The 144179-nt window shown below is 45.8% G+C and overlaps 1 protein-coding gene across 2 annotated transcripts; it reads left to right on the forward strand.

Annotated features, from left to right (window-relative positions):
* The first annotated feature begins 31213 nt into the window (after positions 1–31213).
* On the forward strand, positions 31214–118886 carry P2RY6 (pyrimidinergic receptor P2Y6). 2 transcript variants are annotated; one of them, XM_044274495.1, is made up of 2 exons: positions 31214–31304; positions 117146–118886. In XM_044274495.1, the coding sequence occupies exon 2, from the start codon at positions 117183–117185 to the stop codon at positions 118167–118169; it is 987 nt and encodes a 328-aa protein (XP_044130430.1). In that variant the 5' UTR covers positions 31214–31304; positions 117146–117182; the 3' UTR covers positions 118170–118886. The 2 variants fall into 2 exon arrangements, with proteins under 2 accessions (XP_044130430.1, XP_044130429.1); XM_044274494.1 differs by lacking the exon at positions 31214–31304 and adding an exon at positions 38980–39224.
* The last annotated feature ends 25293 nt before the right edge of the window (positions 118887–144179 follow it).

Consider the following 144179-nt stretch of genomic DNA (forward strand, 5'->3'; position numbering starts at 1 on the left):
TGCCTGTGTGTGTGCTGGGCCTAAATATATGCCAATGGACTGTTGCAGTGGTGGCTGACGTGAAGCCTCATTCTCTGCTATGACATGCAGACTAATTCTCTGCTGACATGAAGACAGATTCTCTGTTACGGGACCTCCCTCCTCTGCCTGGGTGCTGGGCCTAAATATATGCCAATGGACTGTTGCAGTGGTGGCTGACGTGAAGCCTCATTCTCTGCTATGACATGCAGACTGATTCTCTGCTGACATGAAGCCAGATTCTCTGTTACGGGACCTCTCTCCTCTGCCTGTGTGTGTGCTGGGCCTAAATATATGCCAATGGACTGTTGCAGTGGTGGCTGACGTGAAGCCTCATTCTCTGCTATGACATGCAGACTGATTCTCTGCTGACATGAAGCCAGATTCTCTGTTACGGGACCTCTCTCCTCTGCCTGTGTGTGTGCTGGGCCTAAATATATGCCAATGGACTGTTGCAGTGGTGGCTGACGTGAAGCCTCATTCTCTGCTATGACATGCAGACTAATTCTCTGCTGACATGAAGACAGATTCTCTGTTACGGGACCTCCCTCCTCTGCCTGGGTGCTGGGCCTAAATATATGCCAATAGACTGTTGCAGTGGTGGCTGACGTGAAGCCTCATTCTCTGCTATGACATGCAGACTGATTCTCTGCTGACATGAAGCCAGATTCTCTGTTACGGGACCTCTCTCCTCTGCCTGTGTGTGTGCTGGGCCTAAATATATGCCAATGGACTGTTGCAGTGGTGGCTGACGTGAAGCCTCATTCTCTGCTATGACATGCAGACTGATTCTCTGCTGACATGAAGCCAGATTCTCTGTTACGGGACCTCTCTCCTCTGCCTGTGTGTGTGCTGGGCCTAAATATATGCCAATGGACTGTTGCAGTGGTGGCTGACGTGAAGCCTCATTCTCTGCTATGACATGCAGACTAATTCTCTGCTGACATGAAGACAGATTCTCTGTTACGGGACCTCCCTCCTCTGCCTGGGTGCTGGGCCTAAATATATGCCAATGGACTGTTGCAGTGGTGGCTGACGTGAAGCCTCATTCTCTGCTATGACATGCAGACTAATTCTCTGCTGACATGAAGACAGATTCTCTGTTACGGGACCTCCCTCCTCTGCCTGGGTGCTGGGCCTAAATATATGCCAATGGACTGTTGCAGTGGTGGCTGACGTGAAGCCTCATTCTCTGCTATGACATGCAGACTGATTCTCTGCTGACATGAAGCCAGATTCTCTGTTACGGGACCTCTCTCCTCTGCCTGTGTGTGTGCTGGGCCTAAATATATGCCAATGGACTGTTGCAGTGGTGGGTGACGTGAAGCCTCATTCTCTGCTATGACATGCAGACTGATTCTCTGCTGACATGAAGCCAGATTCTCTGTTACGGGACCTCTCTCCTCTGCCTGTGTGTGTGCTGGGCCTAAATATATGCCAATGGACTGTTGCAGTGGTGGCTGACGTGAAGCCTCATTCTCTGCTATGACATGCAGACTAATTCTCTGCTGACATGAAGACAGATTCTCTGTTACGGGACCTCCCTCCTCTGCCTGGGTGCTGGGCCTAAATATATGCCAATGGACTGTTGCAGTGGTGGCTGACGTGAAGCCTCATTCTCTGCTATGACATGCAGACTGATTCTCTGCTGACATGAAGCCAGATTCTCTGTTACGGGACCTCTCTCCTCTGCCTGTGTGTGTGCTGGGCCTAAATATATGCCAATGGACTGTTGCAGTGGTGGCTGACGTGAAGCCTCATTCTCTGCTATGACATGCAGACTGATTCTCTGCTGACATGAAGCCAGATTCTCTGTTACGGGACCTCCCTCCTCTGCCTGGGTGCTGGGCCTAAATATATGCCAATGGACTGTTGCAGTGGTGGCTGACGTGAAGCCTCATTCTCTGCTATGACATGCAGACTAATTCTCTGCTGACATGAAGACAGATTCTCTGTTACGGGACCTCTCTCCTCTGCCTGGGTGCTGGGGCCTAAATATCTGAGAATGGACTGTTCCAGTGGTGGGTGACGGGAAGCCAGATTCTCTGCTATGGAACCTCTCTCCAATTGATTTTGGTTAATTTTTATTTATTTAATTTTTATTTTAATTCATTTCCCTATCCACATTTGTTTGCAGGGGATTTACCTACATGTTGCTGCCTTTTGCAGCCCTCTAGCTCTTTCCTGGGCTGTTTTACAGCCTTTTTAGTGCCGAAAAGTTCGGGTCCCCATTGACTTCAATGGGGTTCGGGTTCGGGACGAAGTTCGGATCGGGTTCGGATCCCGAACCCGAACATTTCCGGGATGTTCGGCCGAACTTCTCGAACCCGAACATCCAGGTGTTCGCTCAACTCTACACACAAAACATAATACACCGTGCACACAACACACACACCTAACAAAAAGGAAGTCAGGTGAGACCGCATGCTACTGCAGCACGCTGCCTAGCCACGCTGAGACTGCTGCTGCACATACACATGAGAAACAGGTTGCCCGCGGCAACCACAAGTTAGGCCACACGCCAGCGGCCCTCACCTGTGGTTTTAACCTGCACGAAACCGCAGGCAACCGCATGCGGATAGAGAGTCACGGTCATAGCCATGGCCGTGACACTCCCACCCCTCAAAGCCCCCCCACCGAAAAAAAAACTAAACTGGTGAGGAACTCACACAAGGGGATGGGAGAAGGGGACGTCCACTCTCAGCCGGTTCCTAAAAAGGGTCGCTGTCAGCTGCATCCTCTCCCGGCTCACACTAGCCAGTCCGACGAGGACTGCAGCCCGCACCAGCGACAAAGGGGAAAGAACCCCTGAGAGATGGACGAGGGGACTCTCCACTCACGTCCCCACTCCAGTCGCTGCCAGCAGACACTCCTAACCAGCACACAGCCGGACCACTTACGGGGTGCTGCCAGCAGACGACCAGAGATGGGAACATGGAGAGGGACGAGGGACCACCAACACGGACACGGAAGGTACGGTGGCGGGGAATAGCCACCAACCGTGCCGTTAACGGTGATCCCCCCGGGACGTTCTCCCTCCGGAGAACGCGCATGCAGGCCACAAAGCGATGGCACTGCATGCTGCACCCTCTTCCGAAGGTGTGCCAAAGCACACCCCAAATAAACACCACGTGCACAAAAATAAACACAACGTGGAATAAAATCAGGGGGACGCCAAACGAGGCAACGGTGAAGGGAAGGCGGGGAAACGCCACTCACCGCGCTGTCAGAGGCGAAACCCCCAGAACGCTCTCCCTCCGAAGAGCGCGCATGCACCCCATCCATAGACGGCGGTGCATGCTCTACCCTCTTTCGAGGGAACCGCCACATGAGATGCCGCTGTGGTCATACTGTCACGGCTGAGGATGGGGGAAACCCTCAGCCGTGAGATGCCGCTGTGGTCATACTGTCACGGCTGAGGATGGGGGAAACCCTCAGCCGTGAGATGCCAGGTGTTATAGTGGCTACTGGCCATGAGGCCACAGGATAGGGAGCAGGTCACCTCCTCACGCATCCCTACCCTGACCCTAACTCCTAACCTGCATGGGCCGACCTTTAGGGTAGGAGGGCCCATGCTCAGGAACCTCGGAGCCCTATCTTACCCTCCGCAGATCCCTGCGCTAGGAGCTGGGTAAGGCAACCTACTCCTCCTTGACACGGAGGAGCAGGAGCCTCAATGGCCAAGCTGTTGGGAAAAGGGGGACAGAAACAGCTATACGGAAATGGCAGGCGAACGGAAGTTCACCAACCTGCCACAGCCCTGCTGACTGGATCCCTAAACAGACAGGGATCCAGAACCGTATGCTGCACAGAAACATATAAAGGTCCCAACAGAAAACATCCACCAACACACACATAAAGACATAGGCATACATAAAATCTTAACTTAAATCTTATGACCACAGTGGTGGCTCTCACAGGCAGATGGAAAAACACAGGAGGCTGCTCCAGCTAGCAAGGCTGCAGCAACCTACTGAGCCCTGCCACAGAGAGAGGTTATATAGGCCCAAAGGCCACACCCACCGGTCAACCACACCCAGTGACATCAGACACACTGGGAAGGAAGTTAACCCTTCCAGTACACAGAAGGGAAAACAAACATATAAGGGGAAGTGCACACAAAACATAATACACCGTGCACACAACACACACACCTAACAAAAAGGAAGTCAGGTGAGACCGCATGCTACTGCAGCACGCTGCCTAGCCACGCTGAGACTGCTGCTGCACATACACATGAGAAACAGGTTGCCCGCGGCAACCACAAGTTAGGCCACACGCCAGCGGCCCTCACCTGTGGTTTTAACCTGCACGAAACCGCAGGCAACCGCCTGCGGATAGAGAGTCACGGTCATAGCCATGGCCGTGACACTAAGCAAGCAAGTGAGCATGCATTGGGCCATTTGCACAAGTGATTTTGAGGGACTCCCTGTCTCCATCTCCACTGCATACTGCCACAGTGTGCCTGGGTCATCTGCTTCGTCTTCCTCATCGCCCTGTAGCTCCTCTTGCTGCTCCTGCTCCTCCTTTCCTGTCACCTGTGTAAAAAACCACCCATTTCGCTACACATTGCTTATGCTCAACTGTCCTCTGCATCCACTAGTTCAGCCCCAACAGGGCTCATGTGGCCTTGAGATGTAGGCGCCACGTCTCCAGTCCCCTGACCAGCCACATTTACCAGCATTTGTTACAGGACATGAAGCAGTGGAATGACGTTGTTCATCCCGTAGTCCTAGCAACTGACAAATAACGTGGCCTCCTCAAAAGGCACGAGCAAATTGCAGGTGTCACGCATGAGCTGCCACTGGCTAACATCGAAGTTACACAGGGGAGTACCTCTGTCCACCTGTATCATCAAGAAATAGTTTTATGGCCTTTCTCTGTTCGTATAGTCGGTCCAACATATGAAGGCTGGAATACCAACCGGTGGAAACGTCGCATATCAGCCTATGTTGGGGGACGCCGTTCTGCCGCTGCCGCTCAAGGAGAGTGCACTTTGCGGTGTACGAGTGGCTGAAGTGCATGCAAAGTTTCCTGACCATTTTTAGGATGTCTTGCAGATGGGTGGAAGACTTCAGGAACCGCTTTACAACCAGATTGAACACATGCGCCATGCAGGGCGCATGGCTCAGCCCTCCTTGACGCAGCACCGACACCATGTTCTTCCTGTTGTCGGTCAACATGGTTCCGATTTTAAATTGTCGCGGAGAAAGCCAGGATTTGATTTCTTGATGAAGGACACGGAGCAGTTCCTCCCCTGAGTGACTCAGTTTGCCCAGGCAAGCCAGGTGTAGAACAGAGTGACACCGCCGTGCCCTGCACATGTGGTATGCTGAAGGGGCAGCCATTTTACATTATGTAGAAAAAGAAAGGTAAATGTAATGCACAAGAGTGACTACGGCCCCAAGAGGTGCACTCTGTCCACTCCCAGAGACAATAAATTATGTGCTTTGCCAGTGTAGGGAGAGGTTGCATTTTGGAGCAGGGACATTTAGGGACACAAATCGCTAGCTAATAGGGCCATAAAAGTACTTTTATGGACTGGTATAGGTGTGCTAAGGATAGGTGTGATATAGAGAGGTGTGCTATACTTATAATATACTTTCTAACAGAAATTATATTATAGTGTATTTGTATTGTGCAGCAGTTGTGTGCGGTTCTGCTGCGATACTGCAGGTATATAGAGGGACAAGCACTATTGGTATAACTAATTGCAAAGGTTGTGGTATACCGGTTGCACAAAAAAACACCAGCTTGAGGGCTGCGATACTGTCACGGCGGACGGGATATCAGAAATACAGATAAACCAGCAAACCAGGCTCTAGGCGAGAAGCAGGGGAAGGGTTCACCTCCTTGCAAATCCCTGACTTCTCTCCCTGCTCTGCTCAGCCCACATTCAGAACTTAATGGTAGGAATGAAATGTCCTCGTGTCTGGGCTAAAAAACCCTAGATTCCCTGAGATGGTGAAAAGGGGAATAGGAGCAGCCTGCTCACACAGAACCTGGATGGGAGAGATGACACCAACACAATCAAGACAGCAAACAACAAAAACTGAAATCACACTTATCTTTTCTGAGCTGGAACAGACAACCTTTCTTCCTTGCCTCCAAGGCCAGAATGATTTCTATAACCCGCTTAGAGCACTGGGATAGAGTGCTATTTAAACTAATGACCCCACCCAGTGCACCTGATGGGAGGCGGATCCAGCACGGCTCCAAAACAAAAAACTAAACACGTGCTGCTATTCTGGCTGAACTCCGCAAATAGTGAGAGCAGGGAATGACAGATACACCGGCTTCCACAAAATACTGACTGAGGGCTGCGATATTCCTGTTTCCGCCAAATACTGATTGAGGGGTGCTATATACCTTTTTTTTAGTAAATACTGATTGAGGGGTGCTTTTGCTATATACCTGTTTCCGCCAAATACTGATTCAGGGCTATGAAATACCTTCTTGCACAAATACTGCTCTTCTCTACGGACTTAGGCACAGGGTCATTTAGAAAATGACAGGCAGAGGAAGAGGCAGACCGTTCCGCAGGGATGGCAGGGGTCGGGCAGGTGCACCAGGCCGGAGCCTAAATGGGAAGTTGGAGAAGGTGCGTGCGATAACTTCAAAGGGCGCACCAGAGTTGGTCACTCAGCCTTCCACTTCTGCACCCTCCTCATCCTCTGTATCTGCACCCTCCTCACTCTCTGCTGTGTGCACCCCCAAAGACACCACCACCATATCCCCTCCACTCGAGTCAGAGGAATTATTTTCCCATACATTCCCAGACCTTCCCGATGTGCAGCCATTCTTGGTATCGGATAAGGAAGAGGAGGTAGCAATGGCCGCCACCCAGCGGTCTGACGACAGTACCCTTGTTCTCCACGCCACTTTTCACAATGCCGTCGTCGCGTTCATCTGGCACAAGGCAGGCTTCTGTGGCCCAAATGTTCGAGCGTAAAAAAAAAGGATGATGCTGGATAATCCTCTTGCCCAACGGCTGACCGCCGGCTTGTCGAAACTGCTAGCCCACCAACTACTGCCATATAAACTGGTGGACTCGGAGGCCTTTAGAAAATTTGTGGCCATTGGCAAACTGCAATGGAAGGTCCCCGGAAGGAAATATTTCTCCCAGAAAGACATCCCAGAGCTATATGGCCACGTTCAGCGGCAAGTGAATGTATCTCTGGCACACAGTGTCAGTGCCAAGATACATCTGACCACAGACACGTGGTCTAGCAAACACGGGCAGGGAAGGCACATAACTTTTACTGCCCACTGGGTGAACCTTCTGACGACCGTCCAGCAAGTAACCCGTGGCACCCGTGTGGATTTGGTGTTACCGCCACGGATTGCATGCAGTCCTGCCTCTTCTTCTCCTCCTCCTACTCCATCCTCCGTCTCCTCCACGGCTGACTCCTCCTTTTCCACTGCTACCACCTCTTCTGCTGCGCCCCCCAAGCTCCCCAGAACCTATTCGACGTGCCAGGTGAGACGTTGCCATGCTGTGCTGCGGCAGTTGTGCCTGGAAGTCGAGAGCCCCACCGGTCCTGCACTCCTTTCAGCTTTGCGGTCAAAGGCCGATCAGTTGCTAACCCCGCTCAATTTGACAGTTGGTAAAGTTATGTGGGACAACGGTGCCAATCTGCTGAGCGCGCTGAAACAGGGCAAAATGACACAAGTGCCGTGGATGGTACACGTCCTGAACTTAGTCGTGCAGCGATTCATTGCCAAATACCCCGGGGTCCAGGACGTCTTGCGGCAGGCCAGGAAAATCTCTGGCCATTTTAGAAGATCTTACACGGCCATGGCTCGCTTTGCTGACGTTCAGTGGCGACACCACTTTCCCATCAGACGTCTGATTTTTGACTGCCCGATGCACTGGAACTCCACGTTGTATATGCTTGATAGGCTGCTCCAGCAGCAACGTGCCGTTAACGACTACCTGTACGAACTCTGCAGCAGGACAGGTTCTGGGAAGCTTGGTTTCTTTTCACCGCGCCAGTGGCTGCTCATGTGTGACGCATGCAGACCTCTGCGGCCATTTGATGAGATCAGCAAACTGGTCAGTCGCACCCAGGGCGCCATCAGTGACATCGTACCTTACACCTTCTTTCTGGAGCGTGCATTGCGTCGTGTCATTGATGAAGCCGTCGAGGAGCAGGAGATGGAAGATGAGGAAGTCGCAATGCTGAATGAATTCCCAGGGGGCTACACTATCTGAGACAAGTCAGCAGGAGTCTGAAGAGGAGTCAGAGGAGGATGGTGGCTGGGAGGAGCAAGAAGAGCAGGCTTTAAACTTTTCGGGGATCCTTGGTGTTGTCCGTGGCTGGGGGGAGGAGACCGAGGACGACATTCTCCTGGGCGATGAGCAGGAGCCAGGCCGCTCCACCGCTTCCAATTTAGTGCAAATGGGGGCCTTCATGCTCCAGTGTTTGAAGAGGGACCCCCGTATAAAAAAGCATAAAGGGCAAGAACCAGTACTGGGTGGCAACGTTCTTAGACCCCTGGTACAAACACAAAATGGCGGACATGTTGCCAGCATCACAGAGGGCTGTCAGAATGCAGCATTTCCAGGCCTTGCTGCGAGAGATGCTGCATTCTGCTGTTGCGGGCACTGGCAGAGGAATTTTCACCCACAGTGAAACAGTTGCGAGTACCAATCCTACCGCGCCTGCAAAAAGAGGGCAGTTTGAAGATGTGTTGGTAACTTCGGATATGAGATCATTCTTACAGCCAACCCATCGAAAGCCGCCCTCTGGATCCAGCCTCAGGGAATGCCTAGACTGACAGGTGTCCGACTACATCGTGTAACGGCCGATGTGGACGCTCTGAGAAGCGAGAAACCCCTTGACTACTGGGTGTGCAGGCTTGACCTGTGGCCAGAGCTGGCACAATTTGCCATGGAACTCTTGGCTTGCCCCTCGTCGAGTGTCCTGTCCGAAAGGACGTTCAGCGCAGCGGGGGGGATCGTGACCGATAAGTGCACTCGCCTAGCTAACGACAGTGTGGACTATCTCACATTTTTTTAAATGAATGAGGCATAGATCTTGGAGGAATTCAACACCTGTGATGACCATGTGTAATTGAATTTCATCATGCCAGCCCACACATATCCGCCACCACACAGAACAAAATATGGTCTTAGCCTTATGTATATACAGCAGCATAAAAGGCCTTTTATGTCAGGTGAATGCCTCATTTTTAGGGCCTGTACTGGCCGACAGTTACTTATTTATCCTGTGTCCGCCCAATGTACCTCCAGCCACAGAATCCAAAGTTCTTTGCTGTCAGGTGAATGCCTATTGCCTAATTTTTGGGGCCTGTACTAGCCACATAATCACACCCCTGTCTCACTCCTCTGCCTCTCATTATGGTGGCATATGAACCGCATTCACCATAAGGACCTTCTAATGTCACAGGGTCATGTGACTGTGCCCCCCACCCCGTACTGTGCCCCTCACCCCGTACTGTGCCTCCTTATACCCTGCATTGTGCCCTCTTACCACACCCTGTGCAGTGCCCCTAGTCATTCCCTGTACTGTGCCCTCTTATACCCTTTTATCCGGTCATGGTATAGCGGTGTTATCCGGTCACTGTGCAGAGGTGTTATCCGGTCACGGTATGGCGGTGTTATCCGGTCACTGTATGGCCATAACTGTATCCCTTTCCCTGCCCACACCATCCTTTTTTAGACCTGGCATGAGCAGGAAAAATATGCAGATTGCGGTGCTAAGGACCTTTGCACCACAATCTGTGTCAGGAATACGCCTAACATAGACGTATTTCTATATAATAAATGACCCCTAATTGTATTATTATTCGGGGGTAGGGCTAATATCTTTATAGTATATAGATTCTAGTGTATTATACTGTGCCCTGTATTTCCCAGTAGAAAATGATCCTTGGGAAGCACAGCCCTCATCCCTGACCACCAGGACCAGGTAGCGCTCTGTCAGTATATGGCGGCCTCCCCTCTCCGCCACGCTGCTCCGCTGTGTACTGGGGCTTATTCTGACACTAGGGCTGGGTTCACATCCTATTTTTGCCATCCATTTAATGCGTACCAAAAATGTATGCGTTAACAGATGCCTCAGACTGATGCTGTACAGTGGCGTCCGTTCACCATACAGTTCCATGGTAGAAAAAAAAATTACGTTAATGTATGCATTTTTTTAATAGACTCTGCAGAATACAAAAACGTGGAGTGCTGCACATTTGTATACATCAAACCGATAGGAAATAAAAAATTTCTAGGCTCCAGCAGGGCACATTTTTGAGAGTTTCCCTTTAAGACGCATAAAAATGGCCCCTGATTAAAATACATATTTTTTTGTGGGAATTTGTGCCAATGATCCCCCTCTGGTATATCACTGTCCATGTTGCGGGACTATTTGTGCTCTTCTAGTAAGTATTTGGTGACTGCAAATTAGAGCTGAAGGTTTTTCAGGTTCACCTGCCATTAAAGTGAATGGGGCCCGCCGCGAACGCGCGGTTCGAGAACATTTGATCGCCGATGTTCGTCCATCACTAAATTCCACTTTGTCAGCTTTATAAAATAAATGGGATTGGACTGATCTGAGTAGTACAATGAGATCCATGTTCTGATCCCAGTGTATTAGAATTATCCAAATGCCTTTTTGCATTATATCATACCCCTGGTGGCCCAGTAACTAATATTTTAGATACAACAGTTGTGTTCAAAATAATAGCAGTGTGTTTAAAAAAGTGAAAAAAGCTCAAAATCCTTCTAATAGCTTTTATTTCCATACACACAAATGCATTGGGAACACGACACATTCTATTCCAAATCAAAACATGAAGAAAAATATATCAAATTTGTGTCGTTCCTTGGAAGAAAAGTGAATATTAGACTGTTCAAAGAAATTGCAGTTTGTATTCTTCTTTACAAACTCAAACATTCACTATATAAACTGAGAAATGTTTGAAGATTTTGCTTTCCTCTGAATCACTTCACTAATATTTAGTTGTATAACCGCTGTTTCTGAGAACTGCTGGACGTCTGTGCTGCTCGGAGTCACCACCTTCTGCCCCTGTTATCAGGTTCTCCAGCCCTGGAGGATTGGACCACATTCCACAGTTCTTCTCTATTTCTTGGTTTTGCCTCAGAAACGGCATTTTTGATGTCACCCCACAAGTTTTCTATTGGATTAAGATCCGGGGATTGGGCCGGCCGCTCCATAACGTCAATCTTGTTGGTCTGGAACCGAGATGTTGAGCGTTTACTGTTGTGTTTGGGGTCGTTGTCTTGTTGGAGCACCCATCTCAAGGGCATTTACTCTCCAGCATACGGCAGCATGACCTCTTTAAGTATTCTGATGGATTCAAACTGATCCATGATTCCTGGTCTGCGATAAATAGGCCCAACACCGTGGTCTGAGACACAGCCCCGTATCATGATGCTTGTCCACCATGCTTCTCTGTCTTCACCGTGTACTGTGGCTGGAATTCAGTGTTTGGGGGTCGTCTGACAAACTGTCTCCGGCCACTAGACCCAAAAAGAACAATCTTACTTTCATCAGTAGAGATGGCCTTGCGGTTCGCCCAGCGGTCGTTTCGCGGCAAACTTGGATGTGTTGGCGATTCGCCGAACATGCAAACATATGGAGATATTCGCGCCCACCATCTTTTACATTTTGAAGAACTTTGACCCATGACACATCCATCAGGTGGTACAGGACGGCCAATTGAGACGTTTCAGCCCATGGACATACCCCCTACCTTATAAATAAACCTGATCTGGCCACCATTTTGCATTCAGTGTTTTGCCAGTGTAGGGAGAGGTTGCTGTGTGGAGCAGGGACAGGCTGTTAGGGACACCAAACGCTAGCTAATAGGGCCACAAAAGTCCTTTTAAGCACTAGTATAGGTGTGCAATCGATATGTGTGATACACAGAGGGGTGCGATATACTTATAATATACTTTTATACTGAGTCAAAAACACATAGATCTATATAGTGATCACCTGGAAGTCAGGGGCCAGGGGCTTACTAGGGCCACTTTTATATAGGGTAAGGTTCCGGACGGGGTCGCTCTTATCAGGGTGGGTGGTCTGTGGTTAGGCTATCAGGGCCAGAATAGCACCCCCCTGTAGGGCAATATCGGGGACAGTTCTTTGCCCACCCTGTCCTTCAATACCACATCATCATCTGGCCCAGGGATGGATGGTGTTTGCTTTCCCTCCGGGATTCATGGATGTGCACTGGAACCCCCCGGATTGTGGTAGGACATATGGTTTCTGATTTGGTGCCGCCGAGCACTTGTTATTGCCGACTACATCTATGCTTTTTTCGTAACTTTAATAATTTAATTTATTTTCATTTTGAGGGATATCTTTTCCATTCACACGTTTGCAAAATGGGTCAGCATCCGTTCAGAAATTTTGCAGAACGTGTGCAGACCCATTCATTTTCAAAGGGGCCGGAATGTGCTGTCCACATCCGCATTTGCGGATCCGCACTTCCGCATCTGTGCTTCCGTTTCCGCAAAAAAATAGAACATGTCCTATTCTTGTCCGCACTTGCAGACAAGATTAGGCATTTTCTATTATAGTGCCGGCGATGTGCGGTCCACAAATTGCGGAATGCACATTGCCGGTGTCCGTGTTTTGCGGATCTGCAAAACACTTATGGACGTGTGAATACTGGTGTGATATACCGGTCGCCCCCCAAAAAACTGATTGAAGCGGGGTGTTATATACCCATATACTTTCTTTATAGTGCATTTGGGTACTGTATAGGGCATTTGCGCATGCGAAAATTATATTGCCGATATTTCACATTGAAATTATTTTTTTATGGAGATCGCAAATTCGAATAACACATCTGGTATGTCACTGTCCATGTTGTGGGACTATTTGTGCACTTCTAGTAATTATTTCTTGGCTGCAAATATGAGTTGAAGGTTTTTCAGGTTCGCCTGCCATTAAAATGAATGGGACCCGCCGCAAACTTGCGGTTCACGAACATTTGATCGCGTTCGCGCACCGTCCCGGCAGATGTTCGTCCATCACTATTCATCAGTCCACAAAATGTCTCTTTGGGCCTGTCAATGTGCTCTTTGGCAAATTGTAACCTCTTCAGCACATGTCTGGGACTTTGGGACTTTGCGGGGTCTTCTTGCAGATAGCTTGACTTCACATAGGTGTCTTCTAATTGTAACAGTACTCACAGGTAGTGATGGACGAACATCGGCCAGGACGGTTCCCGAACGTGATCGCGCGAACGCGATCAAATGTTTGCCAACCGCAAGTTCGCGGCGAGGGGCAGGCCAAGAGTTCCATGGCAAATTGTGCCAGCTCTGGCCACAGGTCAAGCCTGCACACCCAGTAGTCCAGGGGTTCCTCACTTCTCAGAGCGTCCACATCGGCCGTTAACCCGATGTAGTCGGACACCTGTCGGTCAAGGCGTTCTGGACACGGGGTATTTGGCAACGAATTGCTGCGTTCAGGACGTGTGCCATGCGCGGCACGTGTGTCATTCTGCCCTGTTTCAGCGCGCTCAGCAGATTGGCACCGTTGTCGCACTCCACTTTACCAACTGTCAAATTGAGCGGGGTTAGCCACTAATCGGCCTTTGACCGCAGAGCTGAAAGCAGTGCAGGACCGGTGTGGCTCTTACCTTCCAAGCACAACAGACGCAGCACAGCATGGCAACCTGGCACGTCGAATAGGCTCTGGGGATCTTGGGGGGCGCAGCGGAAGAGACGGTAGCAGCGGAAAAGGAGGAGTCAGCCGAGGAGGAGATGTTGGATGGAGTAGGATGAGCAGAAGAAGAGGCAGGCCTGCATGCAATCCATGGCGGTAACACCAAATATACACGGGTGCCACGGGTTGCATGCTTGACGGCCGTCAGAAGGTTCACCCAGTGGGCAGTAAAAGTTATGTACCTTCCCTGCCCGTGTTTGCTAGACCACGTGTCTGTGGTCAGATGTATCTTGGCACCGACACTGCCAGAGATATATTCACTTGCAGCTGAACGTGGTCATATAGCTCTGGGAGAAATATTTATTTCCGGGGACCTTCCATTGCGGTGTGCCAACTGCCACTAATTTTCTAAAGGCCTCCGAGTCCACAAGTTTATAAGGCAGTAGTTGGTGGGCTAGCAGTTCCGACAAGCCAGTGGTCAGCCGTTGGGCAAGAGGGTTATGCGGCGTCATCATCTTTTTACACTTGAACATTTGGGGCACGGAAGCCTGCCTTTTGCCAGATAAACGCAAGGACGGCACGGTGGGAGGTGGAGTGGAGGACAATCGGGAGGAGAGAGGAGAAGGAGAAGAGGCAGGACGTGGATGTAGTGTCCCACTAGGTAGGGGTGGGCACTACACAAGGGTCAATTGGTGTGCGCGTTACTCCTACTCACAAGGGACAGAAATGTTATATTTAATTATGCATTTAATGTATTTTCTAATGTGTTTTTATATGCAATGTTCCCCTGTATGATGCAATAGCAGGCCTAGTTGGGTGTAGTTAGACATCCCAGACACTAGAGGGAGATAGGGAGCCCCTAGTATAAATGTCCAGGCCCAGACAGGGAGAGTGAGTGCAGAGTCAGGAGTCTGAGAAGACAGAAGTTAGAGGGCCTCCTCCTGACATGCAGCTTGATAGCCCTGGCTGCTAGCTATGACCAGGAGGCTAGTGAGGAGACCTAGCCTGCCTGAAGCCAAGAGAGCCTTAGTTAGCTCTGAAGTCACCCCAGTAGCAGGACAGAACCTCCTGGGAGAAACCCACAGTCATCCACCAAACAAGTAAGGAAATCACAGGGAAAGATAAGTAACCCTGATGGGCAGATGCATTAGAAAGTAAAGCAAGGATCTAATACCAGAGGAAGATATAGTTTTTACAAAGGATTTAAGCCACCATTTAGGCATCCGGGCCTTGGGATAGAAAGCCAGACAGGAGTTCTAGAAAGAACAGTGTACACTATTTCTGAGGAAAGGTACAACCTGATTCTGAGCGCATTGTGGATTTACCCTCTGAGTATTTTGCATAACCAATACCTGCCATTTTGTGAAATAAGCCTGCTTGTAAAGCTGTGATCTAAAGGACTGTATTACCATCTGTATGTACAAAGTTGGACTGTTTAGTAAAGCAACGTTTGGTTCACTATTCCATCTGTGTGCCTCACTCATTCCAACTACCAACCGGTGTGCCACCGTTACAGGCACTGGCGTCACGAACCTTAAAGGGACCTTGCCCCAGGCACTCAAAATACCCGTAACATCCAGGGCACCTCATCCACCATCAGGCCTGGTCCCTACATACAGAGTGTGCCCCAGAGGAACCGTGTCTACCTCTCCTTCACTGCCACATGCCTGCCCAGGGTTCTCCAATACAGTGAGCAACCCTCGATTGCCCATAACCGTGACCTCACTTCGCTATACCCTGCAGGTCTGGCGTGTTGCATGGAGCGCTGGGAGTGTGGCTTTGTGGGTTCTGACGGCGTTGCTCCCACTGGGCTCGGTGATGGGAGGCCAGGTGCCTTCCTAAGGCAGTCGTCCCTAGGTGAGTGTTGGGCTTACCGCGATTTATGCGTTAACAGCACAGGCTGCAGATGGCAACACTATTGTCAGCAGCGGACACTATAAAAAAAGCCCACACTGCGGAGCCATGTGCCGGCGTCCTGGGAGCGCCAGATGTGACCGTGCATGGTGGCTGGCTCGCTCCAGATACATTTGCCGTCTGCTTTTTGCCTCCTGTGCACTGCGAGTTCTGCCTGCTTCTCCTCCTTCTCCTCCCTCTCTGCTGCTCCGTCTCTCCCTCTGAACTCCCCTCCTCTTCCTCTCTTGTGGGCACCCACATGACATCCATCGACACGTCATCATCGTCACCTTCACCACCACTGACATTAGAGATCTCGGAGTAGGCAGTAACAGCGGGGACCACCCTCCTTGGTCTGATTTGGGTACTGTCGTCAGACCGCTGGGTGGCGGCCGTTGCTACCTCCTCTTCCTCATCCGATGCCAAGAATGTCTGCACATCGGTAATGTCTTGGAATGGATGGGAAAATAATTCCTCTGATTCAAGCGGAGGGGCTATGGTGGTGGTGGTGTTGGTGTCTTTGGGGGTGCACACAGCAGAGAGTGAAGAGGGTGCAGATAGAGAGGATGAGGAGGGTGCAGAAGTGGAAGCGGAAGGCTGAGTGAGCCACTCAACCAACTCTGGTGCGTCCTTTCACGTAATCGCACGCACCTTCTGCAACTTCCCACTTTGGCTCCAGCCTGGTGCACCTGCCCGACCCCTACCACCTCTGCGGAAGGGCCTGCCTCTTCCTCTGCCTGTCAATTTTTAAATGACCTTGTGACTAGGGATGAGCGAACTCGAACTGTATAGTTCGGGTTCGTACCGAATTTTGGGGTGTCTGTGACACGGACCCGAACCCGGACATTTTCGTAAAAGTCCGGGTTCGGGTTCGGTGTTCGTCGCTTTCTTCGCGCTTTTGTGACGCTTTCTTGGCGCTTTTTGAAAGGCTGCAAAGCAGCCAATCAACAAGCGTCATACTACTTGCCCCAAGAGGCCATCACAGCCATGCCTACTATTGGCATGGCTGTGATTGGCCAGAGCACCATGTGACCCAGCCTCTATTTAAGCTGGAGTCACATAGCGCCGCCCGTCACTCTGCTCTGATTAGCGTAGGGAGAGGTTGCGGCTGCGACAGTAGGGCGAGATTAGGCAGATTAACTCCTCCAAAGGACTTGATTAACTGATCGATCTGCAGCTGTGGATCATTGAGCTGCTGATCCTCAATTGCTCACTGTTTTTAGGCTGCCCAGACCGTTTGTCAGTCACATTTTTCTGGGGTGATCGGCGGCCATTTTGTGTCTTGTGGTGCGCCAGCACAAGCTGCGACCAAGTGCATTTAACCCTCAATGGTGTGGTTGTTTTTTGGCTAAAGCCTACATCAGGGTGAAGCTGTCACACCAAGTGCATTTAACCAGCAATAGTCTGTTTATTTTTTGGCCATATACTACATCAGGGGCAAGCTGCGCCTGTCACCAAGTGCATTTAACCCTCAATGGTGTGGTTGTTTTTTGGCTAAAGCCTACATCAGGGTGAAGCTGTCACACCAAGTGCATTTAACCAGCAATAGTCTGTTTATTTTTTGGCCATATACTACATCAGGGGCAAGCTGCGCCCGTCACCAAGTGCATTTAACCCTCAGTAGTGTGGTTGGTCAAGCTATCACACCAAGTGCATTTAACCAGCAATAGTCTGTTCATTTTTTGGCCATATACTAAATCAGGGGCAAGCTGCGCCCGTCACCAAGTGCATTTAACCAGCAATAGTCTGTTCATTTTTTGGCCATATACTACATCAGGGGCAAGCTGCGCCCGTCACCAAGTGCATTTAACCCTCAGTAGTGTGGTTGGTCAAGCTGTGACACCAAGTGCATTTAACCAGCAATAGTCTGTTCATTTTTTGGCCATATACTACATCAGGGGCAAGCTGCACCCATCACCAAGTGCATTTAACCAGCAATAGTGTGGTTATTTTTTGGCCATATCCCAGTCTAATTCTGTCACTAAATCCATACCGGTCACCCAGCGCCTAAATACTAGGCCTCAAATTTATATCCCGCTAAATCTCTCGTTACCGCTGTCCTGTTGTGGCTGGGAAAGTTATTTAGTGTCCGTCAAAGCACATTTTTTGTTCTGGGTTGAAATACAATTCCCAATTTAGCAATTTAAAAATTTAGTGGTTTCTGCTATATCAGAGCTATTTGAAATCTATCCCTAAAAGGGTATATCATATTGAAGGTGCACATAGGGACATTCAGAATAACTTCACACACACCCGCTACTGTGCATTTCCAAGTCTAATTCTGTCACTAAACCCATACCTGTCACCCAGCGCCTAAATACTAGGCCTCAAATTTATATCCAGCTAAATCTGTCCTTAGTGCTGTAGCTGGGCGAGTTATTTAGTGTCCGTTCAAGCACATTTCTTGTTCTGGGTTGAAATACAATTCCCAATTTAGCAATTTCATAATTTAGTGGTTTCTGCTATATCAGAGCTATTTGAAATCTATCCCTAAAAGGGTATATAATATTCAAGGTGCACATTGGGTCATTCAGAATAACTTCACACACACCCGCTACTGTGTATTTCCAAGTCTAATTCTGTCACTAAATCCATACCGGTCACCCAGCGCCTAAATACTAGGCCTCAAATTTATATCCCGCTGAATTTGAATACAATACATTGTGCCAAATAATATATTTGTTGTTGTGGTGAACCATAACAATGAGAAAAACATCTAGTAAGGGACGCGGACGTGGACATGGTCGTGGTGGTGTTAGTGGACCCTCTGGTGCTGGGAGAGGACGTGGCCGTTCTGCCACATCCACACGTCCTAGTGTACCAACTACCTCAGGTCCCAGTAGCCGCCAGAATTTACAGCGATATATGGTGGGGCCCAATGCCGTTCTAAGGATGGTAAGGCCTGAGCAGGTACAGGCATTAGTCAATTGGGTGGCCGACAGTGGATCCAGCACGTTCACATTATCTCCCACCCAGTCTTCTGCAGAAAGCGCACAGATGGCGCCTGAAAACCAACCCCATCAGTCTGTCACATCACCCCCATGCATACCAGGGAAACTGTCTCAGCCTCAAGTTATGCAGCAGTCTCTTATGCTGTTTGAAGACACCGCTGGCAGGGTTTCCCAAGGGCATCCACCTAGCCCTTCCCCAGCGGTGAAAGACATAGAATGCACTGACGCACAACCACTTATGTTTCCTGATGATGAGGACATGGGAATACCACCTCAGCATGTCTCTGATGATGACGAAACACAGGTGCCAACTGCTGCGTCTTTCTGCAGTGTGCAGACTGAACAGGAGGTCAGGGATCAAGACTGGGTGGAAGACGATGCAGGGGACGATGAGGTCCTAGACCCCACATGGAATGAAGGTCGTGCCACTGACTTTCACAGTTCGGAGGAAGAGGCAGTGGTGAGACCGAGCCAACAGCGTAGCAAAAGAGGGAGCAGTGGGCAAAAGCAGAACACCCGCCGCCAAGAGACTCCGCCTGCTACTGACCGCCGCCATCTGGGACCGAGCACCCCAAAGGCAGCTTCAAGGAGTTCCCTGGCATGGCACTTCTTCAAACAATGTGCTGACGACAAGACCCGAGTGGTTTGCACGCTGTGCCATCAGAGCCTGAAGCGAGGCATTAACGTTCTGAACCTGAGCACAACCTGCATGACCAGGCACCTGCATGCAAAGCATGAACTGCAGTGGAGTAAACACCTTAAAACCAAGGAAGTCACTCAGGCTCCCCCTGCTACCTCTTCTGCTGCTGCCGCCTCGGCCTATTCTGCTGCTGCCGCCTCGGCCTCTTCCTCCGCCTCTGGAGGAACGTTGGCACCTGCCGCCCAGCAAACAGGGGATGTACCACCAACACCACCACCACCACCTCCGTCACCAAGCGTCTCAACCATGTCACACGCCAGCGTTCAGCTCTCCATCTCACAAACATTTGAGGGAAAGCGTAAATTCCCACCTAGCCACCCTCGATCCCTGGCCCTGAATGCCAGCATTTCTAAACTACTGGCCTATGAAATGCTGTCATTTAGGCTGGTGGACACAGACAGCTTCAAACAGCTCATGTCGCTTGCTGTCCCACAGTATGTTGTTCCCAGCCGCCACTACTTCTCCAAGAGAGCCGTGCCTTCCCTGCACAACCAAGTATCCGATAAAATCAAGTGTGCACTGCGCAACGCCATCTGTAGCAAGGTCCACCTAACCACAGATACGTGGACCAGTAAGCACGGCCAGGGACGCTATATCTCCCTAACTGCACACTGGGTAAATGTAGTGCCAGCTGGGCCCCAGGCGGAGAGCTGTTTGGCGCACGTCCTTCCGCCGCCAAGGATCGCAGGGCAACATTCTTTGCCTCCTGTTGCCACCTCCTCCTTCTCGGCTTCCTCCTCCTCTTCTTCCACCTGCTCATCCAGTCAGCCACACACCTTCACCACCAACTTCAGCACAGCCCGGGGTAAACGTCAGCAGGCCATTCTGAAACTCATATGTTTGGGGGACAGGCCCCACACCGCACAGGAGTTGTGGCGGGGTATTGAACAACAGACCGACGAGTGGTTGCTGCCGGTGAGCCTCAAGCCCGGCCTGGTGGTGTGTGATAATGGGCGAAATCTCGTTGCAGCTCTGGGACTAGCCAATTTGACGCACATCCCTTGCTTGGCGCATGTGCTGAATTTGGTGGTGCAGAAGTTCATTCACAACTACCCCGACATGTCAGAGCTGCTGCATAAAGTGCGGGCCGTCTGTTCGCGCTTCCGGCGTTCACATCCTGCTGCTGCTCGCCTGTCTGCGCTACAGCGTAACTTCGGCCTTCCCGCTCACCGCCTCATATGCGACGTGCCCACCAGGTGGAACTCCACCTTGCACATGCTGGACAGACTGTGCGAGCAGCAGCAGGCCATAGTGGAGTTTCAGCTGCAGCACGCACGGGTCAGTCGCACTACAGAACAGCACCACTTCACCACCAATGACTGGGCCTCCATGCGAGACCTGTGTGCCCTGTTGCGCTGTTTCGAGTACTCCACCAACATGGCCAGTGGCGATGACACCGTTATCAGCGTTACAATACCACTTCTATGTCTCCTTGAGAAAACACTTAGGGCGATGATGGAAGAGGAGGTGGCCCAGGAGGAGGAGGAGGAGGAGGAGGAGGAAGAGGGGTCATTTTTAGCACTTTCAGGCCAGTCTCTTCGAAGTGACTCAGAGGGAGGTTTTTGGCAACAGCAGAGGCCAGGTACAAATGTGGCCAGCCAGGGCCCACTACTGGAGGACAAGGAGGACGAGGATGAGGAGGAGGTGGAGGAGGATGAGGATGAAGCATGGTCACAGCGGGGTGGCACCCAACGCAGCTCGGGTCCATCACTGGTGCGTGGCTGGGGGGAAAGGCAGGACGATGACGATACGCCTCCCACAGAGGACAGCTTGTCCTTACCCCTGGGCAGCCTGGCACACATGAGCGACTACATGCTGCAGTGCCTGCGCAACGACAGCAGAGTTGCCCACATTTTAACCTGTGCGGACTACTGGGTTGCCACCCTGCTGGATCCACGCTACAAAGACAATGTGCCCACCTTACTTCCTGCACTGGAGCGTGATAGGAAGATGCGCGAGTACAAGCGCACGTTGGTAGACGCGCTACTGAGAGCATTCCCAAATGTCACAGGGGAACAAGTGGAAGCCCAAGGCCAAGGCAGAGGAGGAGCAAGAGGTCGCCAAGGCAGCTGTGTCACGGCCAGCTCCTCTGAGGGCAGGGTTAGCATGGCAGAGATGTGGAAAACTTTTGTCAACACGCCACAGCTAACTGCACCACCACCTGATACGCAACGTGTTAGCAGGAGGCAACATTTCACTAACATGGTGGAACAGTACGTGTGCACACCCCTCCACGTACTGACTGATGGTTCGGCCCCATTCAACTTCTGGGTCTCTAAATTGTCCACGTGGCCAGAGCTAGCCTTTTATGCCTTGGAGGTGCTGGCCTGCCCGGCGGCCAGCGTTTTGTCTGAACGTGTATTCAGCACGGCAGGGGGCGTCATTACAGACAAACGCAGCCGCCTGTCTACAGCCAATGTGGACAAGCTGACGTTCATAAAAATGAACCAGGCATGGATCCCACAGGACCTGTCCGTCCCTTGTCCAGATTAGACATTAACTACCTCCCCATAACCATATATTATTGTACTCCAGGGCACTTCCTCATTCAATCCTATTTTTATTTTCATTTTACCATTATATTGCGAGGCTACCCAAAGTTGAATGAACCTCTCCTCTGCCTGTGTGCTAGGCCTAAATATATGCCAATGGACTGTTGCAGTGGTGGCTGACATGAAGCCTGATTCTCTGCTATGACATGCAGACTGATTCTCTGCTGACATGAAGCCAGATTGTCTGTTACGGGACCTCCCTCCTCTGCCTGGGTGCTGGGCCTAAATTTATGACAATGGACTGTTGCAGTGGTGGCTGACGTGAAGCCTGATTCTCTGCTATGACATGCAGACTGATTCTCTGCTGACATGAAGCCAGATTGTCTGTTACGGGACCTCTCTCCTCTGCCTGTGTGCTAGGCCTAAATATATGCCAATGGACTGTTGCAGTGGTGGCTGACATGAAGCCTGATTCTCTGCTATGACATGCAGACTGATTCTCTGCTGACATGAAGCCAGATTGTCTGTTACGGGACCTCCCTCCTCTGCCTGGGTGCTGGGCCTAAATTTATGACAATGGACTGTTGCAGTGGTGGCTGACGTGAAGCCTGATTCTCTGCTATGACATGCAGACTGATTCTCTGCTGACATGAAGCCAGATCCTCTGTTACGGGACCTCCCTCCTCTGCCTGTGTGTGTGCTGGGCCTAAATATATGCCAATGGACTGTTGCAGTGGTGGGTGACGTGAAGCCTCATTCTCTGCTATGACATGCAGACTGATTCTCTGCTGACATGAAGCCAGATCGTCTGTTACGGGACCTCTCTGCTCTGCCTGTGTGCTAGGCCTAAATATATGCCAATGGACTGTTGCAGTGGTGGGTGACGTGAAGCCTCATTCTCTGCTATGACATGCAGACTGATTCTCTGCTGACATGAAGCCAGATTCTCTGTTACGGGACCTCTCTCCTCTGCCTGTGTGTGTGCTGGGCCTAAATATATGCCAATGGACTGTTGCAGTGGTGGCTGACGTGAAGCCTCATTCTCTGCTATGACATGCAGACTGATTCTCTGCTGACATGAAGACAGATTCTCTGTTACGGGACCTCTCTCCTCTGCCTGTGTGTGTGCTGGGCCTAAATATATGCCAATGGACTGTTGCAGTGGTGGCTGACGTGAAGCCTCATTCTCTGCTATGACATGCAGACTGATTCTCTGCTGACATGAAGCCAGATTCTCTGTTACGGGACCTCCCTCCTCTGCCTGGGTGCTGGGCCTAAATATATGCCAATGGACTGTTGCAGTGGTGGCTGACGTGAAGCCTCATTCTCTGCTATGACATGAAGACTGATTCTCTGCTGACATGAAGCCAGATTCTCTGTTACGGGACCTCTCTCCTCTGCCTGGGTGCCGGGGCCTAAATATCTGAGAATGGACTGTTCCAGTGGTGGGTGACGGGAAGCCAGATTCTCTGCTATGGAACCTCTCTCCAATTGATTTTGGTTAATTTTTATTTATTTAATTTTTATTTTAATTCATTTCCCTATCCACATTTGTTTGCAGGGGATTTACCTACATGTTGCTGCCTTTTGCAGCCCTCTAGCTCTTTCCTGGGCTGTTTTACAGCCTTTTTAGTGCCGAAAAGTTCGGGTCCCCATTGACTTCAATGGGGTTCGGGTTCGGGACGAAGTTCGGATCGGGTTCGGATCCCGAACCCGAACATTTCCGGGATGTTCGGCCGAACTTCTCGAACCCGAACATCCAGGTGTTCGCTCAACTCTACTTGTGACAAAAGTCTCTATAGAAGAGCAGCATTTGTGGAAGAAGGTATATAACACCCCGCTTCTATCCGTTTTTTGGGGGGCGACTGGTATATCACACCAGTTATAATTATTTTTTCTAATTGCGTTTGTCACTCTCTGTAGCTGCAGAACCGCTCACCACTGCTGCACAATACAAATGCATTATAATATGCTTTCTACGTTAGAAAGTACGGTATATTATAAGCATATCACACCCCTCAGTATGTCACACCTATCGATATCACACCTATACCAGTCCTTAAAAGGACTTTTGTGGCCCTATTAGCTAGCGATTTTGTCCCGAACAGTCTGTCCCTGCCCCACACAGCAACCTCTCCCTACACTGGCAAAAGACTGAATGTAAAATGGCGGCCAGATCAGGTTTATTTATAAGGTAGGGGGTATGTCCATGTGCTGAAATGTCTCAATTGGCTGTCCTGTACCATCTGATGGATGTGTCATGGGTCAAAGTTCTTTACAATGTAAAAGTATATGGTGGGCGCAAATATCGCCATATGTTTGCATGTTCGGCGAATCGGGAACGCGCAAAGTTCGCCGCAAACCGACCGCCGGGCGAACCGCAAGGCCATCTCTACTCACTGGTATCTTTAGACCTTCTTTGATCTTCCTCAAGCTGATTGTTGGCTGAGTCCTTGCCATTATGGCTATTCTTCTATCCATTCGAACGGTAGTTTTTCGCTTTCTTCCACGTCTTTCAGGTTTTGGTTGCCATTTTAAAGCATTTGCGATCATTTTAGCTGAGCAGCCTATCATTTTCTGCACTTTTTTATATGTTTTCCCCTCTCTGATCAACCTTTTAATCAAGGTACGCTGTTCTTCTGAACAATGTCTGTAATGACTCATATTCCTCAGAATTTCAGAGAGAAATGCACTGTAACCAACATGCACAACATTTGCTGCCTTTCTTACTTAAATAAGGGCAATAATTGTCAACGGTATTTTCGAAGAATGAATGACCTCACTCATTGAACTCCACACTGCTATTATTTCAATTAGTAATTCAATTACTGTATGTTTCGCCCTATAAGACGCACCGGCCCATAAGACGCACCTAGGTTTTTGGGGAGGAAAATAAGAAAAAAACATTTTTTAACCAAAAGGTGTGCTTTTGGTGGGTTTGGAACTAATGGTGGTCTGTGGATGGCACTATTACTAGGGATCTGTGGATGGCACTATTATGGGGGATCTGTGAAGGGCACTGTTATGGGGGATCTGTGGATGGCACTGTTATGGGGGATCTGTGAAGGACACTGTTATGGGGGGATCTTGGGATGGCACTGTTATGGAGGATCTGTGGATGACGCACTGTTATGGAGGATCTGTGGATGACGCACTGTTATGGGGGGATCTGTGGATGATGCACTGTTATGGGGGGATCTGTGGATGATGCACTGTTATGGGGGGATCTGTGGATGATGCACTGTTATGGGGGGATCTGTGAAGGATACTGTTACAGGGCGGATTTGTGGCTGACACTGTTATGGGGGGATCTGTGGATGGGACTGTTATGGGAGATCTGTGGATGGGACTGTTATGGGGGATCTGTGGATGGCACTGTTATATATGTGCCATCCACAGACCCCCCACCCCATAACAGTGCCATCCACAGATGCCCCCCATAAAACTGTAATCCACAAATTCCCCCCCCCCCCCCACCGCTCTAGTGCTCCGGTATACAAATATAAAATGTCTCATTCAATTAAAAGTGATTACACATGCCCCCTCACTCCTAATATTACCGTACACCCTAACAGCTTCTGTACAATGCCGGCAGGCAGACTGGGCGGCCGGCGCGCCACTCACTGACGTCACGTGCCTGCGCCGCCTGCTTCATTCATAAAGTAGGCGGCGCAGGCACGTGACATCACGGAGTTACGCTGCCGCCCGCCCGGCCTGCCTGCCGGCATTCTTCAGAAGCTGTTAGGGTGTACGGTAATATTAAAAGTGGGGGGGCATGTGTAATCACTTTTAATTGAATGAGACATTTTGGATTTGTATAGTGCAGCACTGGAGCGGCGAGGCCGGAGTACAGTGACTGCCCCGCCGCAATTGCCGGCCCCCAGCTCCTCCTCCCAGTCCCTCCCCGCTCGCTCATATATCGCAGCCTGCGATGTAAAAATGTCAGCATTCGCCCCATTTTTCATCTTATGGGGTGAAAAATACGGTACACAGAATCAGCAGCATGCATGTCATGACTGTTGGGTTTCTATTACTCTACTACACCTGCTAGTAAAATATTTGCCATGTAGAAATATAATTTCTACCAAAAACTTTGATTGATCAGGTTAGTAATGTCTGACTGCTATTATTTTGAACACAACTGTCGTTTTGCAAATTATAATTACCTCTCAAATTCCCCAGTGGCCCAGTGTCTTAGAACTTACAATACACCTTTTTTGTAAAATATGATTGCCACTGTTAATACCCTAGTAGTCCACAGGACTGGAATTACTCACATGCCTTCCGTAAAATACAGTATGATTACTATTCTAAAAGTCCCTGGTGAATTAGTAGACTTGGCTTTTCAATACATCTGTTTGTAAAACATGACTATCCTCCTCATATCCCCGATTGCCCAGTGGACCAGAATAATTCATATTCCTTTTCGTAGAAAAGGATTGTTACCACTTTCCAAGTCCCTGGTGGCAAAGTGGGCTACAATTTTTAAATACTTGGTGAAGTATACATTACATACCTCTCGCTGCTTGGTTGCTCTCATTGCCATGACAACAGACGGATACCGATTATGTCAATCCACTTGGACTTTCTAAAGCAAGAAAGTGCCTCCAGAACCTTGCCTGAGCATTAGGTTCCTGGGTGCTGCCTATAACCTATATATCTTCTTCTCCAACCTGCCTGTGTTTGACCCACTCATGTTTGAACTTTTTGCCTTTAGTTCTCTACTCCAGTTTGACCTCTCTCTTGGATTCATGGCTATGCTTCACTCTTTGGACTTGTTAGCTCTCACTAACCAGTTCTTACCCACACCTGCCATATGACTACTCTTCTGTGTCTACATCTCTGCTGCCCCTCAAGTCCCAAATGGCAAGGACTATGACTTGTGGTTCTCAGCGGCTTGTGAAGAACGGGAGGCTCCTTCATTTTAGCCATTGCCAGACTTACCACCATACCAAGGGTCTACATCTCAAGGTACATCGACATATATGGTAATTGGAACTCCTCATCCCACTGGTGGTCCAGCAACTATAGAGTTGTAAGACTAAAGACCCCCAGTACCCCAGTCTGAATTTTTAGGATAACCTTTGCTCTTGTGTTACTGTTTATTCAAATTATAAATAATTCACATACTTTTTAACTACAAAGTAACACTCTTTTACCAAATATCCTGTTCCTCTTTTTGAAATAGCCTCCAGCTCCTCGTCTGTTTCCTGATGATTTTGATTCTGGTCTTTGAGACATTACATATTTTTGTGTTGTTGAATTCTGAAAATTTTTAGAAACAATATACAATGATAGAATTATCTTTAAAACCAGAATGTATTCTACTGACAGATTTATTACTAAATCATGTCAACACTCACTTTAATATGATCATTAGGGGATATTTGCTAATTTGCGCCAAAGATAGCTGGCGTACGTGCCTTGCACCACATACCTTACCAGGCAAGGGGCATGGCTATTACGGAAATGGGCGCAGCCTAGTGGGAATAGACGTGGCTTAAGAGCCAAAATTTGCACATAAGGGTCTAACCTCTAGCCATGTGCACCGGATTGATCATACTGTGTGAGACGCTGATACATTGGCTGCATACTTGTTAGTAAAGCTGCCACAGTGTCTTAAAAAATTGAGTGCAAAATAATAAAAAAGGACAACTGTGAATTTGAAGTGATATATAATATACAGTATATATATATATAGGTTTATACGGTGATCAACCTTGTTTACAATGCTAAGCAGCTCCTCATAGGCGGGGCTGCAGTTTATTTGTCATTTGATTGGCTGTTGTGCCATCATACATCCACCAGTGTGCTTGTTACAGAATGGAGAGGCCAAAATAGCTGCTATGGTCTAAATGATGGGCAAAATAGCTGCTATGGTATTTAAGCCTGGGCACTATCTATCTAGAAGCTATTGACTATGACAACTGCCAGGACATAGTTTGGACAGCTATGGACTGTTTCCTGCATAGTTCCTTGGCACCAGAGCTTTCTGGTAGGTCCTTACTTTTCCCTTTCTCCACTATTGAATTAGCCTGCCAATTTAGACGAACCATGACATGCACAATCATGGGAAGGGGGGTATCAATTCAATGGCACCTACAGTTCTGCCCATAATTATTTATACCCCTGGCAAATTTTGACTTAAAGTTACTTTTATTCAACCAGCAAGTAATTTTTTGACGGGACATGACATGGGTGTCTCCCAAAAGATAATAAGACGATGTACAAGAGGCATTATTGTGGGGAAAAAAAAAAATTCTCAGCTTTTATTTACATTTGAGCAAAAAGTGTCCAGTCCAAAATTATTCATCCCCTTCTCAATAATCAATAGAAAAGCCTTTATTGGCTATTACAGCAATCAAACGCTTCCTATAATTGCAGACCAGCTTTTTGCAGGTCTCCACAGGTATTTTTGCCCATTCATCTTTAGCAATGAGCTCCAGATCTTTCAGGTTGGAGGGTCTTCTTGCCATCACCCTGATCTTTAGCTCCCTCCACAGATTCTCAGTTGGATTCAAGTCTGGACTCTGGCTGCTCCTCTCCAAAACGTTAATGTTGTTGTCTGCTAACCATTTCTTCTCCACTTTTGCTTTGTGTTTTGGGTCATTGTCATGCTGAAATGTCCACTGGTGCCCAAGGCCAAGTTTCTCTGCAGACTGCCTGATGTTATCGGTGAGAATCCTCATGTATTGCTCTTTTTTCATGGTGCCGTTTACTGTGATTAGGTTCCCTGGTCCAATGGCTGAAAAACACCCCCAAAGCATTAGGTTCCCACAACCATGTTTGACAGTGGGGTTGGTGTTCTTTGGGTTGAAGGCTTCTTCTTTTTTACGCCAAATGAAGGAAACATCATTGTGACCAAACAATTCAATTTTTGTTTCATCTGACCATAACACAGAAGACCAGAAGTCTTCTTCTTTGTCCAGATGAGCTTTTGGAAAGGCCAAGCGAGCTTTTGTGTGCCTTATCTGGAGAAGTGACGTCCTCCTTGGTCTGCATCCATGGAACCCAGCAGTGTGCAGTGTCCGTTGGATTGTCTGCCTTGACACATTGCCACCAGCAGAGCCCAGATTCACCAGGATGGCCTTGGTGGTGATCCTTGGATTCTTTTTCACCTCTCTAACTATCCTCCTGGCCAGCACAGGTGTCACTTTTGGCTTCCGACCACGTCCTCTGAGATTTTCCACAGTGCGGAACATCTTGTATTTTTTGCTCAAATGTAAATAAAAGCTGAGAAATGTTTCTTTTCCCACAATAATGCCTCTTGTACATCGTCTTATTATCTTTTGGGAGACACCAATGTCATTTCCCATGAGAAAATGACTTGCTGGTTGAATAAAAGTAACTTTAAAGGGAACCTGTCATGTGGATATTTGATTATAATCTAACTAATTATATACAAACATTAACTACTAAAAAGTGCCATAGATGTATTCACTTACTTGTGTGACAGATGGTTACCTCATAATATACACACAAAGCCGCATGCTAATGAGCTGATTTGAGTCCAGCGTGATGTCATTGAGTCCGGCGTATATTTAATTCAGAGCTATAGCCACTCCCCTGCCCACCTGCTGCTGATTCCTATGGAAACAAACTGTCATTCAGCAGCAGGTGGGCGGGGAGTGTCAGGAGCTCATGAATATTCATGACTCATCATTATCAGTTGGAGCTTTTCAATACAAGATGTTGGCAGATTGACTGGGTCAATTAAAGAAAGTGACCCAGCATTTTGCTAAGAGAATCAGTCACTTATTTATGTTGCCCTTAGTTAGGACACCATAAAACTGGTGACAGGTTCCCTTTAAGTCAAAATTTGCCAGGGGTATGAATCATTATGGGCAGCAGTGTATATAATGACCACTTAGACAGGTAAAATGGTGAAGAATGAAAGAAATACGTCTAACGAGACAACCTTTTCCCCCACCATCCTGAAAGAGAAAGTTTGGCAAAAGCAGTGATGCTTAGGTTACTTTGTCTCTGGCCCTTTAAATAAGCTCCTCCCTCTCAGTCTCTAGGTATACATGGAGGAGAACATGTGAATCTAGTTTTCTGCTTTCTTCCCTGTTTTCTCCGCAAGATTTCTACAAAACCATTTCAGGATCTTGCAGAACGTCTTGTAGATTGACAAATAAGTAAGTCTCCTTCTGTTTTTTTTTCCCATTTCATGTTAGGGTTGATGTCCCTTTAAATTAGACAGACCCTGAGATCAGAAATGAATGGCATGGGACCTGCTGGCATCACAGAGGCAGTGGAAGAAGATAACGAGTCACTAACAAAGAGGCTGAGACTGTAGTGGACTCCTATATTACGCGGGGTCGCACTGTGGGTCTATAGAGAGTTCACAGAATAGATTGTGACAGTTTCTGATCTCAGCGACTAGAGAGGAAACGTCTGATCCAGATCAGTGATATCAGGAGATAACGCCTTCACAACACAGATTGTCACCAAAGAGGAAGCAAAACCGTATAGAGTTACACTGCTACCTTCATGTGCTGGGGTCCTGGGTTCCAATACCACTTGGAACAATGTCTACGTGGAGCCGGTATGGTCTCCAAGTGTTTGTATGGGGGTTCTCCCATAAACTAAGCCTTTAGATATCTGGGTGGGCCAGGGGGGTAGCTAAGGGCTGATGGGCCCTGGTGCAAGAGTTAAACTTGGGCCCCCAACCCTCAGTGCTTTGTGGCCAGGGGCATGAAGCACATAGCCTTCATCCTTCAGGCAAAAATTGAAACAGCACCCCCACCCTGCGCCAAATTCTTGACCTAACACCTTTCCTCCAGCCAGAGGTGTAACTTGACCAGCAGGCACTTTCTATAATACTGGTGTCTTCTTATCCAGCACAAGGGTCTGTGCGCCCCCTCAGGCTCCTGGACCTGGTAGCGACTGCGACCTCTGCACCCCCTAAAGCTTCAACCCTTATATAACTCATTGGAGAGAAGCCCAACTCCCTATCCGTTGGTTATCACACGAGTCCCAGTGCAAAATCTGTAACAGGGTCCAGGATTCATGTTCATATGGGACAGAGCAAATTTTTGTATGATACAACTGGGCCTTTTGGACTGTTCAGTTAGGTAGACTCAGGTTCTTACACAACCAAAACAATCGGACTCATGAAGGTCCCAGACATGGAGTCTCTCCTGATACAGCAGGGGGCCTAACGGCATGCAGGGTACTTCTTGGACTTCACCTGAAGTCCAAACACCTCATACCTGACTGCATTTGACAAAGACCTTGCCTTCTGTAAAGCCTACATATTTCCTATTTGGTGTCTATACGATCGGTATGATGAATTATGGAAGCATATCTGCTCCGGTATCTTTCTTGAAGCAGGTTTGATTTCATATTTCATATCCTACAGTTAGAAGGAGAGTTGGGGGTGAGCATGAATAATGAAGTGCCTCCTCCAAGGCTGAACCAGGATGGAGAAGACAGTCCTCCAGCTCTGCCCCTTCTGCTGAGGGGACATAAAAATACGTGACCATGGATATTTAAGTTGACACAAGTTGGGGACCCAATCTGCTTGGACTGTGTACATCTTTCTTCCCTGTCTCCGGCAGCAAAGGACTTCTACCAAGCAACGTGTTAGGTATTAGACTTTCTGTTTTCTCCTGTCTTTACACATTTGTCTATTTCTTTATTTTTATAACTAAGTACTTTACCTTTTGCACATTAAAGCCTAAAACTTTATTGCTTTGCCCTAAACCAACCCAAGTGAGCAGAGTGTGTCTTCTGGGGAGAGTGGATGGCGTTGGGGGGGGGGGGGGGGTGATTTATACTAAATATATATAATTTATCACCAAAATTCATTTTGGGGGCTGACCGGAAAATAATGTACAGTTTTTCTGATGTTTGCATAATTTTAATTATCAAGCATACTATCCTATCTATAATATATAGTAATATTAATACATACTATCTATAATGCCAGTATGGGGTTATGACTCCTGTAGAACTGGGCACTTCCTCTGTCTAACTATTTTGCCGCCATGGTCGCTATTGACAGGAGTATCTAAAGGTTTTAACATTTGATATCTTTGTAACCATTTCAAAGGAATGTAAAAACTGACACCTATAGGTGACGGGACGGGCACATCCATTGCAGTTTTGCAAATATATATATCACTGTGAGCCCTCAGTACTGAAGAGTGTGTGAGAGGGCACAATATTTAGAAACCCCGACCAACCTTGTAACCAGTCATTTTTGGAAATAAACTGTTACCCAGGGGAAAAACCTGTGCACCATATCACAGTGTACATATCTGCTTGACATATAGTGAGGCAGGGTTGGCATCATTTTGCTCTAGAATCCTTTAGAATGACCAGATTTCCGTATTGATTACCAACAAATGTCGTCCATATTTCCGGTAGCTGCAAATAAGATGTTGAGTGTTGTTTTTATCTTCCTCAATATTTCTGGGATGGTATGGCATGATACCCCCACTACCAGCCCCAATCTATAATGCCTGCTCCACCTGCCATCAACCATGATGCCTCCTCCACCAGCCCTCCACAATAATGACACATTTATCAGCCTTAAACACTGATGTCCCCTCCACCAGCCCCAAGCCATGATGTCTCCTTCACAAGCCCCAATCCATGATGCATCCTCCACCTGATGTCCCCTACACCAGCCCCAAGCCGTGATGTCTCCTTCACCAGCCCCAATCTATGATGCCTCCTCGACTAGCCTCAAACCATGATGTCCCCTCCACCAGCACCAAACTATGATTTTATCTCTACAAGCCCTAAACCATAATGTCCTCTCCACCAGCCCCAAGCCATGATGCCTCGTCCACCAGCCCCCCACAATAATGACACATTCATCAGCCTTAAACACTGATGTCTCCTTCACAAGCCCCAATCCATGATGCATCCTCCACCTGATGTCCCCTCCACCAGCCCCAAGCCATGATGTCCCCTCCACTAGCCCCAAGCCATGATGTCTCCTTCACCAGCCCCAAACCATAATTTCATCTCTACAACCCCTAAACCATAATGTCCTCTCCACCAGCCCCAAGCCATGATGCCTTGTCCACCAGCCCCCCACAATAATGACACATTCATCAGCCTTAAACACTGATGTCCCCCTCCACAAGCCCCAAGCTATGATGTCTCCTTCACAAGCCCCAATCCATGATGCATCCTCCACCTGATGTCCCCTCTACCAGCTCCAAGCCATGATGTCCCCTCCACCAGCCCCAAGCCATGATGTCTCCTTCACAAGCCTCAATCCATGATGCATCCTCCACCTGATGTCCCCTCCACCAGCCCCAAACCACGATGATTCCTTTCACCAGCCCCAAACCATGATGCTTCCTCCCACCAACCCCAAACCATGATGTCCCCTCCACCAGCCACAAACCATAATGTCATATCCACAAGCCCTAAACCATATTGTCCCCTCCACCAACCCCAAGATATGATGCCTCGTCCACCGGCCCCAAGCCATGATGCACCCTCCTACAGAGCCAAATCACAATGTCTCTTACACCAGCTCCAACCCATGATAAAAATCAGACCAAATCCACGTAATTCCAAAAGGGTCATATACTTTTCTTGCAGCTGTACTACCCAGCTTGGTGAAGGGTAAGGCAGTATTCGGGTATTCGGGTTAGCTATTGATGGAGGTTGCTTTGCGTTCATCAGTCAATCAGTGAATACAGACATGAGATTTTTGGATTATAATCAGTGGACTAGAGATTATAGAGTAAGAAAGTGATAAGTATAGGAAAAGTGGTGGAGACATGGGTAAATCATATTGATGGGGTCCACCAACCATCATCTATGGGTGCATTTTTGCTTAGAAATTTGAGACTTCAGTGATTTTTACACCTAAAATGTGGGCGTGGTTAGCTATGTTAAAAAGTTGCAAAAAAGGCACAATCTTCCTCCAGTAGGGGGCGGTGTACAGAAACCAGCATCTCTAGACAAAAGTGCTCTTTGTATAGATGCACCAAATTTATCATACGTGCAACATTTGATAACTTTGGCGCAAATTACGGCAATGCAGACTGAAGAAAAACTGACTTAAAAACTTCCCCTCTGGATAAATTCTCCCCTATAGTATTTTCAGAGCTTTATTACCATAAAACTGGAAATCCCTTAAAATTTTGAGTTCCCCTTAAAGGTTTTTTTGGGGGTTTTCTAAGTGACTTATCCGATTCAAAGGGGCCATGTTGCTGATTTTTGACTCCACCCCTTTTACTCCTGCAATTATATCTATCAACAGCAGAATGAAAATTTTATTAAATGACCCCCGAACCCGCACCGTGTGATAGCGCAGCCTCCGCGCGGTCACGCACCTGCATTCCACACATGGGGCGATTAGAGGGAAAAGCTCACTATATTAATATCTGACGCGGCTGGAATGGAAAACAGGGCAGATTGCAGGAATTCCTGAGCCGGCGAATTTCTCAGATCCTCTATGTGGCGATTTTTTTCCATGCTTCTCACTGCGTGTCGGAGGCTCCCCTTAAAATGTTCATTCTCACATCAGTGGTAACCTAAAAATTGCCTTCCAACCAATGGTGAATTTTGGATCCTTTTTGGATTCCAATTTTGGAAAGGGTGTGAAAACTTTGGCAACTCCATTTTTACTGCTCCAATGCATCTAACGGCTCCAGTAGTATGCGAACGCCCATTGTCGCGCGTTCCCGGAAGTCTATGTACGGGAACGCGCGACAAGAAGCCCCAAAGAAGCTCCTGTACTTCTTGGGGCGTCGGGCGTTTTACAGCGCGATCGTACGCGCTGTAAAACGCTCAGGTGAGAACCATTCCCATAGGGAATCATTGGTTCTTGCCTGTTGAGCGTTTTACAGCGCGTAGGAACGCGCTGTAAAACGCTCAGGTCTGAACCCAGCCTAAACAAAATACATTTTGCGAATAGTCATGTTTTTGGTGTTTTTTTTTTGCAGTTTTTAGCATGCAGCTCATGTGCAGACCTAGGGGACTAGTGTAGCCTGCAGTTACGTGTTACTCCACCCTCTCTACCTCTGGGAGCTGATGCTTTAGTGCAACAAAAACTTGACTGCATAAGTTTACACTCCCTTTAATATTTTCTTTAGTCAGTAGACGCGTGGAGCTTAGGTAAATGTGCATGACTTTTTTTGGGGTGCTACTAAGTTACCCCATGCATGAAAACATTTGTCTACATACAACCTATGCTGTCTTGTAATGGAAAGTGTGTAAAGGCCTAATAAGTACCAGTACACTGTAGGCACGGTACATGGTCCCTATGGGCCATGTGGACCTAGGGGCCCAGCAACTTCCCCTGTTTGTCCTGAACTGTTATAGCAGCTGCCAGTAGCCACCACTAGGGGGAGCTCACTGCATACAGTTTCCTATAGCTCCCCTTGAGTTCTATACTAACTGTATGAATCCAGATACATTGAGCTCCCCCTGGTGGCGGCTGCAGGCAGCGAGAATTATAGCGTTTATTGGAGCTCCTCTGGACAATGGACCGTAAAATGAATCAACGCAGGATTTGCACTTTAAGGCCTCATGCACACAACTGTATTTTGGGTCTGCGTCCGATCTGCATTTTTTGCGGATCGTACATGGACCCATTCATTTCTATAGGACCACAAAAAAGGTGGACGTTGTGCAAATAAGGCTACTTTCACACTGGCGTTTCTGGGTCCGCTTGGGAGATCTGTTTCAGGGCTCTCACAAGCGGCCCAAAACGGATCCGTTCAGCCCCAATGCATAAGGATCCGTTCAGAATGCATCAATTTGGCTGCGTTTGGTCTCCGTTACGTTTTTTAGACGGTCACTAAAACGCAGCTTGTCTGACGATGCGGAGCCAAACGATCCATTTATGGATGTCAATGGGGACGGATCTGCTTTCACTGACACAATATGGTGCAAATGATAACGGATCCGTCCCCCATTGACTTTCAATGTAAGTCAAGACGGATCCGTTTTGACTTAGACTTTTTTTAATGAATAATGCAAACTGATCTGTTATTAACGGATACAAGCGTTTGCATTATTCGTGCGGATCCGTCTGTGCAGATACAAGACTGATCCGCACAAAACGCAAGTGTGAAAGTAGCCTAAGGGTCCATTCACACATCCGTGTGTATTTTTCAGATCCGCGGATCCACAAAACACGGACATCGGCAATGTGCGTCCCGCATTTTGCGGACCGCACATCGCCGGCACTAATAGAATATGCCTATTATTGTCCACAATTGCAAACAAGAATAGGGCATGTTCTATTTTTTTCGGGAATGGAAATACGGACCCGGAAGTGCGGGTCCGCATTTCCGGATCGGGGCCGCACATCGTGAAATAGAAGTGAATGGGTCTGCAATTCCATTCCACAAAATGCAGAGTGAAATTGCGGATGTGTGAATGGAGCCTTACAGAACTCGTCTTATTTTGTCCGTTTCGCAGACAAGAATAGGCAGTTCTGTTAGGAAAATGCGACATGGACGCGGTCAGCAGTTAGAGGACCACAATACACATGCATGAGGTCTAAGATAGGAGCGTGCTGGGGGCCCCATGGTTTCTGTGTTATGCACCTGTCCACCTTATATGGTGAGGCAGGGGGCCCCATTGTGACATTTCTCATGAGATGACACAGGTGGAGATCTCCTCCCCCCCAGGACAGTTGCGGACCCTCCAGGATGACACAGGTGGTGATCTCCCCCCCAGGACAGTTGCGGACCCTCCAGGATGACACAGGTGGAGATCTCCCCCCCAGGACAGTTGCGGACCCTCCAGGATGACACAGGTGGAGATCTTCCCCCCCCCCAGGACAGTTGCGGACCCTCCAGGATGACACAGGTGGAGATCTTCCCCCCCCCAGGACAGTTGCGGATCCTCCAGGATGACACAGGTGGAGATCTCCCCCCCCCCCCCAGGACAGTTGCGGACCCTCCAGGATGACCCAGGTGGAGATCTCCCCCCCAGGACAGTTGCAGATCCTCCAGGATGACCCAGGTGGAGATCTCCCCCAGGACAGTTGCGGACCCTCCAGGATCAGGTGGAGATCTCCCCCCCCAGGACAGTTGCGGACCCTCCAGGATGACACAGGTGGAGATCCCCCCCCACCAGGACAGTTGCGGACCCTCCAGGATCAGGTGGAGATCTCCCCCCCAGGACAGTTGCGGACCCTCCAGGATGACACAGGTGGAGATCCCCCCCCCCCAGGACAGTTGCGGACCCTCCAGGATGACACAGGTGGAGATCTCCCCCCCAGGACAGTTGCGGACCCTCCAGGATGACACAGGTGGAGATCTCCCCCCCCCCAGGACAGTTGCGGACCCTCCAGGATGACACAGGTGGAGATCTCCCCCCCAGGACAGTTGCGGACCCTCCAGGATGACACAGGTGGAGATCCCCCCCCCCAGGACAGTTGCGGACCCTCCAGGATGACACAGGTGGAGATCTCCCCCCCAGGACAGTTGCTGACCCTCCAGGATGACACAGGTGGAGATCTCCCCCCCAGGACAGTTGCGGACCCTCCAGGATGACACAGGTGGAGATCTCCCCCCCAGGACAGTTGCGGACCCTCCAGGATGACACAAGTGGAGATCTTCCCCCCCCCCAGGACAGTTGCGGACCCTCCAGGATGACACAGGTGGAGATCTTCCCCCCCCCAGGACAGTTGCGGATCCTCCAGGATGACACAGGTGGAGATCTCCCCCCCCCCCCCAGGACAGTTGCGGACCCTCCAGGATGACCCAGGTGGAGATCTCCCCCCCAGGACAGTTGCAGATCCTCCAGGATGACCCAGGTGGAGATCTCCCCCAGGACAGTTGCGGACCCTCCAGGATCAGGTGGAGATCTCCCCCCCCAGGACAGTTGCGGACCCTCCAGGATGACACAGGTGGAGATCCCCCCCCCCCAGGACAGTTGCGGACCCTCCAGGATCAGGTGGAGATCTCCCCCCCAGGACAGTTGCGGACCCTCCAGGATGACACAGGTGGAGATCCCTCCCCCCCCCCAGGACAGTTGCGGACCCTCCAGGATGACACAGGTGGAGATCTCCCCCCCAGGACAGTTGCGGACCCTCCAGGATGACACAGGTGGAGATCTCCCCCCCCCCCAGGACAGTTGCGGACCCTCCAGGATGACACAGTTGGAGATCTTCCCCCCCCCCAGGACAGTTGCGGACCCTCCAGGATGACACAGGTGGAGATCTTCCCCCCCCTAGGACAGTTGCGGATCCTCCAGGATGACACAGGTGGAGATCTCCCCCCCCCCCCCAGGACAGTTGCGGATCCTCCAGGATGACCCAGGTGGAGATCTCCCCCCTCCCCCCCCAGGACAGTTGCGGACCCTCCAGGATGACCCAGGTGGAGATCTCCCCCCCCCCAGGACAGTTGCGGATCCTCCAGGATGACCCAGGTGGAGATCTTCTCCCCCCAGGACAGTTGCGGACCCTCCAGGATGACACAGGTGGAGATCCCCCCCAGGACAGTTGCGGATCCTCCAGGATGACACAGAAGGAGATCCCCCCCCCCCAGGACAGTTGCGGACCCTCCAGGATGACACAGGTGGAGATCTTCCCCCCCCCCCCAGGACAGTTGCGGACCCTCCAGGATGACACAGGTGGAGATCCCCCCCACCCCCCCAGGACAGTTGCGGACCCTCCAGGATGACACAGGTGGAGATCTCCCCCCCCCCCCCCAGGACAGTTGCGGACCCTCCAGGATGACACAGGTGGAGATCTTCCCCCCCCCCCCAGGACAGTTGCGGACCCTCCAGGATGACACAGGTGGAGATCTTCCCCCCCCCCCCCCAGGACAGTTGCCGATCCTCCAGGATGACACAGGTGGAGATCTCCCCCCCCCCCAGGACAGTTGCGGACCCTCCAGGATGACCCAGGTGGAGATCTCCCCCCCCCCCAGGACAGTTGCGGATCCTCCAGGATGACCCAGGTGGAGATCTCCCCCCTCCCCCCCAGGACAGTTGCGGACCCTCCAGGATGACACAGGTGGAGATCCCCCCTTCCCCCCCAGGACAGTTGCGGATCCTCCAGGATGACACAGGTGGAGATCTTCTCCCCCCAGGACAGTTGCGGATCCTCCAGGATGACACAGGTGGAGATCTTCTCCCCCAGGACAGTTGCGGACCCTCCAGGATGACACAGGTGGAGACCCCCCCCCAGGACAGTTGCGGACCCTCCAGGACACGGGGCTGACAACTCTCAGCAGAGCAGCCTGCCTGCAGTCCACTCCTACATGTGTTGGGTCCGGCTATTGACAGCTTGAAAGGGGAGGGGGAAGTCAAATCCAGTGCAGGGAGGGGGAGGCTGCAGACCTTCTGTATACTGCGACTCAAGAAGTCAGAGAAGCCCCTGGATGGGGAATATTCCAGGGGCCACAGTCTGCAGAAGGTGCAGGGGCCAATCCTGGGACTCACAGACCCGGCATTTATAAGGGGATTGGATTACATGTAATGACCTTGTCCATTCTGGAAGAGTTGAGCAGTGAGAATCTACTGAACACACTCGGCTCTGCTGCATCTGAAAGTCTAGGACTCCTCCAGCTGTACGGTAAGTGGAGCTCTTTCGATCTATGGCATACATCCCCCTAAACTGTCCCCCCCACATAGGGGGGCATCGATATCCCTCCGCAGTTATATTTTATACCCAATTTCCAGAACAGAGATCTAACACTGGTCACAGCTGAGGGTTTGTCACCATTGTGTCCAATCTATAGAATTTGTTAGCCTGGATCTCGTATTGATACATTTGACCTGCACTGATACATTGTAACAGACCGGGGAGAGACGTCGATGCGCTTATCTCGGCGACAATCGCAGCTCTTTATCTGAATGAGGCTTACAGAGATCCAGACGCAGCCTGCAAACCTTCAGCTCTGAGGAGCAGTTTCCATGTTTCAAGTCACTGACAGCAAGCATTGGATGAAGAACTGAAATACAAAGCAGGACTTTTCATTAAGCAATAGTTCTAGGGGCTTCAGGTCAATAAAGCTTCATCGCTCTATAGTGAAACGTCCTGCAGCTTTCTAAAGACCTTTGTGTTTGGCTACATGCACACGACCGTATGCTTTTTGCGGTCCGCAAATTGCGGATCCGCCTAAAAAAATGGATGCCATCCGTATATTTTTTTTTTTCAGGTCCATTGTAACAATGCCTAAGGCTACATGCACACGAACGTTGTTTGTTTCCGTGTCCATTGCGTTTTTTTTTTTGCGGATAGGATGTGGACCCATTCATTTCTCGCGGACCCATTGAAATGAATGGGTCCGCATCCTATCCGGCAAAAAAATGAACGGATCGGACCCATTGAAATGAATAGGTCCGCATCCTATCCGCAAAAAAAACGGAACGGACAAGGAAACAAACAACGTTCGTGTGCAAGTAGCCTTAGGCATTGTTACAATGGATCCGCAAAAAAAACAAAAACGGATGGCATACGGATGTCATCCCTTTTTTATTGCGGATCTGCAATTTGCGGAGCGCAAAGCACATACGGTCGTGTGCATGTAGCCTAAAATGGACAAGAATCGGACATGTTATATTTTTTTTGCGGGGCTATGGAACGGACATACGGTGTGCTGTCCGCATTTTTTGCGGACCCATTGAAGTGAATATCCTATCCGCAAAAAAAAAATGGAACGGACACGGAAAAAAAATACGTTTGTGTGCATGAGGCATTTCTTTTCTTCATCCTTTTCAAGATCTCTGCTTGCTGTCAGTGAAAGGGATTGGCTAAAAGCCTAATAATTCCAGTTACTGATGTAAAGAGTCCGGACTCCGGGCTGATACATTTTACTTGCGCTGACACATTGTAACAAACTGCTAGGACTGAAGTAAGATTTGTGGCAATTGTCTAGACGGGATGCAAGTGTACCAAACCCTCAGGTGTGAGAAGTGTCAGCTTCTGGATATAAACAAGAGTTTGCCCATTTAGTGGCAGCAAGCAGAGATCTTATAAAGGATGAAGAATTGAATTATTGATTAGAAAGCTGACAAAGTGTCATTAAAGGGGCGGTCTCGTGTCAGACGGTGATGGCGCATTGCTGTCAGATAGGCGCAGCTCTCACGTCATGTCGCCAGAACCGGGCCCCTGAAGTGAAGGAGAGCACATCGCATATACGTGGCTACCCTCCATGCTGAAAATAGCCTCCCGTATCGGCGCTTGCACAGTGCGCTCACCATCCGCAGCTATTAGACTTCCAAAAACAGCCAAGCGCGCTCGCTCAGCTATTTTCAGAACTCTCATAGCAATTTTTTTCCGCTTACGTTCCTTTTTTTTTGCATTCGGTATACGGAACCATTCATTTCAATGGATCCGCAAAAAAAAACGGAAGGTACTCCATATGCCTTCCGTTTCCGTATTTCCGTTCAAAGATAGAACATGTCCTATTATTGTCCGCGTAGTACTGTTCTATGAAGGGCCAGCTGTTCCGTTCCGCAAAAAACGGAATGCACACATCCGTATTTTTTGCAGATCTGTTTTTTTTCGGACCGCAAAATACTGAAAAAGCCATATGGTCGTGTGCAAGAGGCCTTAGAGGCATCTCCAGAAATCATTCCACCTGGGACTGGTATTTGGAGAATCCCCATTTTGCTTGTATTCAATTCAGTTTACTGCAGGTCGGAGTAAAAAAAAAAAAAAAAAAAGTTTTAAAAAGTTACAAAGTTTGGAAAAGTGACATAAAGTATCACTGGAGGGTAACATTCCGAAGGACCGACGCCTGGTCAGCTGGACTTCATCTCAACACAAACGTAAAGCCCCGGCCCGGGGGGATCTGATCGTCCAAGATTTTGATCTTGAATTCCTGTTTGGGGAATGTCCAATAGTCCAGGGAATCTGAGCCAAAAGCCGAAACGCCCCCCCCCCCTCCCCTAGGCTTAACATCAGAGACCCTCACTTTGGGGCAGGAGCTCTCTTCTTGACGTCCTGCAGCTTTCATAAGTCGGACAAGTAATAAGGAATTGGAAATTTTGTAATCTTGTGGTGTTGAAAAAAAAAATAATCTACCGTTTTCTGTATACAGCTCCTGTGCAGATTTATGTGTCTCCATGGTAACAGACTACAAACTAACCCTGTGTAGTCTCATTCTGCTGACATTTGCTGCACTGTCTCATCTGCCTCAATAGCAGGAGAGAGAGGGAGTAGTATAGTAACCTGTGACTGCAGCGTCAGACTACACAGGGTTTGTTGTAGTCTGTTACCATGGAGACACATAAGTCTGCCTATACAAATGGTAAAAGATACTCAATTTATATATTTTTTTTCACAAATTCTTGTCTAATAACCCAAATATAGTGTCTGTCTAGCTTATTGTGGCTCACTGTCCATGTTGTACCCCCTACCTCTCACATTATACTCACAGAAAGCTGGACCCTTGCACTGTCTCTGTGCTGCCCTCTTGTGTTAGAGAGCTGAAGGCGCTAGTTTCCCGTTCCGTTAAGTGACGGACAGGACAGGACGCATACATGTGGCACAGAGCCACCTCCGCAGGGTCCACTGTAAAAACTGAAAAACCATAGAAGCCCCGCCCATGCCACACAGAAACGCCCCTTTTTAAGGAAGTATACATAAGCGCCGCTCCCTTGTGGGCACCTTGCTGGACAGTCCGATAAAAAAGTGGGAACGGAGGCTCATCCTTGTCATCAAGGGTCAGAAATTTTTTATAAAATATGTTAAAAATAACCACAAAAAAATGCAAACTAAAATACATCACTCTTCTCGCCTTGTCAGGATCAAAATGTAAAGTTTTGGACAAAATATAAAATAAATATTTCGCCCATAAACCAACGGTGACTCTGAAAGAAGATATTTTGGGGCAAACATTTACTACTGTATGGCCAGTACCTTTATTTTCTGTTTTTATCTTTAAAATCACATTTTTTTTTTCTATTTTTGTGTGGATTATTATAAACTTTAAAAAAAAAAAAGTTTATAATAATCCACACAAAAATAAAAAAAATAAAAAATAAAAATAAGATATGAAATGTGACAATATAAGCTCAAACTGCCGTAATATGGCGTCACCCATTTTATTGAAGAAAGAGCAAAAACCGCATAAACACCACAAGGAAACAAACACTTCTGGGAGTCATTGTGATGTGATTGAAGTCAATTGCAGGAAAAAGGCGACATAAACACAGCAAAGACACAACAGAAATAGCAAAAGTGGGGAAATGAAGCAGAAACAGAAGTAGTGATCGTAACGGTACTGCCCCAATAAATACTGCAAGTAGTCACAATAATAAGACCCGATACACAGGACTACACTGTGCGACATAGTGTTATTACAGGTTCAGTTCATCCGCTGAACCCAACACACTTGTGAGTGTCAACAACAGCTTGGAAGTATATCAGATACATGAGATCATATCCCCGTCCTCTCACATAACTGGAAGATCAGCCGTCCAAGAACATATGAGAAGAAATGTCCGGAGTGAGGTCAAAGCTGACACAACCTGCACTGCAAATATATGGCAGTGGTTCTAATGTAAAAAATCACAGCAATAGATGATTTCTTTAGTTTGCGATTTATTGAATGCGACAACAACGTGTGAACGCGTTTTCGGCTGAATTAGCCTTCATCAGACACTATAAGGTGAAAGGCAGTAGTGTCATTTGTACATATACAGAATGTTAACATAAACATGTATAGCATACCATGGACGACAATAGACATGAAAAAACGTAAGACATAAAATATTAAAAAAACATGAAAAATAAGGGGGCCTCATCCCCACTCAGGAGGACCTACCGTTGCCGCTTGATGGTGGAAGTCAGACACGTAAATAGATAGGGTGCTGTCAGCACCAGTGGTTTCTGTGCCCATAGCAATGTGTCACACTGCTTTTTAAAAGTTGCCGGGAAGCGCGCCAAAGCGATGGGCGGTCCTGGAGGCTGGTGCGCATGTGACACCGTGCGTTCCACCCGCCGGAAGTAGATCGGCAAATGGAACGCATCGGGTCACATGGTTGCGTTCCACAGACCGGAAGAAGTTCGGTCCTGGAATGCAACAGCCTGAAACAACACTGGGGATCAGTGGAGAGTACAAGAGAATAAAAAAGCGTAAAATATGGTATAACACATAGGGGAGAGATGATTTAAGCATGAAGATATATGTTTTTGTGTGATATATGGAAAACTATAATGAATGCATCTAGCTATATAAGTAGGTATGTGCAGGGGCGTATCTATCACGAGGCAAACAAGGCATTTGCCTAGGGCGGCACTTGCCAATGGGGCGGCAAAATGCCTTGTTTGCCCCTTGTCCCATCAGTCTCATCTGCCTCCGGTATACTCAGAAGATCCGATGGTATATTCTAACCCCCAGGCGTTCCCATGGTGACGGGGACGCTTGCCTGGGGGTTAGAATATACCATCGGATCTGAGTTTTCACGCTCAGAGCGTGAAAACACAAATCCGATGGTATATTCTAACCCCCAGGCGTTCCCATGGTGACAGGGACGCTTGCCTGGGGGTTAGAATATACAGGGCCCCGCCGCTCACAGGAAAACATTTAAAAACGAATCAGTAACCTAAACTTTATTCATTAGTGATGTCTTTACTGTATACCTTACTCTGTCTTTCAGCTCCGGTAACAGCAGGCAGTGCGGGCGGGCGGCGCTCACTCACTGACGTCACGCGCCTGCTCCTCCCACTAGGCGGCGCAGGCGCGTGACGTCAGTGAGTGAGCGCCGCCCGCCCGCACTGCCTGCTGTTACCGGAGCTGAAAGACAGAGTAAGGTATACAGTAAAGACATCACTAATGAATAAAGTTTAGGTTACTGATTCGTTTTTAAATGTTTTCCTGTGAGCGTCAGGGGGAGGAGGAATCTGTGGATGGCACCGTTTAGGGGAGGGGGGGAATCTGTGGATGGCACCGTTTAGGGGAGGGGGGAAGTCTGTGGATGGCACCGTTTAGGGGAGGGGGGGATCTGTGGATGGCACCGTTTAGGGGAGGGGGGAAGTCTGTGGATGGCACCGTTTAGGGGAGGGGGGAAGTCTGTGGATGGCACCGTTTAGGGGAGGGGGGAAGTCTGTGGATGGCACCGTTTAGGGGAGGGGGGAAGTCTGTGGATGGCACCGTTTAGGGGAGGGGGGGGATCTGTGGATGGCACCGTTTAGGGGAGGGGGGAAGTCTGTGGATGGCACCGTTTAGGGGAGGGGGGAAGTCTGTGGATGGCACCGTTTAGGGGAGGGGGGAAGTCTGTGGATGGCACCGTTTAGGGGAGGGGGGAAGTCTGTGGATGGCACCGTTTAGGGGAGGGGGGGGATCTGTGGATGGCACCGTTTAGGGGAGGAGGGGGGGATCTGTGGATGGCACCGTTTAGGGGAGGAGGGGGGGATCTGTGGATGGCACCGTTCAGGGGAGGGGGGGGATCTGTGGATGGCACTATTTAGGGAAGGGGGATCTGTGGATGGCACCGTTTAGGGGAGGAGGGGGGGATCTGTGGATGGCACCGTTTAGGGGAGGAGGGGGGGATCTGTGGATGGCACCGTTCAGGGGAGGGGGGGGATCTGTGGATGGCACTATTTAGGGAAGGGGGATCTGTGGATGGCACTGTTTAGGGGGAGGGGATCCGTGGATGGCACTGTTTAGGGGGAGGGGATCCGTGGATGGCACTGTTTAGGGGAGGGGGATCCGTGGATGGCACCGTTTAGGGGAGGGGGATCCGTGGATGGCACTATTTAGGGGAGGGGGATCCGTGGATGGCACTCTTTAGGGGGGGATCTGTGGATGGCACATAGGAAGGGGTGGGGTTTAGAGAGAAAGGGGCTTGGCCTTGACAGAAAGGGGTGGGTCAAATTTATATTAGGGGGGTGCCCGAGTTTAGTCTCGCCTAGGGCAGCACAAAACCAAGATACACCACTGGGTATGTGTGAATACTATATGTAGTATAATGTTTGGTTCTAATGTAGCACAGAGTAGGCAGTATTATAGCAGTTATATTCTTGTACATAGGAGGCAGTATTATAGTAGTTATATTCTTGTACATAGGAGGCAGTATTATAGTAGTTATATTCTGGTACATAGGAGCAGTATTATAGTAGTTATAGTCTTGTACATAGGAGCAGTATTATAGTAGTTATATTCTTGTACATAGGAGCAGTATTATAGTAGTTATATTCTTGTACATAGGAGGCAGTATTATAGTAGTTATATTCTTGTACGTAGGAGCAGTATTATAGTAGTTATATTCTTGTACATAGGAGCAGTATTATAGTAGTTATATTCTTGTACATAGGAGCAGTATTATAGTAGTTATATTCTTGTACATAGGAGCAGTATTATAGTAGTTATATTCTTAACCATATTTCTTTTTATTGAGGTAAAAATCAAGGCCAAAAGCCCACACATGACATCAATGCAATAACATTTAAGAGTCAAAATAGTCATCCAGTGCACATACCATGTGTAAACAATACAAGCGATTGTCATCATCATCAGAGATACACATCAAAAGGAAAAGGAGGGTATGGGGGGGGAACAATCGGGGGGGTAGGGGTGGAAAACCAGGAAAGGGAGGATTCCTGCTCTATCATGTAAAGTTCCTATGTAACTTCCACGAGGACCATAGCTTTAGGAAGCAGTGGCGTGAGTTTGTCTCCCAGTGCGCCAGTTCCTCAAAGCGGTAGATTTGATCTACCTTGTCCGTCCACATAATGAGAGAGGGAGGTGAATCCGTTTTCCATAAAAAGGGGACCAGTAATTTAGCTGCTGTAATCAACATTGTTGGGAGGTTATTCTTGGCGGGGGTTAGTGAGCTATTAGGGCACCACAATAGGATAAGTTTTGCATCCAAGACTATCTTGGTTTTGCATACATTATTGATCATGGATTCTATCAGCTTCCAGAACGGCTGGATCTTGTGGCAGAGCCACCAAATGTGTGACAATGAACCTGTTTCTACGCCACACCGCCAGCATGTTACAGGGATCTCAGGGTTAAGTTTGTGTAAGAATTCAGGAGTTTTATACCATCTACTTAGTAGCTTAAAAGAATTCTCCTGAACTCTCACACAACGACTGAAGCCGTGTGAATGGGCCAAGACAAAGGCCTTCTCCGGTTCCGTCAGGGTCAAAGAAAGCTCTCGTTCCCATGAGGTCACATAACCGAGCTGGTCTAAGGGGGGGCCTGGGAGCTAGAACCTTCTTCTCAAGCCAAGAAGGGGAGCTGTTACCAGCGAAGGGTCCAACACATAATTTAACATCTCTTTTGAAGTCTGCCAAATGAAAAAAGGGAGCTGCCTTAACCTCGGGACGGCCCATTATTAAGTCCCACTGCAAACTACCATCTGGGAGAAGGACATCCCGCAAGGACAAGTCAGCGAGCTTAGACCAAATCCCAAAGGGGTTTGACACAGAAGGGTGGATATAGCTTTGCAACAATTTGAGAGGCATACAGGGATTAGGAAAGCTAAACAGCTGGGATTGGACCATTTTGGACCACTCTACTAGCATTCCCTTCCAGACCGGGGAAGAGGCGTAATGATTGGCAGAGAAGGGCCTGACACCCCATAAAGTAAGCTGGTCTTGGCTGGTGAGCAGTACAGCCTCAAGACGGGAGCAAAGGGAGCTAGATTGGCGGGATAGGGTAGCCACACATCTACATAACTGAACAGCCGTGTAATATGACTTTACATCTGGCATCCCAAAGCCTCCAAACGTCCGGTCCCTCGTGAGGGTAGAATAGGCAATGCGTGGCGATTTGCCATTCCAGAGGAAGCGCGTGAACACTCGGCGGACTTCTGTGAAGTATGAGTTTGGAAGCCAAATAGGAAGGGCTTGCAGCAAATATAGAAATTTGGGGAGGATAAAGGTTTTAAGGTAATTCTTTCTCCCAATCCATGAAACAAATGGGAGTTTCAAGTTCTGCAGATGGGTACGGATATTTCGCAAGAGCGGCACATAATTAAGGGAGGCTAGATCTTGGACATTGGCCGAAACACATGTCCCCAAAAACGTAACGTCTCTGGAGGCCCAGGTAAATGGGGTGGTGCGTTTAAGATTATTTACTACATTTAGGGGGCAAGAGATATTAAGTGCCATGGATTTCCCATAGTTTATTTTAAAATTGGATACGAATCCAAAATCCTCGAATGTATTCAGCAATTTGGGCAAGGCCTCTGCCGGGTTGGAGGTCATGACTAAAAGGTCATCCGCGAATGCTGCAGTAACATGAGTATGGGGGCCAACCTGAAGGCCTCTAATGACCGGATCAGCTCTAATTTTACACAAAAGGGTCTCCATCACCAATATGAACAGTGCAGGAGAGAGGGGACACCCCTGCCTCGTCCCATTGGCGATGCGAAATGGTGGGGATAATGCTCCATTGACTTTAACCATGGCAGAGGGGGCCGAGTATAGGGTGTTAATGGCACTAATAAACTGGTCTGGGAGGCCAAACTTCGACAGGGTCCGCGACATAAAGAGCCAGCTAACCCTGTCGAAGGCCTTCTCTGCATCTGTACTCACCAAAACCAAAGGTTTAGAGGATCTCTTGGCCCAGTTTATAAGATGGAGGAGCCGCACCGTGTTCTCAGGCCCCTGTCTGCCATGGACAAAACCTACTTGTTCCTCATGCACAATGTCAGGGAGAACATCCTGAAGCCTGGTAGCCAAGATCTTCGCCCACCACTTCACATCATTATTTAGCAGGGATATCGGCCTGTAGTTACTGCAGCATGTCGGGTCCTTATTTTCCTTATGGAGGACAGTAATGTGCGCCAATAAGGAGTGAGGAGCCTAGGGAGCCCCCAGTCAGAAGGTAGTTGCACAAATTCCTAAAAAAACGTGGGATTAAAACATCCTGAAAGGATTTACAATGCGCAATGGAAAATCCGTCGGGGCCAGGGCTTTTACCTGATGGGATAGACATGAGAACCTTACGAACCTCTGAGTCAGAGATGGGCTTAGTCAGAAGGGAAGCTTTGGATGAGGATACGGAGGGGAGGTTCAGGGACTGCAAGAATTTGTCTGTTGCTTCAGAGAGATCCCCGGGGGTAGTCCCATTAGGAGGGGGTAAATTGTATAAGGCCTCATAAAAGGCGCAAAATGCCTTGGCGACATCTGGGGTGGACTTATGCATTTTACCCTTGGAGTCCTTGATAGAGGAAACAAAGGAGTCAGAAAACTGCTTCTTGGCAATCGCCGACATCAGTCTGTTTCCTCTATTCCCGTGGGCATAGGCCTTGAATCGGGAGCGCAGGACCAACTTTGCAGAAGTGACATTCAATAGGTTTTTTAATTGCGTTCTGGCTTCAGTTAGCTCTGCTAGGGTGCGTATAGCTCGTGATTCCTTGTGGGAGGATTCCAGGCGGGCTATGGTCGCCAATAAGGCATCCAAGGCTTGTGTCCTCTGCTTCTTCACAAAAGCCCCTAAGGCGATAAGTTCCCCCCTTAGGACTACCTTGTGGGATTCCCAAAGTATGGAAGGAGAAGGAGGGGAGTCTGGAGTATCATTAAGCGCAAAGAACTCAGATATCGAGGCCTTAAGTTTGCAAGCGTGCCTAGGGTCTAAGATCAAAGTATCGTTGAGACGCCATAAGCGCTCTTTCCTCTGTGGACCGGACAAGGAGAGGTTAATAATGACAGGGGCATGGTCGGATAATGTGATGTTACCTATCCGGGCTCCAGAGACATTACGTATATGCGAATCAGACAGAAACAAATAGTCCAGTCTGTGAAAGGACAGCTTGGCATGCGAGTAAAATGTATAGTCCCGGCCATTGGGATTCAAGGTCCGCCAGACGTCCAAGACCTTAAGCCTTCTCAGGGAAATTTTTAGCCTTTTTAAGAGCTTATAAGATACAGAAGGTCTGCCCGCCGAGGTGTCCACCGCTGGCTCCAGGGCAATATTGAAGTCGCCTCCTAACACCAGTAAGCCCTCCGAGAAGGAGGACAATAAAGCAAGGGACTGAACGAGCCATGGTACTTGGCCTTTATTAGGAGCGTACAAATTGGCAAAGGTCACCCGGGACTCACCCAATAAGCCCTTTACAAAAATGTACCTACCCTCAGGGTCTGCTGAAGTAGCCGCATGCTTAAAGGGGAGGCATTTATGTACAGCTATACTAACCCCCCCTACTGGCGGAGTCATGAGTGCTGTGAAACCACTGAACAAATTTCTTAGGGGGAAAGTTGGGAATTTTGCCCGTTCTGAAATGGGTCTCTTGCAGAAAAGCCACTGAGACTTTATCCTTCAAGAGGAGAGATAGTGTCTGAGACCTTTTGCATGGCTCGTTCAGCCCATGTGCGTTTAGTGAGGCGACTACTATAGAAGACATATCAGCATACACTCAGGTGAATGAAAGCATAGGGCGCCTGCGGAAGCATGGAAAAGCACACAATTGATATGAGCAGGAGGAGGGAAAGGAGGGAAGGAAAACATGAAACAAAAAATAAAGGATAAAACATTAAACATGACAAGCTGACAAGTGAACAGCTCGGACAAAGTACCCGTCCGAGAAGGGGTTAGTACTCTACCTATCACCAGCCAAGACAGGGTTGGACTGGCGAGGGGGCAAGTAAAGCACCTATGGTCTATGACAAAAGAGACCAAAAACAAAAATACGTCCAGCACCAGTATCCGTCCGGGCTTTGCCCTGCGGATGGGGACCAGAGTTTGCGGTCCTAGAGGTAGCGTCCAGTAATAACATTAAGAAGACACAGTTCTGGTCACACAGCATATGGAAACACCAAGCCCCAGTAAGAGAAAGAGGCCATAAAAATAAAAATAAAAATTGAACAAGTTGAAAGGCCAAGTTCGCCTCCAATAACCCGTATAACAAGAGGATGAAGAACAGTCATCTCCTAATGTAGAGGAAAAGAATAGCATCAAGGTATGCTTACGAGCACAGCCGACGTCGCTGCAGTTCCATTCAGGTGAAGGCCCTGTCCATCCTGCTGCGTCCCGGTCGATCCGGTTTGCCCGCGGACGCCGTCTGCCAGGCAGTCACTCGGGGCGGTATGGGCAGGGAGCCATCTTGGTCGGCCGGTAGCCAAGAGGGGATTTCCACCGGGGGGACATCCAGGGACCTCCAGACAGAGTCCAGGTCTGCTGGTGAGCGCACGGTGAGTAGCTTACCATTCCTGGAGATCGCTAGCCCAAAGGGGTACAACCATCGGAACGGGGTCGACGTCTTCCTCAGGACTTCCAGGAGAGGCTTGAATAGGCGCCGTTTGGCTAAAGTGGAAGGCGCGAGGTCTTGGAACATCTGGATCGGGGCGTTCTCATACTCCAGTACCTCCATCTCTCGTTGCCTTTTCAGGAGGGCCGCAGTATCAACATAGCTCAACAGGCCACAGATCACATCACGTGGCGGCTCTTGCGGTTTAGGCCTAGGGCGTAACGCCCTTTGTATGCGCTCCACTACGATTCCCGCCGCTCTGTCAGGATCCAGCATCGTGGAAAATAATTCGCGCGCCACCGTCGGTAAGGCCTCCGCTGCAATTGACTCAGGTAGGCCGCGAATGCGGATATTGCGCCGGCAGCTACGATTCTCCTGGTCTTCCAGCTTCAGGAAGGCATCGTTCAGCAAGGCCCTGTGGGACGCCAGCGTCTCCGACGCTTTACCTTCGTAGGTCATGATGGCCTCTTGCGTGGCTTCTAGTGCAACCACTCTCTGCCCCAGGTGCTTCATGTCGTCCTTAATGTCGGACAGGTCTTGTTTCAGGGGCGAGAGGGCAGACTCGAGAACCCGGCGCAGGGTCCGCTCTGAGAGAGGCGGGTCTCTGGGCCTCCTGTCCGAAATATCGGAGCCGCTGCCAGCATCTGAGAGTTCTCCCGCATCGGAGTCATGTGCAGCAGACGCCGCCATATTGGGGCCTTTCTGCGCGGCAATCCTCAGCGTTTTCCGAAGAAACTTCTCCATCTCAGGTTGTTTGGAGTGCAGTGGGATAGACTCTGAACTTCCTCTGTTCTTTTCTCTGCCAGGTTTCCCCATAATCAGGCAAATTATAAGCTTATATAGGGCAAAGGAGCCGGAATGCTGGAGGAGCTCAAGCTCGTGCGACCATTCAGCAGCGTGGCTCGGCTCCGCCCCTATACTAGTTATATTCTTGTACATAGGAGCAGTATTATAGTAGTTATATTCCTGTACACAGGAGGCAGTATTATAGTAGTTATATTCTTGTACATAGGAGCAGTATTATAGTAGTTATATTCTTGTACATAGGAGGCAGTATTATAGTAGTTATATTCTTGTACATAGAAGGCAGTATTATAGTGGTTATATTCTTGTACATAGGAGACAGTATTATAGTAGTTATATTCTTGTACATAGGAGCAGTATTATAGTAGTTATATTCTTGTACATAGGAGCAGTATTATAGTAGTTATATTCTTGTACATAGGAGGCAGTATTATACTAGTTATATTCTTGTACATAGAAGGCAGTATTATAGTAGTTATATTCTTGTATATAGGAGCAGTATTATAGTAGTTATATTCTTGTACATAGGAGCAGTATTATAGTATTTATATTCTTGTACATAGGAGGCAGTATTATAGTAGTTATAGTCTTGTACATAGGAGGCAGTATTATAGTAGTTATATTCCTGTACATAGGAGCAGTATTATAGTAGTTATATTCTTGTACATAGGAGGCAGTATTATAGTAGTTATATTCTTGTACATAGGGGCAGTATTATAGGAGTTATATTCTTGTACATAGGAGCAGTATTATAGTAGTTATATTACTGTACATAGGAGCAGTATTATAGTAGTTATATTCCTGTACATAGGAGCAGTATTATAGTAGTTATATTCTTGTACATAGGAGCAGTATTATAGTACTTATATTCTTGTACATAGGAGGCAGTATTATACTAGTTATATTCTTGTACATAGAAGGCAGTATTATAGTGGTTATATTCTTGTACATAGGAGCAGTATTATAGTAGTTATACTCTTGTACATAGGAGCAGTATTATAGTAGTTATATTCCTGTACATAGGAGCAGTATTATAGTAGTTATATTCTTGTACATAGGAGCAGTATTATGGTAGTTATATTCTTGTACATAGGAGCAGTATTATAGTAGTTATATTCTTGTACATAGGAGCAGTATTATAGTAGTTATATTCTTGTACATAGGAGCAGTATTATAGTAGTTATATTCTTTGTCAAATTTCTTTTTATTAGAAAAAGGCACAAAGGTATGTGAAAATACATACGACTCGTGTACCAGGCGCAGCTGGATAAATGCTTAATCAGCAGACACAACAAGTCATAAGTGTTAGATTACATAACAGAAATCATCTATAACCCGTGCAAACAAGTATCTGACGGGATAGGGACGACAAGACAAAGGAAAGAAGGGAAGGGTGGGTTAAGTTAGATGTCAATCCAGTAACATGTGTCCTCCATTGTCCTAGATTAGAACTTGCGATATTGCATCCAGGGGGACCATAACTTAACAAATACCGCTCTAGAGCGATTCTCCCAATGGGCCAACTCTTCAAACCGGTATAATTGGTCAATTTTCTCGATCCACATCACGGACGAGGGGGCCGATTCATTCTTCCAGAGGAGAGGAATCAGTAGGCGGGCTGCCGTTATAAGCATGGTGGGTAGGTTAAACTTAGAAGGGGTGAGCGTGCTATTAGGGCACCAGAGTAGCAGAAGCTTTGCATCCAGACTAACCTGGGTATTACATATCTTATTTATAACTGCCAACACTTCCAACCAAAAAGGTTTAATTTCCTCGCAACTCCACCAGATATGGGATAAGGAACCGGGACCTCCTCCACACCTCCAGCAACTGTTCGGGATAGCGGGATTAAGCTTATGGAGGAATTCCGGCGTTTTGTACCATCTTGTAAGTAATTTATAAGAGTTAGCTTGAATCCTAATGCACCGGTTAAAACCGTGTGAGTGTGTGAGGATAAACGCCTTTTCAGGATCCGATAAAGTTACGGACAGTTCCCTTTCCCAGGCTGCTAGGAACCACAGGTCTGGAGGTGCGGAGGAGAGCAACTCCCTGTAAAATGTGGAGAGAGGTCTCCTTGGGCGGAGGGCATTAGAGAGTTTCCCCTCTATCCAAGAGGGATCCTTAGTAGGCCTAGGAAGCTCTGCTAGGAGCGCCAAATCTTTTTTGAAAGCCATGGCCGCCAGGAAAGAGGCCTCCTGGACTCTCGGGATTGTATAAACCCTACTCCAGTCAAGAACACCTGAGTCAGTCAAGATGTCTTGTATTGTAAAGTTAGAAAGTATTGCCCAGATTCCTGACGGCCCAGAGGTGGCAGGATGAAGGTAAGCCTGCAGCAAATACAAGGGAAGTTTCACGCTAGAAAACTTGAGGGTCGAAGACCTATATAATTTGGACCATTCCAATAACAAACCCTTCCATAAGGGCGATGTAAACTTATTATTGGCGGTGCATCTGTTCAAGCCCCACAGAACCAGCCTATCCTTATAAGAGAGCATAGCACATTCCAGTCGGGAGACAAGGCCGGGAGGGCGCCAGGAGAGGAGGCTCAGAGCTCTATTTAACATTGACGCTCTGTAATAAAGGTAAATGTCAGGAAGGCCGAAACCTCCCAACCTTCTCTCCCGAGTGAGAGTGGCGTACGCCAGTCTAGGGGAGCTGCCTGCCCACACGAATTTTGATAATACTCTGCGAACCTCCACGAAGAAGGAATGGGGTAGCCAGACAGGAAGTGTTTGGATGAAGTAAAGTAGTCTGGGGACAATAAAAGCTTTGACATAGTTCTTCCGTCCGATCCATGAAATAAACGGCAGTTTCAGGGATTGTAGATGAGATTTAATGGATTTTAATAAGGGGACATGGTTCAGCTCAAAAAGCTCTTCTGGTTTTGCTGAAATATTAGTGCCTAGAAATGGGATTGACTTAGAAGCCCAAGAAAAAGCCGTGGAGCCCTTGATCGTCTCGACAGTAGTGGGAGGGCAGGAGATATTCAGGGCCTGTGACTTAGTGTAATTAATCTTAAAGTTTGAGACCTTTCCATATTCTTCAAAAAGGGCTTGAAGTCTGGGGAAAGAAGTTAAGGGGTTAGACGTTATGACCAAAAGATCATCTGCAAAAGCAGCCGTATGATGGGTCTGTGACCCCAATTTGATCCCTTCAATGCCCGGATCTTGCCTGATCTTAGCCAGCAGGGTCTCCATGACAATAACAAAGAGAGCAGGTGAGAGTGGGCATCCCTGTCGCGTCCCATTAGTGATAGGAAAGGATGGGGAGAGTGTCCCATTAATACGTATTCTGGCAGAAGGGAGCGAATAAAGTGAGAAGATGGATTGGATGAACTGATCCGGAAGGCCAAACTTCGACAATACTCGTGACATGAATTGCCAGCTGATCCTGTCGAAGGCCTTCTCTGCATCTGTACTTAGAAGGGCTAGGGGTACCGAGTGCTGTCGGGCATGTGTAATCAATTGTATGACACGGACCGTATTCTCACTCCCCTGTCTGCCAGAGACGAATCCCACCTGCTCCTCGTTGATAATGCCAGGGAGAACCACCTGAATCCTTTGAGCCAAGATCTTGGCCCACCATTTCACATCTGTGTTAAGAAGCGAAATAGGGCGGTAGCTCCCGCAGTTTAGGGGATCTTTATTTTCCTTATGAATAACCGTGATGTGGGCAGAGAGTGATTGAGGAGGGAGATAGCCTCCTTTTAGTAAGTGATTGCATAAGATGTTAAACTGGGGGATTAAAATATGCTTAAAGGTTTTGTAGTAAGAAATGGTGAAACCGTCGGGGCCTGGGCTTTTCCCTGAGGGTATGGATGAGAGGACCTTACCAATTTCAGTATCAGTGATAGGGGATAAGAGCTGGGCGGACTGCGCTGTAGTGAGTGTAGGAAGCTGGAGAGAGGAGAGGAATTTCTCTGTTGCTTCTCCAAGCTGCGCTTGTGACATTCCATTCAGTGTTTTAAGATTGTAAAGGTCTCTATAGAAGGCACAGAAGGACTTCGCAATGTCTGGAGTGCTTTTATGCACCACGCCATTGTCATCTTTAATTGCAGCAATAAAGAATCAGTGTGCTGCTTCTTGACTAGGGCGGACATCAACCTGTTTCCTTTGTCCCCATGGGCATATGAACGGAATTTAGCTCTGAGTAAGAGCTTGGCTGAAGTGACATTCATCAGGTTTTTGAGTTTAGTGCGGGCTTCTGAGAGCTCTAAGGCGCAGCTAAGAGCCTGTGAGGTTTTATGCGACAACTCTAAGGCCTGGATCTGAGTGAGTAGCTGCACCATGGCTTGGTTCCTTTGTTTTTTAATGTGGGCACCCAGGGCTATAAGTTCACCTCTCAGGACCGCTTTGTGGGTTTCCCAGATAATGGAAGGGGAGGGCGCGTCAGGGCCTGAAGCATTCGTTGTGAAAAAGTTTGTTATGATAGAAGACAATTTAGTGGCATGGGAGGGGTCTGAAATAATGGTCTCGTTTATCCGCCAATTCCATTCCCTCTTCGGGAGGTCCTGCAGAGAAACATCCAAGAACACAGGGGCATGGTCAGACAGGGTGATGTTCCCTATATGGGACCCGATAGCCCTATTAGCAAAGGATTTAGAAAGGAACAAATAATCTAATCTATGGTAGGACCGTTTGGCAGCTGAGTAGAATGAAAAATCCTTACCAGAGGGATTTGTGATACGCCAAATATCTAAAACTCCCAGCCTCTGTAAAGCCCGTTTAAGGCGTCTCAAGCGAACGTGTGTAATGGCAGACTTCCCATTTGAAGAATCTAGCGTAGGTTCAAGGGTAGCATTGAAGTCACCGCCCAAAATAACCATTCCCTCTTTAAAGGAAGACAGTAAGCCAAGGGTCTGAACGAGCCAAGCAACCTGCCCTCTGTTGGGGGCATATACAGTTGCTAGGGTAACAGGAGTGTCAGCGATAGTGCCCTTAACAAACAGGTAACGACCCTCAGGGTCTGCAGAGTCGGCAGAATGCTTAAAGGGGAGCTGTTTGTGGATCGCTATGCTGACACCCCTGCTAGCCGAACTATACGTGCTGTGGAACCACTGGGAAAACCGTTTGGGGGGCAATTTTGGGGTCTTACCCTCTTTGAAGTGGGTCTCCTGAAAGAAGGCTATAGACACTTTATCCCTCTGTAAAAGGGCCAGGATTTGGGACCGCTTGCAAGGCTCGTTCATTCCCCGGGCATTAAAGGAAGATATCACAATAGACGACATTCTGAAATAGAAAGCGGACAATCAGCATCTGACTATGCAAAATATGACATCTGGTGTTGTAAGAGGGGGGGGGGGGGGAGACACACAAGGGAAGGAGGGGAGACACACAGGTAAGGTATAGAACAATAGTAGTGCAAATACAAATTGCAAATTGCATAGGGAGCTCTACTGAGCACCTGACTGTGTGACCCTTTCTCATTTCGGCAACCAGCCGGGGTCCGTCAGGCGGGGGGTCTCGCAGAGCTAAAGAGGACCACTGAACGGTCATCTAATAAGAAAACGAAAGGGGAACAACCCGTGGGTAACGTCGGGTTAACCCCTGCAGATTAATAGAGGAGCAAGGGGTAGGCAAGGTCCAGAACTATGAATAAACCTGAGTCTGGAGATGTATGAGGCTCAACATAACGGCAGAACAATGTTCTCCACAACAGGCGGACGGGACTGGTCAGGGATCAGCTCCATTACCCGCATGGGCCAAGGAGGTTGCGTAACTTCAGACCATAAGGCCCTAAGCCCCGGGTGTTTCAACCGGAGCAGAAAGCAGGCCAAACAACTTCACCAGCAGATCATATGCTCAGGTTGGAGGGTAAGTAGATTTTTCAGCCCTAGCTTTGGGCGACCTCTTGTTGTAGACAGGGCGCCATTCAGCTGCCTGGGGTGGCGGGAGCAGCGGTTCCTTCATGTCCGCCGGCATCCATGAGGGGATCTCAATCGGGGTTAACCCTAGCTGGGCCCAGCTGGCTTTCAAGTCCCCCGGTGAGCGGATGGAGATCTGTCTTCCGTTCTTGAGGACCGCGATCCCGAACGGGTAGAGCCATCGGAACGGGGTGCCCGCAGCTCTAAGGGCTTCCAGAAGTGGCTTAAGAATGCGCCGCTTAGCAAGGGTGGACGGCGCCAGGTCCTGAAAAAACATGACCGGCGCGCCTTCATACTGCAGCTGCTCCTTCTCTCTTCCCGCTCTCATGAGTGCTGCGGTGTCGACGTAACTGAGAAGGCCGCAGATTACATCGCGTGGAGGCTCGGTGTGCTTAGGTTTAGGCCTAAGCGCCCGGTGGATTCGCTCAATTATTATCCCGCTTGCTCTCTCCGGCCCCAGCAGGTCAGCGAATATCTCGTGTGCTACTTTATCAAGCGCCTCATTAGCAAACGCCTCAGGAATCCCTCGGATCCTCAGATTCCTCCTGCGACTCCGGTTCTCCTGATCTTCAACCCTGAGGAGCGCTTCGTTCAGCAGGTCAGTGTGAGAACCGATCGCCCTGTATGTCTGTTCTTCCCTCTTAAGAGCAGCCTCCTGCGCGCTTTCCAGGTCCGACACCCGGTGGCCTATGTTCCGGAGGTCTTCTTTAATTTCAGACAGGTCTTTCTTGATCGGAGCTAATGCCGAATTCAGCACATCCAGGAGTGCCGCTTTAGTAAATAAGCCTCTCTGTTTCTTAGATCTGCAAGTCGAGGCATCCGAGACACTGCCGCCATCTGTGTCTTCTTCTATGTCGGAATGCAGGGCCGCAGCCGGCGCCATCTTGGGGGTCTCAGCCGACCGAAGCTTCGGCTGCTTTCTCAGAAATTGATCCATGTCAGGCTGTTTAGATTTGACTGGAGTGGATTCCACTGGATCCTTAGATCGATCCTTGACCACTTTGCCCATCAGAGCTGTGCTGTATGCTGATTATGGGGGTTAAATCGCCGACAAGGTTGAGGAGCTCAGCAGCACGCAGCCATTCAGCTAGGCAGCCAGGCTCCGCCCCCTTAGTGGTTATATTCTTGTACATAGGAGGCAGTATTATAGTAGTTATATTCTTGTACATAGGAGCAGTATTATAGCAGTTATATTCTTGTACATAGGAGCAGTATTATAGTAGTTCTATTCTTGTACATAGGAGCAGTATTATAGTAGTTATATTATTGTACATAGGAGCAGTATTATAGTAGTTATATTCTTGTACATAGGAGGCAGTATTATAGTAGTTATATTCTTGTACATAGGAGCAGTATTATAGTAGTTATATTCTTGTACATAGGAGGCAGTATTATAGTAGTTATATTCTTGTACATAAGAGCAGTATTATAGTAGTTATATTCTTGTACATAAGAGCAGTATTATAGTAGTTATATTCTTGTACATAAGAGCAGTATTATAGTAGTTATATTCTTGTACATAGGAGGCAGTATTATAGTAGTTATATTCTTGTACATAGGAGGCAGTATTATAGTAGTTATATTCTTGTACATAGGAGCAGTATAATAGTAGTTATATTCTTGTACATAGGAGCAGTATTATAGTAGTTATATTCTTGTACATAGGAGCAGTATTATAGTAGTTATATTCTTGTACATAGGAGGCAGTATTATAGTAGTTATATTCTTGTACATAAGAGCAGTATTATAGTAGTTATATTCTTGTACATAAGAGCAGTATTATAGTAGTTATATTCTTGTACATAAGAGCAGTATTATAGTAGTTATATTCTTGTACATAGGAGGCAGTATTATAGTAGTTATATTCTTGTACATAGGAGGCAGTATTATAGTAGTTATATTCTTGTACATAGGAGCAGTATAATAGTAGTTATATTCTTGTACATAGGAGCAGTATTATAGTAGTTCTATTCTTGTACATAGGAGCAGTATTATAGTAGTTATATTCTTGTACATAGGAGCAGTATTATAGTAGTTCTATTCTTGTACATAGGAGCAGTATTATAGTAGTTATATTATTGTACATAGGAGCAGTATTATAGTAGTTATATTGTTGTATATAGGAGCTGTATTATAGTAGTTATATTCTTGTACATAGGAGGCAGTATTATAGCAGTTATATTCTTGTACATAGGAGGCAGTATTATAGTAGTTATATTCTTGTACATAGGAGCAGTATTATAGTAGTTATATTCTTGTACATAGGAAGCAGTATTATAGTAGTTATATTCTTGTACATAGGAGGCAGTATTATAGTAGTTATATTCTTGTACATAGGAGGCAGTATTATAGCAGTTATATTCTTGTACATAGGGAGCAGTATTATAGTAGTTATATTCTTGTACATAGGAGCTGTATTATAGTAGTTTATTCTTGTACATAGGGGGCAGTATTATAGTAGTTATATTCTTGTACATAGGAGGCAGTATTATAGTAGTTATATTCTTGTACATAGGAGGCAGTATTATAGTAGTTATATTCTTGTACAGAGGAGCAGTATTATAGTAGTTATATTCTTGTACATAGGAGCAGTATTATAGCAGTTATAGTGTTTTGCATAGGGGAAGAATTATCAAAGTCAATATTAATGCCAATGATGATTTTGCTGCCAGTTTTGTTTCCTCTTTGTCAGACGGTTTGTTTTGCTTCATATTCTTTATCTGATTATTCTTTACTCTGGAGAAGTTCTCGGCTGCAGCACTAGTTGTCAGGAATGTGGTGAAATAGAAAAACTCCATTCAGGAAAAGCATAAAAGCGTGAAGATTAAATGGTGGTGAATGTGTCAGTAGCGGGAAAGTCCTGGTGAGCGACATCTCAAAGGACATTTCTACATTCATGACATCAGTGTCTGTTTGCCTTCGCTGAGAGGTTAGCAGTTCACTCGGCGCGGTGAGCCAGGGGTTGTGTAATGTGTTGTGCTGAGCCAACGGACCAAACACTAGGCTCATTTACAGGAACACATCACAATGTCGATGAGCCAAAAGGTGAAAACGTAAAGGTATGAATACAAGGCGCGGTTTTGGCAGCAGCAGGCTCTAATTATACTAATGAGACTATACTGTGTAGTGAGTCGGCATTATTAAAGGCTGCGCGGCACCCGCGACACCGAACAGCCATTACGGATCAGAATACACAGGGACACATTGCTCTGCCCTAGAGCTGTGTACAGATAACGGTAGAATTACCTTATTACTGTACATTCATATATTGATATGTAAAACATATTGGAGAAACAAAAAAATTGTTTCAAAATTGTCCCGTTAGGTGCGATAAAACTGGGTAACAATAAAGCCTCATTCACACGTCAGTGATTCACGGACAGAACGCGTCCCCATTCACTCTGTGTGTGTTCACACACCTGTGTTTTAGCGCGGCCCCTGGGTCCGTGCTCTATTTTATATGTGCTCACGGATCCATTGCACCCATTATAGTCTATGGATCCATGAAAACCACGGATGCAACACAGATGCCATCCACGTTTCATCCGTGTCACGGATCATTAGGAGATGCTGTGGAAATAATTTTTTTTGCTGTGCAGCGTTAGTGAAACACGAATGACACACAGACAGCAATAAAAAGACACACGGACCCTTCAGGGACATTTTCACGGATTTATCACTGATCATCCTATCTAGGGATGAGCGATACTGCACAGTAATGAAACAAAGTTTTATGCGAATCGACTTCTGATGTTTCACCCGAAGTCGATTCGCTCATCCCTAATCCTATCATAGATTTCATCACGGACATGTGAATGAGGCTTAACCTATATTCTCACAGCAACGCAGAGTATTTCTGGAGATGAGTAAGCTGATTTTGTGTGACCTGTCTAGGAATGGTGTCAATGATGGTTAAACTGCATGCAACGTGGGTCAAATTACAGACCAAAAGTTTGTAGATTTTTTCCAGCAGCACAGAGTGTTTCAGAAGATTCATGTTGCTACGCCATTACCCTACAACAAATAACTGAGGAAACAAAAACCTGAGGAAAATGTTAGTAATGTAAGACTGACAGCTGTTCATATATTACATGGATATTCATATATTACATGGGCAGCTATTCATATATTACATGGACGGATATTCATATATTACATGGACGGATATTCATATATTACATGGAGGGGTATTCATATATTACATGGACGGATATTCATATATTACATGGAGGGGTATTCATATATTACATGGACGGATATTCATATATTACATGGATGGATATTCATATATTACATGGACGGATATTCATATATTACATGGATGGATATTCATATATTACATGGGCAGCTATTTATATATTAGTCTAGCAGAAAGACCCGGCTTCGCACGGGTATATTTCATCTATTTCATTTAATGTTTGTGTGTGTCATTAAAAGATATCGACAGTATCCCCCATAACAGTGATCTCCACAGCCCCCACCCCTTAACCCTAACAGTGCCTTAAAATGGGACCTCTACAGCAGCCCACCCCCTTAACTTTGACCTTTACAGCAGCCTTCCCCTTTAACAGTGAGTTTCACAGCACACCACCCCCTTGAAAGTGACCTCCACAGGGGATTGCCTCCTTAACAGTGGCCTTTACAGCAATCTGCCCCTTAACACTGACCTCCATAGCTGACCATCCCCTGAACCATCCCCATAGCAGCCTGCCCCTAGAGTGGCTAGAGGTCCGGTTTTAGGTCGGACAGTCCAGCTTTCAGACTCCCTGTCCTCCATCCGGCGTAGGGCCTGGACGGACACAGGGATGTCCTTTTGAACAGCTCACTCTAAGACAGCAGCACTGTGCTGTCTGAGCGTGAGCTGAAGGGAAAAAGTCACCTTCACTCCCACTCCTGCAGCTGACAGAAGTTGATTTTTTTAACTTCATTCTTTCAATGCCTGTCGGCTGAGTGGGAGAAGGCGTGGACTAACCGGATCAGGGGCGTGTCCTTTTGAACAGTTCACTCTTAGACAGCAGCACTGTGCTGTCTGAGTGTGAGCTGAAGGGAGAAAGTCACCGTCCCTCCCACCTCTGTAGCTGACAGAAGTTAATTTTTAACTTTATTTTTTCAATCCCTGTCAGCTGAGTAGTGGATGGCCTAACCGGATCAGAGGCTTGGCTTATTGGGACCTGTGAGCGGGTTTTTGAGTCCGTCTTTTGAGGGTGACCTGAATGGCCACCCTACCTGCCCCCTGAACTGTGACCTCCACAGCACTCCGCTCCCTTAACAGTGTCATCCACAGCGACCTGCCCCTTTAAAGCTGACCTGCAGAATAAAAATGGCAGGGTTGTTATGTAAACCTGGTGTAAAACTGTGTCTATGGGGAGATAAAGGACCTGCGAGCTTCTATTGGCTGATAAGAGACATGTGACCATGTGTATGGCAGTTAGAGACTTGCAGGCTTCTATTGGCTAATGCAGGTCATTTTTTTGGGAATATCCTCCATATAAGATAGGGCAAGGGGCTATCCATAGTATTCAGTATATTGGGCAGACTAGATGGGCCAAACGGTTCTTATCTGCCGACACATTCTATGTTTCTATCTCAGGAACGGTACGTCCTAGAGAGCTGAAACACGGTCTAAAACCTTCCCGGACACCTGATGTACCTGTGTGCCAAATTTAGTGAAGATCGGTCCAGTTATTTGGTCGCGCATAAAGAACAGACAGACGTCCAGACAGAAACACATTTTTATATGTATTAAGGCATTTTGCCTGGATTTGTGGGAGGGGCTGAGGTCCGCCTCCAGCCTATTTAGGGCACTCCCCTTACCTGGCTCCTGCATCATTGAGGTCTGAGCTTTTGAGAGAGGAGGTCGCTTGTGGAGTTTCTGGAGAGTTGCCTGCGAGTCGCTGAGTTTTTCGTTGCCATCAGTTCTGGATTTGGAGCATTTCGGTTCTATTTTTCCGGCTTCACTCGGTTCACTGCAGGTCACGTTTGCCCGTTAAACTGCGAGTCATCCATACGGTGCAGCCGGGGCCTCATGGTTGCCCCCTGTACCGGTTCAATTCATTTCACCAAACGCTGCACCAATGTCACTGTTTTCTCGTACAAGTCACCAGTATTTCATTTCTGTCACGCCTTGCTCATGCACAAATTTGTCTACACCGTACCACTATTCCGGTCGGCACCCCTGCGGCATGCAGGCAGTGGTTTCCTGCGCTAATCCCCCATCTCTGTTCATTTCATTTCACCAAACGCTGCACTAATGTCACGACTTTCTCGCACAGATCACCAGCATTTCATTTCTGTCATTTCTTGTTCATGCATCAATTATCTACACCGTATCACCACTCCGGTCAGCACCCCTGCGGCATGCAGGCAGTGGTTTCTGAGTCACCCATACGGTACAGCCGGGGCCTCACGGTTGCCCCCTGTACCGGTTCATTTCATTTCACCAAACTTTGCACTCATGTCACGGGTTTCTCGTCACAGGTCACTATCATTTCATGTCAGTCATGCTTTTGTTCATGAAGAAGAATTGGTCACACCGTACCACTACTCCGGTCAGCACCCCTGCAGCGCAGGCAGGTTGTTTCCTGAGCTCATTCCCCATTTCTGCCCATTTCCTTTTCACCGCATTCATTCACAATCATGCCTCCCCCTTGTTTCAGAAAAAAATCTAAAAAAAGAAAAATTGACATGTCCAATAATACACACTTGCTCACATAGGCTTCCACATCGGTGCACAGCACACACCCTCCCTCCATGTCCGGCGTCACGGGCACGCGCTGGTAAGGCACCCCCCCACTACCTCCGGTATGTTCCGCCGCTCCTCCTGCCGCGAGGCCGATGGCGGCCGGCCGCGTCTTGGCGCCTGGTCTGCGCACGCGCGGCCGGGGTACGGCGCGTGCGCGTCGGTGCGTCGGCGCGTGCGCAGTGTCCCGGCGGCCGTCCAGCGGTGCGTCTGGGGCGGGGAGCTGCCGTCGGGTGGTCTGGTCTCCGGCCTGGCCGGCGGGGCTCCGGCCCGGCCGTTCCTGCAAATCACACTCATGCCCCCCCCCTTTGTTGTTCATTGCAAACAGCGCGACCAGAAATACACACACTTGCTCACATACCTTCCGTAGCAGCGCACGGCACACCCTCCCTCCATGATCAGCATTTCTGGGCCCGCACTGCTGCTCCAGGCGCCCCCCCCCCCCCACTGCCTGCGGTCCGTTCCGCCGCTCCTCCTGCCGCGCGGCCAGTGGCGGGCGACCGCGTCCCGGTGCCTGGTCTGCGCTCGCGCGGCCGGGGTACTGCGCATGCGCGGCGATACGTCGGCGCATGCGCGGTGTCCCGGCGGCCGTCCGCGGTACATCTGATGCGGGGAGCCGCCGTCGAGCGGTCCGGCTCAGCTGGCCGGCGGAACTCCAGGGCGGGCGGTTCCCATAGCATGCCCCCTCCTGCGCAGGCTGCACAGCCAGGGGGGCATCCAGCACGCCCCACACTGAGCACCCTCCACATTAAAATCACCCCGGCAACCCCCCCATTAAACTGGAACCCAAAAAAAACCAAAAAAAAACCACATTTGATTTTCAGCAGCACGTTCCCACATTTCACATAGGCATACGGCCACGCCGCAGGTCTCTTTGTCACACCATGCGCAAGCTGTCATTTCGCAGGCAACCGTCATGATCCTCCGGGTCATGCTATATGTACAATATGCATTTCACATTTCATCATACTATTTTATGTCTACCCCCCCCTTTTCAGGCGGTCAACCTATGATATATTTTGCACTACCGTGTATCCGGAGATTTTTCTTGCTACCAGGTACGTTCACCTGCGCATTTAACAAAGGTTTTCTTACATTTCGGATGGTCCCGTTAGGGTCAGCGTGCTGGCTGTAGGGGCACCATCATCCCACTAGGTTACCCCCTTCTTGGCTTCGCCATCAGTTAGTGGTCCCGCGAGGCCGACACCCCGCCTCAAACGTGCAGAGGCAACCGCCCACCGCGCCACCTTGTTAGTAAGCCGCCTCGCGTGTTGCATAGAGAGGGCCTCACCTGTCACTCCCTTCCCCTAGTCCTGTCTTACAGTCACCGAGAGGCCAACGCTCCTGCCACTACCACAAGTGGCCTCATTAACCCCTCGCACCAAATCATAGGTAGAGCCTCTCAAGCCGCTTGGCAAATTAGCAGGGCCTCATCCGTCACCATGCAAGTATAATTTTTCGCCGTCCGGCCTAGCTAGCTTGCCAGCACGATCCTGTGTTTTCCCAAAGCTAATCAACTGTTTCGTTTTACCATGTCTCTGGAAGGGATAGAGAACTTCTCCCTACCTGGCACCCTTGCTAGATCCGTCACTGCTACCCAGGGAGACGATCTAGCCAGTCCAGCACCCACCAGATCCTGGACAATCCCGCGCATAACGACGGAGTTAAGGAGACGGCATGTTCCCTTCCCCGCCACGGCGAGGAAAGCAGAGCTTTTCCGGCTGCTGCGCACGCCAATCGATAACAGGGAGGCAGGGGAAGGACCTAGCCAGTCCGGCACAGGGGATATACATGCCATGATGTCCTCTCTAATGACATCCATGTCTAAAGTCAACGCCAGGTTGGAGAGGCTGGAATCGGTCACCACGACCCTCTCCTTGGCAGGGCCACCACCGGCAGCATCACCGGCGCCGGCCGGATTGCCAGTGATCACGCCGACCGTTAGCCTGGAGGACCAAGAAGTCAGCCCGGCGCACATGATACCGGTGGAAGAACCTGGGGTACCCATCGCCACCAAGAAGACAGAAGGGCCAGACACGGTCATCACCTTCCTGGGTACCCAGTTGGATTCAGCCTCAATGCAAGCCAGTTTGCCATCCGGGAAGATCCAGGACATTCTCGCCCACATAGACAACTACCGTCAACTCGGCACCTGCAACCGCAAAACTACAGTCCCTGCTGGGCTCCCTGAACTTTGCCATGCGCATCATACCTCAGGGTCGCGCATTCATTTCACGACTTCTGCACCTCTTCCCCTTTTTTCCTACACGACTCACAGGTTGTCCCTGGATGCCCACGCTGCGGCAGGTCTGGGCATGTGGGGGAGTTTTCTATCCACCTGGAATGGCAGGAGCATGTTCCTCCCCCAGCTATCGGACTCTTCCCCCTCTATCTGGTCAGATGCGGCATCTACCACAGGCTTCGCGGCCATTTTTTGGGAACGATTGGCTGTGGGGCAGCTGGCCTTCTGCGGTCCGGGGTTTGGAGGGATTCTCCACTGCCTCAGCGCTTTTCGAGATCTATCCTATCGTGGCGGCTGCCGTGGCGTGGGGTCATTCATGGGCGAACATGTCGGTCCGGTGCTATTTAGACAACCAAGCAACCTGCCAGATCATCAACAAAGGGCGTTCCAAATCCCTCACAATCATGAGGGTTCTGCGAAGACTTGCTTGGTTGGCCGCTTGCAATAATTTCTTCTTACATCGTTTCCATGTTTCGGGGGTGTGCAATACGGCAGCTGACAATCTGTCTCGCTTCAAATTTCAGGCATTTCATCCAGCTCTCCCGTCAGCGTCACCCACGGCCTCCATCACTCCATCATTTCAACAGCTCATTCTGGATTAGAAGGCATCATGTGGCATAGCCAGTCTTTGTCCCGCTTAGCACTGTCAGACAATACACATAGAACATACGACAGAGCGTTCACACTGTTTAACAGGGGCCTGTTGGAACACAACGTCACGCATACTTTGTCATGACGTGTCTTCCGGGGTTTGTTCCTTTTGCCACCTCAAACTAAACATGTCATACAACACCATCAAACCATATCTCACTGGCATTCAACATCATATGCTAATCACACACCCCAATAACATCAGCTTCATGTCCTCGCACCAGATCAAATCCATACTCAGAGGTATTCAGGAAACGGAACCCGCACGTCCAGCCCAGAGGCTACCCATCAACAGTCATATCTTCAAAGCATTATCCGACTTGCTGGACGTCACGCCTTTTGAAACAGATACCAACTCCATCATCAAAACGGCAATTTACTTGGCCTTCTACGGATTCCTGAGACCCGGGAAATTCACTACAACCTCCACGACCCAAACCTCACCTTGTCTTCTTGTCTCCCACTTGTCGCAACACATGGATCACTACATCCTGTCCTTACCTCACTCCAAGAATAGTCAGCACTTACCGTCAACATTTCATATTACCCCACGCATAACAGATGGTGTCCAGTCAGGGTTCGGGAGGCTTACAGTCAGCATCACAGTTCCTACCCTCACAACCGCTACTTCAACTACATGGTTCGGTACTCACCACCACCACCACCTTAATGACCCATGTCAGGTCATCCCTCACACAACTAGGCCTCAACGCAGCCAACTACTCAGGGCACTCCTTTCGCGTTGGAGCCACGTCCACGGCCTCCAGTGCCAACATCCCCACTCATGTCATCAGGAATTTGGGGCGCTGGAAGTGATCCGCTTAAGCGCAATACATTCCCAATCCAACGCAATAGTATAGAGTGGCTTTCCAAAACATGTCAGGTTGAGCTATTGATATTAATTGGCTACAATAAACTGGTTTATTTCCATTTTTGCCCTCTTCTTTCTCAGGCCTACCTCATCCTCGGTTTCGGCACACCACAACCGACTGCACTCATTCCCTGCTTTCCCAGGGCTTTCACTGTACTGCCGTAAGCCCCTTAAATATAAGAGATAGAAGGCTATTCATATATTACATGGAGGGGTATTCATATACTACATGAACTGATATTCATATATTACATGGACGGGTATTCATATATTACATGGACTGGTATTCATATATTACATGGACGGCTATTCATATATTACATGGACTGGTATTCATATATTACATGGACGGCTATTCATATATTACATGGACGGCTATTCATATATTACATGGACGGATATTCATATATTACATGGACGGCTATTCATATATTACATGGACGGCTATTCATATATTACATGGACGGCTATTCATATATTACATGGACGGCTATTCATATATTACATGGACGGCTATTCATATATTACATGGACGGATATTCATATATTACATGGACGGATATTCATATATTACATGGATGGATATTCATATATTACATGAACGGATATTCATATATTACACGGACGGATATTCATATCTTACATGGGCAGCTATTCATATATTACATGGACGGATATTCATATATTACATGGATGGATATTCATACATTACATGGATGGATATTCATATATTACACGGACGGATATTCATATCTTACATGGGCAGCTATTCATATATTACATGGACGGATATTCATATATTACATGGATGGATATTCATATATTACACGGACGGATATTCATATCTTACATGGACGGATATTCATATATTACATGGATGGATATTCATATATTACATGGACGGATATTCATATATTACACGGGCGGCCCCTGTACCCTGCCAGAGCTCAGTGTTCGCGGGGCCGTTAGCGATACTTCGTTGCCTTCAATAAATATTAAGATGGTAAACATCACATATTACAGAAGGGAAGAGGCTGCACCTTTCCTAAATAAGTAGCATAAAGCAATACGCGGTACGGGTGTGATTGCGGAGTGATTGATGTTTTCTGCGCTCCATGTATAAGACTGGATATTTACATTGTAGGCTGCTCTGGTAAAGGATCACTCACACGACTGGATCCGTTTTGCGGTCCATGTGTATCCTGCACTTTTCCAGATCCCTATTGACAAAATGCCTATTGTTGTGCACAAAACGGACAAAATTAGGACATGTTCTATATTTTGGGGCTCAGCGCACGGATGCGGAGAGCACACAGATGGGAGGGTTACAGTGGTGTTTACTGGTCGGACCATGGCTGTAGAACATGCCCCCCGCTGGTATACCCCGAGGAGTATAGATATCACGGCGCACCGTCCACCATACATTGTATCAAGCGCATTCCAATCTATGTGACGTTAATGAGGATTAATCCATCCATAGCAACCAAATTCTTGTATCGGGGGCTCCGCTGCGCAGCTGTCCTAATCCTCACATTCCAGGACCTCAATTGTTCTCCTGGGCAGATTGGGAAATGCTCAGACCGGTCGTAAACGGCCAAAGAGGGCAATGTCGTCTTCCGGTGCACATGAGGCGCAGACCCCCCCTTACAGGTGGACTGTGGTTAGGACGAGTCCTGCATCAACCTTTAGAAAGGGAGGGGTGAAACTGGAAAGAACAATCTAAGACCCCTGGGATGGCCTTATACCTCCTGCCAATGGTCCCAAAATTTAAAGGGGAACTCCACCTTTTAAACCACATTTTCTTATCCCCAGCACCTGATATAATGTTGAGTCACTTTGCAAATACTTTGCTTTTCTTATCTGTCCCTGATCTGGTTACATCAGACCGGAGACGCAGTCGGAGACTTTCTCATACTCATGCCCTTATGACTTGGCAAAGGGCAATCAATTGGCTGCCAGGCACCGCTTATCTCGGGAAGGGCAATGGGATCGAGTCCATCCTGTCCAGTCGCTGTTGGTGATCACCGCTCCTGTCCAGCTGACGGATCATCCGCCGAACAAGTCTTTGGCCAACTTTATGCTCTAGTCCCAACCAGAGCTGCATTCTTAATTCTGCTGACGTCCTGTTTTTTGTCTGCAGACTTAAAGGAGTTAGACACCTTTTTTTTAGGCATGCCAATTAATGTTGGATTTATAGAGCCATCCAAATATCCCTAATTTGTGATGTCAGCGGAGTCCCCCCATTTATAGTATCACCAGGGTACCCAGCATTTATAGAGTTAGTACAGCGCCCCCTATTTATACTGTCACCCATTTATAGTATCAGAAAAGCACCCCATTGTCCTATTCACAGAGCCGCCTTCATATCCCCTAATATCTGGAATGCCCCCACTGATAGTGTCATCGGGGTGCCACTCTATAGTGTCATAGCATAGTGTAACCAGTGCCCACCATTATTAGTGTCAGCAGAATGCCCCCCATTATAACGCTAGTAACCAGCGCCCATTTATTGTGTGCAATGTGCCCTCCATCGATAAGGTAACCGGGGTATCCAGCATTTACAGTGTCAGCGGAGTGCCCCCACATGGCACAGTGTCTTTGCTTTGTGTGTCCAGCCCTGTTTAGTGTACACAGCAGCTCCTGCCACCTTTAAGGCGTAGTTTGCTCAGCTGTGTCAATCCGCCGGGGTTTGTGTTTGGTTTTAATATTAGAATTTTTTATTTTTTTTCATCATTAATAATATCCTGCGTTTCCCCCGTCGCCTCCAGACCGCGCGCAGCGCGAAAAGTCACCACGAGGTGCGGCACCAGGGGGAATGTCCATCAGTGCCAGCGCAGTATGTATGCTGCTTACACCTCCTACTAGATCAGCACAATCCTCCCCTGAAATACTCTGTGCTGCTATGGGACCCTGCGGCTTCTGCTTTATCACTCATAGGGCTCATTTACATGACCGTGAGGCCCATGCTGCGGACCACAAATAGTGGTCCACAACGCACGGTGACTGGCTGTGTGCACTCCGTGCCGCGGTGCGGACCTATTGACTTGAATGGGTCCGCGATCCGCGAAATACGGCATACAATAGGACATGTCTTATCTTTAGTGGTGTGGAGGCACAGACCCGAAAGCCCGTGGCTTTTCGAGCGTTTCCATGGGGTTCCGATCCATGCCTCCACAACGCAAAAGATAGGACATGCTATTTGTGGTTCACAGCATGGGCACGTCAGCCATACGGTGGTGTGAATGAGCCCTTAGTCTGTGACCGGCGAAATACTCTGTGCTGCTGTGGGGAGGGGGGACCAGTCTCTATGCAGCATGCAGTCTGTGACATCCCACCAGATTACCACACTCTTCTTCTGAAATGCTCTGTGCTGCTGGGGGAAGGAGGACTATTCTCTATGTAACATGCAGTCTGTGACCTGCCATAAGATCTGCATACTCTTCTCCTGAAATACTCTGTGCTGCTGGGGAAACCGTTCTCTATGCACTATACAGTCTGTGACTTCCTATAAGAGCAGTACACTCCTCTCCTGAAATACCCTGTGCTGCTGTGAGACCCTGCTCCCCAGGGTACTTTCACACTAGAGGTTACGTTTTCCGGTATTGAGTTCCGTCTTAGGGGCTCAATACCGGAAAAAAAAACGCTTCAGTTTTGTCCCCATTCATTGTCAATGGGGACAAAACTGAACTGAACGGAGTGCGCCAAAATGCATTCCGTTCCATTTAGTTGCGTTCCCAGACCGGAGAGCAAACCGCAGCATGTAGCATTTTGCTTTCCGTCCTGGGATGCGGAGCAAGAAAACGGATCCGTCCCCCATTGTCTTTCAATGGAGTTCATGCCGGATCCGTCTTGGCTATGTTACAGATAACACGGCCGGATCCGTTCATGGATGGTCGTATTATCAGTAATGGAAGTGTTTTTGCTGGACCCTGCCGGATCCATCAAAAACACTAGTGTGAAGGTAGCCTTACTCTGCGCTCTTATCACAGTCAGTAACCTCCCACAGCTCCCTGCCTGTCATTTCTGCTGTCACAGCTGAAGGGTTTGTTACCATGTATCAGTGGGGGCAATCCTTTGCTACTGCAGCTAGGTCTAGGTCACAATCTGATACACAGTTACATTAAAAAAGATAACATATTGTAAGATACAGAAGATACAAAGTATACTAGAAAGTGGTACAGGGATGTCAGAAGGGCTGCTGTTAACCCCTTAATACCTCTTTTTTTTGTTTGTTTCTTCATTGTTGCATTTGAGGATCCATTATGTGCCCAGCGAGATAGCCAAGCGCTGTACCGGCGGTCCTATAGAGGTGAATGGAGTGGTGGTCACTCATGCACACTACTGTTCCGTTCACACAGCCGATTTGGAGACCCTAGCCCCAAATGTTGAACCCCAAGCAATCCGTACATAGGGGAGAAATGTTGTTTATGAGAAAATTCCCCACTAAACAAAAATGCACCCTTTATCCAGCGCTGATAACACTGAAGGGTAAAGCCACTCCTTCAGGAAACTCACTGCTCTATAAATTTATATTCAACACTAGGAAGGGTTCATGGCATACAGATTATACAGCCACCACTAGGGGGAGCTCACTACATACAGATTATACAGCCACCACTAGAGGGAGATCACTACATACAGATTATACAGCCACCACAAGAGGGAGCTCACTACATACATATTATACAGCCACCACAAGAGGGAGCTCACTACATACAGATTATACAGCCATCACTAGAGGGAGCTCACTACATACAGATTATACAGCCACCACAAGAGGGAGCTCACTACATACATATTATACAGCCACCACAAGAGGGAGCTCACTACATACAGATTATACAGCCACCACTAGAGGGAGCTCACTGCATACACATTATACAGCCATCACTAGAGGGAGCTCACTACATACAGATTATACAGCCCCCACTAGGGTAGGTTCATTGCATACAGATTATACAGCCACCACTGGCGGGAGCTCACTACATACAGAATATACAGTCATCACTAGAGGGAGCTCCCTACATACAGATTATACAGCCATCACTAGAGGGAGCTCACTACATACAGATTATACAGCCACCACTAGGAGGAGCTCACTACATACATATTATACAGCCATCACTAGGGGAAGCTCACTACATACGGATTATACAGCCATCACTATAGGGAGCTCACTACATACAAATAATACAGCGACCACTAGGTGGGAGCTCACTACATACAGATTATACAGCCCCCACTAGGGTAGGTTCATTGCATACAGATTATACAGTCACCACTGGCGGGAGCTCACTACATACAGAGTATACAGTCATCACTAGAGGGAGCTCCCTACATACAGATTATACAGCCATCACTAGAGGGAGCTCACTACATACAGATTATACAGCCACCACTAGGAGGAGCTCACTACATACATATTATACAGCCATCACTAGGGGAAGCTCACTACATACGGATTATACAGCCATCACTAGAGGGAGCTCACTACATACAGATAATACAGCGACCACTAGGGGGGAGCTCACTACATACAGATTATACAGCCCCCACTAGGGTAGGTTCATTGCATACAGATTATACAGCCACCACTGGCGGGAGCTCACTACATACAGAATATACAGTCATCACTAGAGGGAGCTCCCTACAGACAGATTATACAACCACCACTAGAGGGAGCTCACTACATACAGATTATACAGCCACCACTAGAGGGAGCTCACTACATACAGATTATACAGCCACCACTAGGAGGCGCTCACTACATACAGATTATACAGCCATCACTAGAGGGAGCTCACTACATACAGATTATACAGCCACCACTAGGAGGAGCTCACTACATACATATTATACAGCCATCACTAGGGGAAGCTCACTACATACAGATTATACAGCCACCACTAGAGGGAGTTCACTGCATACACATTATACATCCACCACTAGAGGGAGCTCAGTACATACAGATTATACAGCCACCACTAAAGGGGGCTCACTACATACATATTATACAGCCACCACTAGAGGGAGCTCACTACATACAGATTATACAGCCACTACTAGAGGGAGCTCACTACATACAGATTATACAGCCACCACTAGAGGGATCTCACTGCATACATATTATACAGCCAACACTAGGGAGAGTTTACTGCATACAGATTATACAGACGCCACTAGGAAGAGCTCACTACATACAAATTATGCAGCCACCACTAGAGGGAGCTCACTACATACATATTATACAGCCATCACTAGGGGAAGCTCACTACATACGGATTATACAGCCATCACTAGAGGGAGCTCACTACATACAGATAATACAGCGACCACTAGGGGGGAGCTCACTACATACAGATTATACAGCCCCCACTAGGGTAGGTTCATTGCATACAGATTATACAGCCACCACTGGCGGGAGCTCACTACATACAGAATATACAGTCATCACTAGAGGGAGCTCCCTACAGACAGATTATACAACCACCACTAGAGGGAGCTCACTACATACAGATTATACAGCCACCACTAGAGGGAGCTCACTACATACAGATTATACAGCCACCACTAGGAGGCGCTCACTACATACAGATTATACAGCCATCACTAGAGGGAGCTCACTACATACAGATTATACAGCCACCACTAGGAGGAGCTCACTACATACATATTATACAGCCATCACTAGGGGAAGCTCATTACATACAGATTATACAGCCACCACTAGAGGGAGTTCACTGCATACACATTATACATCCACCACTAGAGGGAGCTCAGTACATACAGATTATACAGCCACCACTAAAGGGGGCTCACTACATACATATTATACAGCCACCACTAGAGGGAGCTCACTACATACAGATTATACAGCCACTTCTAGAGGGAGCTCACTACATACATATTATACAGCCAACACTAGGGAGAGTTTACTGCATACAGATTATACAGACGCCACTAGGAAGAGCTCACTACATACAAATTATGCAGCCACCACTAGGGAGAGTTCCCTACCTACAGATTTATACAGTCACCATTAGGGGGAGCTCACTGCATACAGATTATACAGCCACCACTAGAGGGAGTTTACTACATACAGATTATACAGCCACCACTAGGGGGAACTCACTGCATACAGGTTTATATAGCCACCACTAGAGGGAGCTCACTGCATACAGATTATACAGCCACCACTAGAGGGAGTTCACTACATACAGATTATACAGCCACCACTAGAGGGAGCTCACTACATACAGATTATACAGTCACCTCTAGGGGGCGCTCACTGCATACAGATTATACAGCTTCCACTAGGGGGAGCTCACTACATACAGATTATACAGCCACCACTAGAGGGAGCTCACAACATACAGATTATTCAGCCACCACTAGGGGGAGATCTCTACATTCAGATAATAAAAACACCACTAGAGGGAGCTCACTGCTAGTGATGAGCTGCAGGGGTCATATTCGAATTCGCAATATTTTGTAGAATATTCGTTGAATATTCACAAATTCGAATATTCGTTATATTCTACATATTTTTTTACTCGAAAAATCGGCAAGGTAATGACTGTGTAATATGCAAATTTTCGAAATTCGAATTTTCGTAATACGAATTTTTATTGCGAATTTTTCAACTTACAACTATTAGACAAAGAAGATTATAGCACTATATTAGTTAAATTGCTCTATATTCGATATTTTTTTTCGATTATTCGCTATATTGCTATAACTTTGTTTTTTGGAATATTCGTAATATTCTAAAACAAGAATATATAGCAATATAGCGAATATTAAAAAAAAAACGAATATAGAGCAATTTAGCTAATATAGTGCTATAATCTTTTTTTTTTTATAGTTGTAATTTTTTTCCAATCTGAACTTCAGATGAGAAAAAAATTACAACTATTAGACAAAGAAGATTATAGCACTATATTAGCTAAATTGCTTTATATTCGATTTTTTCGAATATTCGCTATATTGCTATATATTCTTGTTTTAGAATATTACAAATATTCTAAAAAACGAAGTTATAGCAATATAGCGAATATTCGAAAAAAATCTAATATAGAGCAATTTAGCTAATATAGTGCTATAATCTTCTTTGTTTAATAGTTGTAAGTTGAAAAATTTGCAATAAAAATTTCGTTTTACGAAAATTCGCATTACAAAAATTTGCAAACAACACTACTCCTAAAGTCAAATATACTGCAGCCTTCTCATTGGCCCACAAGCTAGAAACAGGGAGGGATCATGTGTACTGAAAAAAAAAAAATCAAATATTCGACATTACGAATATATAATCACTATATTCAAAATATTTGCGAATTTTCAAAGTACCTATATTCGCGATAAAAATTTGAAATTTGAATATTCGTGATCAACACTACTCACTGCATGCAGGCTGTACAGCCACCAATAGGGTAACTCACTATATACAGAATATACAGCCATCACTAGAGGGAGCTCACTACATACAAATTATACAGCCATCAGTAGAGGGAACTCACTACATACAGATTATACAGCCACCACTAGATGGAGCTCACTACATACAGATTATACAGCCACCACTAGGGGGAGCTCACTACATACAGATTATACAGCCACCACTAGATGGAGCTCCCTACATACAGATTATACAGCCACCACTAGGGGGAGATCACTACATACAGATTATACAGTCACCACTAGAGAGAGCTCACTGCATACAGATTATACAGCCACCACTAGGGGGAGCTCACTACATACAGATTATACAGCCACCACTAGGGGGAGCTCACTGCATACAGATTATACAGCCACCACTAGGGGGAGCTCACTACATACAGATTATACAGCCACCACTAGGGGGAGCTCACTACATACAGATTATACAGCCACCACTAGATGGAGCTCCCTACATACAGATTATACAGCCACCACTAGGGGGAGATCACTACATACAGATTATACAGTCACCACTAGAGGGAGCTCCCTGCATACAGATTATACAGCCACCACTAGAGGGAGCTCACTACATACAGGTTATACAGTCACCACTAGAGGGAGCTCCCTGCATACAGATTATACAGCCACCACTAGAGGGAGCTCACTACATACAGATTATACAGCCATCAGTAGAGGGAGCTCACTACATACAGATTATACAGCCACCGCTAGGGGGAGCTCACTACATACAGATTATACAGCCACCGCTAGGGGGGAGCTCACTGCATACAGATTATACAGCCACCACTAGGGGGAGCTCGCTGCATACAGATTTATACAGTTTATACATAAATTCTTATGTAGCTAGCTCCCCCTATTAATGGCTGCAAATTCCAAAGACGATTTATGGTAGATTAATACATGTATGTGGTAGAATAATTCTTCCAAATTCACCAGAATATTAAGGTCCCTCTGCCTGACCTGAGTTGGATGCTGTCTAATAAGCAGGAACGACTTAATGCACAATATCATTGGGAAAATCGACTAAGTAATCTGGATTCAGTCATGAACAGACGTCCTGACAGGAGGCGGCTGTCGGAGCGGTCTTGATGGATTTTAGGTTTTCTGCGCTGGCAGTGACCGTCTCAGATAAGTGATTTGTAAAACGGCTGCATTTATTCAACATGGATTACATGTGTCAGATCCAAACTGTCCTGCAAACAAGAAAGACGTCTGACCAAGGCTCAAGAGGCACAATTCACCTTAAAGGGGACGTCCAGTCTTACGTATAAACATGAAACAAAATCGCTGTGTAATAAACAGTTCTGCAACTTTCAAATGTACTTACATTTTTTTGTTTCAGTTCCTTGCCATTTTTTATATCTCCGCTTGCTATCTTGGAATAGGAACATTCACTGATCTCATTAGGCTCGTACAGCTGATGGTTTACGCTTTTCCTCAGGATGTCTGTCTTGAGGTTGTGTCTTTAGGTTTCCACTTGCCCCTAGCAGCTCTGAAATTCTCTGGGGCCACAAGACCATAACATCGGCTCTCATGATTCTGATTTTACACTTGTACTTCTCTGGTAACAGCCCTAACTGAGCTTCACAATCGGGGGTCCCAGTGGTAGGCCCCCCACCGATCTAATAGTTAGCCTCTATCCTGTGGATAGGGGATAACTTACTCTAACAGGAATACCCCTTTAAAATTACTAACATAAGGCCCAATGTAGACGAAGCCTTATTCATGCATTTCCAGGTGTAATAACAGAGGAACATCACACCTTAGTGTACTAGGTAAAGGCGCTCTAGAATTGTAATCTTGTGGGCAATACAAGGATTTAATATAGCAGGCAGGTCAGGAGAGGTGACAGGTCCTCTATGAATCCAGTTACCCACAAGTGACTTCTCCCATGATTGAATATGTGCTCTTTACTTTTCTTCTCCATCCAGCCCAGGCCACCATGATGACTTCTCCTGATTAAGGCAGAGGTTGTTGCATTTACATCTTTGGCCCCTCATTTCTGCACCCATCGCCATCTACTATTGCAGTACAAATCCATTCCAGACCCCTAAATAAATTGAGACCCAGGACTACACAGATATTTGGTCTATATTTTTGCTTAAACCCCACCCCCAAAAATAAATAAATAAATATGGCAGAAAATGATCTAATAATAAAGTGTTAATGAGGCCTTAGGGGGAATGAAAATATCAGTTTGGAAGAATTCTAGTTATCCTCCATAGACAGTTCCAAAATTTCTGAAGACAACCTGTCACTGCCGTGTGCACAGAACCAGTCTGCATTGTCCTGGATTCACCTCAATGATGAAGGCACAAAGGAACAACCTGTTTCGACATCTAAAGTAGGGACACTGGGTACATCCCCCTGAGGGAAGAGGAAACAGCAGAGGATGACAAGGAGCATAAGTGTCACTGGGAACCTGACTCCAGAAGTGGCTATATGCTTGCCGGGCACGGTGGGTTTCACCCAAGCTTCCGCCACAGCCACCGTGGTAAGTGCACATTAGAGATGAGCGAATCGAAGTTGACGAAGTGGAATTTGATCCGAATTTCAGGAAAAATTCCATTCGCTCCGAATTTCCTCACGCTTTGTGGTAACGAATTGTATTTTTTCCTAAAAAAATGGCTGCTGCACGTGTGAGGACATGGAGCAAGGAACTCTGGGAAGGTGGGATCACCCATAAAACCATGCATGCAGCCAATCAGCAGCCAGCCAGCCCTGTGATGTCACAACCCTATAAATAGCCTCAGCCATCTTGGATTCTGCCATTTTCCAGTGTAGTTAGTGCAGGGAGAGACGTCAGCAGGCGCTAGGGACAGTGCTAGGAAAGACTTCATTGTGCTAAAAAAAAACGATTTACAGGTTCAGGGAAAGATTATTCAAGGTGTAGGGAAAGGACAGGGAGGAATCATTCCACAGCATTTATGTAGAACAGGGTTCAGTCGGGGAGGTTACAGCCGGGTAATAGGAACAATCATATTACACCTTGCTGCACTGTCTGCGGATCCAAATTGCCATTATACAGCTCTGTAACTCCAGCAAACCGTTCTTGTTATTGGGGTGAAAGTGCCGTGTGATACAGCCATTAACAGGCATTATTACAAGGAAATATTTCTATGTATTATTTGCCCTTGTGCAGTGCAGTTATATGTTCTAAAGCATATTTTTGGCTTGTAGTTGTGTGGAAAAAAGGGCTTATTAGCCGTTGTGTGGTAAAGTGCGAAAATTACAGCCCTTTTTGTTGTGCATTAGTGGCAAAAGTAAAATATATTTGCCGTTCAGCAGTGCAGTTATATGTTCCAAAGCCCTTTTTGTAGTACATTAGTGGCAAAAGTAAAATATATTTGTCCTTCAGCGGTACAGTTACTTGTTCTAAAGCCCTTTTTGTTGTGTAGTAGTGGCAAAAGTAAAATATATTTGCCGTTCAGCGGTGCAGTTATATGTTCTAAAGCCTTTTGTGGCATGTGTAAGTGGAAGAAAAAATAAGGGCCTATTCGCCGTTCAGCGGTGCAGTTATATGTCCCAAAGCCCTTTTTGTCATGTTAAAGTGGCAAAATAAAAGTATATTTGCCGATCAGCGGTGCAGTTATATGTTCTAAAGCTCTTTTTGTTCTGTATTAGTGACAAAAGTAAAATATATTTGCCATTCAGCGGTGCATTTATATGTTCTAAAGCCCTTTTTGTCATGTATTAGTGGCAAAAGTAAAATATATTTGCTTTTTAGCGGTGCAGTTATATGTTCTAAAGCCTTTTGTGGAGTGTATAAGTGGAAAAAAATAAGGGCCTATTTGCCGTTCAGCGGTGCAGTTATATGTTCTAAAGCCCTTTTTGGCCTGTATTAGTGGCAAAAGTAAAATATATCTATCTGCCATTCAGCGGTGCAGTTATATGTTATAAAGCCCTTTTTTTCATGTATTAGTGGTAAAAGAAATATATATTTGCCATTCAGCGGTGCAGTTACTTGTTCTAAAGCCCTTTTTGTCGTGTAGTAGTGGCAAAAAAATATATATATTTGCCATTCAGTGGTGCAGTTATATGTTCTAAAGCCCTTTTTTTCGTGTATTAGTGACAAAATAAATATATATTTGCTGTTCAGCGGTGCAGCTATATGTTCTAAAGCCTTTTTTGTTGCGTAAAAGTGGCAAAATAAATATATTTTTAACATTCAGTGGTGCAGTTATATGTTCTAAAGCCTTCTGTGGTGTGTATAAGTGAAAAAAATAAGGGCCTATTTGCCGTTCAGCGGTGCAGTTATATGTTCTAAAGCCCTTTTTTGTGTATATTAATGGGGGGGGGGGATGGCTTCTTAGCCGTTGTGTGGTGTAGTGAGAAAATTACAGCTTTTTTGGGGTGTTTAATTTCCTTTTTATTTATTTATTTGATCTAACAGTATGTCAGACAGAGAAGTGCCAGGCCCTGCACAGGGGAGGGGCAGAGGCCTAAATGTTTCTGGCGCAGGCAGAGGTCGCAGCAGAGTAAGGGGCCTTGGCAGCAGGCATCGCAGTGAGAGGCCTGAGCTCCCAGTGTCAGCTAGCGGTCGTGTCTTGACCAGCAACCCAGCAGTTCTTGAATGGTTGACTTGATCTTCGACTTCGTCGCAAGTGACATCAGACACCCCCAGCCAAGAGTCAGTGGGTTCGTCAGACACAACCCTTAGTTGGCATGGCCTGGGAGCAAGCCCTGTGCCCTCACCTGTCCTCAACCTGCATCTCTCCTTTTCTGTTCCCTCAGCCAGAGAAGTATTATATGCTGTGGGCTCAGCCCCACTATACAGCGAGGACGAGCTACTAGAGGACAGTCTGCAGCTACTGCCCAGCCAAGATCCGGAGGAGATATCCGCCACTTTCTTCGGTGGCCGGGCAAGTAGTGATGAGGAGAGTGGTGTGGGAGCTGTCAGTGACGTGCAGTGACGTGCAGACAGTACTCGATGATGATGCAGATGATCGCACTTGGGAGCCAGGTGACGAAGGGGCTTCATTTTTTTCTTTCTTTATACTGTATAATAATGTAATATTATAAAAATCCGGTGTCTCCATGATAAATCTGCAGCGTGGGGGCTCCGTGTGGCTTCTACACACTTTCAAAATAATCGAATAGGTGTCGGATGACCAGGACGCTCCATGACCTTCCCAGAAGCTTCTGTCAAGAGCAGCGGTTCATTTCTGAGACGTCCGTATAGTGCGAGGGGAATCCAAAGACCCTCTCCATCTCCGTGCACAACAGGATTCCTCCTTCCCATCCATGAAAACGATTACACAGGGTACGGGGGAGGAGGGGTCAAACATGGAGGCAGAGGAGGACATGAAGCAATACATATTCAATACTTCAAACTTCAAACCTGTAACCACCGAAGATCCAAGGAGGGGGGCGGCAGGAAGCAGCGGAGACCGAAAGATCAGAAGGAGGGCGACCACCCCGTCTGCGAGCAAGGCAGCAAGCAGACAAGGCGGACAAACGCAGGGAATCCGCCGAGAGTCCGGTCCAGCAGAACGCAAAGGGCCCAGAGGTGGGGGCGTCCCGCGGTTCAGATAGAGAGGCTCTTGTCTTGAATAGTGCGGCGGGATAGAACGGTCGGAGGGAAGAGCGACGTCATCACGTCTTCACCCCCTCTGACGAAGGGCTTTCATCGGGAGAAGAGGGTGGCCGCTTGTACGTGAGCCAGCGGCGGAGCCAGCAAGTCGCTAGAGTGGCCGGGAGTCAGCCGGGTGGCAGCAGTAGGAGGTCGGTAGCCAAACGTGCCCGGGGTAGACCACCTGCTTCGCAGGAGCCTACATGCCCGGGAAGTAGCGGTGCACGGGTTCACGGAGGCAGCGTCAGTAGCAGTCAGTCAGTGTGTAGTGTTGGGGGTAAAATCACCTACTCAGCAGTGTGTCAGTTTTTTGTTAAGCCGCCGGAGGAGGTGAACATGGAAATATGTAGAATCTGTTGGCACCACGGCCCTGCGTCAACATATGCAGCGTCACCATAAAGTGGCCTGGAAGAACCGTGGCTCTGATGTGGTGGTCCAGCCTGCTACATCACCCAGTGGCACGCACCCGATTTCAGGCAGTCAAGGCTCCACCACCTCAGCCGAAGGGAGCTGTCTGTCCTTGCCATCATCTGCTGGTCCTGATGCTCCTGCTCCTCGCCCTCCTACTCCTCGTCAGTCATTCCGTCAGCAATCGATCACCGAAGGATTGCCAAGAGACAACAGTATGCGTGCACTCATCCAACGGAGCAGAAGCTGAACGTGCTCCTGGTCAAGTTGCTGGTGCTGCAGTCCCACCCTTTCCAAGTGGTGGACTCTGCACCTTTCAGAGAACTGATGGCTTGTGCCAAGTCGAGGTGGAGAGTCCCAAGCCATCATTTTTTTGCCAGTACCAGCCCTGCACACACATGTAGAACAGTAGGTGGGCCAGTCCCTGAGCCTGTTGGTGTCTGCCAAAGTGCACAGCAGTGCCGACATATGGAGTTGTAACTACGGTCAGGGATAGTACATGTCCTTTACGGCCCACTGGTTGAATGTGGTTCCTGCACAGCCAAACTAGCAGCTTGGCCAGGTGACGCCACTTCCGCCTCCACGTTGTCACGCCGTTGGTCCTGTGACAATGTCCTCCTCTGCATCTTCATCCTCCACGTGTCCTCAGCCTCCACTGCAGGGACAATTCACAGTGCCCCTCCAGCATACCACATGTGCAGGGCACGGCAGTGTCATGCTGTTCTGCACCTCGTTTTCCTTGGCGAACGGAGTCACACAGGGGAGGAACTGCTCCGTGTCCTTCAGCAAGAAATCGAATCCTGTCTTTCTCCGTGACAACTCAAAATCGGAACCATGGTTACCGACAATGGGAAGAACATGGTGTCGGCGCTGCTAACATCGACCTGTGAGGCTGAGTTCATACTTGAGTTATTTGGTCAGCTTTGGCCCCGTGACTGCCCAAATAAGTGAAGTGTGCAGTGATTCTAAAAGCGACGCCTGTCATCTGCATGTCATACGGACTATTTCACTACCACAGCAGACTCCTTATGTGTGTTACTGCGAGGCACAGTGTTCTACATCACTATACAGGCTATACGCCAAATTGCATTTTTTTGAAATTCACTCATCTGTAGTGCACATGCTCTGACACTTACTCACATCAGTCCTGTGCTCCTCTTTAGCACCAGTGTGAGCACACTAAATTCTGAGGCAGAACGGCGTCAGCCCCCCGTGTGGTGATTATAAAATGTGAACCTAAACTGAAATAGGGTGAGTGATATCAGTTGCTATTGGATAAAGTAAAAAAAGTAGAAGTCAATAAAAAGAAGAGGCAGAGCAGTCTGGGGGAAAAAAATGAATTTTCCCATCAACCCCCCCCCCCCCCCCCAACTCTACCGCCGCTAAAATACAAAATGTTGTATCAAGAGTTTCATGTTGAGTATATCAAGTGACGAAAATATCTAAGCAACCCCGGATGGGGTGAGTCTACCTTACTAAAGATGGCAGCCCGCATGTGTTCGCTGGCGAACACTGCGAACTGGCCATCACTGATAACTACTATGATACTGCCCCTATGTACAAGAATATAACTACTATGATACTGCCCCTATGTACAAGAATATAACTACTATAATACTGCTCCTATGTACAAGAATATAACTGCTATAATACTGCTCCTATATTAAAGAATATAACTACGATAATACTGCTTCTATGTACAAGAATATAACTACTATAATACTGCCTCCTATGTACAAGAATATAACTACTATAATACTGCTCCTATGTACAAGAATATAACTACTATAATACTGCCTCCTATGTACAAGAATATAACTACTATAATACTGCTCCTATGTACAAGACTATAACTACTATAATACTGCTCCTATGTACAAGAATATAACTACTATAATACTGCTCCTATGTACAAGAATATAGCTACTATAATACTGCTCCTATGTACAAGAATATAACTGCTATAATACTGCTCCTGTATACAAGAATATAACTGCTATAATACTGCTCCTATGTACAAGAATATAACTACTATAATACTGCCTCCTATGTACAAGAATATAACTACTATAATACTGCCTCCTATGTACAAGAATATAACTACTATAATACTGCTCCTATGTACAAGAATATAGCTACTATAATACTGCTCCTATGTACAAGAATATAACTGCTATAATACTGCTCCTGTATACAAGAATATAACTGCTATAATACTGCTCCTATGTACAAGAATATAACTACTATAATACTGCCTCCTATGTACAAGACTATAACTACTATAATACTGCTCCTATGTACAAGAATATAACTACTATAATACTGCCTCCTATGTACAAGAATATAACTACTATAATACTGCTCCTATGTACAAGAATATAACTGCTATAATACTGCTCCTATATACAAGAATATAACTACTATAATACTGCTCCTATGTACAAGAATATAACTGCTATAATACTGCTCCTATATACAAGAATATAACTACTATAATACTGCCTCCTATGTACAAGACTATAACTACTATAATACTGCCTCCTATGTACAAGAATATAACTACTATAATACTGCTCCTATGTACAAGAATATAACTGCTATAATACTGCTCCTATATACAAGAATATAACTACTATAATACTGCTCCTATGTACAAGAATATAACTACTATAATACTGCTCCTATGTACAAGAATATAACTACTATAATACTGCCTCCTATGTACAAGAATATAACTGCTATAATACTGCTCCTATGTACAAGAATATAACTACTATAATACTGCTCCTATGTACAAGAATATAACTACTATAATACTGACTCCTATGTACAAGAATATAACTACTATAATACTGCTCCTATGTACAAGAATATAACTACTATAATACTACTCCTATGTACAAGAATATAACTGCTATAATACTGCTCCTATATAGAAGAATATAACTACTATAATACTGCTCCTATGTACAAGAATATAACTGCTATAATACTGCTCCTATATAGAAGAATATAACTACTATTACACGGTTTCTTATGGTCCTGGATATAGGTCTGTTGATTTTCTCTGTATTATTATATTAGGATATTACACTATTTATGTTTCTTTCCAGAATGAATCTGCTTTGTCCCCAGGACTAGCGCTCGTTTTCTGTACCGTTTGGTGATGTTTGATGTTCAGTGATGTAATTGGGTCAGGGGTTCGTTATTCTCCATGTGACATCATCTGCTCAAATAATGCTCAATCCAAAGATCATGTCTTGCTGCAGGGGAGATAGGTGGATGTGAGATCAGACAGTTAGTCGGGGTCAGCAGTGCTGTGCTGGTCGTCAGTGTCCCCTCCCCATCATTGCATCCCAGAAATGTTACTGGATTGAATATTTATTCATAAAGTCGTATTGAAGATGGAAAAAAAAGAAAGGGGCCCCAAAAAAATAATGGAAATGCCCCTCCCCTAATATGAGGTTTGTATTAGTTTAGGGTTCTAGTTTGGGGTATATTCTTATTACAGGGTCTGGTCTGGGGTCTGTATTACCTTATGGGGTCTGGTATGAAGTGTGTATTTTTTGTAGGGCTAAGTCTGTATTAGTTAGGGGGTCTGGTTTTGGATCTATATTATAGAGTCAGGGGACTGTATTAGTTTAGGGTTCTGGTTTGGGGTCTATAGCTATTATAGGGTCTGGTCTGAGGTGTATATTACTTTAGGGGTCTGGCTTGGGGTCTATAGTTACTATAGGGTCTGGTGTGGGGTCTGTATTATGTTAGGCGTCTGGTTTGGGGTCTATAGTTATTATAGGGTCTGGTTTGAGGTTTATATTAGTTAAGGGGTCTGGTTTGGGGTCTATTATTATTATAGGGTGTCTTCTGGGGTCTGTATTAGTTTAGGGGTCTGGTTTGGGGTCTGTAGTTATTATAGGGTCTCGTATTGGCTCTGTATTAGGTTAGGGGTCTGGTTTGGGGTCTATATTTATTATAGGGTCTGGTCTGGGTTGTATATTAATTTAGGGGTCTGGTATGGGGTCTAGGATTTAGAGGATCTGGGTTCTATATTCATGTACCATGACAGCTCTCCAGACACGAGACATGCATGAACCAAACCAGTGCTCCCTGTTATTATCCACTGGCAGGTTAAATAATAAGGTATATAATCTGAGGGGTAACGAGGGGTGAACACAGACCCCTAGATGACATAGGGGTAGTCCCATTGTCCCAAGGTCTGTAGTAATCTCTCTCAGCCTGTAACATTGATGAAGGACATTAGAGTGAAGGGGGGGAATCAAGGTGAGGAATAATGGGGTATATGGGGTGCGAGCAACAAGATGCAGTATAGTGGAGCTCACTGGTGGTACTGGTCCTCATTAAAGGCAATGCTCTATGGGAAAGACATGTGCAAATTACCCTCATGTCAGAGACTCCTCCAAAAGAAAGATTTGCAGGGTACTGGTTGGCTTGATAAGATGTCTGAGCTTGGAGGGGAGTGGTGGTGGGGGGGGGGGGGTACTGGTTGTTAATAAAGAGACCCAGTGGGCGAATGGAGACTTAATTTTAAGGGGATACTCCAAGGGAGAAAGTATCTTAACCAAAACCCAGCTCTGGGCTGGAGAGGTACAAGAATACAAAAACAGCTGTCTACAAATAGGTGTTTGGTTTGGGTGACTTTGGATAATTTGCATATTTTTCCCATAGAGCAATTTTTTGAAAATAAGTCTCCATACACTTGCTTGGTCTCTCCAGTCAGAACTGATTCCAACTCCAAGCTGCATTTTTGAGGCTTTTCATCCAGCTAACCAATACCCTTCTCTGTCCTGATGAGGGACAAGAATCCCAAAACAGCTGTCTACTGATGGGTCACTTTTCCTTTTGGAGGAGTCCCTTTTTTGCAGACTTTTTTGTACAAGAAGCCATCATAGGTAATGTGCTTTATCAGACCATGCAGAGCTGTGGTTTCCACCTCAAAGATCCATTGGGACTTCTGTAGGTTCCTCCTGTAACTTGTACCCTCACTAATGTTTGGTCAGATGGTCAATACCAGTAGGTATGAAGGTCAAATCAGATCTACTACCATTGTGATTTATCCATGTGTCGAGCATGTGACATGGAGTCTTTCCTAAAACCATAGTTTACTCTTGGTTTTTCTAACATAGTTTAGTGGACAACCACATGTTGACAGATAGGTTACTCTACATCTAACTGGAGCCTCAACTCAGTTTATTTAAATCCAATTTAGCCTCTATTTCTGAAAAGTTTCAGCAGAGATTTGAACTCACAACCTTCTACATTGGAGGCAAGGACTTTAACCACTCAGCTATAAATCTGAATGATAAACTGTGTCAGAAAAACCTCATAGTAGTTTGTCATGTAGTGAGTATTCCTATACAGCAGAAGTATTATTTCATATTTCAATGCAGGTTAACATGTAGCTGTATAGCTTAGTGGTTAAGGTTCTTGTCTCTAATGTAGAAGGTTGTGAGTTCAAATCTCCTCTTCAGAGCAGGGGGTGCCTGGGTTAATGCTCGTTTTCTCCCATTGACTTCCATTGTGCTCGGATGCTCTGTAGAGCACCCGAGCCTCGCAAAGTGTTCTACTCCAGAGCACGCAAGCACTTTGGTGCTCGATCAACACTAGTTCTAGAGTCTCATGTGTCAATAATTTGCACAGATTGATCTCAGACCCTTGGGGTGAACAGATCACTTTGTAAGATCCTTATAACATGTTCTCATATCTTCATGGTAACCCTTAGCATCAGCCATCAGATCTTCTGTTTGAAGGCCTGAAGCTTGACTCTTTTTTGGATACCCTGTCTGAAGGGATAAAACAAAAATAATAAATAAATAAAAACGCTGCCTAAAATAAGGACACTCGTCCTGAATTTCAGAGGCATTTCACCTCTTTCCTCAGATACGAATGAAGTGCCAGAGAATGGGGAATTTAAAGGCCAAAAGTAAGCTATGGATTTGTATAAAAAACAAGGAATGGATCAACAGAAAGTGCAGAAAATCCAAATTCAGAAAGCACGGATTATAGCTCTGAAATGAAACGTTATGCTTCACATCGAAATAAGAGAAAACAACAGATATGCAAAATAAAATGTAAAAGGTAACAATTAGTAGATAAAATGACACCACACTATTACAAAGGGAAGTAGCGTTGATAGATAGTGATACCGCCAAAGGAGAAGGGTTTGAGCCACAAGGTTCCAAGCAGAGGTCAGATGATATAATAACGAATTTACAAAGACAGAAGGGTTTTGTAAAAACAAGAACTTCTTACCTTCTTTCGTTTCTGTTTTTAGCTCACTTCTTTATTTTTTTGCTTAATAAATTTGTTGGAATCTGTACAGAGGACCTGCGGGTAGGAGTAGCATTTCCCGTTACCACTGGAACACATTGGGGCTTTTTAAAGAGTTAAGGGGACTTTCACACTAGCGTTTTTGTTTTCCGGTATTGAGTTCCCTTAAAGGAGCTCAATACCGGGAAAAAACTGTTTTATCCTAATGCATTCTGAATGGAGAGCGATCCGTTCAGGATGCATCAGTTCAGTCCCTCTTACGTTTTTTGGACAGAGAAAATACCGCAGCATGCTACAGTTTCATCTCCGGTCAAAAATACTGAACACTTGCGGAATGCCGGATCCGGCATTAATTTACATTGAAGTGTATTAGTGCCGGATCTGGAATTAGTGCCGGATCTGCTTTTTCTATTTCCTTGTTTTTCTGCATCAAAAATTAATGAAATTTGAGGCGTCTATGATACAGACACAAAGTATTGCCTGAAGGACAGAACGACCTTTCTGAAGGATATGGACAGGCTTGGACTGGCCCACCGGGGAGGCGGGGGATTCCTCGGTGGGCCCCCAGTCTCCTGCACCCAGAAATAAGACGGAGGAGTAATTATTTCTCTTGTTTCTCAGGAGGGATAATTATTGTAGCCACTAGGTGGCAGTATTGTACAGCGATGCAGCCTCCTACTGGTGTAAATTGTACAGGAGGCCCCGCAGTATCTTCTAAGCTTCCTGGGCTGCTGGCAGTGAAGGAGGAGAGAACATGTCTGGCCATCCTCCTGCCCTCCCTGCTGTCAGAAAACGGGCTGCTGGAGAGAAGGACTCCTCTGCGGTGCTGGGCTTATTTCTCAGGTGTGTGACAGGACTGAGCTGTAGGAGACTGTAAGGGGGAAATAGGGGATTTGTTTATAATAGACTCAGATCCGTGTATGTGTGCTGCTCTCTGCAGAGTTCAGAGTGGCATTGGGGGGACTCTGCCCTTGGTCTCCCCCAATGCCTCTGCTTTACGTGCCCCCCAATTAGTGCCCCAGCTCCAGATGCCCCTACTAAATGCACCCCTAATATTGCCTATTTTCCAGTTGCCCCCTAATTTCTCTGCTCCAGGATCACCACTATTACCCTGCCTCAGGCGACCCTAATGCCTCTGCTTTAGGTGCGCCCCCATAATTGCCCCAGCTCCAGATGCCCCCACTCTAAATGCATCGCTAATATTGCCTCTTCTCCAGTTACCTCTGCTCCAGGATCCCCACTGGATTAGGTGACCCTAATGCCTCTGCTTCAGTTATGACCCTCCGTTTGTGCCCTTTGCTCACGTTGCCTCTCTAGCGCCTTTGCTTGGGCTTTGTTAAAGGTTGTGACCTGTAAAGGGGGTTGGACGTATGCCCGAAAAATTCTGCACAATGCGTCACATTCTCCAGTATTGACACATATGGTTTACATGGCGGCAGTGACGATATTCCGTATTTACAGGCATCACTGCTGCAATGTCAAGAGATCCTGGTGGTGAAGTGGTGGAGGATTTAAAGGGGTTGTGGAGGTTTTCAAGTTATCCTCTCCACACCATAGGGCATAACTATATGATTAGTGGGGTCCGATTCTGCGACACGCACTGATTCCAGGAACGGGTCCTGTTCCCCCTTTTTGATGGTGTGGCCGACCACACATACGCCCTGCTGCTCCATTCATTCTCTTTGGGAGCACGGGAAATAGCCAGCGCTGTACTCCGCCACCTCCAGCGACCCCAAAGAGAATGGATGGAGAGGCAGGGCAGAAGGGGGATAAGTGGGGGGTCCAGCGTTCAGACCCCCACGGATCACTTAGTTATCCCCGATCCTGTGAATAGAGGATAACTAGGAAAGTGGACACCGGCCCTTTAACAGACGAGCATTTCTATTTTAGTTTGACACATATTTTGGGCCAGATTTTTTATTTAATTTTTTACACCCAAAGAAAACTTTAATGATAGGGAATGTGAAAAGGTCCAACAGCTACAGCAAAGGTGAGACAGGTGATCAGTGTCTGATTGATGGGGGTCTGACTGCTGGGACCCCCATGATGAAGAGAACGTGGTCTTGAGACCCTTGTGTACATAGATTGGCAGTAATGTAATTGGATGTCTCAGGACCCCTTTTTCCTGATCAGTGGGTGTTCCAGCAGTCAGACCCCAGCAGTCTGATATTTGGCACCGATCCTGTACACAGGCGACAGGTCATTATGGTCGGACAACCCTTCTAATAATAATGTAGATTATGTACAATCTGAGGAGGTTACGATTTGGTCAATTTCATGCCAGACATTTATACTTAAAGGGTTTGTCTGACTTCAGTGAATGGCATTTATCATGCAGTTAAAACAAGGCACTTACTAATGTATTGTGATTCTCCATATTGCCTCCTTTCCATCACATTATACACAGCACGTATCCGCGGTTATTACCACCGTGTAATCCAGCAGCGGTGGCCGTGCTTACACACTATAGGGAAAGGCTGGAAGTGCGCATAGGCCAACACCTTTACCTATAGTGTGTAAGCACGGCAACCGCTGCTGGATTACACGGTGGTAATAACCGCGGATACGCGCTGTGTATAATGTGATGGAAAGGAGGTAATATGGAGAATCACAATACATTAGTAAGTGCCTTGTATTAACTTTCTCTACATGATAAATGGCAATTACTGAAGTAAGACAACCCCTCTAACCCCTTTGTGCTACACTTAATAGGGTTCGGCATACAGTCATGTGAAAAAATTAGGACACCCTTTGAAAGCATGTGGTTTTTTGTAACATTTTTAATAAAAGGTTATTTCATCTCCGTTTCAACAATACAGAGAGATTAAAGTAATCCAACTAAACAAAGAAAACTGAAGAAAAGTCTTTTCAAGATCTTCTGTAAATGTCATTCTACAAAAATGCCTATTCTAACTGAGGAAAAAGATAGGACACCCTCACATGTATTCCCTCTTAAATTGGCTCAGATCTCACACAGGTATATCACACCAGGTGCACATAATTAGTAGATCGTTACTCTGCATGTTGAATGAGGCTTGCCCTATTTAAACCTCAGACATTTAGTTTGGTGTGCTCCTGACTGTTGAAGTGAGAGTGAGCACCATGGTGAGAGCAAAAGAGCTGTCAGAGGACTTCAGAAAAAAGATTGTAGCAGCCTATGAGTCTGGGAAGGGATTTAAAAAGATCTCAAAAGATTTTGAAATCAGCCATTCCACTGTCTGGAAGATAGTCTACAAGTGGAGGGCTTTCAAAACAACTGCCAACATGCCCAGGACTGGTCGCCCCAGCAAGTTCACCCCAAGAGATGACCGCAAGATGCTAAAAGAGGTCTCCAAAAACCCTAAAGTGTCATCTCGAGAACTACAGCAGGCTCTGGCTACTGTTGATGTAGAAGTACATGCCTCTACAATCAGAAAGAGACTGTACAAGTTTAACTTGCATGGGAGGTGTGCAAGGAGGAAACCTTTGCTTTCCAAGAAAAACATCGAGGCCAGACTGACATTTGCCAGAGATAAAGTTGACAAAGACCAGGACTTCTGGAATAATGTTCTTTGGACAGATGAGTCCAAAATTGAATTATTTGGACACAACAGCAGAGGACATGTTTGGCGTAAACCAAACACAGCATTCCAAGAAAAGAACCTCATACCAACTGTGAAGCATGGAGGTGGAAGTGTCATGGTTTGGGGCTGCTTTGCTGCAGCAGGACCTGGTCAGCTCACCATCATAGAATCCACGATGAATTCTACTGTGTATCAGAAGGTGCTTGAAGAACATGTGAGACCATCAGTTAGAAAATTAAAGCTGAAGCGGAACTGGACCATGCAACATGACAATGACCCAAAACATACTAGTAAATCACCCAAAGATTGGCTGAAAAAGAAGAAATGGAGAGTCCTGAAATGGCCAAGTCAAAGTCCAGATTTGAATCCCATTGAGATGCTGTGGGGTGACTTGAAAAGGGCTGTACGTGCAAGAAACCCCTCAAACATCTCACAGCTGAAAAAGTTCTGCATTGAGGAGTGGGGTAAAATTTCCTCAGACCGATGTCGAAGACTGGTAGATGGCTACAAGAACCGTCTCACTGCAGTTATTTCAGCCAAAGGAGGTAACACTCGCTATTAGGGGCAAGGGTGTCCTATCTTTTTCCTCAGTTAGAATAGGCATTTTTGTAGAATGACATTTACAGAAGATCTTGAAAAGACTTTTCTTCAGTTTTCTTTGTTTAGTCGGATTACTTTAATCTCTCTGTATTGTTGAAACGGAGATGAAATAACCTTTTATTAAAAATGTTACAAAAAACCACATGCTTTCAAAGGGTGTCCTAATTTTTTCACATGACTGTAAATGTCTTGATGTGTGCACTGCGTGTTTCCTATGTGTGATTGGTGTGTGCTATATATGATCTATGTATCAGTGGTGTATGTGCAGCATGTGATATATGCATCAGTGGCAGGTGAGCCACGTATCAGTGTCTTGTGTGCCACATGTGTCCAATGAGTGATTGGTCTCCGCTGCCTGTGTCTCTGACTGACTGAAGTTCAGGATATCCATATATGTGTAACTTCTGACACATGTATGTCTGTGCATGTTGCTGTGACTGTCCGCCATCATACTTCATCTGTAATATTTCTGTTATCACTGTAAGGGCTCATGAACACGACCGTTGTCTGCAAATTGCGGATCCGCAAAACATGGATACCGGGTGTGCATTCCATATTATGCGGAACCGAACAGCCGACCCCTAATAGAACCGTCCTATCCGTGTCTGTAATGCCGACAATAATAGGACATGTTCTATCATGGTACAGGTTCAGGAGCTACAGCGAGGGCCAGCTATATCACCCAGCCAGGCTCCTGCTGCAACTGCTGGGATTGGAGCTGGCTCTGATCTCTCTATTTCACCTCTTAGATGCTGTGGTGAATAGAGACCAAGACCTCTAAGCGCTTACAAAGAGGGGGGGTGATAAACTACTCCCTTGTATTGGTGATTGTGCCACCCACATTCGCTTGCTTATACCTGGGCCGATCCTCCTGCGGTGTTGATAACTTTTACTCGGCAGAATGTAACTCTACACTTGCGCCAATCCGTAATTAGCATTGAAGGTATCGGATTAGCAAGTTCTAGCCCTGGCATATTTTCAGTGATAGGATGATGAGGGTTATGATCACTATTTGTGATTCTAATACATGCATGATCATATACTGTATCTACTATCCCATGTACGGTATATCATGCTGCTGGTGTCAGGTTGGGCCATCCAAAGGGAGTGTCCTCAGCAGTAGACGCTGTCACCAGGATTTCACCTGTGTGCCCCGATAGACAGCAGACAACAGTCCCCACTGTTTCCGGTTCTATGAAGATATAGTGTTTACTATATTAAGTATGAAAACAGCGAGAACCTGTGCAGCGAGGTCACATGACCGCGCCAGGAATTTGTAGCGGTTACAAAATAAACACCATAAAAATCTGACATTCTGAAAAAAAAATAAAGCTATTTATATTTAAATAGATCATAAAAGAGAAAAGAACAAAATAATCCACTTCGTAAAAAAGGAAACATAATAGATCAATTCCGCTTAAGTCTTTTGGGCTCAGTCTACACAAGAACTAATCACTTTCCATTGTTTGAAGACTCTACCCCAATGTCTAGAAAACTCCATCACGATGGTCCCAGTATAACGCCAATGACGCCTGTGGTGCCCCATCATGGATGTTGCATTGCAGAATTGTCTTGAAGATGAACCGTTCTCCAGGGGCGGATTGGCCATAGACCTTTACAGGGAAATTTCCCGGTGGGCCGATGACCAGGGGGACGCCTGAGCCCTCCTCAGGGCCGACCAGTGGAAGTTTTTGGGGATGTATTTTGTGCTGCTGGCGGCAGTATTTTGTGATGGACTCTGCTATTTGGCTCTGTTGGGGTGGTATAATGTGCCACAATATAGTACTGCTGGCCCTGCCTTCCATCAATTTGGACCGAACTACAAAGGGGCCACTTTTATTCTTTTTTCCAGGGCCACTTTAAGTTCCTAGTCAGCCCCTGCCTTTCTCCAAAACTCCATCAACTCTTCTGAGCAGCTCGATGGACCTCTATCATGAGCATTTGATCAAAACCAGAAACGTTAGGGAATGCTGAAGGGTTTTGGATGGACTACACAGCACCACAATTACAGTGATCCCTCAATGGCCTCAAGATACTATATTTTCAACATACTGTGGTCTTTTCTGACCCATCGTAAGTTGAAACTAGACTCAACATACAATGTCTCAGACTCAGATCCAACCAAACAAGGCCACTTCTCTGGGAAAAATAGTTGTATTAGTTGCTAGTTAGCAGCTATTCCTGACTGTTATATGAAAGGACTTCCTTAGTTATCTGCTTATTTTTCTTAAATCTTCATTTTTTCTTATCTTAGATGACATTTTGGGGCTTTCAAACCAATTACTCAACTTAAAATGATTTCAACTTACAATGTTCATCCTGGAACCAATTAATATTGTATCTTGAGGGACTACTGTACTTTATTATCAGAATTTGACAAAATTGTGTTACGGTTCTTATGATAGTTGGTTTGATATTGGTAATAACTAAGATGCCCAGTATATAGAATTTCTCTTTTCTACACCCTAGGACCCCTGATAAGGAGTTATGGATAGTGTTGAGCGAACCCGAACTGCAAAGTTTGAGTCCGTACCAAACTTTGCGAGTTCGGGTTCCTTGACCCGAACTTGAACTTTGCAGCAAAAGTTCGGGTTCAAGATCGGTGTTGGGGCATTTAATAAAGCTTGTTGAAAAGCTGCAGGGCAGCCAATCAACAAGCTTTTAAGCTGTGGGCACTTAGAAGCCATCACAGCCATGCCTAGTAATGGCATGGCTGTGATTGGCCGGTGCATCATGTGACCCAGCCTCTATATAAGCTGGATCACGTGTAGCACCGCCCATCAGCTCTGAGTAGTGCAGGGACAGAAGGCAGGGAGGGAGAGTGTTAGGAATATCATCTGGCTATTTATTCTGTGGGTGTCCTATAGTGATTTTTTTGTGGGTGCAATACACCAGCTTTGTACCCCTGACACAGAAATATAATAATTAATCTGGCTGTTAGTTCGGTGGGTGACATATACCCATTTTTGGTGTGAGGTTCACCTGCACTGCATCCGTGACAGGGAAATGAATATAGTTAATCTGGCTGTTAGTTCGGTGGGTGACCTCAAAGAATGAGAAGAACATCAAATAAGGGACGTGGCCAAGGTCGTGGTGCTGCTGGTGGAGCTCCTGTTGCAGGGAGAGGACGTGGTCGATCTGTGCCAGCTACACGCACAAGTGAAACACCTTCCTCTGGTGCGAGTAGGCGACAAAATGTTCAGTGTTATTTTGTAGGCCTGAATACCGATGTACGAATGGTGAGGCCAGAACAAGTACAGGCGATAGTAGATTGGATGGCTGACAGTGCCTCCAGTTCCTTCACATTGTCTCCCACCCAGTCTCCTGCTGAAAGCGTAGATTCAGCACCTGCAGCCGATGTCCATCAGTCTTTCACCTCACCCCCTTGCAAATCAGCCAAGCTGTCTGAGCCCCAAGTCATGCAGCAGTCTCTTCTGCTGTTTGATGACTCTGTTAGCAGGGTTTCTGTGGGCCGTCCCCTAGCCAGTACGACTGCTAGTGCCCACCGCACCCAGTGACCGAGCACACCAAAGCCAGCTCCAAGGAGTTCCCTTGGGTGGCAGTTCTTCAGACAATGTGCTGATGACAAGACACGAGTGGTTTGCACGCTGTGCCATCAGAGCCTGAAGCGAGGCATAAACGTTCTCAACCTGAGCACAGCCTGCATGACCAGGCATCTAAATGCAAAGCACAAGCTGCAGTGGAGTAGACAAAAACCAAGAAAAGTCTCTGGCTCCTCCCAGGGGCGTAGCTAGAAATGACTGGGCCCCATAGCAAAAAAAATTATGGGCCCCCCCTCCCGGATCTCCCACCCCCACATACCTATTGGACCTCCCACCCCTTCCAGAGCTCCCACCCAAACACCCCTCCAGGACCTCCCACCCCAACATCCCCTCCTTAAGTGTCGTCCACAGATCCCCCCCTTAAGTGTCGTCCACAGATTCCCCCCCCTTTAGTGTCGTCCACAGATCCCCCCTTTAGTGTCGTCCACAGATCCCCCCTTTAGTGTCGTCCACAGATCCCCCCTTTAGTGTCGTCCACAGATCCCCCCTTTAGTGTCGTCCACAGATCCCCCCTTTAGTGTCGTCCACAGATCCCCCCTTTAGTGTCGTCCACAGATCCCCCCTTTAGTGTCGTCCACAGATCCCCCCTTTAGTGTCGTCCACAGTTCCCCCCTTTAGTGTCGTCCACAGATCCCCCCTTTAGTGTCGTCCACAGATCCCCCCTTTAGTGTCGTCCACAGATCCCCCCTTTAGTGTCGTATAGAACAACAGACCGACGAGTGGTTGCTGCCGGTGAGCCTCAAGCCCGGCCTGGTGGTGTGCGATAATGGGCGAAATCTCGTTGCAGCTCTGGGACTAGCCGGTTTGACGCACATCCCTTGCCTGGCGCATGTGCTGAACTTGCAGGAGCAGAGGTTCCTGAAAAACTACCCCGACATGTCAGAGCTGCTGCATAAAGTGCGGGCCGTCTGTTCGCGCTTCCGGCGTTCTCCCCCTGCTGCTGCTCGCCTGTCAGCGCTGCAGTGTAACTTCGGCCTTCCTGCCCCCCGCTTAATAAGCGACGTGCCCACCAGGTGGAACTCCACCTTGCACATGCTGGACAGACTGTGCGAGCAGCAGCAGGCCATAGTGGAGTTTCAGCTGCAGCACGCACGGGTCAGTCGCTCTGCGGAACAGCACCACTTCACCACCAATGACTGGGCCTCCATGCGAGACCTGTGTGCCCTTTTGCGCTGTTTCGAGTACTCCACCAACATGGCCAGTTTCGATGACACAGTCCTCAGCGTTACTATCCCACTTCTATGTCTCCTTGAAAAAACGCTTGGGGCGATGGTGGAAGAGGATGTGGCCCAGGAGGAGGCGGAGGAAGAGGGATCATTTCATAGTGTTTCTGGCCAGTCATTCACAAGTGGCTCCGAGGGTGGGTTCCTGCACCCACATAGACCAGGTACACAATTGTCCAGCCAGGGCACAGTTCTGGAGGATGAGGAGGAGGAACTGTTTTCACAGCAGGATGGCACCCAAAGCAGCTCATGGCCATCACTGGTGCGTAGCTGGAGGTATACAGAGGACACAGATGATAAACCTCCCACAGAGGACAGCTTTTCGTTGCCTCTGGGCAGCCTGGCACACATGAGCGATTACATGCTGCAGTGTCTCCGCAGCGACTGCCGAGTTGCCCACATTCTAACTTGTGCTGATTACTGGGTGGCCACCCTGCTGGATCCCCGTTACAAGGACAACATGCCGTCCTTAATTCTGTCACTGGAGCGTGATCGTAAGATGCGCGAGTACAAGTGCACGCTGGTAGACGCGCTGCTGGTGGCATTCCCACCTGACGGCGGGGGCACAGTGGAAGCACAAGGCGAAGGCAGAGGAAGAGGTCGCCAACGCAGCTGGGGCACCGCCAGCACCTCAGAAGGCAGGGTTAGCATGGCCGAAATGTGGAAAAGCTTTGTCAGCACGCCACAACAACCAGCACCACCAGCTGATATGGAACGTCTTAGCAGGAGGCAGCATTTCACCAACATGGTGGAGCAGTATGTGTGCACACGCCTACACATACTGAATGACGGGTCTGCCCCCTTCAACTTCTGGGTCTCCAAATTGGGCACATGGCCTGAGCTTGCCCTTTACGCCTTGAAGGTGCTGGCCTGCCCTGCAGCCGGTGTATTATCCGAATGTGTGTTTAGCACGGCAGGGGGCGTCATCACAGACAAGCGCAGCCGCCTGTCCACAGCCAATGTGACCAAGCTCACGTTCATTACAATGAACCAGGCATGGATCCCACAGGACTTGTCCGTACCTTGTGCAGAATAGACATGTATACCGGCCGCACCCAGCCATTGTTATACTACAGCGCACTTTCTCTTTGCGTTCTTTCCCATTTCCCAAATTCATAAAAAAAGAAAAATAAAGAAAAATAAAAAACTAAAACAGTCTTGGCTATCTCCTCCACCGCCGCTTCCACTACACCGCCACGTCTACCGCCTCCTCAACCTCCTACTCCACTTTGACCTCCGCCTCCTAGTTCAAGATTATTATTTAAAAAAATATTATATTCTATGTTATTTTAAGTCAATTCCCTATCCACATTTGTTTGCAGGGCAACTGTCCTGCTCTTACACCCATTTTGCTTCCTTTTGCAGCCCTCTAGCCCTTACTATGACTATTTTACAGCCATTATAGTGGGGGTTCAGGTTCGGGTTCAAGTTCGGGTCCCGAACCCAAACTTTGACCCGAAGTTCGTCCGAACCCGACAAACCCGAACATCCACGGGTCTGCTTATCCCTTGCAGCGTCCCACTCAGGACACGTGGGAACTGCAAAATTACTGTGACACGGCATAATCATACTGCATGTCATTTTGTATTACAACACCTGTTGTATCCCTGTTCATAGGCTGGTCAGGTGTAATTTATACATCCCACCACTAGATGGGGATAGCATTTAGGTCATATAAATACTTATAAATACTTAGGTCAGACCTAGTGGGACAGATTAGGGTGGAGCAGCTTAGTTGAGGTAGAGAACAGTGAAGAGATGAGAGGAGCAGAGCAGTTTGTTCAACTGAGGCTACCCACCACAGATTAGTGGGTGAAGCCAGATACAGAAATGAGGTAGAGCCAAGGTATGAGGCGCAGGAGAGCGTTTTCCTTCTGTGACCTTCTTAGATCCTAGATCCTACAACCAGAGGATAGAGTTTTCGTCCCTGGAAGAAGATAACCAAGCTAAAGAGAGACATCGGTGATAAAAGCCATTACTAAAAGCCTAATGGGCACCTTTGCACGTGGTGGAGGACAATCTAGCTACAGGCAGCCTCACCATACATTGAAGAATACAGACTAGCTACCTGTTCAAGGGCTTGGAAGATACAGAAACAAAAGGACTAAGCATACCAAATAAGTATTACAGGCAACCTCACCAAATAACTCTGGTTTACTAGGGACCCGAAGCAGAGTCACCTACCAGAAATACTTATACAGAACCTTCAAGCTAAGCTAAACCCAGCCAAACCTATTAACAGTGGATCAACAGGATTCCTTTAAACTGCAAAAGACTGTATTCTGTCTGGATGTACAGTATATGCCGCAACTGGAACCAACATCAGTAAAAGTTGTGACTTGTATCCTACCACTGTCTACTTCATTCTTACCATTGGTTGTACCACCATTAACGGTACTGGCTTCACTACAAATAACACCAAAGGACCCAGCCGCCACAAGCACCCTAAACACCACTGCCACCAAGGGCACTTCAACCTCCATCTAGGCTGGTGCTTCTCTACCACAGAGCATGCCCCGGAGGATTTTGTGCTGTCTTTCTCAACACTGTGCTGCCATTTCTGCTAGCCGTGAGTAAACTGATGAACTGTGTTGTTATTTGGCCCCTCATCGGCCCACCGTGCACCTCACATGTTGCCCCTGCGGTTCTGGCTGGCTGCACCCTTTCCTGGCCAGATTCTAAAGTCACAGTCCTCTGAGTCATCACCAGTCGGTGGATAATGCTCTGGAAATGTCTGAGGATACAAATCTAGAGTTGAAGTGATGTCAGGAGTCAACACTAGGAGAGTAGTCATAATGTGACAAAACAGAAGAAGAGAAGATGTAATAAGATATAGAAGTAGAAGTAGACATGGAGGAAAGGACACCAGTCAAAACCAGGAGTTGGCTACAAGTGGCAAGTGACAAATAACATAGAATAAGATGAAGGCAAAATATGTGGTCAAGGCAAAATATGTGGTCAAGGCTATGGTCAGTGTGTAACACAGGTTAATGAGCTTACATATAATTTATTTCACATTTCACTCACAGGCAGTGGTATCCAACCAAAGCTGAAGTAGATAGTGGAGGTCAACTGACTTGAAGACCCAATGAAGTCCATGGATGTTTGCCGAGAGCAAGGGGTGAGCTGGGATTTGAGGTTGAGTATGAAACTTTAGGACAAGTCAGAAGATGATTTTAGTTGGGATCACCTCTTGAAGAATGAGTTTGCATGCCAATCTATCAGTCTTAGCACACACATGACTTAAAAGAAATATTTTGGGGCTGCAGAAGAAATGTCTTTTGTTTACTAAGTCCCAGATCCCATTAGGCTCCAGCAGCTGCTTTAGGATTTCTGGAGGAAATGGCCTACGTCTGGATCTGTCCCTGAACATGGAAAACAGGCTTGGAACCAGATTGTCAAACTCTTCTGTATCGAATGTATCTTCGTTTCACAGGAACCCAATAATGTCCAAGAATTAATCTTCTCAAAGTCAAGAGTAACTAAATTAGGAAATCATTTTTGAAAGGAAACGATGTATTGTAAAAATTCATTAGATTATGGAAATAAGCTGGAAATGATTGTGTGTCACATTTTTAAATTGATGTTCGCCCATAGGAACGACATGGCCCCTGGGGAGTTATTCCAACAGATGACCCACTCAAGATAAAATCTCGAAATATCATTAATGCATCAAAATCACAAAAATCAAAATGGGTGGCACTCAAAAATTTATGTCAGCAGAAACATGACCTTCTCATCATACAGGGTAAAGCCCAGAACTGGTGGAGCTCCCAAATGTCTGACCCATCAGAACTTTTACGTCTAATATTTTTCTAAAAAGTTTCTTTAGAGTGAACACTTCTTTTGTAGTCACTAATTTCTTAATAAATTTTAAATTAAAAATGTAATTGTCTAAGCTGTTTTTGAAAAGCATCAACCCTCTGGTGTGCCTGTGGTCTGCGATGTACGTACATCCATATGTCCACGGAAAACCACAAATTCTGAGGCAGATCCGTGTCGAAATCTGCAATGACTCTGAGTTACATACGGATTCGCTGAGGATTCCACTGGGGATTAAATTGTATAAAGTTAGACAAATGTGTCTAGCCGTGCACTAAATTTATCGTCCTCCAGTTTGGCACATGTTCAGACTGTCTACTCCAAGTATACACTGTGTAAACACTAGACAAGATTAGTAAATTGGCTGCAATAAGAAAATAATCACCCCCTCCGTCCGCCAATTTTTTTTGTAATTTTCATCTGCTATTTTAAAAAAAAGTTTTCACGTCCTTCAAGACTTCTGTAGCTAGGGATCATCATTCTTCTCAAATCAATAATGGTGACTACTCGGGGGGACATAGAATATTAGATACCATCACTGCCCTGACCCTCGGCTTTACTTCTGCATTATATGGCGGAATCCTGGCCCCTACTCAATTACCGGCCGCTAAGAGAGAATTTGGATGGAATCCATTTTTGCTAATGGATCCATGAGGCCTCACAATATTTTCGGGGTTTCATGTTATAGATTTTTCACTGTAATCTCCCCGCGTTTCTAATGTTCTGCTTTATTCATGACTCAATCCTTGGCGCAATATCAGCAGAATAAAAACGTAACATTAACCACACTAAGGATATGAAAATGCCACAATGCAAACTATGCCTTAGAGTAAATCGTGCTTAAAGTGCCAAAATAACAAAATAGTGCTATACAGTGTCCAAATAATGCTGCCCAGATACTGCTGTGAAATAGTGCACATTTAGTGGGTTAAAAAGTTGCCTGGTACGGCAGCAGAGTTAACATGATTAGGCTACATTCACACGTCCGCAAGTGTTTTGCGGTCCGCAAAACACGGAACGCACATGACCGGCACTCTCATAGAAAATGCCTATTCTTGTCCGCATTATTTTGCGCAAGTGCGGATGCAGACAGCACCTTTCCGGCCACATATAAAATGAACGGGTCCGCACCCGTTCCGCAAAATTGCGGAATAGATCCGGACCCATTCATGCGGACGTGTGAAAAGACCCTAAAAGGATGATTAGGTAAACATCCATATATTTTCACCAAATATTACTGTATAACAGGCATTTTTTGTATATTATTTATATATTCTTGTACATAGGAGCAGTATTATAGTAGTAATATTCTTGTACATAGGAGCAGTATTATAGTAGTTATATTCTTGTACATAGGAGCAGTATTATAGTAGTTATATTCTTGTACATAGGAGCAGTATTATAGTAGTTATATTCTTGTACATAGGAGCAGTATTATAATAGTTATATTCTTGAAGATAGGAGCAGTATTATAGTAGTTATATTCTTGTACATAGGAGCAGTATTATAGTAGTTATATTCTTGTACATAGTAGGCAGTATTATAGTAGTTATATTCTTGTAGATAGGAGCAGTATTATAGTAGTTATATTCTTGTACATAGGAGGCAGTATTATAGTAGTTATATTCTTGTACATAGGAGCAGTATTATAGTAGTTATATTCTTGTACCACATAGGAGGCAGTATTATAGTAGATATATTCTTGTACATAGGAGCAGTATTATAGTAGTTATATTCTTGTACATAGGAGCAGTATTATAGTAGTTATATTCTTGAAGATAGGAGCAGTATTATAGTAGTTATATTCTTGTAGATAGGAGCAGTATTATAGTAGTTATATTCTTGTACATAGGAGGCAGTATTATAGTAGTTATATTCTTGTACATAGGAGGCGGTATTATAGTAGTTATATTCTTGTACATAGGAGCAGTATTATAGTAGTTATATTCTTGTACATAGGAGCAGTATTATAGTAGTTATATTCCTGTACATAGGAGCAGTATTATAGTAGTTATATTCTTGTACATAGGAGGCAGTATTATAGTAGTTATATTCCTGTACATAGGAGCAGTATTATAGTAGTTATATTCTTGTACATAGGAGGCAGTATTATAGTAGTTATATTCTTGTACATAGGAGGCGGTATTATAGTAGTTATATTCTTGTACATAGAAGCAGTATTATAGTAGGTATATTCTTGTACATAGGAGGCAGTATTATAGTAGTTATATTCTTGTACATAGGAGCAGTACTATAATAGTTATATTCTTGTACATAGGAGCAGTATTATAGTAGTTATATTCTTGTACCACATAGGAGGCAGTATTATAGTAGATATATTCTTGTACATAGGAGCAGTATTATAGTAGTTATATTCTTGTACATAGGAGCAGTATTATAGTAGTTATATTCTTGTACATAGGAGGCAGTATTATAGTAGTTATATTCTTGTACATAGGAGGCGGTATTATAGTAGTTATATTCTTGTACATAGGAGCAGTATTATAGTAGTTATATTCTTGTACATAGGAGCAGTATTATAGTAGTTATATTCTTGTACATAGGAGGCAGTATTATAGTAGTTATATTCTTGTACATAGGAGCAGTATTATAGTACTTATATTCTTGTACATAGGAGGCAGTATTATAGTAGTTATATTCTTGTACATAGGAGGCGGTATTATAGTACTTATATTCTTGTACATAGGGGGATTAATATGGTACTTTTTTATTTTTTATGGGGCAGTAGTGTAGTTTTGTTGTTAAAAGGGTGTGCTATAGAAATTTATCCCCCATCCAAAGGAAAGAATAGGGGATAACTATCTGATCGGTGGGGGTCCTACCGCTGGGAACACTACTGATCAGGAGATCAGGGGCCCCGGACTCCGTGGAGCCACCCTGAAATGTATGGAGCCTCTGGGATAGCCTAGCATGGTAGTCCGCTATCATCTTTCCATTTTCTTGTGGGCTCATTATGAGCATTCGAGGCTCTTACCTATCTCACACCGAAAGTCCCCTGTAATGTCATTTTCTAGCAGGTTTATTCGCTCTTTTTGGTACATACACAATGACAATTACACAATGCATCAGATTTGGCTGATTCTTCACACAAACACTCTAGAATTTGAGCTCCAGTGTGTTTACCTTGGCTGGACACAGACAGTTTGGGGGGCCAGGAATTAAGCACTTCCTTGTGCTGATGGGATGTTTGACTGCTTTCAGAGCCTCAGACAGTTCCTAAATAAACGACATAAGAGGTCGATGAATGCAGAATGGCTGGCAGGGCCGCATCAGCATAAACCGCTATTAAAGAGACAGTAACACCACAATCAATATGTATTGAAGCTTTTAAATTTAAGGGGCAATTACAGCTAATACGAATGGAATTGTCCAGTAAATATAAATCATGGAAATCTGTTTCCAGGAAAGCTGGGGGCTACTCCTAAGGGACTTATTCTGGAAGCCCCCTGAACGTCACCTTCTACCCCTATACAGTCAGTGTGGTTGGCTACAGACCCACGGGCGTCAGAGACAATGGTGCCGAGCATTGGAGGGGGGGATTTGGTAAAAATGTAGTCAGGGACAGGCCACGGTCAGGGCAGGCAGAGTTTGTGCTATATGTCAGGGCAGGCAGCGCAGGGTCAGAACGAGATCAGGCAGATGTCAGGTCAGGCAACTAAGGGTCAAATCGGGAAACAAGCAGAAGTCAGTAGAAGGGCAGACAGATGTATAACAGCACAGCTAGCAGGTTACTAGGAGACTAGAACCTGTTGCTCAGGCACCTTCCCAGAGAAGAAGGTGTCTTAAGTAAACCTGCGGGGCTGGCCAAAGTCTGGGCAAGATTTAGGTGTCTGTGAGCTGGCCCTTTAAGAGTCAGAGGTAGCGTGCGCCCTTATGGGCAGTAAGAAGCAGCTCGTGGCCTGAACAGAGAAACAGTCAAGAGCAAAGGTGCAGAGGAAAAGTGCCAGGTCTGGGCCGCTGGAGCAGGGGAGCTGGAGGAAAGGTGAGCAGAGCAGTGCTAGTACCCGCCTTGGAGACTGGCAGATACGGGCACTTATTTACTACCTAATATATCTTTATATTAATCAGAGCTTTTTGTTTCTGGTACAGAGCTCCAAATCTGCGCCAAGTGAAATTAAGACCTATTGGCTGGCGAAAGGCACCAGGGGGCACTAAGGAGCTAATTGGAAACAGTTTTATTACTGAGTATAGAGGCATCTGTATAAAGCTGTAGGAAATGAGCTCCACCTAGTGGTGGCTGCAAGCATACTGAATTTTTTGCATGTTGTTTTAACAAATAGCATCCTGTACACACAAGGTATTTAAAAATGGAAATAATTAGGCTGATTTAGAGCGAATGCTTCATCCTTTGATTTCATGGGGGGTAAACATGCTACATAAAAAGTCTAAACTCCTATGTTACTGTATAAAGTGAGGAAGTATCAAACATCACATTTTCTATAGGTAAAGCACTTGAAATTCAGTATTGGAAAGGTTGGGTGACACACAAGATGGATATGAGGGCTTTACCAGAAAAAAATACCTGCTGAATTCAATTTTATGTCACCAGCAGAGGGCGCTCCTAGGATGCCTATTTACAAAAATATGTGAGACTATAATAAAGATCCGGCTACATGAGCAGCGGTGTGTCATGGTGTTCCCCCTGATATATAGTAACAAACACTGGCCGCATGGCCCAAAAGAAGAACCCCAAGAGAATGCACATCCCCTGAGTGTAAAAGCAATACAAACGTTTTATTAGGCTACAAAAGACAAAACAAACATTATTTAAAAATTGTATACAATATAATAAACCATATGCTGGTACAAAATGAGACTAAGCATATAGTTATATTATATTATAGTAGTTATATTCTTGTACATAGGAGGCAGTATTATAGTAGTTATATTCCTGTACATAGGAGCAGTATTATAGTAGGTATATTCTTGTACATAGGAGCAGTATTATAGTAGTTATATTCCTGTACATAGGAGCAGTATTATAGTAGTTATATTCTTGTACATAGGAGCAGTATTATAGTAGTTATATTCCTGTACATAGGAGCAGTATTATAGTAGGTATATTCTTGTACATAGGAGGCAGTATTATAGTAGTTATATTCCTGTACATAGGAGCAGTATTATAGTAGTTATATTCTTGTACATAGGAGCAGTATTACAGTAGATATATTCTTGTACATAGGAGCAGTATTATAGTAGTTATATTCTTGTACATAGGAGCAGTATTATAGTAGTTATATTCTTGTACATAGGAGGCAGTATTATAGTAGTTATATTCTTGTACATAGGAGCAGTATTATAGTAGTTATATTCTTGTACATAGGAGCAGTATTATAGTAGTTATATTCTTGTACATAGGAGGCAGTATTATAGTAGTTATATTCTTGTACATAGGAGGCAGTATTATAGTAGTTATATTCTTGTACATAGGAGGCAGTATTATAGTAGTTATATTCTTGTACATAGGAGCAGTATTATAGTAGTTATATTCTTGTACATAGGAGACAGTATTATAGCAGTTATATTCTTGTACATAGGAGCAGTATTATAGTAGTTATATTCTTGTACATAGGAGCAGTATTATAGTAGTTATATTCTTGTACATAGGAGCAGTATTATAGTAGTTATATTCTTGGACATAGGAGGCAGTATTATAGTATTATATTCTTGTACATAGGAGGCAGTATTTAGTAGTTATATTCTTGTACATAGGAGGCAGTATTGATAGTAGTTATATTCTTGTACATAGGAGCAGTATTATAGTAGTTATATTCTTGTACATAGGAGACAGTATTATAGTAGTTATATTCTTGTACATAGGAGGCAGTATTATAGTAGTTATATTCTTGTACATAGGAGCAGTATTATAGTAGTTATATTCTTGTACATAGGAGACAGTATTATAGTAGTTATATTCTTGTACATAGGAGCAGTATTATAGTAGTTATATTCTTGTACATAGGAGCAGTATTATAGTAGTTATATTCTTGTACATAGGAGCAGTATTATAGTAGTTATATTCTTGGACATAGGAGGCAGTATTATAGTAGTTATATTCTTGTACATAGGAGGCAGTATTATAGTAGTTATATTCTTGTACATAGGAGGCAGTATTATAGTAGTTATATTCTTGTACATAGGAGCAGTATTATAGTAGTTATATTCTGTACATAGGGGCAGTATTATAGTAGTTATATTCTTGTACATAGGAGGCAGTATTATAGCAGTTATATTCTTGTATATAGGAGGCAGTATTATAGTAGTTATATTCTTGTACATAGGAGGCAGTATTATAGTAGTTATATTCTTGTACATAGGAGCAGTATTATAGTAGTTATATTCTTGTACATAGGAGGCAGTATTATAGTAGTTATATTCTTGTACATAGGAGCAGTATTATAGTAGTTATATTCTTGTATATAGGAGGCAGTATTATAGTAGCTATATTCTTGTACATAGGAGGCAGTATTATAGTAGTTATATTCTTGTACATAGGAGGCAGTATTATAGTAGTTATATTGCTTGTACATAGGAGGCAGTATTATAGTAGTTATATTCTTGTACATAGGAGCAGTATTATAGTAGTTATATTCTTGTACATAGGAGGCAGTATTATAGTAGTTATATTCTTGTACATAGGAGGCAGTATTATAGTAGTTATATTCTTGTACATAGGAGCAGTATTATAGTAGTTATATTCTTGTACATAGGGGCAGTATTATAGTAGTTATATTCTTGTACATAGGAGGCAGTATTATAGCAGTTATATTCTTGTATATAGGAGGCAGTATTATAGTAGTTATATTCTTGTACATAGGAGGCAGTATTATAGTAGTTATATTCCTGTACATAGGAGCAGTATTATAGTAGTTATATTCTTGTACATAGGAGGCAGTATTATAGTAGTTATATTCTTGTACATAGGAGCAGTATTATAGTAGTTATATTCTTGTACATAGGAGGCAGTATTATAGTAGTTATATTCTTGTACATAGGAGGCAGTATTATAGTAGTTATATTGTTGTACATAGGGGCAGTATTATAGTAGTTATATTCTTGTACATAGGAGCAGTATTATAGTAGTAATATTCTTGTACATAGGAGCAGTATTATAGTAGTTATATTCTTGTACATAGGAGCAGTATTATAGTAGTTATATTCTTGTACATAGGAGGCAGTATTATAGTAGTTATATTCTTGTACATAAGAGCAGTATTATAGTAGTTATATTCTTGTACATAGGGGCAGTATTATAGTAGTTATATTCTTGTACATAGGAGGCAGTATTATAGCAGTTATATTCTTGTATATAGGAGGCAGTATTATAGTAGTTATATTCTTGTACATAGGAGCAGTATTATAGTAGTTATATTATTGTACATAGGAGCAGTATTATAGTCGTTATATTATTGTACATAGGAGGCAGTATTATAGTAGTTATATTCTTGTACATAGGAGGCAGTATTATAGTAGTTATATTGTTGTACATAGGGGCAGTATTATAGTAGTTATATTCTTGTACATAGGAACAGTATTATAGTAGTAATATTCTTGTACATAGGAGCAGTATTATAGTAGTAATATTCCTGTACATAGGAGCAGTATTATAGTAGTTATATTCTTTGTCAATTTTCTTTTTATTGAAAAGAAGCAGACATTGGTTACAAAAGTGACTTACACAGTTAGGGCAATAATTTGCAAATGCATCAAGTTATATTATCAAGGGGGATAGGCACATCCCCATAGGCATGTACACACAATATGGACAAAAACAAATGCATTTAGATAAAGACCCAACGTGAAGTACATACATTACATCATATCGTACTCAAATATAGGCCCTTGCGCGTCCTTTCAGATGTACGCCCTGTGCAATAGAAGTACAAGCTTATGAATGTCACTTAGTCTGCGGGGACATTTTATCTTGGTGGTGAACAGCAAGGCAACCGGCCTTACTAAACAAACCAAACCATAAACTGGATCTCTAAGCACATCTTATGGAGATATTTGATAGCCCTGCCTTGGGGGTAAGATGTAGCAACACAAGATGTTAGGGTCAAAAGACCTACATTGAGCTGTCACTGAGGGTGAAGACGATAACGCAACCAAGGGTTCCACAGTTTGGCATGTTTCTCATGTGTTCTAGCCTCCCAACTAGCTAATTCCTCGAGACGTTGTATATGGTCTACTTTATTTACCCATTGTAGAAAAGTAGGTGGATCTGTACTAAGCCACCTCTGAGGGATTATTAGCCTCGCGGCCTGGATCAGTTGCGTGGCCAAGTTATTTTTTGAAGGGGAAAGGTCTTTAGTGGGCAGCCATAGTAGGACCAACTCCGGAGACAAAGGTATCACCTTGTGCGTGATCAAGTTAATGGTTTTGGATACTGCAGCCCAGAAAGGCTGTATCTTAGGACAGGACCAGAAAATATGTGAGAGAGTACCCGCCCCGGTCTCGCATCTCCAGCAACGGTCAATAGAACCAAGACCACTAAGGAACAGCTGTCTTGGTGTCATGTACCATTGGGTGAGTACCTTAAAGGAATGCTCTTGAATCTTGACACACCTGGAAAAGCCATGCGAGTGTGCATATAAGCGGAGAACGTCTGTCTCCGAGAAGGTCCTATCCAATTCTGACTCCCAAGTTTTCAAGAATAGGGGGACATCTGCAGCGCCGGGTACATTTAAACCTAAATAGAATAAAGAGATCACTCTTCTATGCGGTGAGCTGGAGGACAAGATTTTTTCGAACCATGTCTGGTCCTGTTTGTGGGTTAGTTTTCCTAACAAAATCTTGCTGACCGACTGAAAATCGGCTAAGCCCAGGAAGTTGCAAGATTGCACAGACAGACGCAGAGGGTGGTCAGTCGACAATTCACCTAAGGCTTCATCTAGGAACATTTTGACAGTAAAATCTCTAAGGGCACTCCACGCCGGGGGTGTATTTGTTAGCGTAGGTCTCACAGCATAGGGAGCTAAATCTGCAGGCATGACTAGTGAGGGATTGCCTAATAACCCGTGATCTTTGTTAAGTTGCTTAATTACCAAACTAGTGCCTTTAAGCAGCGTATGGCTATGGAGGGATGTGGTGGTCAGACCCCACAGTGCCGCTCTATGTGATTGAGAGAGTTGGAGTATCTCTAAGGCGATACCCAACGTAGAGTAGTTAGGAACATGGAGTTGCATCCATCTTCTAAGATGAATTGCCTGGTAATATAGCTGCACGTCTGGTAGAGCAAACCCTCCCTGAGTCTTCCTCAAGATCAGTCTGCTATGTGCTATCCTAGCTCCCTCCCCCCCCCCTCCCCCCCCCCACAGATAAGTAGAAAACAGTCTCCACACCTTTGTGAAAAATGAGGAGGGGAGGAAGACAGGCAGCATCTGCATGACATAGAGCATTTTAGGTAACACAAAGGCCTTCAGCAGGTTCTTTCTCCCCATCCAGGAGGTGTATAGTATGCGGAGAGGGCCCAATAAGCTTTGTACCTCGGACAGGAGGGGAACATAATTCAGTTGGAAAATGTTGTTCAGATCAGACGGGATCTTAACTCCCAGGTATGTAATGTGGGAAGTCTGCCATAGGAAGGGTGTCGTGGCCTTAAGGGAGGACACACTTTTTGACGGAGCTGTGATGTTCATGGCCTCCGACTTGGTGTAATTCACTTTATAGTTAGAGACTTTACCGAATAATTCAAATAGAGAGAGGAGATGCGGGAAGGTCTCGACCGGGTTGGAGACCATTACTAGAAGGTCATCAGCATAAGCGACATTGGTATATTCAATTTTATCATTCTTGGCTCTAACACCTCTTATACCAGGGTGGTCTCTAATGGCTTGTAGAAGGGTCTCCATCACTAATATATATAAAGCGGGGGATAATGGGCAGCCCTGTCGGGTGCCATTATGTATGGGGAAAGAAGGCGATAGGGTGCCATTTACTCTGATTTTAGCAATCGGTTTGGTATATAGGGTCATAATAGCTCTTTGAAATTGTTCAGGGATACCAAACCTCTGCAATGTCTTCCCCTAGTAGTTATATTCTTGTACATAGGAGCAGTATTATAGTAGTTATATTCTTGTACATAGGAGCAGTATTATAGTAGTTATATTCTTGTACATAGGAGCAGTATTATAGTAGTTATATTCTTGTACATAGGAGGCAGTATTATACTAGTTATATTCTTGTACATAGGAGCAGTATTATAGTAGTTATATCCTTGTACATAGGAGCAGTATTATAGTAGTTATATTCTTGTACATAGGAGCAGTATTATAGTAGTTATATGCTTGTACATAGGAGGCAGTATAGTAGTTATATTCTTGTACATAGGAGCAGTATTATAGTAGTTATATTCTTGTACATAGGAGCAGTATAGTAGTTATATTCTTGTACATAGGAGGCAGTATTATAGTAGTTATATTCTTGTACATAGGAGCAGTATTATAGTAGTTATATTCTTGTACATAGGAGCAGTATTATATTAGTTATATTCTTGTACATAGGAGCAGTATTATAGTAGTTATATCTTGTACATAGAGCAGTATTATAGTAGTTACATTCTTGTACATAGGAGCAGTATTATAGTAGTTATATTCTTGTACATAGGAGCAGTATTATAGTAGTTATATTCTTGTACATAGGAGCAGTATTATAGTAGTTAATTCTTGTACATAGGAGCAGTATTATAGTAGTTATATTCTTGTACATAGGAGCAGTATTATAGTAGTTATATTCTTGTACATAGGAGCAGTATTATAGTAGTTATATTCTTGTACATAGGAGCAGTATTATAGTAGTTATATTCTTGTACATAGGAGGCAGTATTATAGTAGTTATATTCTTGTACATAGGAGCAGTATTATAGTAGTTATATTCTTGTACATAGGAGGCAGTATTATAGTAGTTATATTCTTGTACATAGGAGGCAGTATTATAGTAGTTATTCTGTACATGAGGGGCAGTATTATAGTAGTTATATTCTTGTACATAGAGCAGTATTATAGTAGTTATATTCTTGTACATAGGAGCAGTATTATAGTAGTTATATTCTTGTACATAGGGAGCAGTATTATAGTAGTTATATGCTTGTACATAGGGGCCAGTATTATAGTAGTTATATTCTTGTACATAGGAGCATATTATAGTAGTTATATTCTTGTACATAGGAGCAGTATTATAGCAGTTATATTCTTGTATATAGGAGCTGTATTATAGTAGTTATATTCTTGTACATAGGAGCAGTATTATAGTAGTTATATTCTTTTACATAGGAGCAGTATTATAGTAGTTATATTCTTGTACATAGGAGCAGTATTATAGTAGTTATATTCTTGTATATAGGAGCAGTATTATAGTAGTTATATTCTTGTACATAGGAGGCAGTATTATAGTAGTTATATTCTTGTACATAGGAGGCAGTATTATAGCAGTTATATTCTTGTATATAGGACCAGTATAATAGCAGTTATATTCTTGTATATAAGAGCTGTATTATAGTAGTTATATTCTTGTACATAGGAGGCAGTATTATAGTAGTTATATTCTTGTATATAGGAGCAGTATTATAGTAGTTATATTCTTGTACATAGGAGCAGTATTATAGTAGTTATATTCTTGTACATAGGAGCAGTATAATAGCAGTTATATTCTTGTACATAGGAACAGTATTATAGTAGTTATATTCTTGGACATAGGAGCAGTATTATAGTAGTTATATTGTTGTACATAGGAGCAGTATTATAGTAGTTATATTCTTGGACATAGGAGCAGTATTATAGTAGTTATATTCTTGGACATAGGAGCAGTATTATAGTAGTTATATTGTTGTACATAGGAGCAGTATTATAGTAGTTATATTCTTAATCAAATTTCTTTTTATTGTAAGAAAAGCACCAAGTCATGTGGAAGTCACACATCTTATGTACCAGACGCAGCTGGAAACTTGCTCACTCAGCAGGCACAGCATATCGGAAAAGTTGCTACACAACTTAAAAAGAGTAATCACATTTGCATACAAATGAACAGGTAATGGGGAACAAGACACGGATAAGAGGAGGGGGGAGGGATGTAGGGGGGGGGGGAACAAGATGTCAGACGCATAAGTTACACATGGCTAGAATCCACGATATTGCTTCCAGGGGGACCATATCTTGAGAAACAGCGCTCTGGAGTGTGTTTCCCAGCGAGCAAGCTCTTCGAACCGATACAGTTGATGAGCCTTCTTGGTCCACATCAAAAGGGGTGGGGGTGAGTCATTCCTCCACAGTAGAGGTATCAGCAAACGGGCCGCCGTAATAAGCATGGTCGGAAGGTTTGATTTCGATGGGGTGAGTAGCTATATTCTTGTACATAGGAGGCAGTATTATAGTAGTTATATTCCTGTACATAGGAGCAGTATTATAGTAGTTATATTCTTGTACATAGGGGCAGTATTATAGTAGTTATATTCTTGTACATAAGAGGCAGTATAATAGTAGTTATATTCTTGTACATAGGAGCAGTATTATAGTAGTTATATTATTGTACATAGGAGGCAGTATTATAGTAGTTATATTCCTTGTACATAGGAGCAGTATTATAGTAGTCATATTCCTGTACATAGGAGCAGTATTATAGTAGTTATATTCTTGTACATAGGAGGCAGTATTATAGTAGTTATATTCTTGTACATAGGAGGCAGTATTATAGTAGTTATATTCCTGTACATAGGAGCAGTATTATAGTAGTTATATTCTTGTACATAGGAGGCAGTATTATAGTAGTTATATTCCTGTACATAGGAGGCAGTATTATAGTAGTTATATTCTTGTACATAGGAGCAGTATTATAGTAGTTATATCCTTGCACATAGGAGCAGTATTATAGTAGTTATATTCTTGTACATAGGAGGCAGTATTATAGTAGTTATATTCTTGTACATAGGAGCAGTATTATAGTAGTTATATTCTTGTACATAGGAGCAGTATTATAGTAGTTATATTCTTGTACATAGAAGCAGTATTATAGTAGTTATATTCTTGTACATAGGAGCAGTATTATAGTAGTTATATTCATGTACATAGGAGGCAGTATTATAGTAGTTATATTCTTGTACATAGGAGCAGTATTATAGTAGTTATATTCTTGTACATAGGAGGCAGTATTATAGTAGTTATATTCTTGTACATAGGAGCAGTATTATAGTAGTTATATTCTTGTATATAGGAGCAGTATTATAGTAGTTATATTCTTGTACATAGGAGCAGTATTATAGTAGTTATGGTTTGGTACGTGGATGCTATGGCTGCATTTTCTTGTATACAGTAATATTAGTATAAACAGCTGTGAAGCTTAAAGGGAACCTGTCACCGGGATTTTGGATACAGAGCTGAGGACATGGGTTGCTAGATGGCCGCTAGCACATCCACAATATCCAGTCCCCATAGCTCTCTGTGCTTTTATTGTGTAAAAAAAAAAAAGATTTGATACATATGCAAATTAACATAAAAAAGTCATATCTTACTTGTGTGACCAAAGAAGAGTCATATTTGTCAAGCTCTGACTCATCTTAGGTTAATTTGCATATGTATCAAATCATTTTTTTTACACAATAAAAGCACACAGAGCTATGGGGACTGCGTATTGTGGATGTGCTAGCGGCCATCTAGCAACCCATGTCCTCAGCTCTATACCCAAAATCCAGGTGACAGGTTCCCTTTAAGCTGCTGTTCCATCAACTGCAATATCTGTCCTGTAGATTGAGAGAAAAATGGAATTTGACTGGAGAAGAAAAAGTTCAGTCTCCAGAAGCATCAAAGCTTCTTTACTGTAAGAACTGTGGAATAGACTCCTCAGGACGTGGTCACAGCAGGAACAAAGAGCAATTTTAAAAAGGGTTTATATGAATTCGTAAAAGTAAATGACAATAATGCTTAAAAAATCTGAATCTCACTTCCTTCACATCCCCTCCTCTCCCTTGGTTGAACTCGATGGACTTTTGTATTAACTATGTAACTTTGACAGCACAGTTATGCTATATGCTTGGTTATTAGTGCAGTGGGCACTTTAATTAATGGAAATAATTTATAAAAGTATTTCATCCATTTGAATGACAGTGATTTTTGTGCAAATTGAAGACACATTCTTTTCGAAACAGAGTGTCTGTGGTTTCTACACTTCATCATAAGTAATGTCTCATGTTTCCAATATTTCCCCAATTCCAAAAGTGAGACTCAAAAAATCCTCTATTCAAGAAATATCGCTAACACCTTTGGCTGGAACGCCCCTTTAATTTATGCAAATAGGGGTTCACAAAGAAGGTGAAAAGTACCAAAAACTTTATAACACTGCATGTCAGTGGGAGATCAAGGCTTGTGACATGTTCATTAACGTCTCCACATCATTAGTGTCTAATACCACATTATATAAATAAATAAAATCAACGCAGAATTTAGAGGGAAGAATATTCCGCGGGAAATTTCAAATTTTATTCACCAAACATCAAAGATTTAAAGGAGATTAAGAAATAATTATTTCCTGCATTTGTACTTTGTGTATTTGATTGCTTCCGCCATCCTGTTAAAAGATGTGAATCTTTCAGAAGGACACTATCGCCACCTGGTGGTGAAGAGAGAGAATACCAGTGATACATTTTTTGTTTTCTAGTGTTTGCATAGGTTGAGCTTCCTTTTTTTTTTTTTTGCTATAGGAACAGTATCATCATTAAAGCTAATCGCAGATGTTGTTGAACAGTAGTCCCGCCATCATACACTATGGATTAAAGGGTTGTCTCACCTCAAACATTGGTGGCATAAAACTAGGATATGTTACCAATGTCATATTATAGGTGCAGGTCCCACCTCTGGGACCCACACCTATCTCTAGAATGGAGTGCCCAAAGTGAAGGAGAGTGCACCAAATATACGAGGCCGCCCACCATTCATTGCCGAAAATTGCCGAGTGGCGCATTCAGTTATTTTGGGAAATCCCACAGAAATGTATGGAGCGTGCACCATGCAAGCGTGGCCACAGCGCTCTATTAACTTATATGGAACTGCCGGGAAGACATGAACGTGACGCTCCTATAGAAATGAATGGAGGGCAGCAGCTCATGCGCAGTGTGCTCTCCTTTACTTTGGGAGCTCCGTTCTAAAGATAGGTGCAGGTCCAACCCCTGTGACCTGCACCTATCTGACATTGGTGTCATATCTTAGCGATATGCCACCAATGTTTGAGGTCAGACAACCTCTTTAATGTTTGACCATGAAGACATCGGTAGCATCTGATGTTTAAGTAACCTAACATTACCTGTTCATTGTGGTAGGTGTACTTTACTAAACTTAATCCAGTCCTGCTTATGGGTACAATGGAGCTTCTTTCTGGTGTCTCAGAGTACTACTGGTGCATATGGACAACCTTTGGATAATAATGAGGTTGATAAGGTCTGTTCAACATAATATGCCAAACGTATTCAACACATAAGACTCATCATGACTTGTAAGTGGGATTCCAGTTTGGAAATTCTGGGTCTCAAGTACCAGAGCTATCCCACAGAGAGTGTCCTTTTTTCCCGTTGGCCAACTGGTTGATATGGGCAACAAAGACACTAATTTTGATCTATGAGGTTTCCAAAACTTCTGGTAGATCTCCCCTTTAAGTCTTGTCTTCTCTTTGCTTCCAGATTCTGAAGTAACCATGTGATTGCCTCGACCTCAGGCATGGACAACGTTACGTCAGTTCCGATCGGGAACAATTCATGTACTTTCCATGAAGAATTTAAGCAAATCCTCCTACCTGTGGTCTACTCCGTGGTTTTGGTCTTTGGTCTACCACTCAATTTTATTGTGATCCTTCAAGTGTGTCTTTCAAGAAAGGTGCTCACCCGTACGGCCATCTACACCCTCAATCTAGCGGTAGCTGATTTCCTATATGTGTGCTCCCTCCCTCTTCTCATATATAATTATGTTCAGCATGACTATTGGCCATTTGGGGACTTCACTTGCCGTTTTGTCCGGTTCCAATTCTACACCAACCTCCATGGAAGTATCATGTTCCTCACCTGCATGAGCTTCCAGAGATATATGGGCATCTGCCACCCCTTATCTGTGTGGCACAAGAAGAGAGGCAAAAAGTTCACATGGGTGGTCTGTGGGATAGTCTGGTTTATTGTCATTGTCCAATGTATACCCACCTTCCTCTTTGCATCTACAGGAACCCAGAGGAATCGGACCGTCTGCTATGACTTGAGCACTCCAGCCTTATCCTCCCGGTATTTCCCATATGGCATAACATTGACTTTCACTGGCTTCTTGATTCCTTTCATTGCCATTTTAGTTTGTTATTGTGCCATGACCAAAATCCTCTTCCATAAGAATGACCTTGCCGATGTGGCAACACGTCGAAAGAAGGACAAAGCCATCCGTATGATCATCATCGTGGTCATGGTGTTTGCCATAAGCTTCTTTCCTTTCCATCTCACCAAAACCATCTATTTGGTTGTACGTTCCAAGACAGGGGTTCCATGTTTAGTGCTGCAAACTTTTGCCATTGTGTATAAATGTACAAGGCCCTTCGCCAGCATGAACAGCGTCCTCGACCCCATCTTGTTCTATTTTACCCAGCAGAAATTTAGGCAGAGCACCAAAGTATTGGTAAAGAGGTTCACCAGCAAATGGAAGGGTGAAACAACCAATACTCAACAATGACAGTGTCACGTGCCGGAGGCCCAAGGCAGACCTCCGGGACGTCATGGAAACAGGACACAGGCAAAACAGACCAAGGACCCACAGAGAACTTTATTACAAGTGCAATAAAAGCACATGACTGTAAGCAGGTTAGGCAATAGTGGTAGCACTACCATGGAACCAAGTGCAGACCAGAGGCAAAACCCAGAGGGCGGAGAGCCAGTAATCCGTTCTTCACAGAGCCCCTGGTGGTAAGGGATGAACTGGGCCGAGGACTCACTGGTCGCGCCTCCAGGAAGGTCCCAGAACACTTGGCCCCTACCTGCAGAGAACCAGGCTGGTGAAACCACCAGCGGAAAGATAACAAAACTGGAACCCAAGCAAACACAGGACATGGAACAGACAACAAGACGAACAGGAACCAGCACAGAAGCAGATGCCTGGATCCCAAGCGGAATGAAAGCATGGCGGTCTTAGGCAGAGCTGCACACAGACTAGAGATCCACACAGACTAGAGATCCTCCATCCGGAGAACCCAGGGACCCTCTCATGAAGGCCGGACAGATACAGGAACAGAAGCAGAAGGAACAAAAGGCAGACACGAACAGACATTGATCAGAAGCAGTTTAGCACTGCCAGGCAGGACATAGGACAGGATCAGAAGCAGTTTAGCACTGCCAGGCAGGACATAGGTCAGGATCAGAAGCAGTTTAGCACTGCCAGGCAGGACATAGGTCAGGATCAGAAGCAGTTTAGTACTGCCAGGCAGGACATAGGACAGGATCAGAAGCAGTTTAGCACTGCCAGGCAGGACATAGGACAGGATCAGAAGCAGTTTAGTACTGCCAGGCAGGACATAGGACAGGATCAGAAGCAGTTTAACACTGCCATTCTGGACATAGGACAGGATCAGAAGCAGTTTAGCACTGCCAGGCTGACATAGGACAGGATCAGAAGCAGTTTAGCACTGCCAGGTAGGACATAGGACAGGATCAGAAGCAGTTTAGCACTGCCAGGTAGGACATAGGACAGGATCAGAAGCAGTTTAGCACTGCCAGGTAGGACATAGGACAGGATCAGAAGCAGTTTAGCACTGCCAGGCAGGACATAGGACAGGATCAGAAGCAGTTTAGCACTGCCAGGCAGGACATAGGACAGGATCAGAAGCAGTTTAGCACTGCCAGGCAGGACATAGGACAGGATCAGAAGCAGTTTAGCACTGCCAGGCTGACATAGGACAGGATCAGAAGCAGTTTAGCACTGCCAGGCTGGACATAGGACAGGATCAGAAGCAGTTTAGCACTGCCAGGCAGGACATAGGACAGGATCAGAAGCAGTTTAGCACTGCCAGGCAGGACATAGGACAGAATCAGAAGCAGTTTAGCACTGCCAGGCAGGACATAGGACAGGATCAGAAGCAGTTTAGCACTGCCAGGCAGGACATAGGACAGGATCAGAAGCAGTTTAGTACTGCCAGGCAGGACATAGGACAGGATCAGAAGCAGTTTAGCACTGCCAGGCAGGACATAGGACAGGATCAGAAGCAGTTTAGCACTGCCAGGCAGGACATAGGACAGGATCAGAAGCAGTTTAGTACTGCCAGGCAGGACATAGGACAGGATCAGAAGCAGTTTAGTACTGCCAGGCTATCAGATGCAGTAGAGCACCGCTAGGCTACACATGGAACAGACAAGGATAACATAAACATCAATAACACAGAACAGGTGCAGGAGATCAGACAAGGCAATAACAACATAGAACAGGTAACAACATCAGACAAAGCAGCAACAACACATTACCAGGCGACACCACAAACAAGGGCAGATAGGAAATAAAACCTGGGTCAGCAGCGAGGGGCTACACCTAGAAAGACACAAAACAGACTGACCCCAAGCCCCACAGCTCACAGGTAGTAATAGCTGGGTAAGGAGGGCACCTGATAAGCCACACCCAGGAACGGACCAGGGGAAGTTAACTCCATCAGAATCAAGCAGGGAGGGGAGCGTGCCTGCATGAACAGGGAAGTGAACACACAGGCTGCAGTACTGGATGTTGCCCCTGGCAACCAGCATTCATAGAGTCCACCGCAGCCAGTACACCAGACCACAAACAACCCGTGACACAACAGAAATGCATCCATCCATACTAAGGCCATGTTCACACACAAGGCCACAGCCAGCACGCATCGCAGAACCAGCAAGCATGGGGATACCCACAGCCAGTACACAAAGCGCATGCAGCCAGCCTGCACGGCACCAGAGACATGAGCCACAGAGATGCAGACACGGAAATCCACAAACACAGGCCACAGTTCATACACTACACCGCAGCCAGCATGCAGTCCCAAGGACCCAGCATACACAGCCTGCAGCCAGTACGTGAGAGAGCCTGCAGCCAGTCTGCACGGCCATAACTGTCACAGGGAACCGCACCGTGGTAGACAGCTGGAGTCCCGTTTCAGGTAGGCCGTTCCCAGGAAAGCAATCCAAAAAAAGATGGCATAAAGCTATACCAGCCTGTATTTGTAGGCAAGAAATAGCTAATCAAGTATCATTTCCAGCTGATGAAAACATTCCCATCCTGGCAGATTCGACTGATCCCATGACCATATATACCTGACAAATGACAAAATAATGTAAAGGGGTGGAGCTTGACAAATATTTGCTGCCCTGGTTAAATGTGTCACATAATAGACACTGCAGAAACCATACTGTAGCAGTAAATTCTGAAACAATAAGCTCATACAATGTGTAAGAGAACACCAAGTCTGATGGACATTTTCCTTAAATTCAAGTAGTGTAGCAGGATAGCCTCTATTCATGCTCACATCTTGGAACTACAATACAGGCATCCCCTATGATCCATAATTGAAGAGGAAAGAACACAAGCAAAATTAAAGGGATGGCTATGGGGTCAAAACTCACCCCTGACTACTGAACAGAAGTATTTGCCGCCAATGCCACCTCCTCGGTCCTCCATTTGTATCACATAATATCATCTACTGCCAGCATGTGGTCTTTATGACGAGAACTTATGACAACAGAGGCAGAAAACAGCCTTACGCATGGAATATGAAACTGAAAAAATAATACAGATTCTAGGTCCAAACAACCTGAGGAAGGAGAGTAATTACAGACTTGCAGGCTTTTGTGCACCATAGTTCCTTTGTGGGGAGCGCTGTGTACATTGTTCTTACAAACTATAGTTTAAATGTAAATAAAAACTAAAAATGTGAATTGAATGACAATAATCTCCGCCCTTCTGACAGCAGAAGATGAATGTGCAGTGTTATATAAGAGACAATATTAGGTGTTGTAATGCGAATAGCAGCAAAGCAGGACAATTAAAGCATGATTACCAATTGTTCTCAGTAGCTGCATCCTGCCCATCACACGGTATGTGACCCATTGATGAATGCACATACTCTACAGTTATACACTGGCTTGCTGCTTGGAGGCTATACTCCACGGTGTCAGCAGATCAGTGCACTGTCAGAAATGTTCTGCATTGTGAAGATTTTCTGTACCTGCCCTGTGGAATCTTTTTGTTGCGCCTTCAGTAAATTTTCTTCCATGTGTGTTCCTCAATGTGCGCTCCTTTGTGAATTCTTCCATGTGCATTCTATAATGTGCACTCTTCAGTGTGCCTTCAGTAAGCCTTCGACAGTATATGTTCTTCTTTGTGCATTCTTCAGTGTGCGTTTGTCTGTGTGTACTTCAGTGTGTTTTCCTTGTGCCTTCTTCAGTCTGCATCTTCAGCTGGAGTTTTTCAGTGTGCTTTCTTCTGTGTGCATTCTTCATGCATTCTTAGGTGAGAGTTCTTCAGTGTATGTTCCTAAGTGTCCATTCTTCAGCATCCATTATTTGTGCATACTTCAGTGTGCTTTCTTTGGTGTGCTTTCTTCATGCATTCTTCAGTGTGTGTTTCTCACTGTGCTCTCTTCAGTTTGCCTTATGCACCTAGCCTTTCTGCTGCCTGAGATGAAAACTGAAACGACACCCACCCCCCCATGCCAGTTTCTTGACCTAACCCCTTCCCTCCAGCCCTATATCTAAAGACATACTTGGAAAACATTACATACAGAGCTACAAAACATACATGATAATACAGGACCACATACCTCTTACATCCAGTGATGTCTCCTCTGATGTAGATGTTCTCTTTCTTTATCTTCTCCGTTCAGACCAGACCGCCATGATGACTTCTTTCAGACATCTCTTGTCTCTGCAGAGTTTGACAAGCAGACGTCTTAGTTTCCTACTTTTCCATCATCCTCCCACCTTCCGAACACCCCATCCTGCCACCTCCAATACTGTGTCCGCTGTGCCCCCAATGTTATCCTGCAGAAATAGATAACCCCCCTGAAAATACTACTACTACACAGATAGTGCCCCCTTCAAAAATTATTGGCACACAGTGCTCTAAATAATAACTCTGCCCAGCAAACAGTGTCCCTTATAGAGCCGTAAACATAGTGTCCTCCAAAACAAATTTGCTGATTCTGTGCAAGGGTGCCTCCCAATGTAACAGTCCTCCCAAAGGTCCCACCAATAGTAATGATTCTCTGCCACAGTGCACTATGTGGTAACAGTGCACCCAACAGTAATAATGTACCTCATTTTGCCCCCGGTAGTAAAAATTCCCCCTATAATGTGGGCTTGTACAAAAAAAAAAACTTATCATGTTTGCCAGTAAAGTAATTCCCACTTGAAATGTGTGCCAATAGAAAACTGCTCCCTTATAATCTGCGGCAGTACAAAAAAAACACACATTGTAGTGGCCCCTGTAGAACAAATGTCCCCATAGTGGCAACCTTAAAATGTTTGCCACTACAAAAGTTCTCCTTCTTACGGCCGCAATGTCCCCTTAGTGCTTTCTCCAGTTACAAAATAATCACACACACACCCCACCCCATTGTGGCCCAACACCATGCTGCCAAATAAAATAAAATAAACTCATGCTTACCTCCATTCTGCTGTCGGCGATGCGGTGTAGGACACGGACCTCGTCTAGTCTGTGCCCTGAGTTCTATGCAGCCCGACTCAGGCAGCGCGATGACACCGGCCTCTGATAGGCTACAGGAACTAGGACTAAAGCCTATTAGAGGAAACGGTGGGCCAAGAAGACATCGCTCCAATGCCCTGTCACAGCATTCAACTGTATTGTTGTCCTAAGTACAGCAATGCAGTTGAATATGTAGAGATGAGCGTTTCCACTGGAAGCGCTTTTGCCCATGGCATTTCTGCTGCCCCCCTCCTGCCCCTACCTGGTGCTGCCTGAGGCAATGGCCTCACCTCGCCTCATTGGCGGTGCGCCCTTGGCACTGTCTGTCCTTCAGTGTGCGTTCTTCAGCGTGCATTCTTCAGCGTGCGTTCTTCAGCGTGCGTTCTTCAGCGTGCGTTCTTCAGTGTGCGTTCTTCAGTGTGCCTTCAGTGAGACTTTTTCAGTGTATGTTCCTAAGTGTCCATTCTTCAGTGTGCGTTCTTCAGCGTGCGTTCTTCAGCGTGCGTTCTTCAGCGTGCGTTCTTCAGCGTGCGTTCTTCAGTGTGCGTTCTTCAGTGTGCGTTCTTCAGTGTGCGTTCTTCAGTGTGCGTTCTTCAGTGTGCGTTCTTCAGTGTGTGTTCTTCAGTGTGCCTTCAGTGAGACTTTTTCAGTGTATGTTCCTAAGTGTCCATTCTTCAGCGTGCGTTCTTCAGTGTGCGTTCTTCAGTGTGTGTTCTTCAGTGTGCCTTCAGTGAGACTTTTTCAGTGTATGTTCCTAAGTGTCCATTCTTCGGTGTGCGTTCTTCAGTGTGCGTTCTTCAGTGTGCGTTCTTAGGTGTGCATTCTTCAGTGTGCGTTCTTCAGTGTGCGTTCTTCAGTGTGCTTTCTTTGGTGTGCTTTCTTCATGTGTGTGTTTCTCAATATGCTCTCTTCAGTTTGCCTTATGCACTGTCTGGGGGTACACCTAGCCTTTCTGCTGCCTGAGATGAAAACTGAAACGACACCCACCCCACCCCCCATGCCAGTTTCTTAACCTAACCCCTTCCCTCCAGCCCTATATCTAAAGACATACTTGGAAAACATTACATACAGAGCTACAAAACATACATGATAATACAGGACCACATACCTCTTACATCCAGTGATGTCTCCTCTGATGTAGATGTTCTCTTTCTTTATCTTCTCCATTCAGACCAGACCACCATGATGATTTCTTTCAGCCATCTCTTGTCTCTGCAGAGTTTGACAAGCAGACGTCTTAGTTTCCTACTTTTCCATCATCCTCCCACCTTTTGAACACCCCATCCTGCCACCCCCAATATTGTGCCGCTGTGCTCCCCAATACTATACTGCAGAAATGGATAACCCCCCCCTGAAAATACTACTACCACACAGATAGTGCCCCCTTCAATAATTAGTGGCACACAGTGCTCTAAATAATAACTTCAGTGTGCGTTCTTCAGTGTCCATTCTTCAGTGTGCGTTCTTCAGTGTGCGTTCTTCAGTGTGCGTTCTTCAGTGTGCGTTCTTCAGTGTGCGTTCTTCGGTGTGCGTTCTTCGGTGTGCGTTCTTCGGTGTGCGTTCTTCGGTGTGCATTCTTCGGTGTGCATTCTTCGGTGTGCATTCTTCGGTGTGCATTCTTCGGTGTGCGTTCTTCAGTGTGCGTTCTTCAGTGTGTGTTCTTCATGCATTCTTCAGTGTGCGTTCTTCAGTGTGCGTTCTTCAGTGTGCGTTCTTCAGTGTGCGTTCTTCAGTGTGCGTTCTTCGGTGTGCGTTCTTCAGTGTGTGTTCTTCATGCATTCTTCAGTGTGCGTTCTTCAGTGTGCGTTCTTCGGTGTGCATTCTTCGGTGTGCATTCTTCGGTGTGCATTCTTCGGTGTGCGTTCTTTGGTGTCTGTTTTTCAGTGTACGTTCTTCGTACATTTTTCAGTGTGCATTTGTCAGTGTTGTACTTGAGTGTGCTTTCCTGAGTGTGCATGCAGAGTGCACTTTTCCTGCTTTCTTTGGTGTGCGTCCTTCGGTGTTCGTTGTTCAGTGTCCATTCTGCAATGTGCATTCCTAGCGTGCTTTCTTCAGTGTGCCTTCTGCACTGCCTGTCCTTCAGTGTGCCTTCTCCAGTGAATCCGCTTTCTTTTGCATTCATTCATGTGCATTCATTAATGTTTTTTATTTATTTAGCGTTCTGGATGACGGATGCCAAAATGACACTCTGTGACGTTTGATAATTGTATAGTGACTATCAGTTATAAAGAATGAATCCTATATTGCATAGATATATATTTTTCAGTGCACTTATCATAGCCATGGCACAGCTCAAGGCAAGGCATGGAAATGAACTACAGAAGCTTCTAGTGGACAACAATTGATGAGCATCTTGATCTAGGTCTCCCCATGCCTGCAGGACGGCAAGCTCTGTGTAAAAATTCACTTAATAGTAGGGGGAGAACAATGCAGAAGGGACCAATTTTATTGTGTCAGACCCTACTATACAGTTATTAAATAATAGCAAAAAAAAAATGGGGATGGCTATGGGGTCAAAACCAACCCCTCCATGTTGATCAGACAATATGGCCACCAATGCTGTATTCAAAGGTGCTCCATTTGTGTCACATGACATTGTCTATTACCGCCATGCTGTCTATGTATGGTCACATTGTTGTCTCACTCAGATATATGAGTTTAATGACTTTGCACCCCATCTATAGACCCCTATATATAACCACAGCATATATTGCAGAGCATATCCTGTCCGTAAGTGATCGTGTATGATAAGAATATGATGGGATTATTTATAAGAGGTGTAACTGTATTAAAGAGTCCTGTGACGTGTGATGTACACCTATAGTATGGTCGGTGACTAGAAGGAGGATGGAGCATGGTAACCACTTTCTGACATAAGCTGAAATGTGAATTCTGCTTCCAGACTGTAATTTATTATATTATTGTTCCGCGGTATAAATTGTTTCTCCGAATAAAGATAATACATGTTCTGTAATTGTGAATTAAGATAATATATGGGGGTAATTGTAGATTATTACAAAGTAAAAACTGGGCACTCACTGACAATGGAGAAAAATGAAGAGCAATTTATTTGAACAGTAAACAATAAGGTAATATGCAAGTTAGAATAAGTACAAAAGAGAGCAGCAGTCCTGCGTAACGATAAAGAAGAGGGTCTCTAAAGTGCAAAGTTGTTAGCAGCATACAACAATCTCAAAAAAATCGATATAAATATATATAGAGTCACATAAAATCAGTTGCTATAAAGAACAGTTCAAAAATCTGTGCAATGTACGGAAAATAACAATCAGATGATAATCAGGGACGTAGTGTCCTCCCAATCACAAGGTGTAAAGCGGAGTACATAGGAAACATGTAGCTGGGTACATAAGAATAATATTCAAATCATTTAAAAAAGTTTTTACGAAAAAATCTTCAACGTTCAAGAGTATTAATACATGGTCATAAATTCGTATGGTTAGGAATTGTCGGTACGAGTTAGCGGCGTCCCACTACTCTAAGTACACAAGTGGCGTCCTGATTTCCAGGTGCTCTATGTAATAGATTCTATTTGCTGGTTTTATTCTCATGTAATATCGAGAACACTCTTGAGTAAATAGACATGCGATATATGTGGTTTTCGTGCAAAATATATAACACTTCAATGCGCTCATTCAACTCACAATTTGGCGTCCTCACCACTTCTTTTTCCCACGCTTAGCTAGCACCGCGCTCTGACCTTTGTCTGTGTTCCGGTGCAGGTTCACCTAGGACTGAAGCTCTCTTGCACGTAGGTAGATCTGTATTGAAGAAGTAAGGAAGCTTTTTTCGATAATTTTTCAATCACAGGGAGTCCTCAATGAATAATACTTAACCGCTTCCCGACCGCCTAACGCAGGATTGCGTCCTGGCGGCGGTCGGGTTATTCCTCCTGGACGCATCCGTGCATCATTTCGCGAGACTCGAGATGACGCTCCAAGCCGGCCTGCACATGCGCAGTGTGGGCCGGGAATCGTCGCAGGAGAAGTTCGTCACCAGCCTGCCAGCCAATGATCATCGCTGGCAGGCTGGTGACTTTTGAAAAATCAAATCAGAAGCCATTTACCACACTATATTTATAAATATAATGTGTTAAATGGCTGCCTGCTCCTCTGCTGGTCCTTTTCGTCAGTTGGTCTCAGCAGAGGAGCAGGCTACACAGTGAGTAGCACAAAACACCACACACTTAGCCCCAGATCACCCCCCGTCACCCCAATTAACCCTTTGATCACCCCTTCTTGCCCCTGTCAATCACTAGTGAAAGGGAAAAAAGTGATCAGTGCAAACTGTCACTTTTTTTTTCACTGGTATTGACCGTTAGGTTTTAGGTATAGTTTAGGCCCCTTGGTTAGGTAGTTTAGGGATCAGTTAGCGCCCAGCCCACCGCACCGCAGTCCGTTATTCGCTGATTAGCGTATCGCTAATCAGCATTGGTACTTTTATAGTATCTGTAAGTGATCAGAACTGATCACAGTCAGATCTATAATAGTATTAGTGTCACTTTAGTTCGCCCTCCACCCAAAACGCAGTGTTTGCCCGATCAGGCCTGATCAGTCGCCCACACGTGCGTTCACCCACGCCCGCCTCGCCGCAGTGACAACATTTTTTATCTTTTTGATCACTGCACATTCACTTTACACGCGCTGCGGTGATAAAAAAATCAGTTTTGATATTTTTTATCAACCGCAGCGGCCTCCGGTACTTCGCTAGCCTCCCCTTTGTAAGACAGGCTTGCTTTTTTTCTTGGGTAGTCTCAGGGAATACCCCTAAATTTAGTTGCCCAAATGTCAAACAGGGGGTATTCTTCTGAAGAGGCCTACAGGCTTCTGACCCAGTCGGATGAGGAGTGGGAACCCTCATCTGACGAATCTAGCGGGTCAGAATATGAACCTGTAGAAAGCAGTGGCTCTCTGACCCAAAGTTCGGACGAGGAGGCTGAGGTCCCTGATAGCACCAGGCGTACCCGGCCCCGTGTCGCTAGACCGCAGGTTGCGCAGGATCCGCTTCAAGAGCAGCAGAGTGGGGCTGGCGCTGTCGGATTACGTGGTGAGGCATACACCAGCAGCCCAGCCCTCCCTGGACCTAGTACCAGCACTGCCGTACAACCTGGTGACGTGGCGAGCACCAGAAGGGCAGTTGAAGCTGGTACGGTGGCACGTGCAATAGTTACCCCGTCGCAGCCACCGCACAGCCAGGCCCGTAGAGCCCCTAGAGTCCCTGAGGTGCTGGCAAACCCTGATTGGCACCCCTCATCTTCAGCTGCACCAGTAGTTCCCCCTTTCACCGCCCAGTCTGGAGTTCAGCTTAGATCGGATCGGCACTGGGATTTTTTGAGCTGTTCTTGACTGCAGAGCTCTTGGACTTAGTCGTGGCAGAAACAAACCGGTATGCCACTCAATTTATAGCCGCCAACCCGGGAAGCTTTTATGCCCAGTCTTTCCGGTGGAAACCAGTCCAAGTTTCCGAATTTAAAACTTTTCTGGGCCTTCTCCTCAACATGGGCCTGACAAAAAATCAGGAATTGCGGTCATATTGGTCCACGAACCCGATTCATCACATGCCCATGTTCTCTGCTGCCATGTCCAGGGCACGATTTGAGACCATCCTGCGTTTCCTGCACTTTAGCGACACCACCTCTCGTTCCAGAGGCCACCCAGCCTTTGACCGGCTCCACAAAATTCGGCCCCTCATAGACCACTTTAACACCAAATTCGCAGATTTGTATACCCCTGAGCAAAACATCTGCATAGACGAGTCCCTTATACATTTTACCGGGTGCCTTGGCTTCAAACAATACATCCCAAGCAAGCGCGCCCGGTATGGGGTCAAATTGTATAAGCTCTGTGAAAGGGCCACAGGCTATACCCACAAATTTCGAGTCTATGAGGGTAAAGATCAGACCCTGGAGCCGGTCGGTTGCCCTGACTACCTGAGGAGCAGTGGGAAGACAGTCTGGGACTTGGTGTCACCCTTATTTGGCAAGGGGTACCATCTTTATGTGGACAATTTCTACACAAGTGTGCCCCTCTTCAGGCATTTGTTTCTAGAACAGATTGGCTGCTGTGGCACCGCGTGACCTAGTCGCTGGGGCTTCCCCCAATGCCTCGTTACCACCCGTCTTGCAAGGGGGCAGAGGGCTGCCTTGTGTAACGAAGAACTGCTTGCGGTGAAATGGAGAGACAAGCGTGACGTTTACATGCTCTCCTCCATTCACGCAGACACGACAATCCAAATTGAACGAGCAACCAGTGTCATTGAAAAGTCCCTCTGTGTCCACAACTATAATTTGCTCATGGGAGGGGTGGACTTCAATGACCAGATGTTGGCTCCTTATTTAGTTTCCTGCAGAACCAGACGCTGGTATACGAAGGTGTCTGTATATTTGATTCAATTGGCTGCATATAATAGTTTTGTTCTCTACAGTAAGGCTGGGAGAACAGGATCCTTCCTCAAATTTCATGAAGAGATCATCGAGAACCTCCTGCATCCAGGAGGTTCCGTGGCCCCAACCACCAGTGTAGTTAGCCGTCTACACGAGCGACATTTCCCCAATGTTGTTGCTGGTACCTCAACCCAAGCGTCACCCCGAAAAAGATGTTGTGTCTGTAGCAGGAGTGGAATAAGGCGTGACCCCCGCTATTTTTGTCCTGACTGCCCTGACCACCCTTCCCTATGCTTAGAGAAGTGTTTCCGGAAGTACCACACACAGGTACACCTAGCATAGGGATCACATCTCACAGGACAGGCACACAGGGCTCTTAGGGCTCTTTCACACAGAGCTGCTGCAAACCTCTCCTTTCACCTGGGACAAAGTGCATAATGTACTTCGCCACATCTTTGGGCGATTTGTGCTTTGCACATTGTCCCATGGGGAAGGAGAGGTTTGTCCTATAAAGGTAAAAAAAATAAAAAAAAGTTAATGTTCCAAAAGTTCAATAAAGTTTATAAAAGTTAATGTTCTGTTTCAAATGTTATATAAAGTTAATGTTAATAATTTTTTTGCGTTTTGTGGCCTGTTTTTTTTTTAGTTTGTTTGTTTTTTTACCTTCTAGGTGGACCAACCGATCGACTAGCTGCAGCACTGATGTGCATTCTGACAGAAGCATTGGGCTGCTGTCAGATTACACAAAAGTTGGTGTATGCGGCGCTGCAAGACGAGATTTCTCCTCTGCAGTAAAAAAGATACGTTTGCCGAGGCATATGAGCTGAGGGGCGGTGTTCCTATGCTTTGGCAAACACGTTGTATATAAAAAAATAATAATAATTCCGGCAATGATTTATTCATCCACATCGAATGATGTGAATGGAGAAATCGGGTTTGCCAGGGCATACGAGCTGAGTGGGTTTGGATGTTGGGCGGAGCTCCTATGTCCTGGCAGACGCCTTTCCCCTCCTTTTGTTTTTTTTTGCACATTTATTGGCAGAGATTTTTTCATCCACATTGATTGATGCGAATGAAGAAATCTGTGCCGTTCATTTTTTCTTTCAGCCCAGAGGCTGAACGGGAAAAAAAATCTCATTACCCGTATGCTCAATATAAGGAGAATAGCAGAAACTCCTAATGCTGGCCATACATGTAATGATTGCGGAGACCCTCAAATGCCAGGGCAGTACAAACACCCCACAAATGACCCCATTTCGGAAAGAAGACAACCCAAGGTATTCGCTGAGGGGTATGTTGAGTGCATGAACGATTGAACTTTTTGTCACAAGTTAGCGGAAAGGGAGACTTTGTGAGAAAAAAATAAAAATTAAAATTTCCGCTAACTTGTGCCAAAATAAAAATCTTCTATGAACTCGCCATGTCCCTTACGGAATACCTTGGGGTGTCTTCTTTCCAAAATGGGGTCACATGTCCGTGAGGGGCATGGTAAGTTCATGTAAAAAAAAAAAATTGTCACAAGTTAGTGGAATATGAGACTTTGTAAGAAAAAAATAATAATTATAATAATTTTCCGCTAACTTGCAACAAAAAATAAAAACTTCCATGAACTCACTATGCCCATCAGCGAATACCTTAGGGTGTCTACTTTCCGAAATAGGGTCATTTGTGGGGTGTTTCTACTGTCTGGGCATTGTAGAACCTCAGGAAACATGACAGGTGCTCAGAAAGTCAGAGCTGCTTCAAAATGCGTAAATTCATATTTTTGTACCATAGTACCATAGATTGTAAACGCTATAACTTTTGCCCAAACCAATAAATATACACTTATTGCATTTTTTTTTTATCAAAGACATGTAGAACAATAAATTTAGAGAAAATTTTATATAGAAATGTAGTTTTATTTGAAAAATTTTACAACTGAAAATTAAAAATGTCTTTTTTTTGCAAAAATTTCAGTCAATTTCGATTAATAACAAAAAAAGTAAAAATGTCAGCAGCAATGAAATACCACCAAATGAAAGCTCTATTAGTGAGAAGAAAAGGAGGTAAAATTCATTTGGGTGGTAAGTTGTATGACCGAGCGATAAACGGTGAAAGGAGTGTAGTGCAGAAGTGTAAAAAGTGGTCTGGTCATTAAGGGGGTTTAAGCTAGGGGAGCTGAAGTGGTTAAAGAGTGAGTCTTCTTAATCTTTCATGGGGGATTGTACCAAATGCATTTCGGAAGGGACCGTAGTCCCAAAACGCATTTGGTAGAAGGGACCGTAGTCCCGAAACGCATTTGGTAGAAGGGACCGTAGTCCCAAAACACGTTTGGTAGAAGGGACCGTAGTCCCGAAACGAGTTTGGTAGAAGGGACCGTAGTCCCGAAACGCGTTTGGTACAATCCCCCATGAAAGATTAAGAAGACTCACTCTTTAAGTTTTGCTGGTTTTATTCATTGAGGATTCCCTGCGATTGAAAAATTATCGAAAAAAGCTTCCTTACTTCTTCAATACAGATCTACCTACGTGCAAGAGAGCTTCAGTCCTAGGTGAACCGGCACCGGAACACAGACAAAGGTCAGAGCGCGGTGCTAGCTAAGCGTGGGAAAAAGAAGTGGCGAGGACGCCAAATCGTGAGTTGAATGAGCGCATTGAAAACGACATATATCGCATGTCTATTTATTTAAGAGTGTTCTCGATATTACATGAGAATGAAACCAGCAAATAGAATCTATTAAATAGAGCACCTGGAAATCAGGACGCCACTTGTGTACTTAGAGTAGTGGGACGCCGCTAACTCGTACGAACAATTCCTAACCATACAAATTTATGACCATGTATTAATACTCTTGAACGTTGAAGATGTTTTCGTATTTTTTTTTTTAAAGGATTCGAATATTATTCTTATGTACCCAGCTACATGTTTCCTATGTACTCCGCTTTACACCTTGTGGTTGGGAGGACACTACGTCCCTGATTATCATCTGATTGTTATTTGCCGTACATTGCACAGATTTTTGAACTGTTCTTTATAGCAACTGATTTTATGTGACTCTATATTATTCGATTTTTATAGATTTTTTTTATTGTTGTATGCTGCCAACAACTTTGCACTTCAGAGACCCTCTTCTTTATCGTTACACAGGACTGCTGCTCTCTATTGTACTTATTTTAACTTGCATATTACCTTATTATTAGTGTTCAAATAAATTGCTCTTCATTTTTCTCCATTGTCAGTGAGTGCCCAGTTTTTACTTTGCAATTTTAACTTATGTAGAACGGGTGATTCTATCTGACTGTGAGCACAACATTGTGATTCTTGACGCATTGGTGCAGCTTTATACCTTATTTATTTGCAGATTATTATGTTCATAATGTATTATATATTGTATGCGTTGTTAAGGTGGTCTTACCAGCACATTTACACAAATGTCTGATTATAGGTGGTCTAAACAATCCCAGCCACCAATCGAAAGAATGAGAAGCCCCTGTTCTCCCTGGAGAAGTATTGTCACACTGAACAGGATACAAGATACACAGATGACCACCAAACAAGTGTCTAGGCAAGAAGCTGGGGATAAAGGTCACCTCCTGACAAATCCCTCCCAGCTCTCCCTAGACTTCTATGCCCACGTTCAGACCCTGAAGGTGGGAATGAACGTGTCCTCGTGCCTAGGCTGAAGATTCCCTAAAACCCCTAAGATTGTGAAAGGGGGAAAGAGGCAGCCTGCTCCCTCAGGACCTGGAGGGGGCAGGCCTCTCTCTAACAGCCTAGACAGACAACCACGAGAAAACAAAACCAACTTATCTTGTTTCTGAGCAGGAACAGCAAATCCTTCCTTCCTTCCTCTGAGCAAGACAGAAGCTATAACCTGCACAGGACACTGGGAGTGGGCGTAATTTAAACTCATACCAACGACCCCACCCAGTGAACCTGAAGGGAGGCGGATACAGCTCAACTCCAAAACAAAAGGCTAGACACGTGCTGCTAACCTGGCAGACCTCCGCACATAACCTGAGCAGGGCATGACAAGTATACAGCCACACTCCATATATAGGCGATAAAGAAACAGAAGAGTGCACCCAAATGTGCATGCCCCTCAGTGTTAGGAACGGGCAACCAGATACAATGTTCTTGAAATTGGTATAATCTCAATCGTCAAACTCCCATTGGCCCAACAATTTTGCCATTTCCATTTGATATACCATATCACTGGCCACTGAGCCCTCACGATAAGCAGAGACTTCCTGGCACTTTTCAGCTTGTACACTGTGCGCAGGGTCAGTAGTCATCCCATTATTATAGGAGGTTGGAGTTATGATGAGGAGTAACAACCCTACTATAAAGCAGGATCCACCACTGACAATAAACTAAGCATCTCAGCTTCTCCTCCCTATCCGCAGGATAGATCATCAGTATCTGATTGTGGGGGTGCGAATCCCAGGAACCGAACCGATCAGCTGTTTGAAGAGGCCACAGCACTACGGTGAGAGCTGCACCCTCTTCCTAGGCCAGTGTCATCACGTTAAGAGGTTACTTGGCCTAGGTAAAGATCAGTCCTATGCAAGTAAATGGACCTGGGCTTGTGTGGTCTCCAGCTCCACTCTGCAGGCGCGATGGCGTCACTGCATCGTGCCTGCTGCTGGGGTGAGCAGGGAGCTGATGTCTCCCTTCTTCACCATCTGCATCCTGAGGATGCAGATACAGTTAAAGTTGGGACATAGCTCAGCTGTCCTGGGACCACGGGACAGCGGCTGAAATCCAGGATGGTTGGAGAGGTTTGTCAGTTGCCCCTGTCCAACACTCCCCCTGTGCCTAGGTCCCCACTAATTTCCATGCGTCACTCACCCCCCACTTGCTATGTGACTACCGCATTGGGAAGCTGTTCTTCTTCATACCATTGAATGTAGCATTTTTTTTAGGTGTTCTCTCTGTCTACACAACGCCAGGCATCGTAATCCGGTCCTGGCGTGGCACTCAACATAATTGGTGATGATGCTACCACGGAATGTAGCCTTTTTTCAGGTGTTCTCTCTGTTTACACAGTGAGGGGCTGAATTGGACATGACCCCTATCCTGATCTCTGACTCAGTGTTGCAGCCCTGCACAACATTGACCCTTCCACCCAGACCAGCCACTTTACAATGTCATTTCTCTACAACTTTTCTCAACATATTTAGTATGGTTTCACTCTGCACATCTGCAGCAGCCATTGTCACTCTGCCTCCAGTACTAAACAGCAGAAATAGCCCCTGTTTTGTTCTGATTATCCCGTCTGTTACAATGTATCGGCAGAGCTAAAAAGTATCAGTCTGGGCTCCAGGTCGCTCAGCTCACAGAGGATTGTCTAGACTGGATACAATTGTAAAGGTTAACTTTTCAGCCTCAGGGTGTGAATAAGAATGGTTCCGATCACTGACAGAAAGCAGAGATATTGCAAATGGTGAGAAATTGGAGCCCAAATTTATATAAGACGGGAGGAGTCTTTACACAGAGGGTTTACATACAGTCATCCCAGTACAGACACGTTCACGTACCATCTATGCTGATTACTGATGGTATACAGGAGATGACCACTAGGGGGCGGTGGTGATTAAGAAATAACATTCTTGGCTGCCGAGCTTGCTGGTCTGCTACAGATGGTACCCTGATGGTAGGTAGTTACTAGTGTAGAGCGAATGAATTTCATTATAAATTTGATTCGCCGTGAAGCCAAATTTCCTCGTGCTTCGTAAGAGTGAAGCGATTTAACCTGAAACAGTGTAAAAAATATATAAAATCATACTTACCTCATCCATTTGCTCGCCACAGGCCGGCCACCGCCATCTTGCTTGAAGATCTCGCACAAAATCCTGTGCGCGGTGACGTATGACGCATTATTTTGCGCCAAATCTGGCAGCGGCCGGCCCATCGTGAGCAAAAGGATTAGATAAGTATAATTTTTTTTTTATTGGACACTTTGTTATTTATATCAGATGACACAATCAGCGATGAATGCGGCATCGAAGGGGTACAATGACGGGGGCGGCGCAATTGCCACTCACTTTTATTGCACCCACTATTTACAAAGAAATGAGCTTCGTGACGAAGTAATTAGCCAAATCGAATTTTTGAATAATTCACTTATCTCTAGTAGTCGGCAGCTGATTGCACATCGTGCCATTCCTTACATGTATAGTCAGATGTAGGGAGCATTCACACGTAGCAGTTCAGTTGCCTGCATTTTGGCTGCGGTTTTCAATCTATGTTACGGTAGGGAGGGATAAGTGCAGCCCTGATATCCACCCGCACCCCTGTCCCTACCTAACTGACGGCGTACAACTGGGCGACGGTCCCTTTCTTGGATAAGTGCAGGGACCTAAAGACAAATACGAATACCGTGGACAAAAGCAAAGGTCAAGCCAGGAGGACGGGTAAATACAAAAGGAGCTAGCAAGGTGACAAACAAAGCCGAGGTCAGAAGCCAAACGGTCACGTCAAGTACAAAAGGAGGTAGCGAAGTCGAGGTCACAAACAAAGCCGAGGTCAAAGCACAAACGATTGACACAGTCCTAGAGAACGCTGGTGAGGGTAACAAAAGACCAATCACAGGCAACCTGTGGCCAGCAGGCTGCCGGTTTAAATAGCCCTGAGTGGTGAGTCACATGACGTGGCCAGTATCACGTGACTCGCATTACACAGCCCAACATAGCCGAGCGCCGATTCATCATTATCGGCGCTCAGTTCCCCTGCTGATCGTTGTCTAGGGGAACGCCGGCTGCGCTGAGGAGACGTGCGCGACCGGGTTATCCCCATCCCCTGGTCCCCATTGAGACGAGGACCCAGGCCGCGTCCTTGCTCCTGCCCGCAGGCGGGATGTCGGCGGCGCTGCAAGGTGGAAGCGCGTCACCGGCTCCCCGTTACAATCTACTTGCAGTTTTTACAGGTAAAACATTAAATAAATGGGTTTTATCTGTAAAAAACCACAACTATATTGAAAATTTTATTTTTAGCGACCTTTTTTGAGCCATTTTTCTGTGCCTCTCTTACCAGTGACAATGTAGTGTCCAGAGGTCTCATGCGGGGCAACGGTGAAATATAATAAAGCCTAAAAACACTGGGGGAGAGTGATCAAACTGGTGTAAAGTACAACTGGCTTAGTTGCCTATAGCAACTAAGCCAGTTCTACGTTACACCAGTTTGATGAATCTCCCCCACTGCGTTTTTTGTAGTGCCAATTTATCATAGTTTCCTGGCGTTTTTTGTCCATTGAACTGAGTGCGGGTAGGTTTTCGGGCATTACAAAATGTATACTTGGTCCCTCCCACGAGGAGCCGCTTATGATGACGTCATCCTACAGAATATATCATCATGACTTCTCTAGAGGAAAAAGAACAGCTTAAAAATGCTATAAAATGTGGTGTGACTAAAACGGGGGCCACAGCTGATCAGACAAAACTATTCCAGAAATTCAGATCCCTCAGCAAATCCCATAATTAAGAACCTAAACCCAATAATTCAGACCCCAATATTCAGCCCCCCGACCGGACCCCCAATATTGAGACCGCAGACCAGATCCCATAATTCAAAGTCTAGAATCCCGTAAATTAGATTCTCTTTGTCTCCGGACAGGACCCCACATGACGTCCTGATGCTGGACCACAACTATGGCCGAGTTATTAACCCCTTAAGGAGCCTGCGATTTTCCGGGGGGTTTTTTGCACTCTGTTTTTTTAATCCCTGCCTTTCCAGAGCCTTAATTTTTTTTTTTTTTTTTTCATTCACATAGATCAATAGGGCTTGTTTTTGCTGGAGAAGTTGTACTTTCTAATGGCACAATTTAATATAACATACGATGTAGTAGGAAGCTGGAAAAAAATTAACAATGATATGGAATTAAAAAAAAAGCCCAATTACGCCCCAGTTTTATGAGATTTGTTTTTACAGCGTTCCCTATACGGTAAAACTGACCTATTACCGTCATTCTCCAGTATGATTACATTGATACCGCACTTGTGAAGATTTTATTGTGTTTTAATACAAAAAAAAACTTGGGAACAAAAACATTTTTTTTTCTTTTCATTAACATATTCTCACTAGGGATGAGCGAACTCGAACTGTATAGTTCGGGTTCGTACCGAATTTTGGGGTGTCCGTGACACGGACCCGAACCCGGACATTTTCGTAAAAGTCCGGGTTCGGGTTCGGTGTTCGTCGCTTTCTTCGCGCTTTTGTGACGCTTTCTTGGCGCTTTTTGAAAGGCTGCAAAGCAGCCAATCAACAAGCGTCATACTACTTGCCCCAAGAGGCCATCACAGCCATGCCTACTATTGGCATGGCTGTGATTGGCCAGAGCACCATGTGACCCAGCCTCTATTTAAGCTGGAGTCACATAGCGCCGCCCGTCACTCTGCTCTGATTAGCGTAGGGAGAGGTTGCGGCTGCGACAGTAGGGCGAGATTAGGCAGATTAACTCCTCCAAAGGACTTGATTAACTGATCGATCTGCAGCTGTGGATCATTGAGCTGCTGATCCTCAATTGCTCACTGTTTTTAGGCTGCACAGACCGTTTGTCAGTCTCATTTTTCTGGGGTGATCGGCGGCCATTTTGTGTCTTGTGGTGCGCCAGCACAAGCTGCGACCAAGTGCATTTAACCCTCAATGGTGTGGTTGTTTTTTGGCTAAAGCCTACATCAGGGTGAAGCTGTGACACCAAGTGCATTTAACCAGCAATAGTCTGTTCATTTTTTGGCCATATACAAAATCAGGGGCAAGCTGCGCCTGTCACCAAGTGCATTTAACCCTCAATGGTGTGGTTGTTTTTGGCTAAAGCCTACATCAGGGTGAAGCTGTCACACCAAGTGCATTTAACCAGCAATAGTCTGTTCATTTTTTGGCCATATACAAAATCAGGGGCAAGCTGCGCCTGTCACCAAGTGCATTTAACCCTCAATGGTGTGGTTGTTTTTTGGCTAAAGCCTACATCAGGGTGAAGCTGTCACACCAAGTGCATTTAACCAGCAATAGTCTGTTCATTTTTTGGCCATATCCCAGTCTAATTCTGTCACTAAATCCATACCGGTCACCCAGCGCCTAAATACTAGGCCTCAAATTTATATCCAGCTAAATCTGTCCCTAGTGCTGTAGCTGGGCGAGTTATTTAGTGTCCGTTCAAGCACATTTCTTGTTCTGGGTTGAAATACAATTCCCAATTTAGCAATTTCATAATTTAGTGGTTCCTGCTATATCAGAGCTCTTTGAAATCTATCCCAAAAAGGGTATATAATATTGAAGGTGCACATAGGGTCATTCAGAGTAACTTCACACACACCCGCTACTGTGTATTTCCAAGTCTAATTCTGTCACTAAATCCATACCGGTGACCCAGCGCCTAAATACTAGGCCTCAAATTTAATTCCCTCTAAATCTCTCGTTACCCACCGCTGTACTGTTGTTGCTGGGCAAGATATTTAGTGTCCGTCAAAGCACATTTTTTGTTCTGGGTTGAAGTACAATTCCCAATTTAGCAATTTCATAATTTAGTGGTTTCTGCTATATCAGAGCTATTTGAAATCTATCCCAAAAAGGGTATATAATATTGAAGGTGCACATAGGGTCATTCAGAATAACTTCACACACACCCGCTACTGTGTATTTCCAAGTCTAATTCTGTCACTAAACCCATACCTGTCACCCAGCGCCTAAATACTAGGCCTCAAATTTAAATCCCTCTAAATCTCTCGTTACCGTTGTCCTGTTGTAGCTGGGAAAGTTATTTAGTGCCCGTCAAAGCACATTTTTTGTTCTGGGTTGAAGTACAATTCCCAATTTAGCAATTTCATAATTTAGTGGTTTCTGCTATATCAGAGCTATTTGAAATCTATCCCAAAAAGGGTATATAATATTGAAGGTGCACATAGGGTCATTCAGAATAACTTCACACACACCCGCTACTGTGTATTTCCAAGTCTAATTCTGTCACTAAATCCATACCGGTGACCCAGCGCCTAAATACTAGGCCTCAAATTTAATTCCCTCTAAATCTCTCGTTACCCACCGCTGTACTGTTGTTGCTGGGCAAGATATTTAGTGTCCGTCAAAGCACATTTTTTGTTCTGGGTTGAAGTACAATTCCCAATTTAGCAATTTCATAATTTAGTGGTTTCTGCTATATCAGAGCTATTTGAAATCTATCCCTAAAAGGGTATATAATATTGAAGGTGCACATAGGGTCATTCAGAATAACTTCACACACACCCGCTACTGTGTATTTCCAAGTCTAATTCTGTCACTAAACCCATACCTGTCACCCAGCGCCTAAATACTAGGCCTCAAATTTATATCCAGCTAAATCTGTCCCTAGTGCTGTAGCTGGGCGAGTTATTTAGTGTCCGTTCAAGCACATTTCTTGTTCTGGGTTGAAATACAATTCCCAATTTAGCAATTTCATAATTTAGTGGTTCCTGCTATATCAGAGCTCTTTGAAATCTATCCCAAAAAGGGTATATAATATTGAAGGTGCACATAGGGTCATTCAGAGTAACTTCACACACACCCGCTACTGTGTATTTCCAAGTCTAATTCTGTCACTAAATCCATACCGGTGACCCAGCGCCTAAATACTAGGCCTCAAATTTAATTCCCTCTAAATCTCTCGTTACCCACCGCTGTACTGTTGTTGCTGGGCAAGATATTTAGTGTCCGTCAAAGCACATTTTTTGTTCTGGGTTGAAGTACAATTCCCAATTTAGCAATTTCATAATTTAGTGGTTTCTGCTATATCAGAGCTATTTGAAATCTATCCCAAAAGGGTATATAATATTGAAGGTGCACATAGGGTCATTCAGAATAACTTCACACACACCCGCTACTGTGTATTTCCAAGTCTAATTCTGTCACTAAACCCATACCTGTCACCCAGCGCCTAAATACTAGGCCTCAAATTTAAATCCCTCTAAATCTCTCGTTACCGTTGTCCTGTTGTAGCTGGGAAAGTTATTTAGTGCCCGTCAAAGCACATTTTTGTTCTGGGTTGAAGTACAATTCCCAATTTAGCAATTTCATAATTTAGTGGTTCCTGCTATATCAGAGCTATTTGAAATCTATCCCAAAAAGGGTATATAATATTGAAGGTGCACATAGGGTCATTCAGAATAACTTCACACACACCCGCTACTGTGTATTTCCAAGTCTAATTCTGTCACTAAATCCATACCGGTGACCCAGCGCCTAAATACTAGGCCTCAAATTTAATTCCCTCTAAATCTCTCGTTACCCACCGGTGTACTGTTGTTGCTGGGCAAGATATTTAGTGTCCGTCAAAGCACATTTTTTGTTCTGGGTTGAAGTACAATTCCCAATTTAGCAATTTCATAATTTAGTGGTTTCTGCTATATCAGAGCTATTTGAAATCTATCCCTAAAAGGGTATATAATATTGAAGGTGCACATAGGGTCATTCAGAATAACTTCACACACACCCGCTACTGTGTATTTCCAAGTCTAATTCTGTCACTAAACCCATACCTGTCACCCAGCGCCTAAATACTAGGCCTCAAATTTAAATCCCTCTAAATCTCTCGTTACCGTTGTCCTGTTGTAGCTGGGAAAGTTATTTAGTGCCCGTCAAAGCACATTTTTTGTTCTGGGTTGAAGTACAATTCCCAATTTAGCAATTTCATAATTTAGTGGTTCCTGCTATATCAGAGCTATTTGAAATCTATCCCAAAAGGGTATATAATATTGAAGGTGCACATTGGGTCATTCAGAATAACTTCACACACACGCTTCTGTGCATTTCCAAGTCTAATTCTGTCACTAAATCCATACCGGTGACCCAGCGCCTAAATACTAGGCCTCAAATTTAATTCCCTCTAAATCTCTCGTTACCCACCGCTGTACTGTTGTTGCTGGGCAAGATATTTAGTGTCCGTCAAAGCACATTTTTTGTTCTGGGTTGAAGTACAATTCCCAATTTAGCAATTTCATAATTTAGTGGTTTCTGCTATATCAGAGCTATTTGAAATCTATCCCTAAAAGGGTATATAATATTCAAGGTGCACATTGGGTCATTCAGAATAACTTCACACACACACGCTTCTGTGCATTTCCAAGTCTAATTCTGTCACTAAATCCATACCGGTCACCCAGCGCCTAAATACTAGGCCTCAAATTTATATCCCGCTGAATTTGAATACAATACATTGGGCCAAATAATATATTTGTTGTTGTGGTGAACCATAACAATGAGAAAAACATCTAGTAAGGGACGCGGACGTGGACATGGTCGTGGTGGTGTTAGTGGACCCTCTGGTGCTGGGAGAGGACGTGGCCGTTCTGCCACATCCACACGTCCTAGTGTACCAACTACCTCAGGTCCCAGTAGCCGCCAGAATTTACAGCGATATATGGTGGGGCCCAATGCCGTTCTAAGGATGGTAAGGCCTGAGCAGGTACAGGCATTAGTCAATTGGGTGGCCGACAGTGGATCCAGCACGTTCACATTATCTCCCACCCAGTCTTCTGCAGAAAGCGCACAGATGGCGCCTGAAAACCAACCCCATCAGTCTGTCACATCACCCCCATGCATACCAGGGAAACTGTCTCAGCCTCAAGTTATGCAGCAGTCTCTTATGCTGTTTGAAGACTCCGCTGGCAGGGTTTCCCAAGGGCATCCACCTAGCCCTTCCCCAGCGGTGAAAGACATAGAATGCACTGACGCACAACCACTTATGTTTCCTGATGATGAGGACATGGGAATACCACCTCAGCATGTCTCTGATGATGACGAAACACAGGTGCCAACTGCTGCGTCTTTCTGCAGTGTGCAGACTGAACAGGAGGTCAGGGATCAAGACTGGGTGGAAGACGATGCAGGGGACGATGAGGTCCTAGACCCCACATGGAATGAAGGTCGTGCCACTGACTTTCACAGTTCGGAGGAAGAGGCAGTGGTGAGACCGAGCCAACAGCGTAGCAAAAGAGGGAGCAGTGGGCAAAAGCAGAACACCCGCCGCCAAGAGACTCCGCCTGCTACTGACCGCCGCCATCTGGGACCGAGCACCCCAAAGGCAGCTTCAAGGAGTTCCCTGGCATGGCACTTCTTCAAACAATGTGCTGACGACAAGACCCGAGTGGTTTGCACGCTGTGCCATCAGAGCCTGAAGCGAGGCATTAACGTTCTGAACCTGAGCACAACCTGCATGACCAGGCACCTGCATGCAAAGCATGAACTGCAGTGGAGTAAACACCTTAAAACCAAGGAAGTCACTCAGGCTCCCCCTGCTACCTCTTCTGCTGCTGCCGCCTCGGCCTATTCTGCTGCTGCCGCCTCGGCCTCTTCCTCCGCCTCTGGAGGAACGTTGGCACCTGCCGCCCAGCAAACAGGGGATGTACCACCAACACCACCACCACCACCTCCGTCACCAAGCGTCTCAACCATGTCACACGCCAGCGTTCAGCTCTCCATCTCACAAACATTTGATAGAAAGCGTAAATTCCCACCTAGCCACCCTCGATCCCTGGCCCTGAATGCCAGCATTTCTAAACTACTGGCCTATGAAATGCTGTCATTTAGGCTGGTGGACACAGACAGCTTCAAACAGCTCATGTCGCTTGCTGTCCCACAGTATGTTGTTCCCAGCCGGCACTACTTCTCCAAGAGAGCCGTGCCTTCCCTGCACAACCAAGTATCCGATAAAATCAAGTGTGCACTGCGCAACGCCATCTGTAGCAAGGTCCACCTAACCACAGATACGTGGACCAGTAAGCACGGCCAGGGACGCTATATCTCCCTAACTGCACACTGGGTAAATGTAGTGGCAGCTGGGCCCCAGGCGGAGAGCTGTTTGGCGCACGTCCTGCCGCCGCCAAGGATCGCAGGGCAACATTCTTTGCCTCCTGTTGCCACCTCCTCCTTCTCGGCTTCCTCCTCCTCTTCTTCCACCTGCTCATCCAGTCAGCCACACACCTTCACCACCAACTTCAGCACAGCCCGGGGTAAACGTCAGCAGGCCATTCTGAAACTCATATGTTTGGGGGACAGGCCCCACACCGCACAGGAGTTGTGGCGGGGTATAGAACAACAGACCGACGAGTGGTTGCTGCCGGTGAGCCTCAAGCCCGGCCTGGTGGTGTGTGATAATGGGCGAAATCTCGTTGCAGCTCTGGGACTAGCCAATTTGACGCACATCCCTTGCTTGGCGCATGTGCTGAATTTGGTGGTGCAGAAGTTCATTCACAACTACCCCGACATGTCAGAGCTGCTGCATAAAGTGCGGGCCGTCTGTTCGCGCTTCCGGCGTTCACATCCTGCTGCTGCTCGCCTGTCTGCGCTACAGCGTAACTTCGGCCTTCCCGCTCACCGCCTCATATGCGACGTGCCCACCAGGTGGAACTCCACCTTGCACATGCTGGACAGACTGTGCGAGCAGCAGCAGGCCATAGTGGAGTTTCAGCTGCAGCACGCACGGGTCAGTCGCACTACAGAACAGCACCACTTCACCACCAATGACTGGGCCTCCATGCGAGACCTGTGTGCCCTGTTGCGCTGTTTCGAGTACTCCACCAACATGGCCAGTGGCGATGACACCGTTATCAGCGTTACAATACCACTTCTATGTCTCCTTGAGAAAACACTTAGGGCGATGATGGAAGAGGAGGTGG

Source organism: Bufo gargarizans, unplaced genomic scaffold (genome assembly GCF_014858855.1).
Source record: "Bufo gargarizans isolate SCDJY-AF-19 unplaced genomic scaffold, ASM1485885v1 original_scaffold_1788_pilon, whole genome shotgun sequence".
Lineage (NCBI taxonomy): Eukaryota > Metazoa > Chordata > Amphibia > Anura > Bufonidae > Bufo > Bufo gargarizans.

Bases quoted from the DNA above. Each gene is read 5' to 3' on its own strand.
- P2RY6 (XM_044274495.1), top strand. From the start codon at position 117,183: ATGGACAACGTTACGTCAGTTCCGATCGGGAACAATTCATGTACTTTC.